Source organism: Bos taurus, chromosome 16 (genome assembly GCF_002263795.3).
Source record: "Bos taurus isolate L1 Dominette 01449 registration number 42190680 breed Hereford chromosome 16, ARS-UCD2.0, whole genome shotgun sequence".
Lineage (NCBI taxonomy): Eukaryota > Metazoa > Chordata > Mammalia > Artiodactyla > Bovidae > Bos > Bos taurus.
The window spans coordinates 2,311,657-2,454,837 of record NC_037343.1 but is presented as its reverse complement, the minus strand read 5'-3'; the positions used below and the strand labels follow the sequence as shown (position 1 = coordinate 2,454,837).

At 51.4% G+C, this 143,181-nt stretch overlaps 1 protein-coding gene across 1 annotated transcript; it reads left to right on the top strand.

Moving 5' to 3' along the window:
- Nucleotides 1-35,347: 35,347 nt before the first annotated feature.
- Nucleotides 35,348-96,438, top strand: LRRN2 (leucine rich repeat neuronal 2). The gene is made up of 2 exons (NM_001434977.1): nucleotides 35,348-35,418; nucleotides 93,388-96,438. Exon 2 carries the CDS (start codon nucleotides 93,616-93,618, stop codon nucleotides 95,752-95,754), a length of 2,139 nt encoding a protein of 712 aa, NP_001421906.1. The 5' UTR covers nucleotides 35,348-35,418; nucleotides 93,388-93,615; the 3' UTR covers nucleotides 95,755-96,438.
- Nucleotides 96,439-143,181: the final 46,743 nt, after the last annotated feature.

The following is a 143,181-nucleotide window of genomic DNA, read 5'->3' as shown; positions in this document are numbered from 1 at the left end:
CACTCTCCTCTTTCACTTTCATCAAGAGACTCTTCAGTTCTTTTTCACTTTCTGCCATAAGGGAGGTGTCATCTGCATACCTGAGGTTATTGATATGTTTCCCAGCAATCTTGATTCCAGCTTGAGCTTCATCCAGCCCAGCGTTTCACCTGATGTACTCTGCATACAATTTAAATAAACAAGGTGACAATATACAGCCTTGATGTATTCCTTTCTCATTTGGGAACCAGTCCATTGTTCCATGTCCACTTTTAACTGTTGCCTTGTGACCTGCATACAGATTTCTCAGGAGACTGGTAAGGTGGTCTGGTATTCCCATCTCTTGAAGAATTTTCCACAGTTTGTTGTGATCCACAAAAAGGCTTTGGCATAGTCAATGAAGCAGATGTTTTTCTGGAATTCTCTTGCTTTTTCTATGATCCAACAGATGTTGGCAATTTGATCTCTGATTCCTCTGCCTTTTCTAAACCCAGCTTGAACATCTGCAAGTTCTCGGTTCACATACTGTTGAAGCCTGCCTTGGAGAATTTTGAGCATTACTTTGGCTAGCATGTGAGATGAGTGCAATTGTGTGGTAGTTTGAACATTCTCTGGCATTGCCTTTCTTTTGGGATTGGTATGAAAATTGACTTTTTCCAGTCCTGCGGCCACTGCTGAGTTTCCCAAATTTGCTGGCCTATTGAGTACAGCACTTTCACAGCATTATCTTTTAGGACTTGAAATAGCTCAACTGAACTTCCATCACCTCCATTAGCTTTGTTCGTAGTGATGCTTCCTAAGGCCCACTTGACTTCACATTCCAGGATGTCTGGCTCTAGGTGAGTGATCACACCACCATGATTATCTGGGTCATATAGATGTTTTTTGTATAGTTCTGTGTATTCTTGCCACCTTTTCTTAATATCTTCTGCTTTTGTTAGGTCCATACCTTTTCTATATTTTATTGTGCCCATCTTTGCATGAAATGTTCCCTTGGTATCTCTAATTTTCTTGAAGAGATCTCTAGTCTTTCCCATTCCATTGTTTTCCTCTATTTCTTTGCACTGATCACTGAGAAAGGCTTTTTGATCTCTCCTTGCTATTTTTTGGAACTCTCATTCAGATGGGTATATCTTTCCTTTTCTCCTTTGCCTTTTGTTTCTCTTCTTTTCTCAGCTATTTGTAAGGCCTACTCAGACAACCATTTTGCCTTTTTGCATTTCTTTTTCTTGGGAATGGTTTCCATCACCACCTCCTGTACAATGTCATGAACCTCTGTCCATAGTTCTTCAGGCACTCCATCAGATCTAATCTCTTGAATCCATTTGTCACTTCAACTGTATAATTGTAGGGGATTTTATTTAGGTCATACCTGAATGGCCTAGTGGTTTTCCTTCAGTTCAGTTCAGTCACTCAGTCTTGTCCGACTCTTTGCGACCTCATGAATCGCAGCATGCCAGGCCTCCCTGTCCATCACCAACTCCCAGAGTTCACTCAGACTCACATCTATCGAGTCAGTGATGCCATCCAGCCATCTCATCCTCTGTCATCCCCTTCTCCTCCTGCCCCCAATCCCTCACAGCATCAGAGTCTTTTCCAATGAGTCAACTCTTCACATGAGGTGGCCAAAGTACTGGAGTTTCAGCTTTAGCATCATTCCTTCCAAAGAACACCCGGGGATGATCTCCTTCAGAATGGACTGGTTGGATCTCCTTGCAGTCCAAGGGACTCTCAAGAGTCTTCTCCAACACCACAGTTCAAAAGCATCAATTCTTCAGCGCTCAGCCTTCTTCACAGTCCAACTCTCATATCCATACATGACCACAGGAAAAACCATAGCCTTGACTAGACAGACCTTTGTTGGCAATGTCTCTGCTTTTGAATATGCTATCCAGGTTGGTCATAACTTTCTTTCCAAGGAATAAGGTTTTCCTTACCTTTAAGGAAATTTAATTTGGCAAAAAGGAGTTCTGAATTTGACAATAAGGAGTTCATGATCTGAGCCACAGTCAGCTCACGGTCTTGTTTTTGCTGACTGTATACATGACTTCTCCATCTTTGGCTGAAAAGAATATAATCAATTTGATTTTGGTGTTGACCATCTGGTGATGTCCATATGTACAGTCATCTCTTGTGTTGTTGAAAGAGGGTGCTTTTGCTGTGACTAGTGTGTTTTCTTGGCAAAACTCTGTTAGCCTTTGCCCTGCTTCATTTTGTACTCCAAGGCCAAACTTGCCTGTTACTCCAGCTATCTCTTGACTTCTTGCTTTTGCATTCCAGTCCCCTGTGATGAAAAGGACATCTTTTTTTGGTGTTAGTTCTAGAAGGTCTTGTAGGTCTTCATAGAACTGTTCAACTTCAGCTTCTTTGGCATTTGTGGTTGGGGCATAGACTTGGATTACTGTGGTATTGAATGGTTTGCCTTGGAAACGAATAGAGATCATTCTGTCATTTTTAAGATTGCACCCAAGTACTGCATTTCAGACTCTTTTGTTGATTATGAGGGTTACTCCATTTCTTCTAAGGGATTCTTGCCGACAGTTGTAGACATAATGATCATCTGAATTAAATTCACCCATTTCAGTACATTTTAGTTCACTGATTGCTAGAATGTTGATATTCACTTTTGCCATCTCCTGTTGCTTGAGATCTAGGCCTCAGTTTACTCAGACAGATATGACCAAAATGCCAGAAAAACTTCTCAATAGCTAGAGCCTTGGGTTCAGCCTTGGACCTCCCTCCCTTCCTTCCACTCTCATTACCATCTATACGGTACCATCTCCCATCATCTATATGGTACCATTTCTCAGTACCATCTATATGCAGCTTTATACCTCCAGCCTGGAGCTCTTTCCCTGAACTCCAGACTCCAATTTCCAACTGCCTTCACCACATCTGCACCTGGATATTTAGCATATCAAAAGTAATATCTACAAAACAGAACCTTTCAGTTCAGTTCAGTCGCTCAGTCATGTCCAACTCTTTGCGACCCCATGAATCGCAGCACGCCAGGCCTCCCTGTCCATCACCAACTCCCTGAGTTCACTGAGACTCACGTCCATCGAGTCAGCGATGCCATCCAGCCATCTCATCCTCTGTCATCCCCTTCTCCTCCTGCCCCCAATCCCTCACAGCATCAGAGTCTTTTCCAATGAGTCAACTCTTCACATGAGGTGGCCAAAGTACTGGAGTTTCAGCTTTAGCATCATTCCTTCCAAAGAACACCCGGGGATGATCTCCTTCAGAATGGACTGGTTGGATCTCCTTGCAGTCCAAGGGACTCTCAAGAGTCTTCTCCAACACCACAGTTCAAAAGCATCAATTCTTCAGCGCTCAGCTTTCTTCACAGTCCAACTCTCACATCCATGCATGACCACAGGAAAAACCATAGCCTTGACTAGATGAAACTTTGTTGGCAAAGTAATGTCTCTGCTTTTCAATATGTTCCCTCCCTAATTTTTCCCAACCCAATAAACAGTAGCCCCTGTTGCTCAGGCTAAGATCTTGGGCATCATTCTTGAATCCTTTCTCTCATTTGCCACATTCCATCCAGCAGCCGATTCTGTGGGCTCCTAGCACTTCCTAGCCATGGACACGGCCCTCAGACTGCCACATTCACTTCCTGACACGGGTGCCCTGCTTCTAGCCTGGCGTGTACAGTCTGTCAAACAGCAACTGGAATAGTCTTTATGGAAAATCTGTCGCGTCATTGCTATTCCCCCAGGCCCTCCAGTGGCCTCTCCCTTGCTCAGAGTAAAAGCCAGGGCCCACGGTGGATGTCCAGGGCCTGCTTGAGCTCCACTTCCTCTCTACCCTCTATGGGGCTCACCCTGGCTCCTGCCACTAGTCCCCTGCTGTGCACGAATGCCCGGGCGTGTTTCAGCGGGCCTGTGCCCTTCATCAGGAAATTGCCCTAGAGCGCAGGTTTGCAGACCTTCAACACTATCCTATTGGATCTGGACAAGCAGATCTGGGTTGCAAACCTTTGCTTGCTGGCAGGTCACCCTCCTCCTCTCCCACCACCCACTAGCCATTCTCAGTTCTTTATAGCTTTTTCCACTTCAAGGCTGGGTTTCATGTCCTCTTCCCAGGTTTGGAATGTGTCCCTAATCACTGGAGAATCTAATTACCAGTCCTTCTAAGAGAGTTCTGTCTCTGTTATGCAAATGTGGTTGTAATTGTGTCAGGCAGGTTTTGTTGCCATTTTATCTCTCCTCTACTGTGTCTCCCCGCCCCCGCCCCCTACCCCTTTCAAAGTGGAGTTGCGGTTCCTTTTATTTTTTACTGTGAAGACCCCTGAGGTCCCCAGCTCCCCAACCACAGAAATCATCTTGATTACCCACTCTGGATCCCAGGAGCCGTAACAGGTCTGCCTCAGGGCAAACAGAAGGAAAAATAAACAGCGTTTAGTGGAAGTTATTTTATTTCTTTGGAGATGCAAATCAGAAGGTTCCAGAGGAGCTCTGGAAGCCTCAGTGAGGGTTGGGAGGAAGTTGGCTGTGCAATGGGGAGCAGACTGGGAAAACCAGCCTCTCTGCAGCCGCTGGGGATGCGCTGATTCTAATGATGCTAAACAGAGAGGGGAGGGCGGGTGTGTGTGTGGTGGGGTGTGTGTGTGTGTGTGTGTAGGAGTGGGAAACAGCGCCAAAGTCCAAACTGTTACACTTGCTATTTTGTCTTATTAAAAGTTTCTGAGCCCTCTCTGAGCAGAGGCTCTTGGGAAGCTCCAGTCCATTTATTTCAGCCTTGAAATTGTCCATTGGCAGCCCTGGCTGGGCTTCTGGGGTCCCTAGAAGGGGTGAGTTCTGTCCCTGGGATGGTCTGGGACCATCCTCAGCTGCCACATTCTGTAGAACTTTGGCTTCCCCAAAGTGGGCAGAGCAGAAGGCAGGGAGATTGTTTGAGGTTCATTCACTCATCCACAAACACAGTGAGCGCCCACTACGTGCCAGGCAATATCCCAGGTGCAGGGAATGAGATTCCAACCTAATAAAGGGAGACAGACAATACACAAATGGGTGAATATATATTATAGCAAATAGCAATGAGTATAAAGAAGAAAATCCAGGCTGGAGAGATGGACTATAGCCCAGCAGACTCCTTTGTCCATGGGATTCTCCAGCAAGAATACTGGAGGGGAGGCCATTTCCTTTTCCAGGGGATCTTCCTGACCCAGGGATCTAACCCAGGTCTCCTACATTTCAGGCAGATTCTTTACCACTGTGCCACCTGGGAAGCCCCATATGAGGAAAAACACAATTTGGAAAAGGTGGTCAGGGAAGAACTCTGATAAAGACACATTTGAACAGAGCATTTTGCAAACAGTGAGGCTGGAAATCCAGGCCTGACTCCACTGGCCACTCAAATCTCTTGTCTGGACTCGGATGAACGTGTTCAGGATCCGCAGACCTGCCTGGGGGAGCCTGAGCTGGATCCCAACAGTTGTGCGACCTCGTGCTTGACTGGCTCCCAGTAACCCACCTGTTTAAATGGGACCTAAAGGGCTGTTCGGTGATTAAATGATATACTGTGTAAGCGTGTGTGGACTTTAAACCTGAGGGCAGTGTGCTCATTTAAAAGCACCTTCTCCGTGTGAGTCTTGCAGAAACTGTGTGGCTTCCAGTACAGCATAAGCTTGACCCCCTTCAGGAGGAGGTAGCTTTTGAGTTGAGAAGGCAGCTAACCCGGGGAGGGAGGGGGTTGGAGCCATGCAGCTGGGGCAGGTGACTGCAGAAGCAGAGTGACTGAGGAGCTGGAAGGACTGAGGGTGCTAGCAAATGCGATCTCACCCTTTCTCTCCCAAGCCCAGCTCTCTTTCTCTCGTCAAGGAAGCACAATGACAGCGGGGTCACCTTGAATGCAGTATTCGTGCATGTATAAAAATCATTAGCAAATGTGATCCTTTGTTATTAGTAACAGATAATTTGTGTTATACCACATACTGCCTGGACACACTCCTTGAGGACAGGGGCCAGGTTTTATTTACTAATTGTATTATCACTTTTAATTTCTGGCACGGTGCATTGTAAGTTATCAGGAAATGTTTAATAAACGACTAACTAATAACACTCCCTTCTCCACTACTGAGGTGTCGGCCAAAGGAAGAGGACTCCTTAAAACCAGACGGCTTAGATCTATAACCAGCATGACTCAGCAAAGGATTTAGGCACTGCTGTCTCCCATGTGTGACTTCTGGGCAATGTTAGGATGTTGGAACCAATGTCCCAAGTTCCCAAGAAGAGAATGGATGGCAAGGAGCTTATCTAAAAGAGAATGGACTCATCTCATCCTCACCTCTTATCTGGACTCGAACATTAGAGCCTAATTCCTGAGATTAGAGAAGAATGAGTCAACTGTTATTCTTTTACAGGTGTGTGCAAGTGTGTGTGTGTGCATATAAATGTGCATGCGCATGCGTACATTGTGTGTGTGTGTTTTCATTTAAGTAGTGGTTGTGGAAGTATTTCTGCAAGTCAACTATTAGCTGAAGCTGAGTTTGTGCTGAGCTGGTTTCCGTGGTAACCCATCAGCTTCCTATGCTTCCCTCTCTTCTCCTCCTCTATTATGGGGATACTTCTTTTCTAAACAGGAGGGCCAAGAGTAGTGAAAGAGAGAAGGGACCCTCATCCAATGCCTCAACTGCCCACTGACACCACAGCCAAGGAGCTGTTGCTGGAAATCTGAGGGGTCTGCCCCCACGGGGCTCCTAGCTGGTGGAGGGACAGACAGACTCCCTGCTCCAAGGTCACTGCCCCCCAGATTCCTGCTCAGGCTTCACCTCACCCTGACAGCTAGGCTGGTAGTGCAGGCACAGCTGTGCCCAGGGACTTAATTACATGCTTGGGATTCTGTTCTCTCCCAGATCAGGTATTCGTTTATAAAATAAAAGGACAGCAAAGGGTTTGGAGGAAGACAGGCACTGACAGAGGAAAAATGACAGACAGACAGGGTCAGAAAAAAGAGCACAGTAACCTTTTGACCTTTTGCTATTCTGAATAAAAAGAGTCCCCAGAAATTACTGGTGAAGGACTAGTTAGAAGATGAGGTCTCAGGCTCAGAACAAACACAGCCTGAGCCCACACGTTTTCCAACTTGCAGGCTACTTATTTTATAATATAAGGTGCATGAACCCATGAAACCTTTCCCTCCCCCTGCCAAATGTATAAAAAGAGGGCACCACCCTTTTTTGATATTTTCTGATACAGTTAACTTCTTAGAGCAAGGAGACACATTCAAAGAATCTAGACTTGAGGTTTTATTTAGACTAGATGACCATGTGCCAGGCACCACTCTCATGCCATCACAATATATTAATTAGCTCATTTCATCCCTGCAAAAAGCCTTTGATATAGATGCTATTAAGAGCCCTCATTCTACAGAGAGGGAAAGAGAGGTGCAGAAACGTTGAGTAAATTGTCCAAGGTCACACAGCCAACAAATAACAGAGCCAGAGTGCAGAATCCAGAATCTGTGTTTATAATCTCTCTACTAATGTGGCTAGAAAAGAATTTAGACAACACCCATCCTGTTTAACCCTCTCACTTTACCTGGAATAAGGAAGTGACCTAACCAAGGTCATACAGCCCCTGAGCAGCAGACACCGAGGGCAAGTGCTTGGAGGATTAAGCTCTACCTGCTCTCTCCCTTCTGAAAAAGCTCAGCTCGGGTAAAGATCTCCCCCAGCCCCACGCCAGTCGCCTGCCATTCCGAGGTTCGTAGTCCTGGCTCCCTCCCCTTTGAAATGCCTGGGTCTTACCCCCTGGGTGAAGGGGACATCTCACCCCCTGGGTGAAGGGGACCAGGCTCTGCCCGGCAGTGCCGCTGAGTGACAGCACCGCCCACCACCCTGTCATCTCTGCCTCATCCCCGTCAGCCGCCTCCCAGCTCCCAGCTGTCTGTCAGCAGCTGCTGGGATATAAATAGCCACCCGTTGGCAGAGCACCCTGGCAGAGAGGGGCGGGAGGGGGAGGAGATGGAGTTGGGGTGGTGACAGGCAGGAAAGAAACCTGGGGGTCTCCTTTGGGCTCTCGCTCGATAGCGGGGCTGGTAGAGGCCTGGCAGAGGAGCGGGAACCGGGGTTTAGCAGGAAGCGACCAAGCAGATGCCTGGAGCAGGCCAGCTCGGTCACATATCCCTGGGTGCTGGAGCAACCTGCATGCCCCCAACTCTTCCCTCTACCACCTGATTCTTGAGGACGCGCAAGGGGAGCTCCTCTCCCCACCAAATCTGTGGGGTGTGAGGACGCTGGTTCTATAAAGAGAAGACACTTCTAGAGAGGAGAGGGCTCCTGAGGCCTGATGAACACCCAAAGTAAGGGCAGAAATAAGAAGTAAAGGAAGATTGTGGCAAACTTGGGAGGAAAAGGAAGTGATTTAAAATTCAACTAACATCTATCAAGCCTCTACCATATGCTGGGTGCTTCCGCACACATCACCTCACTTCATCGTCTCTATAATCCCGGGGGTGGGCACTATCTCCGTTTTACAGATAAGGACACTGGAGGGTGATAAGGACACTGGAGGGTGATAAGGAGAAGCAAGGAGACTCGGGGCTGGGAGATCAGGGACGCAGTCGTCACCTCTGCCGAGGAGACACGAGGAGGCTGATGACAAGCCCAGAGACACAGAGCCAGGCAGGGGCTCACTGGAAACAGCTCCACAGCCCCTCACCCTGCACCGCCTCCCAGCCGCGCACGGCGCAGCTGCGGGGTCGCAGGAGCTCAGGTATAGCCAAGGAGGCACGCCCCAAGAGGAGACAGTGACCAGGCCTGCTTAATGCCTTTTCTAAGGCGGGCCCTCTAAGATCTCGCGGTGTAGGACGGTCTCACACTTCAGCGTCACCGTCACCTCCAGGGCTTGAAGCGGAGGGCTGAGCGCCGCCCCCTGAGTTTCTAGATCAGTCAGGGTATACTTTTTATTTTTTGTATTGTAAGGCACTTTATAATCATGGAAACCTTTCTGGCTGGGAAGAGGGACTGCCTCTTGGGCTAATCAGGTAGCAAAGTGTCCAGCTGGGAGCACATCTTCCTTTGATATGCAAACTAACAAATCTGAAGCCAAATCTCTTCTAATATTTGGCTGGGACACCCCAGGAGGCAATGCTTCCGCCTTAATCATCCCAAGGCTGGGTACCAGGCAACTAACAACACCTTATCGCTCAGAGCCCTCCAGAATTGTGCAAACCTGCCAACCTTGTCTTGCTTGCTTTTCCCACAATTCAGTTCAGTTCAGTCACTCAGTCGTGTCTGACTCTTTGTAACCCCATGGACAGCAGCACACCAGACCTCCCTGTCTGTCACCAACTCCCGGAGTTTACCCAAACTCATGGCCATTGAGTCGGTGATGCCATCCAGCCATCTCATCCTCTGTCGTCCCCTTCTCCCGACTTCAATCTTTCCCAGCAGCAGGGTCTTTTCCAAGGAGTCAGTTCTTTGCATCAGGTGGCCAAAGTATTGGAGCTTCAGCTTCAGCATTAGTCCTTCCGATAAATGTTCAGGACTGATCTCCTTTAGGATGGACTGGTTGGATCTCCTTGCAGTCCAAAGGACTCTCACGAGTCTTCTCCAACACCACAGTTCAAAAGCATCAATTCTTCGGCACTCAGCCTTCTTTACGGTCCAACTCTCATACCCACACGTGAGCACTGGGAACACCATAGCGCAGCTTTTCCCACACAAACCTCAGTAAAGGCTGTGCTGCCCCCTTCCTCCTGCACCTCCTGCCTCCTGACTGTGCTTCCTCGTGTGGCCCTCCCTGTGAGGCAAGCTTCCGGTTTCTAGAAGCTGTGAGTATAATAAACGTGTTTCCCTGAGTGTCTCTTCCTATGGCCGCACCTGACTGACAACCACATAAAAGAACATAGTACAATAGCTCTTGGGTGAGCCCTGAGAACTCGAATTTCCAACAAGTTCCCAGCTGATGCTGCTGATCCAGGGACCCGACCTTGGGAAGGTGGGCTCAAAGATAACTGAGGAAGGACTAGACAAACTTGCACAGGGCTCAAGAAGCTTCGTGAAAAGAACATGACCAAGGCCCCGATCTTAAGTTCAGTAAGCAGTGGTGACCGTAGACACCACTGGGGAGAATGGACACCAAGATCTCCCTGGGAGAACTCATCCTGAGGAAAGGAGACTGTAGACCAGGCTCTGCAGGGGGTCTGGTACTGGCATAGGCATCGTGTGGGATGAGATGAACCGGTTTCGCCCCATCCAAGGCCCGCTCAGTCAGAATCTGTGAGGTCTGTGTTTGAAAAGGCTCTGCAGGAATTCTAATACAATACACAATACAATTGGAGAAGCCCTAGTCTAGACTGGCCGTCTGGCCGTAACGCTGGAGCCCAGGTTATCTTGGTAGCAGAGCGGCTGGTTCTGGCACAGAGGATAGCTGTAGCCAGCAACGCTCCCCAGTCCAGCTGCGAAGGCGGCCTTTGGGGACCGTGGCTGAACACATAAGCACACATTCATCCGCAATGAGTCTGAGGCCCGGGAGTGGAGCATCCCTGTGCTGGTCTGTATGAGAACCTGAGCAGCGAGGACATCAAGGCAGCCATGGAAAAGTGCCTCTGGAGCCGGGAGACTGCTGTCAGAACCTCGTTTCAGAAGGAGTGACGCAACATGGACTGGTCAGGCTTTCCAATTGCCTGCTCACCCATCTCTTCCCACTTCACAAGGCCTAGGACTTTCCTTACAATTACAAGGGCCAGGAGTTCTGGCGGAAGAGAGGGGCATCAAGAAAGAGGTAAGGGACTTCCTGCTAAACTGGGCAGGTGGATGCTCAGAGGATTTAACTTAAATACTAAAAAGCATCTGTGACCTGACTTGTCTCCTAAGCCAATGAAGCAGATCACACTGGTTATCTTTTGATACATTTCAGAATTTATCTGTGTCTCTAACAGAGACGGGTTACTGGTACTCGCCACTGAAGGTTCTGCCTAACGGTAACCTGAACGTGAGGTAAGGTGTAGCCCAGCGTCCTCACCCTGCCCTCAAAGACTGCAGAGTTCACACAACTGCAGATGAGTCCATGAAGGTTTGCTGCAAGAGAGGGTCCCGGCCAGGAGAAGGAACGATGCCCCTGAGCACTAGGGTGCCCTCGCCTCACCCTCATTTCTCACGGTCAGGTCACCTATGCCTTCTAAGCCCCAGGCGACTTTCCACCTCTGCTAAGGATGCTCCCTCCCACTGGAAGGTCATGCTCCACCCTACCCAGATGACAAGTGTCTGTACCTCCCTCAGGACTTGGTTTGGGGAACTTCTCTCAGATTTTCCAGACCTGCTCTCTGGTGGTATGGCCACTGCTTTGCCCCCACGGGACACTATCTGTCAGAGCACAGACAAGGCTTTTTGCTGTACTGCAAATCCCCAAAGGGCAAAGATAACTTGCCTTTCTCTTTAGGCTCAGCTTCTTGCAGGGCGAGCAAGATAGTCACTACCCAGGTGGAGTTTATAATCAGGTATGATTATTATAAAGTGATCCAGATAAAGAATGCAACCTTGGATGAGGAGCCTTAAATGCCTGATATTTTACCAATTAAACTACCAAGACCTAATCTGCTTAAGAAACAGGCCTACCTGGGGAGCTCCCATTTGATTGGGGAACCCAGCCCCTGCCCCGGGAACACCAGTCTGGTAGGGGTGATACATCTCTGGTCCTCAAGAAGGTTCCAGCATGATGGGTAAATATATTCATCAAGACACTGTTACGTGCCATTGATGGGGAAGGTGGCCCCTAGAAGCCCAAAGCTAAATTGCCCTACAGTTCACAGTCCAGAGGAAGAGACCCAGGTCCTAATGTCATGTCCTGATCAGAGAAGGCCCTGTGGGGCCTGGCAGGTTAGGCGGGGTGAAGCGGGTAGGGCGCTGCTCACGCTGCCCAGGCACACAGATGGCTCTGCCGTAGGAGAGGGCTCTGGTGCAGGGCTGAGAGGGTGGACAGAAGAAAGGCCGCTCCGGCTGCAGGAGGCAGACCCCCACACCCAGCCCGGGATGGTGGGCACCGACGGTGCGTGCGAGGGCAGGTTCACCCCGAGGGCGCTTAAGCGCTGAGGGGAGCCTGGTGGTCCGGGTCAGCGGGGTTAAACAGCAGGCGCTGACGGGGAGGGAAACCGTGACTGAGAACAGGAAGAGAGAGGCCCACAGGGTCAGAGAGGGCGGAGGGGGTCCTGTCGGATGCCGGGGTGCTGGGAAGGGGTCGGGGGCACTCAGGAAGGAGAAGACAGTCTCTCAGACCGTGCTGGAGGCGTGAGGCCCAGCATTCCCACCAACCTCACTCGGGTCCCCTGCCCCCTGCTCCCGGCTCTAGCACAGGACACGTCCCCCTCAGGGCTTGGCACCAGCTCCTGGAAATCTACAGCTCTTAGGAGGACTGGAAAGCGTGTAGCCCTACTCCTTCCAGAGGGAGAGGCGGGGCCGGCAGGGATTTAAGTCCCACGGAAGTTAGGAATGACGGTGGGGGAGGGGGTGCTGAGCGGGAGAAACTGAGACGGAGAGAGGTTTTTAGCTTGTGCAAGGAGCCGAGTATGGGGTGGGAGCGAACCGAGGCAAGCCTCACTGTTGTCATGGCAACACAGGCAAACCCGACTGTGCCGTAAACACCGCCGTCTGCGAGTCTATTCCTAAACCCGGAGCCCCGAGGCTCTCCCTGGACAGAGAGGAGTGAGGACAGCAGAGCCCGGGGTGTGCGATCCCTGCCGAAGAGCCTGCCCCCGGCACGGCTGGACGCTCCCGGGGCCAGGGCAGGGCCGGACTGGGGCCTCCTTTCGGAGGAGGCCGCCTCTGCCCTCGGGGCAGACAGAGGGCAGCCGCTCATGCAGGGTGCCTCCCGCTACAGAGAGGAGCTGAGAGGTGCAGCTTGGGCACCGGGAGTGCTGGAGCTGTGGGGGCAGAGGAGATGCCTCCCACCAGGTGGGCCTTGCCTAGGGAACCCAGGACTCATCACCAGCACCGGTGGTCTGGCGAGGCACGGCCCTGCTCCATCCTCCCTGGGAGGGGGCAGGGGGGTAGCAGGAGACAGATCCCTTCGGCTGGCTGGAGGGGGGTGGCCGCAGGAATCCCTGCCACCTCCTCCTTTATTCTCCGCTCCCCGCCGGTCCCCTGCCTCTCCCAGCTCTCATCTTTCCTGCTCCGCCCCGCCGCCCCCCAGCCCCTCCCCGCGCCGTCTCCACGCCCACAGCGCGCTGTTCCCTTCCTCTTCCTCTCTCTGCTTTCCTCCGCCTCTTGTTCCCTTGGTCGCACTCTTTGCCCGCCCCACCTGCCTTCTCTCTATTTAAATCGATACTAAGCCAGAGGAGTGGGTGGAAAAATACTGCGCTGGGACAGCAGGGAGGAGTGCTTTAGTGTCAGGCCTTTTTCCTCCTGCCACAGTGGAAGCAGCAGAGAGCCCAGGGGGCACTCTCCCGGGCACACGGGTCACCCACGCACCCCACCCCAGCACCACCCTTTGTGGGATGGGCGGTGGGAGACCAAAACTCAGGGGAGGAGAGGGGGTCGCACCCAGCCCCCTCTTCTGTGTGGACACCCTGCAGCTACCTGCGATCTCAGACTCAGGAAAACTGGACCGTTCCTGAGTGTTGTTCACCTTGGGACCAGCCCCAGAGAAATCCTAGCTGTTGTGCACTGTGGCTGGCTGAAGCTGACAGAGAGCCCTGTGCAGTCATGTGTGATGACCACGGGAGGAGAGCTGGGGCTCTGCAGGAACCCGGGCCAGTCCTCTGTGCTGGAAAACCCCCCAGCTGAGGCCGACAGAGAGGGCAGGTTGGCCTGAACGTCTGATGTGGATGGGTTGGTGAGGAAGACTTTCTCCAGAATTGAAACTAAAAGTTCATTAATGAAAAAGGCCCTTTGATTCCCATTCTGCAGTGGGAATACTGCAAAACAGTGATACTTCTTAAGTCGTAAACCCACCGTTGAGAGTGCGGCTATTCCTAATGGCCTGTAAACACATTTCCTGAATCTTACAGATCCCTATTTTTGGGGGGTGAAACTACCCATCTCAGAGCCCATCCTCAACTCTGGAAGGCTACACTAGATATCGGACAGCCATAGGGTGTTTCAGGATGTCACCCTGCCCCCCATAGAAACTGTTGACCCTAGAGCCGCCCCCCCCTCCCCAGATGAATCCAGACTTACAGCAGAGTTACCTTGAAGTCTCCAGGGTCCTAGAGTACAGCTAAGGGTGGTGAGGAGCAAGGTTGCATGTGAAGCGCTTTCAGCCCTGGTCCACGGCTCCACCTTGTGCAGACACTTGGGATCCTGGGCACTGTGGGCAGCACAGTTGGTCAAGCATCAATCAGCAGCATCCGGGGCTTGTGTGTGTGTATGTGTGTGTGCGCGTGCATAAAATGGCTAGATCACATGCACCACATGGGGAAGAAAGAGAAGATCAGATTAGCCAGCACAGGAGGTAAGAGCGTGGGTTTGGTAAGGTCTCACGGAGCACTCAGCTCCTTCCTGGTACTCACTACAGTCTACACCTGCTGATCATAACGCTTGTTGTGATTGCTCTAGAATCTGGACATTCTAGAGCACTCTGACTTTTCAGAGCTCTTTCTCATCCATTATCTCATTTGATCCTCAAAGCAGTTTCACGGGGATCACTTTCCCAAATTCCAAGACAAAGGTTGAATTCAGAGAGGTTAACTGAATTGCCTAAGGTCACACAGCTTATTGGATTTGATAACCTCCCAGATGTTTCCATTGGGTTAGAAATGTGTTATTTCTCAAAAAGATATGGCATATTATTTGGTAGCTCACTGGTCTAAAACGTGTCAAGTCTAACATTGGTCTAATACAGCCCAGGAATTTGCCCCTCAGACCTCCTGGGCTTGGACCAGGGTGGAATGTGTCAGCAACTGCCCTAAAAGACCAGGAAAAAGTGAAAACTCTAGAATGCTTGGGGAAAGCAGCCCCTGTTGTGCTAGTTGCTTTCTGTGTGAATGCACACATGCACATATGTCACCTGGGCGCCCTCTCCCTGGGTCTCCTGCGTGTCCTGTCCTTGCTATTGTCATCCTGTGGCCAGGCCTATTCAAGAGCAGAATCCTGGATCTAGGAAAGGGGGCAGCCCTGTTCCTGCGCCTGAGGCTTTCCTTATGTGGGCTGCCTGTACACACAGCGATGCAACCCTGGCAAAGAAAACAGAAACAAATGCAGAGGAACAGCCCAGCTGCAGCAGCTCTGCATAGCCATGCTGGGGGTGCAGGGCAGGGGCAGAGTGCGGACCGGGGGGTGCTGAGTCCAGGCGGCTGTGTCTGCGGTTCAGAAACTAACTTTAAGGGTGAGCTCTAACCGGTACAGAAGTCCCGGGGCTCCTCTGCAGACAGTCTGCGTTGAGCACGACTGGGTGGAAGCTTGGACAGCCCCTTGGGCTCTGACCCAGGCCTGAGGCTCCCGTTGGGGCTGGGGCAGGAAGATAAAGCTGCAAGAGATAGATATTGTCTCTGCCAAGGGGTAGAGAGAAGGCACTTCCCTAGAGGGCTGGGCTAGTGACTTTCTGTGGCCAGAGAAACAGTCTGCTGTCTGAGTGCAGAAAGCCCATCCTCAGTTCTACTGAGGGGCAGAAGGGGGTCTCTCCCACTACAGTAACTGGCCCCGTGAACAGGCTGGGAGAGGAACCAGCTTGCCAAGGAGGACACGTCAGGGCACAGCAGGGCACTCTGAACTCCTGGATGCCAGACCTCCTGCCTTCTTCTTGCAGCTCTTCTTCACCATGGGCCTCATCCGAGATCTTCTGGAGGCTGATTTAAATCAAGCTTGACTAAAAACTTCCTACCTTCTATCCCTTGGTTTACATTCCCCAGGCTCCAGTTTCCTGCTTGTAATTTGGACCTCAAGGAAAAGACATAAACATCCTTACATTTGAAGGGCCTCTAAGGAGCCACAGCAGCTCCTGGGACCCAGTGATCAGGGGGTGACGGCCCCAGCCCTCCCCCAGAGCCTGGCCCGGGGCTGGGAGATGCAGGGTCCTGCCCTGCTTGTGAAGCCAGGAGACACGGGGAGGAGAGCTCCTCGCACCACGGCTGTTCTGCAGTTTACAGCCGGGCACCTAATTTATAAGCTGTTTTAACTGCTGTTGTCAAACAGCCACAAACCAAAGAAATAAGCAGCCAGAGGAACAATGTCTGCCCTGGGCCTGGGCCCTCCCAGCCTGTCTGCTGTCTCAGGGCGTCTGTCTGGCGGGCCGGGGAGTTGAGGTGCTCTGTGACAGCCCCTCCAAAGTGACTCCCCCAGGCGCCTGTGAGGAGGGAGAGACATTCAGGGGGCTGGTGGGAAACATTCAAGGCTGGCCCCTGAGCTGGATGCCCGAGGAGAAAGCTCCTGGCCCTCTAGACAAACGAGGACGTGCCCAGACTTCCCCGCCTCCTGGCTGAGCATCCCTGGTCCGCCCTGTGGTCCTTTCTCCCCGGAGCCGCCAGGAAGGATGTGCAGCAGAAGGAAGGGGTGATGACATCGCCCCCCAGGGTGCACCCTGCCTGGGACGGGCCAGCTGTGGCTCTGCTCACCTGCAGACCACAGTGCCATGAGCGATGGCACATGATGATGGGCACTGTGCCCTGGGGAAGGGTGTCTTCTACAAAATGACACCTTACACCGCTTTGGGCCCCCTTCTCGTCACACGTGGGCCCGCAGAGGGCAGCTGACCTGCACCTACAGGGATTAAATGTGGTTCTGGGAGGGCAGGGCTGAGAACATGTGAAGGAGGCAGCAAGCAGATGGAAGGGGGCCAAGTGTGCGGGCCCATCCCAGGAGGGGCACGTGCCATCTGGGCATGCCTGCTGGACCTGGGGAGGAGGGCCAGGGCACCGGCCATGTCTCACAGCCACTCTTCTGTCGGGGGCAAACACAGGACGTGTTTGGTCAGATGCTGAGGCCCCGACCAGTCTCCCCTGCAGAGAGAAGCGTCAAGGCCTGGCTCCCCTCCTAAATCACGCTGGATGAGCAGAGAAGGACAATGTCTCCCGGGGCCTCCAGGAGGGTGTCACCCAGATAAGTATTGAAAACCGAGGTTCCTGGCTAAAGCAGGGGAGACAGCTATTTGAGCCACGGAAAGCTGGGCAGGTCGTGGCTACTCCGTTGATGAAGCCTGTTTGCCGTGGCTCAGCACAGACACCCAGGCCCAACCACAGCTCTGAGCTCTGCAGCCACCCAGACCGCAAGCTCACCTCTACCACTCAGAAATCCCTGTCCTTAGAACTGCGAGCCCAGGTGACTCCCCTGTGCATCCTTTAATCCAGACCCTGGCTAACGTCTGATGGGAGCCCCTCCGCTGCTCCCTCCTGCCCAGGCAGCCTCCCTCTGCTGACTGCGACTGCTGCCCTTTCCAATCTTTCACGTGACCAGCACCACTCACCTACCCTCCCACCCACCCACCACAGCTCCAGTCAGTCTCATTTCCATTCAGCAGCCTGCGTGGGCCTCCCCTCAAAGAGGAGAATGCGAGATGCTGGGGAAGGAACCCTGAGGGATACCTCGTCCTCGCCCTCGCCCTCGAGGGGCCCACAGTGGAGCAGAAAACCCTGGCATGATGGTGGATAACTGACAGTCATTTCCAAATAATTCCCACGTGCACTGTAACCCAGGAGGGATCATAGTGGGTGAGCCTACTAATAATCATGGAAGGCTTTACAGAGAAGATGGGCACTCCAGGAGGAGGGGAATGAATCTTCAGAAAAAATGGAAAGGTAGGAACAGACATTCCAGAAGGTGGAAATGGAATGAGCAAAAGCCCAGAGGCAGGGTTTGACTCAGTATGGAGAGGGGATATTGAGTCCTGAGCTTACATATTATCTTTTCATTCACTCACTCATCCCTTTACTCATTCATTTGTTCAATAAATATTTTTTATTGAAGTACAATTTATTTCCAAAGTTGTGCTAATTTCTTCCCTACAGCAAAGTGGTTCAGTACATACACATACATTCTTTTTTATATTCGTTTCACTGTGACCAACACAGGATACTGAATATAGTTCAATATACACAGTGTGTGTGTGCTCACTCAGTCGTGTCCAACTCTTTGTGGCCCCTTGGACCGTAGCCTGTTAGGCTCCCCTGTGCGTGGGATTTCCCAGGCATGAATCATGGAGTGGGGTCGAAGCCTCGTCTCGTCCTGTATCTCCCGCATTGGCAGGTGGCTTCCTTACCATCGAGCAACCTGGGAAGCCTGAGCTATATGCAGTAGGGCCTTGTTTATCCATTCTATATATACTAGTTTGCGTCTGTTAATCCCAAACTCCCAATCCTTCCCCAGCTCCCTTCTGCCTTCTCCACTGGTAACCACAAGCCTGTCTGCAATGTCTGTGAGTCTTTCTCTGTTTCATAGATAAGTTCATTTGAGTTGTGTGTTCATGTGTGAGATTTTGCATATAAGTGATCCATGCGGTATTTGTCTTTCTCTCTCCGACTTACTATCTCTAGTTCCATCCATGTTGCTGCAAATGGCATTGTGTAATTCTTTTTTTTTTTTTTTTTGGTTGCACTGTGAGGCATGCAAGATCTTGATTCCCTGACCAGGGATCAAACCAGTGAGTGAGTTTCCCCTGCAGTGACAGCACAGACTCTTTACCTCTGGACTGCTGGGGCAGTCTCTGTTTCATTGTTTCAATGGCTGAGTCATATTCTGTTGAAAGTCAACATTCAAAAAACTAAGATCATGGTCCCTTCACTTCATGGCAAACAGAAGGGGAAAAGTGGAAGTAGTGACAAACTTTCTTTTCTTGGGTTCCCAAATCACTGTGGATGATGACTGCAGCCATGAAATTACAAGATGTTTGGTCCTTGGAAGCCAGTTATGACGAACCTAGACAGCATATTAAAAGCAGAGCCATCACGTCGCAGACATAGGGCTGTATAACCAAAGCTATGGTTTGTCCAGTAGTCATGTCTAGATGTGAGAGTTGGACCATAAAGTTGAGCACCAAAGAATTCATGCTTTCGAACTGTGCTGCTGGAGAAGACTACTGAGAGCTCCTTGGACTGCAAGGAGATCCAACCAGTCAAAGTCCTAGAGGAAATCAACCTTGAATGTTCACTGGAAGGACTGATACTTTGGCCACCTGATGCAAGAGCCAACTCATTGGAATAGAGCCTGATACTGGGAAAGATTGAAGGCAAAAGGAGAAAGGAGACGCAAGGGATGAGATGGTCAGATAGCATCACCAACTCAACGGACATGAATTTGAGCAAAATCTGGGAGACAGTGGAGGACAGAGGAGCCTGGAGTGCTGCAGTCCACGAGGTTGAAAGAGTCGGACACAACTTAGTGACTGAACAACAATACACGAACCACATCTTCTCTCTCCATTCATCTCTTGATGGACATTTCGGTGGTTTCCATGTCTTGGCTCTTGTAAATAGTGCTGTTATGACATGTATGTTTTGAATTTCAGTTTTGTCCAGATATATGCCTGGGGTGGGATAGTTTTTTGAGGAACTTCCATACTGTTTTGCGTAGTGACGGCACCAGCTTCCATTCCCACTAACAGCATAGAAGTGTTCCCTTTTCTCCACACCATCTCCACCACAACAAATATGTCTTGAGCACCTACTCTTTGTCAGGCCTTGTGCTAAACCTTGGGGACAGAGAAATGAACTATGGATGCTGTTCTCAAATAACTCAGTCTAGTTGGCAAGACCAGCGATACATGTGAAGATAGTAAGGCACACAAGTTTGCGTGCTAGGGGACCCGGAGGAGGGGCCCTCCATCCCTGCGTGTAGACTCGGGCAAGATTTCTCGAGGAAGTAGTTTCTAAGCTGAAACATGAGGGACACAAATATAGAACGATTTTAAAAATATCCATAGTCACTATCATCATAATCAGCGTCGTCAAAATAACTGACATTTGTTGAGCCTTCACTGAGTGCCAGAGACTAATCTGAGCACTGTACATTTCTTCTCTTCCAATACTCACGATATCCCTGTAAGACAGATGCTATTCATTACCCCTGTTTAGGGATGAAGAAACACAGGCTAAGAGTGTCCACAAGACTTGTGCAAAGTGACATGGCCAGGAAGGGACAGAGTCAAGATTCAAACTAGGTCAGATGGAGCGTAACCTTTATGTCCCTATGTACCATACTAGAGGTCAGGAAGAAGTATGCTTAAATCCCATGACATTCATGCTTGCATACATGTGCGTGGGGTGGGGGGGTTGGTTCAGGAGAACACTTGTTTAGTCCGTCTGCCCACAGTACCACCACCATCACTGCAACTGCCCACACCCTCAAGCTCAGCCCTCCTGGCCCTGGACTGGGCCGATCCTGCAGTGTAAAACTGGTGCTCCGAAGAGCCAGAGCACCAAAAAGCAAAGGAACCTCCAGAAGAGCCAGAGGCATCGTCTCCCTTTTCCTAAGCTTGCCCCATCCTTCCAGCCCCTTCTGAGATGCCTGCCCCAGGAAAAGTAGGGTGGGGCACAGACCCACAAAGCTGACTCTGAGTTGTTTGCCAGGGTAGTTCAGGTGAAGTCCCACATCTGTCATCACCAAGTCTCCCAGTTACAAACCAGAACAGTTAGCCAGAAATAAATGTATGTAACTCATTCTCCAAAAGAGGCAGTATGGAGTCCCATGGTGGGCTGCAGACCAGCTCTGCCACTGGCTGCTGCAAGGTCTCAGGGTCTTCATCCACAAAATGAAGCGTCTTGTCCATGTGAGCCTGGACACAAGACGAGAAAAGGGGGACATGCACTCCTGGATTATTGCCTACCTTTCTGGCAGCCCCCCGAGATCAGGACGGGAAAGATGAGGGTGGGCCTAGATGAGCAGTAAGGAGACGGCATGGGATGGAAGCAGGACAGGCCTGGCTCCTTCCCCACCAGAGACTTCGAGCAGGGAGAGAGAGCAGAGCTCCTGGGGCCGTTCACAAGGGGGAGGGGTGAGTGTGGTTAAAGCAAGTCTTAGGATAACTCTTTCAGGCCCCTACCCTGGACTCCCCTAGGGCAAGCTGCTCTCTGTAACCCATGCCAACAGCAGGGTGGGGCCTCAGATCTCCAGGTACACACCACGGGTTCAGAGAATGCAGACATGGCCCCAAAATAAAGCAGCAACAGAAGCAAGTCTTCTGGTAATTGAACTCAGGATCTTCCTTAAACTTGAAGGTGAAGCTGATTAGACTTAGAATAATCAAATAAACAAAATATGTTTATGCTCCTACTTCACAGGGTAGATAATCCACTTAGAAAAGAATACCCCAAGAGGAGGCACAGGATGGAAACATGCAGAGCGCCCAAACCAGATTATAATGATTCTGGGGGAAATGGATTCATTGCAGGTTAGAAGGAGAACAAAGTATTTTAGCTATTGTTCTAGTATTTAAGGATGCCAGCAGAATCTGGCCCTTCCAAACCTATCTTGAACATCAAGCCAGAAATCAAAGGCAGCCCAGGAACTGACAGACAGTGGTAGCGAGGGGTAGAGAGGTTCTTTTTTAAAAACAAAATAGGAATTAAATGCTGGCACAACATACAGGGCTTACTGAGATTTCACCAGTTTTACATGCACTCATGTGTGTGGTGTGTATACTTCTATGTACTTTTATCACACGTGTGCGTGCATGCTAAGTCACTTCAGTCGTGTCTGACTCTTTGTGACCCCGTGGACTGTAGCCCACCAGGCTCCTCTGTCCACGGGATTCTCCAGGCAAGAACAGTGGAGTAGGTTGCCATGTCCTCCCCCAGGCGATCTTCCCGACCCAGGGATCGAACCCACATCTCTTATGCCTCCTGCAGTGGCAGGTGGGTTCTTTATCACCAGCCACCTGGGAAGCCCAGTATCACATGTGTAGATTCATGGATCTCGTGCCACAGTCAAGATGAAGAACTGCTCCCGTCACACCTCATGCTACATTTTTACGATCACATCACATCCCTTTTCTCCTCTTAAACCACCCCTCCTCCTCATACCCTGGTAACCTCTAACCAGTTCTCTGTACAATCTGTACAGTTTTGTCATTTTGAGAACGTCATATAAACAAAATCATGCAGAAGTGACTTTTGAAACTGGCTTTCTTCACTCAGCACAATGTTCTGAGAGCCATCCAAGTTGTTGCATGCATCACTAGCTCACTCCTTTTTGTTGTTGAATCGTATTCTGTGTGGTGTGGAGGGACCAGACTGTCTAACCATCTACCCTCTGAATGATGTTTTGGTTGTTTCCACTCTGGGGCTATTACAAAGAAAATTGGTCATTCATGTATAGGATTTTATGTGAACATAAGTTCTCATTTCTTCGGGTACCTGTCTAGAAAGATGACTGCAGGATCATATGGTAAGTATATATTTATTTTTTAAGAAACAGCAACTAGGACAAATAAACAGGCACATCTGGGAAGCGCAGGCACCTCCAGCACACGATCAGAGGCGGCCACTAAGTCTGGCCAGGTCCAACTGGGGCAGTAACTGATACTTACCAGGCTACAGAGACTGAGATGTCAGCTGACCCAGCAGCAAATGGGCAAAAGCAACTGGACGGAAGAGCTATCTGAACGGCAGAGCTATTTCAAGCAATCTAGAGAGACAAATTTTAAACAGCAAAGTAATACTAGCCTCCAATAAACCCCTAAACATGCTAGAAAGATGGGTTGCCCAGATGATTTTCAAGACTTAACCACATTCTGGTAAATCAGAGCCCTGCACATAAAGAATGCAATCAGAAGAACTCACTTGTTCACTAAGGAGCTGCCTTATGATCCAGCCCCAACCTGCCCTGGCTCTGCCTCCCTGGACCGGAGGGGCAGCCAAGTGGAAGGCACCAGATCACTCGGTCACTCTCTCAGCGGGCATCAGTGGAGGCTCACGTGCACAGTAATGTACTAGGCGTCTGATTCAACCAAAAGGAACCAGTAGATGGTCAACATCCGGGGGGCAAACAAGAGAATGTTGAGGGCTGTCCAAGGTACCTTAAGAAAGTTAGCATCTTCACCAGACAGCATTTCTTAAGAGAGGGCAGCCAACAGGCCGTGTGTGAAGGCAAGGTGTTGGGGCCTTAGGGACAGTGGCCACCTCTTATCGAGCACTTGGTCACCACCGACACCAGCAGTATGCCGAGCACTTGACAAGACAAATGGTCCCTGACTTCATGATGGTTTAACAAAGATTTTTTGACTTTATGATGGTACAAAAGAAACCCTTGGGTACACACCCTTCTTCAGATTTAGATTTTGATCTTTTCCCTGGCTGATGACATGCAGTCTGATACCCTCTCACTTCTTAACATGCAAGCATTTTATATTTCACTTTCAGTACAGTTACAATCAACTACATGAGATATTCAACACTTCATTATAAAACGGGCTCTGTGTTATATGATTTTTCCCAATAAGGCAAATGTTAAGTGTTCTAAGCACATTTAGGATAGGTTAGGCTAAGCGATGTTATTCAGTAGGTTATGTTAAATGCATTTTTGACTTCAGATATTTTCAGCTTATGATGGGTTTATTGGGATGTGAGCCCATTGTAAATTGATGAAGACTTGACATTTAATAATGTAAGTTTCATGCAGTATATACTTAATGAGTTTCCTCCTGTGTGCCTGGATGACTGAAGAAGACACTGATTTCTCAAGATGAGGGGAGTGACTTGGACAAGAGACTAAAGTGTCCTTGGATAGTCCCCACCTGGCATGGCTGGTGCTTTTCTGCTTATCCTGTGCTGGATGTTATGGCAGTGATTCAGTGATTCTCCATGGAGAGGAGTGGGGAAATTTGATCTCCAATGTGGGACTTACCTAGAGATTGAAAGAGCATATTCAAATGATATTATAAATCTATGTTTGGAAAATTAAAATTTTAATTTTTATCATAAAAATTACATTAAGTTAGGCTTGATGAAATGTTCTCAGCTAGTGCAGATACACAGAACAACAATCATTCTCAAAGAGGGTAAAGTTCTGGGGTGAGATGCTGCTGAATCTCTGAAAGGGTGTGTACTATTTTTACGGTCATCATAAAGAAAATTTGGATGAAAAGAAAAAAAAACTGCATTATATTATCGGGTTACTATAATCACCCTGCCCTGCCCACTTTCACAAGCTCTGGAGCACCTGTCAGGGGCCCTGCGAGGCCGCTTGTCTCATCTTTCTTTCTGACACTGTGCCCTCCTCCAATAAGCCCATTGTGGATGTCCACGTGTTTCCCTTTTCTCCGAAAGTTCTGCAAGAAAAATGCACCACGTGTTGGGGAGACTAACTGGAGCTGGCCCTGGCTGAAAACACCCTCCTTTTGGTGACCTTGTCAGGTCGGTCTGGTAGTGAGGGTCCTGCCACATCAAGCAATCCTTTGGCGAATCTGGTAGCAATAGGACAGGAAGGCTGGGCAGTGGGAGACTGTCGGGCCTCCATCCTGTCGCACCCACTAAACGCATCTGGCAGCCCCCAGAATGTTCTAAACCTCAATCAGAGGAAAAGGAGCGAGATCAGCTTCTCTTTGTCCTTAAGAAAAAAAAGATACATTCCAGATAATTTCACTGTGATGAAAGGAGAAGAACCGCTGAAGTAGCAAAGGAAACAAATTAACGCCATCTCAGCTAAAATCACACACAATTAAAACCTGGATCTGCGTGTACTTTGCTTTGCAGAGAGAGCATCTTGAAAATGACATGCATTAGTCATCCCCTCCAGCCACCCTCCTCAGTGTGGGGAGGTCATCTCTGACACTGTGCGTGGTGGGCATGGGGGCAGGGAAGGAGAGGGGCTGGGTGCCGGACCTGGGGCCTCAGCTTCCTGTTCTCCCATCTGGAGTCTGAAATCCCAGTCCTCTGGGAGGGGAGTGTCCTAGTGAGCAAGGGGCAACTTGTTCCAGAGGCTGTTTCACCCATCTTCCCTTCCAGGGTGGGACCCATCAGCAGAAACAGGGGCTGGGGTATGAATGGATGTGCACCACTAGCCAGCCAGTCGTGCAGAAGCAGACAGAAGTGACCCAAGATGCCCGGCTCTCTGCCGGGTCCTGGTCTGCAAGGAGCTCAGCACTCGTAGGGGGATCACCTGCTCAGGTCACCCGCTCAGGTCGTGCCTTCAGGCAGACCAGCCTCCCTCAGCTCGGGAAGAGGGGGACTGATTTACAGCTGCAGCTCTCTTCTTTCTCCTGCTTTTCTCCTCCCTCCTCTCAAAATTTTTCTTCTCCCAGAAAAGAAAAGGAAGCCCCCCACCCCGACCACCAGCAAAGGAGATGAGTTTACAGTGCCTGAAGAAAAGACAGAAAAGACTTCATAAAGCCAAAGGCTAAGGGGTTCCCACATACAGAAGCTGGTGACCGGTGACAGGCCGTTCTTCACCCCCCGCCCCGAGGTTAAAACAGGAAGAAATGTGGTTTGTGGCAGGAGAAGCAATAAGGATAAAACATAACGACGAGTTTTCTGACAGTGAAGATTTTAATCCCTTTGACAAGTGGCTCTCAGGAATAGTGGGATGGGGAGGCAGGGGAACTGCAGAGGGGGATGAAAACAAAGAACAACAGAAAGACACAGAGGACTTTGACCAGAGGACATGGGCCCGAGTTGGTGGAACCCATAAGGACCAAGGGAGACCACACGCTGACCACTCCTTGCACAGAACCAGGAACTTAGAGTCAATTTTATCCAAGTTGCTTATCATGCAAGACAATGCCTTGGGACAGGAGAATGGACCAAGCTGACCTCTGCCTGAAGCATTTAATCCAGGAACAGGACAGTGTTCGTGCCTTCCTCTGTCTGTCCATTTTAAGGCTTAAGTGTCAAAACTTAGGGCCCAGGATGCTTGCTTTAGGCTGCTCAGCAGCGCTGGGAGTAGGGTGAGGAAAGCTGCCTAGAGCCAAGAGTTAAGGAGGTGCCCACTCTCGAGGACCTGTAAGTGCAAGGTCAGCATCTAAGAGCGGTGGCGGTGGTGGCGGCGGCGGCGGCGGTGGTGGTTTAGTCATCAAGTCGTGTCTGACTCTTGCAACCCCATGGACTGTAGCCCATAGGACTTTCCAGGCAAGAATATTGCAGTGAGTTGCCATTTCCTTCTCCAGGGGATCTTCCCGGCCCAGGGATCAAACCCAGGCCTCCTGCACTGAAGGCAGATTCTTTACCGACTGAGCCACCAGGGAAGCCATCTAAGAGCGGGCACTGCCTTAAATTTTGCTCCGTAGGCAGCTAGCTTGCCTCATTCTAGAACGAGCCTTGCTGCTCAGACCCCTGCTTTTGCTCTTCAACGTGTTTCTGAATGGGGAGCATATAATAGCCTTTGATGAAGCTACAGTCCCAGCAGGGTCATCTAGACTCATCAGTTTTTACCGATTCACTTCTCCCTAATGCTATGGAGGTGAGATGGAAAGGACAAAGTCAGACACAGCTGAAATCACCCAATCAATAAGGCTGCTTGATCCAGGGAACGACGCAAACACTTACCCCTGCCCTGAGCACTCAGGGGACAGACTACCACCTAAGCAGACAGGGGCTGCAAGGGGCAGGGGGATATACGGGAGGATTCTGTATTATGCACAGAGAGCATATGAGAAGTCTGCCATGAGCAAGGTCCTCTGCTGGGCACTCTGGGGAAATAGTAATGAATGATACACTTCCTTGAGGGAGCTCATAATTTAAGTAGGAAGGTGGGATACCCAGATAAAATAAGTTTTCAAAGTGCAAATGATTGCAAATAAACATAAAGTGGCAAAAGTAAGACTATTTCTGCAGAAGAGAAACAGAGGAGTGATCAGAATCCGAAGTGAATCGGAAAGCTTCCTGCAAGGAGGTGAATTTTCTCCACGGTTTATAAATACATAGTGTTTCTCAAAGTGTGGTCCTCAGAATCACTTAAAGAACTGGTCAGAATCGCAGTTCAGGAGCCCCACTTCAGAGCTATGCGGGATCCAGGAAAGTGCATTTTAACCAGTTGCCCAGGGGGTTCTTTTGTATGCACAGTTTCAGAAGCATGAGTTTAGAAAGCAAAATTAGACCCAGGAACTGGGGGCTGGGACGGACCTTAGGAGTGATCTCTGCAGAGCCCTGTGAGCTCTAAGATCTCTGCTGGAATTAATTCAAATATTGGAAGTAAGACCATAAAGACTTCCTTCTCTGAGAGAAAATAAGAAAGAAAATATAGGTGTTATGTATAGCCGAAGCAGTCTTGAGAAATAAGAATGGAGCTGGAGGAATCAACCTTCCTGACTTCAGATGACTACAAAGCTACAGTCATCAAGACAGTATGGTACTGGCACAAAAACAGAAATAAGACCAATGGGACAAGATAGAAAGCCTGGAAATAAACCCATGCATCTATGGGCATCTTATTTTTGATAAAGGAGGCAAGAATATACAATGGAGCAAAGACAGCCTCTTCAATACATGGTGCTGTGAAAACTGGACAGCTACCTGTAAAAGAATGAAATTAGAACCCTTCCTAACACCTACACAAAGGTAAACTCAGAATGGATTAAAGACCTAAATGTAAGACCAGAAACTATAAAACTCTTAGAGGAGAACATAGGCAAAACACTCTGTGACATAAATTATAGCAAGATCCTCTATGACCCACCACCCAGAGTAATAGAAATAAAAACAAAAGGAAAACAAGTGGGACCTGATTAAACTTCAAAGCTTTTGCACAGCAAAGGAAACTATAAGCAAGGTGAAAAGACAACCCTCAGAATGGGAGAAAATAACAGCAAATGAAACAACTGACAAAGGATTAATTTCCAAAATATACAAGCAGTTCATAGAACTCAATACCAGAAAAACAAACAACCTAATCAAAAAGTGGGAAAAAGACCTAAACAGACATTTCTCCAAAGATGTATAGATGGCTAACAAACACATGAAAAGATGCTAAACATAGCTCATTATTAGAGAAATGCAAATCAAAACTACAATGAGATATCACCGCACACCAGTCAGAATGACCATGATCAAAAAGTCTACAAACAGTAAATGCTGGAGAGGGTGTGGAGAAAAGGGAATGCTCTTGCACTGTTGGTGGGAATGTAAATTGATACAGCCACTATGGAAGATTCCTTAAAAAACTAGGAATAAAACCACCATATGACCCAGCAATCTCACTTCTAGGCATATACCCTTAGGAAACCAAAATTGAAAAAGACACATGTATCCCACTGTTTATTGCAGCACTATTTACAATAGCTAGAACATGGAAGCAACCTAGATGTCTGTGAATGGATAAAGAATAAACGGAGTAGATAAATGGATAAAGAAGTTGTGGTACATATACACAATGAAATATTAGCCATAAAAAGGAATGCATATGAGTCAGTTCTGATGAGGTGGATGAACCTAGAACCTATTATACACAGTGAAGTAAGTCAGAAAGAGAAAGATAAATATCGTATACTAACGTATATATATATGGAATCTAGAAAAATAGTACTAAAGAATTTATTTACAGGGCAGCAATGGAGATACAGACAGAGACATGGGGAGAGGGGAGGAGAGGGTGAGATGTATGGAGAGAGTAACACGGAAACTTACATCACCATATGTAAAATAGAGAACAAACGGGAATTTTCTGAATGGCTCAGGAAACTCAAACAGGGGCTCTGTATCAACCTAGAGGGGTGGGATTGGAAGGGAGGTTCAAAAGGGAGGTGATATCTGTATACCTATGGCTGATTCATGTTGAGGTTTGACAGAAAACAGCAAAATTCTGTAAAGCAAGTATCCTTCAGTAAAAAAAATTTAATTAATTAAAAAAAGAAAATGTAGGGGTTAAAGACAGTGCCGAGAGCAAAAGACAGGATTAGGATACAGGGAGTCCTGGTTTCTTTGCCCTGCCAACCAGTTCTGGAATAAAATGCTCAGAAATGAACAGAGTCTGATTGGAAAAGAATAAAAATCAGAGAGAAGTCATGCCATGGAAAAAAGCTGGATTTGAGTAAACACCTTAGTTTTAAAATGTGAGATTGAGTCAACTCCTAGGCAGGTTGATAAGAAGTCAAGGATCCTCAAGGAGGAGACAGGGGTTTGGGGCTCTCAAGGAGGAGTTAGGGGTCTGGAATTCTCGAGGAGGAGGAAAGGACAAACGTCTTTTTTTCTCTACATTCCTTAGTCCTAGTTACATACAACTAATTAATTTTTCTTAATAATTTTTTATTAATACTTTTGCTCCAGTTTCATGAAATCTTATGTGTGTACTATGTCATGGTGTTCAATGAATATCTTACCATGGGTCTATCAAACCATGGCTATTTATTCCAAAAAGTCTGCAAATAAGATAAGGAACTTGATAGCTTAAGGTGAAAGGTGTTAAGCCCAGAACTGATGATTATACAGCAAACAACTCAGTTTAAACTCTGACTAAGGATTATATAATAACAATATACCCTGCTTGAGGACAGTTTTTCCTTCCTGAAAACCTTCTGACTAACCCTGATATCTTAGACTGTATATTATGGGAATGGGTCTGGTAAAATCTTTCTATTGCTAAGTTCTAATCTTGTTAGAACTTATTTGCTTATTTAACTTATATGCAGAGTACATCATGAGAAACATCCAGCTGGGCTGGAGGAAGCACAAACTGGAATCAAGATTGCTAGGAGAAATATCAATAACCTCAGATATGCAGATGACACCACCCTTATGGCAGAAAGCAAAGAAGAACTAAAGAGCCTCTTGATGAAGGTGAAAGAGGAGAGTGAAAAAGCTGGCTTAAAACTAACTCAACACTAAAAAAATGAAGATGGCATCTGGTCCCATCACTTCATGGCAAATAGATGGGGAAACAGTGGAAACAGTGACAGACTATTTTGGGGGGCTCCAAAATCACTACAGATGGTGACTGCAGCCATTAAATTAAAAGATGTATGCTCCTTGGAAGAAAAGTTATGACCAACCTAAACAGCATATTAAAAAGCAGAGACATTACGTTGCCAACAAAGGTCCGTCTAGTCAAAGCTATGGTTTTTCCAGTAGTCACGTATGGATGTGCAACCATAAAGAAAGCTGAGCCTCGAAGAATTGATGCTTTTGAACTGTGGTGTTGTAGAAGACTCTTCAGAGTCCCTTGGATTGCAAGGAGATTCGACCAGTCCATCCTAAAGGAAATCAGTCCTAAATATTCATTGGAAGGACTGATGCTGAAGCTGATACTCCAATACTTTGGCCACCTGATGAGAAGAGCTGACTCATTGGAAAAGACCCTGATGCTGGGAAAGATTGAAGGCAGGAGAAGGGGACGACAGAGGATGAGATGGCTAGATGGCATCACTGACTCAATGGATATGAGTTTGAGTAAACCCCAGGAGTTGGTGACAGGCAGGGAGGCCTGGCGTGCTGCAGTCCATGGGGTCGCAAAGAATCGGACATGATTGAGCAACTGAACTGAACCGAACTGTGGTGTTGGAGAAGACTCTTGAGAGTCTCTTGGACTGCAAGGAGATCAAATCAGTCAATCCTAAAGGAAATCAGTCCTGAATATTCATTGGAAGGACTGATGATGAAGCTCCAATACTTTGGCCACCTGATGTGAAGAGCTGACTCACTGAAAAAGACCCTGATGCTGGGAAAGATGGAAGGCAGGAGGAGAAGGGGATGACAGAGGATGAGATGTTTGGATGGCATCACTGACTCAATGGACATGAGTTCGAGCAAGCTCTGGGAGATGGTGAAGGACAGAAAAGCCTGGCGTGCTGCAGTCTGTGGGGTCTCAAATGGTCGGAAATGAGTGAGCGACTGAACAAGAACAATGGAGGGAAGGAGGAGACTCTGCAGCCCCCTCTGTGGCTCCCTCCTTTCCCCCAAAAGAGCATTTCTCCCAGGAATCTTCTGAATTCATTAAGTTAAACTGAATGGGATTTGGTTATCATATTGCCCAGTTTAGCTGTTTTATATTATATTATATACTCAAAGTCAATTTAACAAATACAGAGTGCAGGTGTATCATTTAAAGTTCATTAAATATGATGTTTATGGTGTTTATACGTATTCCTTTAAAAAGCTGGGCACCAGGACTTTGGTGAGGATTGTAATTTCCATCATCACATTGTTTCTGGGCAGAAACAGATTCAACCTACATCATTTTGCCTGCAATATCTTTTCTAGAAATATAACCCCAGATACATTTGCAGACTCCCTGCAGTTCCCTGAGTTCGGCCATCTGCAGTGTCCTCTTGCCTTTCTGGTGCTCTGTGCTCCAAGGGTGTGGATCCTGGGAGCTCCCTGAAGGCAGGGCCAGGGGAAGATCCAGTTTTTGTGGGGCCCTCTTAAGAAAAAGAACAAATACAAAATTAGCCCCAATGGTTTCATTTCTTTAGAACTAGAAAGATCACAACAATGTATGTGAACCTTGGAAATTCAGATCCCTTTCTTCTGATACCTCTTCATTCAGTTCACCAGAAATGCTTGGATAAAAATGCTTGCTGTTTGTAAACTGACCTCCCCTCCCCTCATCCCCTCAAGTGAACAACCATAAAGCTGAAACTTCATCAGCTTCATCGTGAATCTGCCTCTGGCAGGGACCCTGTGTTCTCTTTTCACTGGTGTTCCCCAACAGCCAGAACATAGGGCTCTGTACTTGCGGTGCCCAGGCAGAGAGAGATCAGAGAGTGATGGACACTCCAGGCCAGTGTCTCAAAGCAGAGTTCATCTGCCACTTGAATCGGAATCACCTAGAGAGTTTGCCAAACTGCAGATTCCAAGAACTAGAGGATCTAACTCTGGGGTAGGACCTGTGAGGCTGCATTTGTACACATGCTCTAGCTGACACTTAAGCCTGAGGACCACCGCTCTGGGGCCACAGTCTCTACTGAGTTGAGTCACTGGTGGGACAACAGTCCTCAATGACTCCAAGGGCCTCATTCAGGGCTTCCTGAGGTGGGGGCTGAGCAGAGGCTACAACAGTGGGGGTTTCATTGAAAGAGGTGGCACCACCCTCCAACCTCCCTTCTCTAACTTGGCTCACCGCCAGGCTCCAGGAGGATCCCTCCTCTTCTCACTGCCCCCCACCACACAAATAGCATGCTTCCAGCTCAGTCTCTGACCCCTACATTAAAGAGCCAAGTGGAGCTGAGCTGAGAATCATTTGTAGTGGTGTGTAGTCCCGGCATCCTTCTCCCAAGACACTCTGGGGTCACAGAGTTCCAGGCTGCTGGCAGTAGTGAGGCACAGCTAAGCCTAGAGATTAAATTTGGAGGGCAAAAGGTCATTAACCAGGCCATTAAATCTCCTGCGAAATTACCTAAGAGCTTCCAAAGGACTGAGTTGAGTGCCCATCTTTCCCCAGAAAAGTGTCTGGTTCAGAATGGAAACCATGGAAAACGAGTTGAGAGAGAGAGAGACGACCGTTTACTGAAATGTGCTATATGCCAGGTAACATGCTCACTGCCAGACACACGTATCCCCTCATCTTGAAGAGGCGGTGCAGGCTAGTGGTTCAGTGTTGGGACTCTATCATCAGATACCCTGAGTTCAGATCTCAGCTCTATTATGTACTGGTTACATAACTTTAAACCTCTTTTGTCTTCCTATCTCGAGTCCTAGGGTTGATGGAATTTTCAATGAGCTGAGGCATAAATATGCCTTACATGTAGTAGGTGTTCAAGAAGTATTAACTGCTATTACTTGAATTATTTTCATAGAAAAGAACTGGAACCCAGAGAAGTTAAAGCACTTTTCCCGAAGAAAGAGAAAGTGATGAGGAGAGTTTCAAACCTCAGGCTTTGAAACCAATGCTCAGCTCCATTGGATTGTAAGGAATCTGGAGTCAGCTCAAGAAGTCTCCCCTATCCTCTGCCCTGAGACAATACAATTCCCTATCCTTACCCAGCACACGTCTTACAGGTCTGCCACTTAGAAACAGCCAATTCGCAATGCTACTTGCTTTCACCCCACTTATTCTTTAATTATCAGTTATTGAGCATCTACTATAAGGCATTGCTTCCCTGGTAGCTCAGAGCTAAAGAATCTGCCTGCTAATGCAGGTGACTCAGGTTCGCTCCTCAATGAAACGGCAACCCACTCCAATATTCTTGCCTAGGAAATCCCATGGACAGAGGAGCCTGGCGGGCTATAGTCCATGGGGTCGCAAAAGAGTCAGATTTGACTTAGCAACTAAAGAACTGTGAGCCACTAGTCCTGACTCAGTGCTCCGTGGGAAGTCTCAGCCTCCAGAAGTCCCCATCTGGGTGGGGAGCTGAGACACACTACGAAGCATGGATGGGTGTTGAGGGGCTGGGGCCCTGGAGTGTCGCTCAGCTGGCAAAGAGCTGGTGACATTTCCTCCTTTTTAAGAGTAGCCTGAATACACTGACATTGTCCCTCAGGACGGTGAACTGACAAGGGACTCCAACACTCCTGCTCAAAAGCTTAGAGTCAAGTTTTGACTCCTTTCACTCACTCACTCAGTGTCAGACTTCTACCAAATCTTACAGAGGCCTATTGCATTTACTCTCCAGTCTCACGGCTCCCCTCCCTTTTGCTCCACTAACAGCCTTCTCTCTAGCCTCCCATCTTCCAGCTTCTTTTATCCCCAATCACTTGTGTACTGGGCCAAGGCTAAACTGTTCAGCCTGGAAATTCATGCTCTTTGTTCTGCAGACCCAGTATGGTGTTACAGCAAGGGCACTGTGGTTCCAAGAAGAGGTTCAGATTCGGCCTATAGAACTTAAGCTCTCTGAGCCTCTATTCTGCTGTCTGTTAAAGGGAGGTGTAAGAGTCAACTCAGAGGATAAAATGAGCGGGGCGTGTGAAAACGCCTGGTATCCAGTAGTAGCTCCACAAACTCCCTCCCTTGCCCCCTGCCCTCCAAGCAACCCACTCCGCTCTGAGGTCTCCACTTGCCTGCATGTGCTGGCCCCTGTTTTCTGTCAGTTCCTCCATCTGGGCTCAGCCTGAAGCTCACCTCCTCCATAAAAGCTTTCCTGAATAACCTTAACCTATAAGAGCCTTTTCTTTCTGTATTTCTATGGCACTTCCTTTGCCTTGAAATGTTTAAAATTGTTTCTTGTAGTTCCAACTTGTCCCTCTAAGCTCCTAGAGGCCATCATGCCCCACAGCAGGGGTGGAGAGCATGGCATGGGAGTGGGTTAGGAGGTACAATGGGAACTTAATACATGCTTACTGAATACAAGAAGGTGAGAACCCCCTCTGTGCATACAGGACATACAGACCTTCAGGCTGATTTGATTTGATAAAAGCCTCCAGGCACGGAGTTAGCACTGGCTGTGCCCTTGGAGAAGGCAGAGCGAAAAAGCTCTCTGAAGCTCACAGGAGGCATTGAGCTCAAGCCCTGGATGGAGGAAGGAAGACCGGATGCTGCTCCTGGCAGAACTCCCCATCCCTTGGGCTCCAGCCCACCTGCTTCTCTATGGTTGCTTCTGCAGGCTCTGGTGATGGATCTGAGCTTGTTTTGAGCGGTCCAGGTCAAAGGCCCCACTGAGGCATGGGACTCAAGCAGTTGGCCCCAGCAGGAGACACACTCCTAAGCTCTGACAGGGTGGTGACCCAGTCTTTGTAAGCCACCACGTTGCAGCCGAGCACCACCTTCAGCGCCCTGCTCTCCTTTCCTAGTGTTCACAACGCTCGGCCCGGAGAGGGGGCATTCGCCCAAGCCAAGCCCCTGAGTGGGCTTGCCAGTTCCTAACACCTATGGAGATGGACACCTTGCTAAAGACCAGGATGGAACCTTCCAGAAGGTCAGAGCTGCCGAGCTCAGGGGGCCATGCTAGAAGGGTATGGAACTGGCGGGGGTGGAGTGTATATTGCACACTGTTCTTTAGGATAAGAGACGCCTGTGCCTGTGGACAAATTCTAACCCACTCTTTGCGTTCCTTAGTCCGCTGTTAACTTGGGGGGAAAGGGGTAACAGCACCGCGCAAGGCAAAAATGCTGTGCCTGTGAGTTGCACCTATCCTCTGGAAGCTGCTGAATTTCCCTTCTGTCTTCCTTTGCAAGGGAGTAAGAGGCAATATGAGAACGGCCCCTTTCCCCTCTCGGATCTCCCTTCTTCTTTCGGACCAGAGCTGCGTCTGAAGGCGCCAAGGGCTCCACAGCCCCGGAGGCCCAGCCATAGCATCCGGCCCGGCCCCGCCTCCCGCGGGCTGTGTCGGGAGCGGGCCGCCGGCCACTCAGGAGTTAAAACGGCAGCGGGCCTGGAGGGAGGGGGCGGCGCGGCAGGCAGACGGCGAGGAGGCGCCCGGCGCGGGCTGGGGAGGCCGGGGCGCGGCGCAGCGGCGAGGAGAGGCCGGGCGGAGGGCGCGCGGAGGGGCTCGGGCGCCGCGGGGGCCTGCCGGCCGCACCCGCGAACGCGCGGAGGGCGGAGGAAGCGCCGCTCTCGGCCGCCGCCCTCCAGCCCGGCGCGCGGGCCCGGCGCGGGCGGGGAGCGGGTGCTTCTACCGGCGCCGTCACCCGCTCTGCCCCGGGACCACTCCCAGGAAAACTCCGCGGCGGGGAGGCGCCCGCGACCCCGCCCCGGCCTGTGCGCGCGGCCTCCCTGAGCCCGGCCCGGGCGGGAGCCGAGCGGTGCGCGGGCAGCAGACGGCGCCCGGGGTGAGTGTGCGGTTCGCGGGCGGACCTCGGGGGCCGGGGGGCCCGCTGGGGAGCGGGGGCTTGGGCAGGGGGCAGCCGCGCGGGGGCAGGGAAGGAGGGCCGGAGACCGGAAAGGTTGCCGGCCGCGCGGGCTGGACCCGAGGAAGGGGCGTCCGAGCCTGAATGCACCCGGAGAGGTCCGAGCCGCCCCAGACTGTGGCTGGGCAGAGCGGGGGCCCCGAGATGTCAGGGGGCCGCGAGGTTGGGGGGGGCGTGACGGGGGCGGACTCGCCAGGGAGGGCTCCGGAGCCTGCGGACTTGCCCTCCCTGGAGCTTGGGCGTCCAAGGTGGCCTTCGTGTCGGTCCGAAGTCTCTGGAGCCCGGAGCCCGGCTCCTCCCGGGCGGCCGGAGTCTGTGCGCGGCCTCTGCGCGGGGACCTGCGGCGTGGAGGAGGGGCCGGCTCGGGCCGCCGCGGCCGCCGGCCGACCGAGGGTGGGCCAGCCACAGGTGGTGCGTTCGTCCTGCGGGCGGAGGGCGGCGCGGGCTCCGGCTGCCCCGCCAGCGGGGCGCCGCCGGGTGGGGGGAAACTGAGCTCCGAGAAGCCCCGGAGGTGCGGGAGACTGGGACCTGGAGCGGGGGTCCGGGGGTGTTGCTCTGCCCCCCTTCTGGCCCTGCCCTTCCTCCCCCACCAAAGGAACAGGAAGGAAAATGTCAGCTGGGCTTTGTGCTCTGTTCTTCAGCCTGCCGCAGCTCCCATCTGTTGGAGCCAACGCAGCTTCTAATTGGGCAACCGGCAGGGTCGGGAGGGGGTGGGCTGGGCGCAGCGCTCGGTTGATAGAGATGGGCCGATTGGGCCCTCTTCTTGAAGACCCCAGAAGGTGGGTGGTAGAGGAAACAAACCCCCCTCCCCCAGGTCAGGGGGGTAGAGGTGGCTCCCTGCCAGCTTGGCCATCATCATGGGAAGATCTAGGTCTTTCCATGCGCCCTGATAGCCGCAGGCTCCCCCTTCCCTGACGGCTTGGGATGGGCTCTGGCCCATGTCCTCTTCCTGAATGAGAAGGCACGGATCCCCTCCCACTGCCCACTGCTCCTTAAAGTTCCCTCCAACAAGAGCACTGGGCATGGGGTGGGCAGGGTCGTGTACAGGGCACCGAGGCCCCCTTGCCTGTTGTTAGAAGAAAGTCACATGTGAGCGGCCTGACCCACTTTCCTGGCTGGCCAAGTGCCTTTGTGGGGAGAAGATGGAAAGAGAGACCAGCGAGGGGTCTGAGCCTTCTGGATACCTTTCCTTCCCCTGGGCTGGCTCACACTGAGTCTCCTTCCCATGGTGGCTGGGGAGGGGCCACCCTCTAGACCTAGGGTGAAACCTCATTGTTTGGAAAGGATGGAGCAAAACGCCTCAGGCTTCAGGATTGGGACCTGCCCAGGGTCTGGCAGACACCTGGCATCTAGGGGCACCCCCAAATCTACAGCCTCCCCCTGCACAGCCCAACCCAGAGGAGACGCTGAGTGGCAGGGGGAACTCAGAAGTCTCGCTAAGACAATTCCACCCAGGCTGAGACAGCAGATTTCCTCTGGAACTCTCCACAGTTCCTACCCACTCCCCATCCTTATTTCAGGTGCCTCCCCCCCCCACCGTGCTCCTCCTGTCGCTTCAGGAGTCTCTTCCTCTCCCCCTCACCAACAGTGTTCCCCTTCCTCTCTCACCCTCCTCCTCTCCCCAGACTTCTCCCTTCCTCCCTCCCTTCCAGGCCTGTCTGCACCTTTTCCCTTCTCTTCTGTAACTTGCAGCTTCAGCCACAAGCAGGGCGGCGCGTGGACTCCTGGCTTCTGAGCCTCGGAGTGGGGACACCTGCGCTGGTAGATTTGTTGCATCCCCTTTGCAGGGGCGGAGCCTGGGTGGCCGGCCTGGCAGCTGCATTCCCCTGGCATCACTCCTGTACCAGGGCATTTGTCCCTCCTACCCTCTCTCTCTTTTTAATTTGAAATGGGAAGGAAAATCCATTGTTTAAAAAAAAAAAAAGCATTCATTCAGCAATTTATTGAGCACCTACTCTGCTCAGCACTATCTTAGGAGCTGAGGATACAGCCATTACACCTTTATATCTCAGGGCTGAATTTGTATCTGGACCTCCCAGCTGATCAAGTCTCTGCCCACTAGGCTTTTTACCCATTACTTGTGTTGCTGGGGGAGGGGCGTGAACAGTCCTAGTAAATTGTCATCTTTATCATACTGAGTAACCTCTAATGTGACAGGCGCATCTCCTTACAATAAACCAGGTACTGCAAAGCTTACAGACCGAGGTCATCCTGTCCTTAAGACATTTTTGACCTCCAAGGATGGATCAGTTCATGTCTCATCGTTTATCTGGGACGGCTGAATAGAAAGCCGGTGCCTTAGATGGAGAAGGGAGAAAGAAGCATTTATTACTGAGTACCTACTAAGCATCAGTCTGTCAGGAACTTTACAAAAATTATCTGATTTGATCCTCCTAATAACCTTCTAAATTTTGGATTATCATCTGCTTTATAACTGAGGACTTGAGGACCGTAGAGGATAAGCCTCTTGTCCCGGGTCACAAAGGTCTCCATTTTGAAATCACTGCATCTTTGCAGTGCGTTTGGCACCTGTGTTTGTGACATCTGGTAACTTATGCAGTTCTCTGAAGGTCACATTTTAACCAAACTTTTCAGAAGCATGCCTTGTCTCCTCCGAATATTAAGATATATAAAGATTTGCTGAATGGTTGCATGAATAAGCTTTCTCAAGGGATCAGGGAAGGCTTCCTGGAGGAGCTGGGACCCTGGGAGAAGAGACAGGGAGGGCAGTGGATCTTCCTGATCCAACACAGGTTTGTGACAAGCTACAGGCAGGCACACACACACAGCACGTACGCAGAGATCGCTGTTTTCATTCAGGGTCTGTGTGTAGGAGCTTGGTCCGTGGCCAGTCTAATGAATCAGTGTCACTGGTGTTCTCAGCTTCCTTGGGGAAGTCTGGATTCTAGAAAAGCTCTAAGGCAGAGAATGAGGGTGGAAGGCTTTCAAGCCTGCAAGAACTTTACGGAAGGACAGGGCCGATGGATGGAGGCTGAATGGGACAGGAAAGGGGGAGAGTGACCAAGGAACAGACAAAGGCAGGAGACATGCAGGAAAAGACACAGCGGGCAGGACAGACTGCAGGATATGGTGCACTTGCTAAGAGAGGGCGAAGAAGGATGCCTTTATCTGATACTTTCTGGAGGGGCTTGGTCTCTCTGTCCTACAGCTCAGAGGCTGGAACGTTCGCCACGTTAGCCGTATGCAGGCACACGCTTAGCCCATCTTTTCTAAGCACCTGCTGTGCGTTCAGCCCAGTGCTAGGTGCAAGGGATAGAAACACAGCAGGTGTTGGCCCTGCCTTCTAGGAGTTCTAAAGCCACATCGCTGGGGCTGAATCCAGGCCCCATCACTTCTAGCTGAGTGACTTTGGGCAGGTTATCTAACATCTCTGTGCCTCGGTTTCCTCATGTATGAATGGGATAACAGTACCTACTTCATAGAATTGTGATGATTGAATGAGTTAATACATGTCCTGAGTTTAGAACAGTGCCTGGCACAGTAAGCACCAGATAAATATTATTTTTAGCATTAAGTGGAGTAGTTATGTACTTGCAGTAACGAAACAAGTGCTGTAATACAGGGCTTTCCTGGTGGTCCAGATGGTACAAGTGAAAGTCGCTCAAGTATTATCCGACTCTTTGCAACCCCAGGGAGTATACAGTCCATGGAATTCTCCACACCAGAATACTGGAGTAGGTAGCCATTCCCTTCTCCAGGGGATCTTCCCAACCCAGGGTAAAGAATCCGCCTAAAATGTAGGAGATCTGGGTTTGATCCCTGGTTGGGTAAGATGCCCTGGAGAAGGGAATGGCTACCTACTCCAGTGTTCTGGCCTGGGGAATCCCGTAGGCAGAGGAGCCTGGTGGGTACAGTCCACAGGGTCACAAAGAGTCGGATACGACTGAGCGACTAAGCACATACAGCAGTTAGTCTTACAGTAACAAGACAAGTGCTGTAATCCAGGGATCTCAGATAAAGAGGTGACTGTGTCTGTCTCCAGTTTACGAGACGGACCTTGGAGGCCATGATACTGGGGCACGGTTTGAGGAGGAGTCAGCCAGGCAGAGGCAGCGGGCCTTAAGGCCCCGGCGCTCAGGACTGCATGTGGAGGGGGCCGTGTTGCGTGCGTGCTGCCCTCTATGGAGGGCAGGAGCCCCTTGGACACATCCCACTGCAGCCTCTGCTTCCAGTGCTCAGAGCTGGGCTTCCGGTGGGGCTGGCAGGTCACCCAGAGCATCCCAACACGCGCCAGCCTCAAACAGTTGGCCTTTGGGCCGGGGACCTGGTGCACCCCTAAGATTGCTAGGATTGGTCTCGTGACCGTGGCATCTTAACTGCTCTAAGCCTTCGTCAAGCAGTCTCTGCTCCAAACCCAGAGCGGCCACAGGCCTTGTTCTCTGGCTTCCTGCTCTTCCCGGGGACCCAGGAGATGCCTTGGCCTGAGAGCCTGTCTTAGAAGGTGAGTTGAACCAGGCTTGGTTTAGAATTCAGTTTCTGTCTGTACATTTCTTCCACCCACACCTTCCCTGCTGCTGAGTGTTTGATGGGCTTGAAGTTCCAGGATGAAGAGCAGACAGAGGGGTTCGTGGGGCGCTGACTGGTATTCAGCCTCCACCTCACACGTTGTGATGGCATTAATGATAGCAGCTGGCATTTATTGAGCACTAACTATGTGCCAGGCACAGTGCCGCGTGCTTTACCTACATTTTTCCATTAAGCCCTCAAAAAGTACCGCATTAGGTAGGTCCTCCTATTATCCCTAATTTAAACACCAGGAAACTGAGACTCAGGTTCAGTAACTTGCTCAAGGACGTGTCGCTAGAAAAAAACTGAGGGAGGCCTCAACATTCTCTCTGACTGCAGGGCTCCTGCTCCTTACGCCCCCAGAACCCAGTGTTCCTGGGCCTAGAGGTGCCCTGGTGGCATCCTGTCCATTCTCCCCACTCCTTCCTACAGTAAGCTGCTCCCCAAAAGAGGGAGATGGGAGGGAGGAAATCTGGGTGTACCTATGGCTGATTCTTATTGATATATGACAGAAAACCACAAAATTATGCAAAGCAATTATCCTTCAATTTAAAAAAATTAAAAAAAAAGATGCCCCCCGAGTCCTGTCCAGGCTAGGGACTGCCTGCCCCACTTTAGGGATCCTCAAGGAGGGTCTCCCTTTTTTTCCCTCAGATGACAGCTCCTGGAGAACCAACATTTTTTCCTTCTGCTTCAGCTAAGTGCTTCAGGGGCCACATGGAGCCAGTGACCTCAGAGGAGCTACACCCTAAGAGTCAGTCCCTGGGGACCGACACAGTAGTGGGGCTGACGCAGAGGTGACTTCTGGGAGAGGTCTGCTCCCAGTGGCTCCAGGGAAGCAGAGTGCAGAGTCCAGACACGGCGGTGGGTGGGGGAAAGCTTGCGATTAGTGTTGCCAGTGGGGTGTCTCTACAAGGGAGACTCCTGTGTGTTGGGAAGAACAAGAACAAGCAAACATCATTTTTGCAAATATCTTGCAAGGCAGAGCCTCCAGGAGCAAACATGTGGAAGAAGGGGCAGCGGTTGTTAGGCAGCCAGCATGGGTCCCCCAGGAAAAGCAGGTCTGTCTTCCCTCATCCCTACCAGAGTGGGAAGAAAAGGGGCAAGGAGAGAGGAAAGGCAGGGAAGGCCGTGTTCCTTTACACAGTGTTCTCAGAATGAGCATTGGAGGCAGGCGACGAAAGTGGCCTGGGAGGACAGGGGTGGTGATGCCCAGGAGATGGAGCGAACACAGGGGCAGCTGATGGGCAGGCTGCAAGCGTAAGCGCTGTGCGTGTGGAGGGGAGGGGCTTGACACTTGGCTCTGCCCGGTCCTCACCCTCACCCTCCGCCTTCTCCTTGGACAGCCCTCCCAATGAGATGAAGGTCACTGGGGCTCGCGCAGCTCCAGGCCTCCAAACAGAAGGTGCTTGCCCAGAGTTGGCCTGGGGTTGGCATTGTGGAACCCTTGGGCTTCCCTGATAGTTGGTAAAGAATCCGCCTGCAATGCAGGAGACCCCCGTTTGCTTCCTGGGTCAGGAAGATCTGCTGGAGAAGGGACAGGCTACCCACTCCAGTGTTCTTTGGCTTCCCTTGTGGCTCAGCTGATAACAAATCCGCCTACAATGCGGGAGGCCTGGGTTCGATCCCTAGGTTGGGAAGATCCCCTGGAGAAGGGAAAGGCTACCCACTCCAGTATTCTGGCCTAGAGAGTTCCATGGCCTATACAGTCCATGAGGTTGCAAAGAGTCGGACACGACTGAGAGCCTTTCACTTCACTTTCATCTAGGGAGAACCTACACCCTACAGAATTTCCTGTCCATTGTCCTGCTCTGAGCACAGCTGTGCCTCGGCCATCTCAGACCAGGGTGGTGCTGGGTGTCTTCATTCAGCAAGTATTTATGAAGCACCTGTGTCAGACACTGGGTACAAATAACTGAGCAACCAGAGATCATCACCCTTACAGAGTTTATACTTTATTGTCTGAAGTGAAAGTGAAGTTGCTCAGTCGTGTCCGACTCTTTGAGACCCCATGGACTGTAGCCTACCAGGCTCCTCCCTCCATGGGATTCTCCAGGCAAGAGTACTGGAGTGGGTTGCCATTTTCCTTCTCCAGGGGATCTTCCCGACCCAGGGATCGAACCTGGGTCTCCCACATTCCAGGCAGATGCTTTAACCTCTAAGCCACCAGGGAAGCCCTTATTGTCTGAGGATACAGTAAATAAATAATACAGTCGACCCTGAACCACACAGGTTTTAACTGCATTTTTTTTTCCCCAATAGTAAATACTGAAGCACTCCATTACCCCTAACATGCTTGGCTGAATCTGTGGATACAGAACTGCAAAATAGAGGGTTGATTATAAATTAAACTCAGATTTTCAACTGTGCAGAGAGAGGGTCAGTGCCCCAAACCCCACATCGTTCAGTAGTCAGCTATGTATTATTAGGTTGGTGCAAAAGTCATTGCAGTTTTACACTGTCGAACTTTGCCTATTGATATTGGAATATATTCTTAAATAAATGTGGTTATGTTATACATCATTTTAACGTGCATTTCTCACTTTATGGTTTTTTGCTAATGACTTATTACTTGCTGTTTGTTTTATATTTATTTTAGACTAGGGAAATGATGTTAGACAAAAAGCAAATTTGAGCGATTTTCTTGAGTTCAAAATGGGTCATAAAGCAGCAGAGACAACTCAGAGTATTAACAGTGCATTTGGCCCAGAAACTGTGAATGGACCTACAGTGCAGTGGTGGTTCAGAAAGATTTACAAAGGAGATGGGGGCCTTGGAGATGAGGAGCACAGTGGCCGGCCATTGGAAGTTGGCAAGAACCAACTGAGAGGATCATCAAAGCTGGTCCTCTTAAAACTGCACGAGAAGTTGCCGAAGAATTCAGTATCGACCATTCTGTGGTCATTTGACATCTGAATCAAATTGGAAAGGTGAAAAAACTCGATAAGCGGGTGCCTCATGAGCTGACCTTGAATCAAAAAAATTGTCATTTTGAAGTGTCATCATCTCTTATTCTACACAATACCAACAAACGAGTTCTCAATTGTATTGTGACATATTACAAAAAGTGGATTTTATATGACAACCGGCAACAACCAGCTCAGTGGTTGGAATAAGAAGCTCCAGAGGACTTCCCAGAGCCAAACTTGCCCCCCACAAAGGTCATGGTCATTGTTGGGTGGTCAGCTGCCAGGCCAATGCAGCTTTCTGAATCCCGGTGAACATCTGAGAAGTATGCCCAGCTAACCCATGAGATTCTCCATAAACTGCAACGCCTGCAGCTGGCACTGGTCACCAGAAAGGGCTCAGTTCTTCTCCACAACAAGTCCCGACCCCACATCGCAAAATCAGGGCTTCAAAAGTTGAACGAATTGGGCTACGAAGTTTTTCCTCATCCGCCATATTCACCTGACCTTTCCCCCACCCACTTCTTCAAGCACCTTGACAACTTTTTGCAGGGAAAACACTTAAACGACCAGCAGGAGGCAGAAAAAGCTTTCCAAGAGCTGGTTGAATCCCAAAGCATGAATTTTTATGCCATAGGAATAAGCAAACATTTTTCATTGGCAAAACTGTGTTGATTATAATGGTTCCTACTTTGATTAATAAAGATGTGTTTGACCCTGTTGTTGTTCAGTCACTAAGTTGTGTCTGACTCTTTGCAACCCCATGGACTGCAGCACACCAGGCTTCCCTGTCCTTCACTATCTCCCGGAGTTTGCTCAAACTCAAGTCCATTGAGTCGGTGATGCCATCCAACCACCTCATCCTCTGTCACGCTCTTCTCCTCCCGCCTTCCATCTTTCCCAGCATCAGGGTCTTTTCCAGTGAGTCAGCTCTTCACATCAGGTGGCCAAAGTATTGGAGCTTCAGTTTTAGCATCAGTCCTTCCAATGAATATTCAGGTTTGATTTCCTTTAAAATTGACTGGTTTGATCTCCTTGCAGTCCAAGGGACTCTCAAGAGTCTTCTCCAAAACCACAATTCGAAAGCATCAATTCTTTGCCCTCAGCCTTCTTTATGGTCCAGCTCTCACATCCATACATGACAACTGGAAAAACCATAGCTTTGACTGGATGGACATTTGTCAGCAAAGTGATGTTCTGCTTTTTAATACACTAAGTTTGTCATAGCTTTTCTTCCAAGGAGCAAGCATCTTTTAATTCCATGGCTACAGTCATTGGTCACAGTGATTTTGGAGCCCAAGAAAATAAAATCTGTCACTGTTCCCACTTACTCCTCATCTATTTGTCATAAAGTAATGGGACCAGATGACATGATCTTAGTTTTCTGAATGTTGAGTTTTAAACCAGCTTTTTTTACTCTCTTCTCTCACCTTAATCAAGAAGTTCTTTAGTTCCTCTTTACTTTCTGCCATTAGAGTGGTATCATCTGCATATCTGAGGTTGTTGATATTTCTCCCAGCAATCTTTATTCCAGCTTGTGATTCATCCAGCCCAGCATTTCACATGATGTACTCTGCATATAAGTTAAATAAGCAGAGTAACAATATACAGCCTTTACATACTCCTTTCCTAATTTGGAACCAGTCTGTTGTTCCATGTCCAGTTCTAACTGTTGCTTCTTGACCTACATACAGATTTCGCAGGAGGTAGTCTGGTATTCCCATCTCTAAGAATTTTCCACAGTTTGTTGTGATCTACACAGTCCAAGGCTTTAGGATAGTCAATGAAGCAGAAGCAGATGTTTTTCTGGAATTCCCTTGCTTTTTCTCTGAGCCAGCAACAAGACCTGGAGCTGACTGTGTCTCAGACCATGAACTCCTTATTGCAAAATTCAGACTTAAATTGAAGAAAGTAGAGAAAACCACTAGACCATTCAGGTATGACCTAAATCAAATCCCTTTATGATTTTACAGTGGAGGTGCAGAATATATTCAAGGGATTAGATCTAGTAGGCAGAGTGCCTGAAGAACTATGGACAGAGGTTCGTAACATTGTACAAGAGGCGGTGGCCAAAACCATCCCCAAGAAAAAGAAATGCAAGGAGGCAAAGTGGTTGTCTGAGGAGGTCTTACAAATAGCTGAGAAAAGAAGAGAAGTGAAAAGCAAATGAGAAAAGGAAAGATACACCCAACTGAATGCAAAGTACCTGAGAATAGCAAGGAGAGATAAGAAAGCCTGAAGTGAACAGTGCAAAGAAATAGAGGAAAACAATAGAATGGGAAAGACTAGAGATCTCTTCAAGAAGATTGGGGGTACCAAGGGAACATTTCATGCAAAGATGGGCTCAATAAAGGACAGAAACAGCAAGGACCTAACAGAAGCAGAAGATACTAAGAAGAGGTGGCAAGAATACACAGAAGACCTGTACAAAAAAGATCTTAATGACCCAGATAACCACGATAGTGTGATCACCACCTAGAGCCAGACATCCTGGAGTGTGAAATCAAGTGGGCCTTAGGAAGCATCACTACAAACAAAGCTAGTGGAGGTGATGACATGCCAGCTATTTAAAATCCTAAACAATGATGATTGACTTTCCTGTAGCTCAAATGGTAAAGAATCTGCCTGCGACGCAGGAGACCAGGGTTCGATCCCTGGGTCAGGAAGATCCTCCAGGGAAGGGAATGGCAATCCACTGCAGTATTCTTTCCTGGAGAATTCCATGGACAGAGAAGCCTGGCAGGCTATAGTTTGTGGGATTGCAAAGAGTCGGACACAATTGAGCGACTAACACACAAACAATGATGCTGTTAAAGTGCTGCACTCGATATGCCAGCAAATTTGGAAAACTCAGCAGTGGCCACAGGAGTGGAAAAAGTCAGTTTCATTCCAATCCCAAAGAGAGTATTTGAGTTTAGTTATAATGATTTAAAAGTCAGTCCAAAACTGCAATTATGTTTGTACCAACCTAATAGAAAGTTGGCAAGTGCTAAAAAGAAAAATAAAGCCAGGAAGGGGGGTAGAAGAGTCTTAGAGGAGGAAAGTGTAGCTTTGTACAGGCTGACCTTACTGAGAAAGTGACATGAGGAAAGAGGAAGGCGCAGGTACAAAGTCTTGGAGGCAGGGCTGTGCCTAGCAGGATTGAGGAGGCCAGATCTTGGTGAGCGGTGGAGCTGGGCTGGGAAGTTTGTTTTTTTCTCAGAGCAAGGGGAGTTTTTGCAGCATTTAGGGCAGGGGGTGGTATGGTCTGATCCTTTGAAACCCCAAGGTTGGGGCCATCCATTTCAGTGTTTTACTAGGTGGAAAGGAAGTTCTCCAGGCCTTGAAGCTGGTTTAGTCAATCTGCACTGTCCCAAAAAGTTGTCTCATGAAGGGCACAGCCTCCCAGGCAATAGCGGGTGGAGGGGAGAGAAGATAAAGAAACAGTAGACATGGTCTTGACTGGTGAGGAAACCTCCCGGTCATTGGAAAGGCAAAACTTACAGTCGCAAGAAATAAAGAGGGAATAATAACAGACCATATTTAAAACGAAGTACTAAACTGTGTGATTTAGACTATACATGTTATCAGAACTGTGAGCTCTGTGTGGGAGTATATACTTCCCTGAGGAGGTGCAGCGGATTTGGGCCTGGAAAACAGGGTGGTGGTTGGATCTGCAGAGAGGACTCCTCTCTGGAGGGGAGCTTGTGGAGTGGGAGGGGGGACGGGTGGCCAGGCCAGGGGAGGGTGTAGAAGCTGCAAGGGCAGGCGTTTGTCTCTGGAGTGGCCCTTTCCCATCACCTGGGTTTCTGGGTCCCCTTTATGCTCTTGGGGAACAGGAGGGCAGCCATTTAGTGTTCTTGGCCTCTCCTTTGCAGAGCCAGCTGCTCTCTGTCCCTTGGAACCTCTTGCTCTTCTCATCCCCAGTCCCAGCTCTCTGGTCATTTTCATGGACCCGCTGTCTCACAGTCTGGGGCCCATCCATGAGCCCCCAGCCTCCTCATGTTCGGGACTCGGTTCTCTGCAATTCCCTTGAGCTCCATTTTTCTGCCCCGTCTGCAGCCAACTTCTCTTCATTTGTCATTGCCTAGGCTCCTCTTTGGTGGATTACTCCTAGAACATTACAGTAGTTTAATGTGTAGTGAAATGGGGTCTTCCCTGATGTCTCAGACAGTAAAGAATCCACCTGCAGTGCAGGAAACCTGGGTTTGATCCCTGGGTCGGGAAGATCCCCTGGAGAAGAGAGTGGCTACCCATTTCAGTATTCTTGCCTGGAGGATCCCATGGACAGAGGATCCTGGTGGGCTACAGTCCATGGGGTCACAAAGAATGGGACATGACTGAGCGAATAGAGAGCACAAAATGGAAATGAAATTCTGCCCAGATGTGCCCCCATCCTTCTCTTTGTCCTGGAGAGAGGCTGCCTGGGTCCTGGGGGTCGGGCTTCCTTCTGGAGTATGAAGAGAGAGAGAGCCCTGGGGTGGGGTGGGATCATTGGTGGTGCCCTCCCCGGCCCAGGATGCCGGCCGACCCAGAACCAAGCGTCCCTTGGGTGAAGCCTTCTGCCCAGTGGTCCGCTCTTCCTCCTTGGGGCCCCCGGCAGCCTGAGGAAGAAGGGCCTAGCACTGTCACCTCCAGGATGCAGGCCTGCGCCTGGAGCTCGCCTGCCGTTCAGAGGAGCTGTAACCAGAGCTGCTTAACATCCCTTCCCTGACCGAATGCCCTTGGGCGTTTTACCTCTCTGAGCCTCAGTCTCCTCATCTCTACATCTGAATCAATAGCACCCACTTCATAGGCTTGTTAATGATCACATCTGAGTTGTTAAGTGCTTGTGATATGCCAGAAGCTTTGCTGCATTCATCCCACTTAATCCACATAATGCTGTGAAGTAGATGTTATTTTCTCCCATTTTGCTGTTGAGGAAACTAAAGCTGGGAAACATGAAGTAACTTGCCTGAGGCCACACACAGCCAGCATATGGCAGCACCGGAATTCAGCCCCCAGTCTCTGACTCCAGAGCCCTGGTTCTCAACCAAGTGAGCTAATGAGCTAATCTGTGTAGAGTGCCTGCTCCAGAGTATAAGCTCAGTAAATGCTAGTTCCTCTTCTTCTCAATCTCTCCAAGGCCGCACCTCCAAAGAACAACTTTCCCCTCCTGTATCACGTTTCTTCTCCAGGGTTCCCTGAGGCACATGATAAAAGTAGGAATGGGAATGAGCCATTGGTTGATACCAGGGGGGAAGAAAGGCTGAGAGAGGAATAATTTTCATAAACTCAAAAAACACCAGGGCCATGATTAATACCCAGGGTACCTTTCTCATAAGAATTTGACTCAGCTCCACTGGGTCCCAGGCAGTTTGGCAGGGACTATCTTGCAGAGGTGAGAACAGAGGTTATGCTGTATGGGAGGGCCACCGTCTCCCCCAGGGCCAGTGTTGATCCCAAGAGGCCTAGAGACGCGCTAGCCGGGAGATTCTAAGACCTTTGCTTTCTGAACTTGGGTGCTGTTTCTTGAGTTTATTACAAATCATCTGGGGGCTCCTCTGGATGGATTTAGGAGGGGGACAGTGTTGAGGTCACAGTGAGGGAAGAAGGGGTGCTATCTCTTCTTGACTATCAGATCAGGACACCTTCTGCACGAGACGCAGTGCTGAGGGATGGGAATGGGTAATGGGGCGCAAAGGAAGCAAGGACATGGCCTCTGGGATCACCCGGTCTGATGGGGGAGGTCATTCACTTGCACGCCTGGATACACTGCGCACACAACTCCATCCGACCTGACCGGAAGGAAAAACAAGAACAGATGACTGCAGGGTGATGTGGTAATATGTGGTTACAGAGGGATGGGAGAGGAAAGAGCTGAGACTGGTGGATTCCCCAAAACAGGGCTCTTCTGGTGGACAGAGACCTACCTCTCTGCATGCCCTGCTGGGACAGCCTAAGCTGTCAGCATTCACTCTGAATGGGCAGGCCCTAGAGTTCCTCTGAATTTCCTTGCAAGGGTCCCCCAGGGAGAAAAGGAGGTGTCCAGGTCATAGCATTTAAAACTGATGGCAACTGAGAGTCTTCTGGTCATGTGGCTTCAAACATTGCTAGAAATTGATCCGTTTTTCAAAACAAAGCTATATGTGTGTAGGTAGAATAATGGCCTCCCAAAGATGCTCACCTCCTGATCTGCAGAACTTGTAAATTTGTTATGTAACAGGGCAAAGGGAATGAAGCCTGTGAATCAGCTGACCTTAAAATGGAAAGATTATCCTGGATTATCCAGGTGGGCCCCGTGTTATTATCGCAAGTCCTTTGAATGTGGAGGAGGGGGCAGAAGTCAGTGTCAGAGTGACGAGATGTGAGGAAGACTGGCCATTGCTGGCTTGGAAGGTGGAAGGGGCCGTCAGCCATGGAATGCTGCAGCCTCAAGAAGCTGGAAAAGGTGTGGAAACAGGCTCTCCCTGAGACTCCAGGAAGGAGTACGTACCTGCTGACATCTTGATTTTTGCCCAGTGAGACCCATTTTGGATTTCCCAGGTGGTGCTAGTGGTAAAGAGCTTGCCTGCCAATGCAGGAGAAGTAAGAGACGCGGGTTCCATTCCTGGGTTGGGAAGATTCCCTGGAGAAGGGCATGGCAACCCACTCCAGGATTCTTGCCTGGAGAATCCCGTGGACAGAGGAGCCTGATGGGCTACAGTCCGTGGGGTTGTAGAGTCAGACATGACTAAAGCGACTTAGCACACACGCACGAGACCCATTTTGGACTTCTGGCATTTCGAATTGTAGACAATTATGTTACTTTAAACCACTAAATGTGTGGTAGTATGTTACCGCAGCAACAGGAAATTAATACCGGCTGCTGTAGCTAGAGCAATGCTGAGCCACAGCCCCACTGTTCAACCTCCTCCTGATCCACGACTGGAGGAATCGCTCCAGAACTCAGAGGCTCCGCAGAGCCTTTTTGAGGTACACTGTGTCTGGAACACAGTCTGATTATTTTCCCAATGACGACATCGAGGCCCAGAGAGAAGTGGCTTTGTCAGAGTCCCCCTAGACTGGTGTTCGGTCCAGGGCCTGCTCCTATCCTGTCAGAGATCTCGGGTACTGACCACGTTCATTCCCATCTACTCACTTGTTTGTGGCCAGTGGATGTGTGTGCTAAGCCCTGGGCCGAAGCGCATGTGAGTACCTCGTTCAGGAAGGTGGGAGAGGGTGGTTGAGCATAGTCCTGCCTTCAGCCCTCGGGCTTCTTCCTCCAGACTCGGGCCAGCTGCTCCGGTGTTAGCCTTCCTCCCTGGGGCTGGTCCCGAATGTGCTTCGTCACCTCCTCCGGGCAGAGCGGCAGCTCTCTGAAGGGAGGGGCTACCTGCTGGCCCGGCTGCTCCTGCCCTCTGGCAGCGTGCAGGGCCTGGGGGAGGGTGGGGGGCTTGGCCCGCTACTCCTCCCCGCCTCAGCCCGCGCCTGCTGGGGCTGCCTCTCCCTTCTGCTGGGCGGTTCGGTCTTGCCAGCCCTGCGTGCAGCACACCGGGGCCACAGGCCGGTCCCCGGGGCTGCCAGCTCCCGGTGCTGGTCTCCATGGCAACCCCGCATTTGCTGTTCTGGTTCCTAATGACTTATTGGCGTGTGTGGTAATTTGCAGAGCTTGGCAGGCAGAGCTAGGGGCGTTTGTGGGGGAGCAGAGGGGGGCTTGGCAGTGGGGAGGGGGTTCAGGTTTGGGATGGCAATCGAGGCATGCTTTCCTTCCCAGCCCACCCTTCCTGTTCTCTACTAATTAACACCTGCAGCAAAGGAGGTCCTTCAGGTCCAGGGCCCCCCTCTCTGAGGAGCATCAGCTCTCTGCAGGCCCCTGAGATGCAGATGGACAGACAGATGTAGAGCACAGCTGCTCACCTGTCAGGCAGTGGCGGGCAGGCATGGGCTGACAGCCATGTCCATCCGTGCAGGTCAGACCATTTCTGTTTTCTGACGTCTCCGGCGTGCTCCCTGGGCCCTGAGAACAAGGGTCCCTCTTAGACAGAGAGTCTCTCCACCTTGTGGGGAGGCGACAGGTCTTTGCTGCGTCTTGGCCTCACACACTCAGAGAACCAAGCCAGGTCGTGCTAAGTGGGATGCCAGCTTGCATAGGCAGTGGGCGATCCAGCCAAGCAATCAAAGTGGGAGGGATGAGCAAGGGCCTGACTCTCTGCACCTCTCTTCAGCAAAGCTTACCCAGCCTCGAAGCCGCTGCCTCGGGCAAGGCAGCGGGGAGCCTTGCCTGTGTGCCGCACAGTCTTCACCCTTCTCTGCCACCGTCTTCACTTCTGTCTTCATTCTAGTCTCTTTAGGTGAGAGGTAGCTTGGTGTGTTGAAAAAAACACCATCTTTAAAGTTGGATGTATCTGGGTTAGTGTCCCAGAGCCACTGTCTACCACTTCTATGACTTTGGACATATCTCATAACCTCTCTTTGAAACCCAGTTTGCTTATCTGTAAAATGGGATTAACAGACCCATTTCACAGGGTTCTGGAAATGAAGCCAGCTCACCCTTCAGCAGTTGGCATGTAGTAGTGTGCTGTGCTTAGTCGCTCAGTTGTGTCCGACTTTGTGACCCCATGGACTGTAGCCTGCCAGGCTCCTCTGTCCATTGGGATTCTCCAGGCAAGAATACTGGAGGGGGGTGCCATGCCCTCCCCCAGAGGATCTTCCCAACCCAGGGATCAAACCCAGGTCTCCCGCATTGCAGGCAGATTCTTTACTGTCTGAGCCACCAGGGAAGCCCAAAAATACTGGAGTGGGTAGCCTCTCCCTTCTCCAGGGGGATCTTCCTGACCCAGGAATCGAACCAGGGTCTCCTGCATTACAGGCAGATTCTTTACCAGTTGAGCTACCAGGGAAGCCCCTGGCACCAATAATTATCAAAGAATTTAAGATATAATCTTTTATCTATACCAATAAATAGGAGCAATGTGATCAATAATTTAAACAATTCTGGTGGGCTTGGTAAAGTTTCCTTTTTTAAGTATTTGAAAAGAGTCTTCATTTATTCAGTAAATATTTACCAAGTACCTACTGTGTACAAAGTCCTGGGCCAGATGGCGGTCTTTCCTAATATTATGATTAGGGCATAGCTAAGTTGCCTGTGCAGTCCCTAAACACTGGCGTCGGACAGGAGGTGGGGGATGCTGAGGAGGGCTGGTGCAGAGAGAGGGGAGCCCAGGGTCAGCCTTGTAGTGCCCTCCTGTGGGTCTCCGAGGAGTGGCTGGCCCCAGGAGAACGGTCTGCACTGTGAAGGCTCTTTCTGGGTCAGGTGCCGTGAGACATTCTGCCTGCCTCCTTGGAAGTGCGGAGCCTGTTTTTAGAACTGGGAAGTCTGTGCAGGAGCCAGGAGGAGGTCACACCTCCACTTCCAGAAGCTGCTGTGGAGGCTTGAGAGGGCCACCGGTGACCCCCAGGCCCAGGACGGAAGAGGAGCAGATGCAGCTGCGGCTCACCTGGGCAGCTGGGTAGATCCCAGCTCTTCAAGCTGTTGCTGGGAGGGAGGCGCGGGGGGCAGGAGGGAGCTGGGGACTTGGCTTCCGTCTCTGCCAGCAGATGGGCTTCTGCCTGCAGCCGGAGTCTGTCTGTTCTTCCGTGGGCCTCCCCACAGCCCCTTCCGAGATGGAGCACTGAGACGGCTGGGCCTGGAGAGTCTGGCCCACGCTTCCCCACCCTTTTGTGCACGGAACAGCACACAGACATGATGACAGCGGCTCAGGAACTCTGACTCGGGGCTGGGGGGATCCGTGTCTGAACATGCCTGTAACCCACCTGGGGCTCCCTAACGTGGATTGGGGCGCACTAGCTTAGCCAATTCCCCAGCCTATTTTTACTGATGTGAAATCTGAGGCTTGGGGAGGGGGAAGGACCCGCCCAAGGCCACACAGCATGTAAGTGTCATCAGGACTGGTGTTCATTTGACTTCTGGCCCTGTGCTCGATCTGTTGCCTCTTCTCAAGACTCTTTCCGCTTTCCTTTCTGACCTTCCACCCTGGAGAAAGTACTTAAGGTGCAAGGGAATGTAATTCCCCTAAGAGACCATTCTTCCCCAAATCTCATAAAATTAGGCTTCGTCTCCACCTCCCCCTGTCATCACCAAGCGCCTCTTGTTCATAGAAGCCTTTGGTATCTGCCCCTAGCCATCCTCCCCTGGAACAAGTCTGTCCATTGTTCGGAGTGAGCTCAGTGACTCAATGGGCAATGAGTTCTACCCCCAGGCCCATCAGCCCCTTTACGGGCCTCCCCCTCAGCCAGCCACTCCCAAGGTCACACACTGGATCTTTCCCTTGCCTGGAGGTCACCTGATGGAGTCCCCTGCTTTCTGGCCACCACCTCCTAGCCCCCCAGCTTGTTATCTCAGACTCCCACGCAGCCATTTTTAACCTCACTGAGACCTTTGGTTCACATGGACGTGGGTCCTTTGGGACCTATGTTCTAGAGTCTTCGGTCCACTGGCACCTCTGCTTTCTTGCCATCCGTGACCTTCATCTGCCTACTCTTCTTTGAATCCAGAGAGATTCCATGTTCCATCACTTTAAGAACTCTCCTGCCAATATCCTAAACTCTCCTGACTGTCTTCTTATTGTCCCAGAACTGGCAACGTCCCAGTTCTGGATTAACCACGCTATCTGCTGCTTTCTGCCTGCATCCAGTCAACAAATCTGCTAGAAAAAGACTCAAAATGAGGCAGATTGGGACCTGTAAAAATTCACCATCGCCAACCCAACTTACCCTGCAGAACTGCCTGGTGTTCCTACCACATTCCTATGGTTATCTCCCTCTCAACTCTCCACGATGACTAGTTCACACCTTCCTTCCCCAAACTCTACCTACGCCCTCACTCTCAGCTCAAGACCTCGCTTCCTACTTCACAGAGACACAGAAGCGTCAGGAGGACAACCTCAACTCTTTCATCAAGCCCGGAAGCCCACCTGCCTCTGCCTAGCCCTGCTCTTCCTGCCTGTCTGAGCCAAGGCGGGAGGCGGTGTGGCCCCCATGGCCCAGCCCTGCTCCTCCCGCCTGTCTGAGCCGAGGGGAAGGCAGTGTGGCCCCCGCGGCCCAGCTCCTGCTCCGACTGCGGCACACCCTGTCCTCTGGTCTCAGAACGTCCTCCCAGCCATGCTCATGCCTCTCCCGTCTCCAACCACAACAGAAAGCGTCCCCAGCATTGCCGTGGGGCAACACGAGCCCCCTTGCTCCTTAGGGGCCGTGCGGCTTGAGAGGACTGGCTGGTTGCGCTGGCTCTCTGTTTCTGCCTTCCCGCCCCTCCCTCTCCCGGCTCTGCCTGGCCGCCGCCGCCTCCATGAAACAGCTTTCCATGGCACTAAGCGCAGGCAACAGTTTTTAGTTCTCAGAACTGTTTTTCACTCCTTTCCGACACTTCTTTTCCCTCTGCTTCTCTGACCCCCTATTCCTGGCTTTCCTGGTTATTCCAGATCTTCTTTGCTGACTCATCCTTCCCTTTTCTGCCTCTCAGCGTTGGCATTGCTTATAGTCTGGCTCAAGGTATTTTTTAATGACCGCACAGGCTTGTACTATCAGCCCTGTTCAGGTGGGTGTCTCGCCTGCGTGTTTTCCTCTGACTTCCATATCCCTGTGTCCATCTGCCTAATTGACTAAGCGGGATGTCTCGAGAAACCTCAGACGTGGCATATCTAAAGACAGAGTCACGGTCCTCCTAAATCTCCACTGCCTTTCCGCTCCCCTGCCTGGTCCCCTTGCAGCGTTGCCTGGTTTTTGAATGGCACCACCTCAAGCCAGTTCTGTTCTGGGAGTCGTTGTCAACTCTTCCGTTTACCCCTTTATGGATGGACTTGCTAAGTCCACCCACAGGCCCTGTCCAGTCTCTGGAACAGCGCCCATGTCCCCCACTCCCCATCTACACACTCCCCTCCACACTGCCTTCACCTCTTGCCTAGGACACTGGAACCCCCTTCTGATTCGAGTGTCTACATCTGCCCTCGCCAATCCGGTCTCCAAATAGCTGCTAGAATGCTCTTTTATGGACGCAGATCTGATCTGGCCCCAGTCTTTCCCTCCTCTCGAAACTCCCCAGTGATTCCCAGTGCCCCTACACCCTCATGCTCTGCACTCTGCACACTGGCTTCTTGCCATTCTTTGCTAGATTTTTTGACTCGTGGTTTCACACATGCTGTGCCCTGGCCTTGCGTCACTCTTCCCACTCCATACTTCTCCCTCAATTCTAGTTAGCCCTCAGATCTCAACTCAGATAACTCTTCTTTAAAAAAAGCTTCCCCAGGGTGCCTCCAGAATTTCTTCAGGCCTCTTGAACACACTCATAGTGTCCTGTATGCTTGGGTGCTTGTTGGACAAATGTCTGTCTCTGCCACTAGACTGTGACCCCGTGAGACACACTGGCCGTTAAGTTCACTTTTGTAACACAGATTAGGTATACAAAAATTATTTGGGGAGTTTAGTGAAAGATCTTTAAATACAAAAAGGATCTCATGAGAAAAGGTGAAGGGAAAAGTCAACCCCAAATGCAGTGTTGGTAGACCAGATGACCACTGCCTTACCTGTGTTCTACTGTAAAAGGAAGCAGGGTTGATGTTCCTGTCTCCTTTCCCTTCACCCTCCTACCCCAGCTAAAGACCTTGCCTAGCTTCAAAGAAGATTTACTCTGATTTTCCAGCCAGAGGGGTAGACTCCTTCACCAATAGTTCTGCCTACAAAGCTCTTTCACATATGTCATCATGGTGTTTTTTAAAGGCCTTTGAGCCACCCCTATGAGGAAGCTGGGGTATGTGTTATGATCACTTGTTTCACAGCAGAGGAAACGACTGCTCAGAAAGGTTTAGTGGCTTACTTGCAGCCATGGGGCTGGTCAGCGAAGAGTCAAGCTCAAACCTAGTGAGTGTGGCCCCACTTCTGTGCTCTCTGCCCTGCTCCATTCATGCTTGTATTCTAAAAAGAGACAAGTTCTGGGTTATTGATAGGAATGGAAGGAGTGGTACCAAAGAAAACAGACAGACCTACATGGGTGGGGAAGGAGGAGGTGGGTTGGAAAGTGACATGCAATCTGGTTTGTGTAGATTTACCTGCTGCGTGGCTCAGGGCGATCCCAGTGGGCTCTGCAGAGCCTGCACGGGCCTCTCACCTTTCCGAGGCTCTTAGGGTCCCTCGTTCAGTGCAAGACAGTGGGACCGGTCAGGCTCTGGCGACCCCAGGAGCAGAGTGCCTGGGGAATCCGGAGGAAAGGACAAGGTGGCTGAGGAGGGCATGGGACAGTGGCCTCCATGCCCATCTCCGGACGGAGGGTTCTGGGCTCCCGGGGCATCCGCAGCTCCCTACTTGGCTCCTGCCTGCTTTGCAGTGTCTCCCTACTGCTCTTTGCCCCCTAAATGCCCTTCTCTGCCACCCCACACCTTAAGCTTTGCTCTGCTCTTCCCCCTGCCTGGGTGCTTTTCACGCACACTCACCTGGTCGGCTCTCCCTGTGCTTCAGCACTCAGCCCTGGTGACATCTTTCCCAGGAAAGCTTCCCCGAAGCCTGGAGACCTCTTCCCTGTACTAGCGCACTCAGCATGCCATATGAAAAATCTCTTTCCCGTGTCTTCCTATCTTGTTGGATTGGAAGCTCCTTGAGAACAGAGGTCTCTGTGACTTATTGATGTGGTTCTCCCAGCAACTGGCAGGAAGAAGTAACAACAAGTAATGAAGGCTTGCCATGTCCTAGATGCTCTGTGAAGTGCTCTATATTAATTCATTGAACTTTAAAATAACCTTATCCTGTAGGTGCTATATACCCTATTTTCAGAAAAACATTTTGTCTTGAAATAAGTAAGGATTCACTGGAAGTGCAAAGAAGTGTACCAGGAATTCCTGAGTGTGCTTCATCCAGCCTCCCCCAACATTAACATCTTATGTAGCTACAGTTCCATATCAAAACCAGGAGACCGACACTGATGAAATTCAGTTTATCCATATGTCATCGTGCATGTAGCTTTGTGTAACCACCACCACAGTCAGGATCCTTAACTGGACGGTCACAGGGCTCCCTGCTGCTACCTTCATAGTAACATCCGGCAACCTCTAACATGTCCCCCATCTCTGTTGTGGTATTTCACAGATGTTACATCAATGGGATCATGCAGTTTATATCCTCTGCCATTGGCTTCTTTCCCATCAGCACAGTTTCCTTGAGGTTCAGTCAGGTTGTTCCCTGTATCAGTAGTTGGCTCCTCTTTGTTGCTGAGTGGTGTTCCCTGATAGGGATGCACTACAGTTTAACTACTCACCCCCTGAAGTATATTTGCATTACTCCATTTTCAGGTGAGAAAACTCACTTGCTAGGGTCACATAACTAGTAGCTGGCATTTCATAAGGGTTTAGTAGTAGGCACCAAATAGATGTCTCTTGTACTAAGCTCAGCTGAGGGCACCTCGTGCTCTTCTGTTAGTTCCCAGCCTGGTGTCTTACACACAGTAGGTGTTCAGTGATGTTTGCCGTGAGGATGTGGCTGCAATTGCATCTGTTTACATAGGTAGCAGTAATGTCTAACTTATCCCTGTGCCTAGACATTTGCAAGAGAGACATTTGATAGCTTACATAACTGCACTTTCAGTTTCACTTGGAATATCAGAAAAGGAAAATTGGGGCAGTAAATATGATCACATACAGGGCTGGCATTTTATTGCCTAAAATGCCCAAAGCTGTTGGTTCCAAATTGATATATGCCATATTTGCGTGGTATTTTGCATCTAATTTGCAGGTGGCTCATTTTAGCACAATGGAGAGAGGCCCTTCCAGCTCCTGCTTGTCACCCCCGCCCTCTCAGCTGCTCCAGGCAGGCTGGCTGGTGCAGGCTGCACAGACCATGGTTGGGTCCTGAAAGTACCCACCCTAAGCCAAGAAGGCCACCAGGGCATTTTTGCCCATCGAAGAGGACCGGAGTTATTGTCCCTCAGCAGGGGCATTAATTAAGGAGGATTTGTGGAGCGGTTGGAAGCCTCAGGTGTGGAGCCAAATGTGATTAAGTGACTGGCAGGGCCCCGCAAGGTGGACTTGTCTCCACCTGGGCACGGCACCCAAGGGACGGGCTTGCTCAAGCCCCTGTGCCATCCCTCCTCCAGGAGTCCAGTCAAGTCCTCACCAAGGGTGCGTGTTGGAGGGTCAAACAAAAAGGTGAGCCCTGCCCTCAAGGAACTGCTTATGGTATTGACCCAGCCTCAAAGCAGTGATTTAAACACCAAACTAAATGGTGCAGGCCCCCACACCAGTGACGGTTGGTGGAAAAAAGAGGCTGTTAACTGGAGACAGTGTCCTGGAGGAGGTCAACCCGGTGGGTGTGCCTCTCGGGGGTAGCTCCTCCTTGACTCAGAGGCTCAGGGAGGAAACGCCAGAGAAAAGCAAGTGTGGGTCCAGCGTGAAGTTCACAGAGTCAGACCAAGACTGCAGAGCCACTGGGACCTTTCTGCAGGCCCCTTGGGATGGTGTCCTCAGACCCCCAGGAAAGCATGACCACTCTCTGCGGTCAGGGCCACTTCGAAGGAGCAGTTGGCTTGCCTCCCTCAAGAGCGTGGAGTGGTGGGTGGAGAGGCAGCGTGGGTGTTGGGAGGATGGCTTGCTGGGGGCTCCGCCGACTCTGGGGAGAGGGTGTGGCGTGTCTCATTTGGGGCCAGTGTTTGAAGGACTCGAGTTAGAGTTTGGTAGCTTAGGGACTGAGTGGAGAGAAAAGATCACAGCACTTGGTGGTCACCGGGGTGGTGCTGCCAGTGTGACAAGGGGGGGGTCCAGGGAAGGGCCAAGGAGGGCGGGGAAGAGCCTGCAGGAGGCCGGTCCTAGACGGGGGTGAGAACTGGGAGCACGGAAGACGGGGAGAGGGTTCCTCAGAGAAAGGGCTCCTCGCTGAGTGGCTGATTCCGTCAAGGGTTCCTGGAGGCTGAAAGCGAAGAAAATGCTGCCAGGCTGAGAAGAATGGTGAGACTGGAAAGCAGCTCACAGGGCACTTTTCTAAGCCTCTATTTAGGAGGAAGAGCAGACCAAAACGGCATTTTTATTGTTGGTTTTAAAGATGGAGAGAGGGTTAGTGAAGGGCTGAGTTTCCTGGAGGTGGGAAGGGATGAGGTTGGTGTTTAAAGAGAGAAAACCCCTCTCCTTAAGACGGAGCGAAGGAAGAGAAGACGGGCCGCTGGGCGAGGTGGTGACGGAGGCCCAGCGCGGGGGGGCACAGGGGGTAGCGCCTGCCCAGCCCATCAGCCCCGTCAGAGGACAGGGAGCGGACAGGGAGAAGCAGGTTTGGGAAAGGGCGCTCAGCATGTGCCTGGGCAGCAGGGAACGGGCCAGGGAGGCTATCTGCTACGCGGCTGGTCTGCTGGCTTCTCTTCTTCCTGCAGTGCTTTGGGAGGAAAGGAACGAGGGAGGGTAGGGAAAATTGCTAATCTTTTCATTAAGATGGGGTGGCATTGACACCAGTAATCTTTGCCTCACTTCCTGGGACCTGGGCTCCTAGACTTCTCCAGAGACTTTCCCAGCCTGGCCTCCTCCTGCCAACAGCCCAGCCAAGTGGTCCATCCATCTGGTCTTGCCATCTGAGGAGTCTTCCACCTCTCAAAGGCTGAGGTCATTTCTTCTTGTCCTGACTTACCAGTGGATCCGGTTCTAAGAGTCCCACTTGCCCTCACTGCTCTCTGGGCCCTGCTTTCATTTTTCTCCCCTCCTTGGTCTTGCAACAACGGCTAAATAGCCTGTGAGAGGGTCAGGCGGGGAAGATGAATGCCGGCCTGTGGGGGCTGCATCCTGCCTCTCCATTAGGGAGTAGACGGAAGGCGGGAAGCAGAGTGGATAATCCAAGGAAACACCAACAGACACAACATGCTCCTTGTCGGATAATCCAAACAGCGTTTCCACTTGTGCTCGGAGAGTGCGGTGATGACTCGAGTGCACTGATTTGCGGGTCTAATTAGGTCTGATTTGGAGAGCACTGGTTGCATTGCCTAGAGGAGAGGCAGCAACAGTCAAAGCATTGCTGGGGAGAAGCCGTCCAGTGAATAATCCCCACGTGCATGCAGAAGCAGGATGGAGGGTCCGTGAAGGCCGCCTCCCCGCCGGCATCAGAGCAGTCCAGATCCTGCAGGGCACCCCGGGACACAGCACCCCACACGTGTTGTGTGTTGACCCCCAAAGGCCAGGTTAACCAGGGAGAATGCCTGCACTTCACTCTCTCCCTCGAGATAGGAACAAAGAAAAAAGGGGGGAAAAACCCCAAGTTTGTTCTGAGCTTAACCCTAACCCCCCCTCATTGCACCTTCCTCCCTGTCCTCCACCCCAGGCCTTGGAGGTGTCATGTTTGGTCACCATCCTTCAAGCTCTAGTGTTTCTGGAGGCCCAGGACCCAGCACTGTGCCGCCAGAGGACGCAGGCCTGTTCCCCTGCCGTCTCCCTGTCACAGCTCCTAGGGACACGCATTTGCTGTGTGCAGATTGCCAGAGTCCAGGCACACTCCAGATGAAATTGGCCAATTTTAGCTACAAATGAAAAGACAAATGAGATGGAAATTGCACAGAACAAGCCTAGTCCTCATCAGTAGGTATCAGTCCTGACACACGGAGCTGTGCAGCCTGTTCAGGCCCTTCCCTCCCGCCGAGGTCCGCAGGGTTCCCCCGTGCTGAGAAGACCAGCTCCTCCGCTCCCAGCCCAGCGGAGGGGCGGTCAGAGAGGTTTCGAGAGGAAGCCAGCCAGGGAGTGAGCGTGTGTGAGATGGTGGTGGGGCAGGGGGTACAGGCAGGGGACACAAAGCAGATGCCGAGTCGCACCGTGCAGAAAGAAGAGCTCATTATTCCAAAAAAGGAAGGAAAAACTTTTTGAAAATCTGTGCGCCCAGCCCCACGCTAAGTGTTCACACTGTAAAAGTAGAGAGCCCTGTGGGGCTCCCAGCCCAGGGGACATGAAGAGAGAAAGCGAGAGGATGGGTCAGAGACAGCAAGTGCAAGAGGACATGCCTGGCAGAGGGAGGGGACACTGGGAGGAAGAAGCGGGATGGGCAGGAGAGCGGGGGTCAGCTCACACCGCGGGGACGGAGCCGGCCGAGCTCCACAGCCACCCAGGACGTCCTGGAGCCTGAGGTACAAAGCAGGCCAAGGCCTGGGAGGGGCGGCCTGCCTGTCCCCTGGACTGCAAGGGGCAGCCGGGAGAGCTCACCAGTGCTTTACAGACAGCAGCTACTTGGTTCCAGGCGAGGTGACAGGGAGTCCGAGCACCGATCTAGTGAACGAGGAACACCAACAAGCAAAATGTTTGGAGGATCGTTTACTTGCTCTTTGTGAAGAGGAGTCAAAGACCCAGGAGTTCTCAATCCCTGGGTTGAGGGACCTTACACATTTTCCGAGCTTGCAGAGTTGCAGAGAGGCGGGGAATGCAAATTTGTTTTCTTATGGATGTAAGCTAAATACAGCTTTTGTAATAATAATAACAGTAGCAGACACTTGTAAAGCACTTACCAGGAGCCAGGCTGTTGTAAGCACTTAACCCTATTCATTCATAGTAAATATGCTGTGGTCTGGGGTTCAAAGCCAAACAAACACATGTAACTTAAAAACCATCTATTTCCTTTCCTCTTCCTCACTCTGAAAGTTAAGAACTGGTGGCCACAGAAAGAACTCTGAGCCAACTCTCCCTTGCTTGGGTTAGCATGAAGCAGAAGTGCTGGGAGGCTGGATTTGGGAGCAGTTCCAGGAGGCCTTGGATGATCCAATCTTGGTGGGTCAGACAGACTCCCCCTCTGCCTCTGCATTCTCTGAGCTGAAGTGCTTCAAGCCAGGCCCCTTGCTAGGGTGGGGTGAGGTGCCCGTGTAGAGAGGAGATCTAGGAGATACCCTGAAGGGTGAAACTGGCCGTGAGGTTGAGTATGGCCAGTTCTCCAGGGACTGCTCCCTGCCCGTTACCAGAGCCAGAATCGTGCATCCTACCACTGTGAATGTCTTTAATTAAGCCTGATTGTCACCAGGGAACAAGTTTCTATAGTGACAAAGATACACTAGACCCTTGACATTCTCAAGGGAGACATCATAGCCCGTCATGAATCAATGGATTAAAAACTACCCTATAATTTTCCCCGTAAAGCACAGTAACATATGGCTGAGAAATGTAACGAGGATAGCTAATGAGGGCAAAGTTACCTAACTCTCAGCTTACGGGGAGGTTTCCCTGAATCCGACTCAATAGGCTGCAAGTCAAGGCCACGCACTATTTCATGTCAGATGTCGGCTGCTGGTTGCAGTGTAAGCCACTTTCTGATAAACTTGAGAATGCCAAGTGTCTACTGCTTTTCACACAGCAGATAGCACAGAGGGACGGTGATGGAACGGGGTAGGCTGAACTCATCCATGTTTCTCTCTGCGGCCGCATGTAAACAAGAGTAGAGAAGGGGTGCAAGCCCACGGGGCAAGGGGCAGGAGACCAAAGTGAACTGGTGATGTCCGTGCAGCTTTGCAAGTTGAGAAGCTAACTGACTTGGCTTGATGGAGCAAGTAGAACCTAGAGATCCCCGATGGAGAGGCCAATGAGCAATGGACAGATTCCTGCCATTGAACCACAGACAGGCTCAGAAATCAGTGGCATCTGACGATAGGGTAAGGAGTAGGGCCAGAAGCAGAAGAGTGATTCCTCACCCTTTCACCACCAAGTAGCATCCTGGAGAGCACTATTCTCCAGAGAGCCTGAACCCAAGAAGTGCTGGCGTGGGAACACGGCTACAAGCGTGGGTGGAGGCGAAGCAGGTTATTGGAAAATGGGCATGTGCTGAATGTTCGCAAGCCAAATGGGGAGACCCCCTTGCCCTGTTCTCCCTGTTGGCTCCCTGAATGCCAGTGACTGGGCAAACAGTGGCATCTGGGGGGCTCCACTGACACCTCCCTTGGTGAAATCCACACATGCACGCAGAGCTTCCAGATGCCTCACTCGTAAATACGAGCCATCGGCGAAGCACCACTAGATTTTTAAGGAAGGCATCCAAAATAAAAAAGCATTAGCCAAAATAAACATAAAACAAATTGAGGACCGTAAACTATGCAGGGAGCAAAAGAAAATGTAAACACCACCACCATCACGATTGAAATCCTCAGAGAAATAAGGGAGGATTTTTTTGTGCCCAAAGAACAAGCATCCTTTAAAAAAAAAATTGAGAGATAATTCACATACCATAAAATTGGTCCTTTAAAAATGAACAGTTTCGTGGGTCTTAGTGGTATCCACAAGGTCAGATCGCCACTATGTAATTATGGAATGTTTCATCATCCCCAGGAAGCCCCGCATCCGAAAGCAATCACTCCTCATTCTTTCTTCCCCCTGCCCCTGGCAGCCACTAATCTACTCTCTGTCTCTGTCCATTTACCTATTCTGGACATTTCCTAAGTGGAATCATGCAACATGCGGCTTCTGGGTCTGGTTTCTTTCACTTAGCATAATGTTTTCAAGATTCATCCATATTGTGGCATTATCCGTATGTCACTCCTTTTTACGGCTGGATAATATTGCATGTATGGATATTTCACATTTTATTTATCCATATATCGGTTGATGGACATTTGGGTGATTTGCAGACAGTGAAAATGTAGAGAACAAGAATGAACTCTTATAAACTTAAAATATATTTCATGTTTCTTAAAGGAAAATGATTAATTTCCAGATCACAAGAATCCATTAGGTGGCCAGCATAATTAGTGACAAAAGGCCTTCACAAAGACACATTTTAAAATTTCAAAATATTGGTGATAAATGAAGATTCTACAGGCTTTAGGATAACAGCAGACTTCTCAACAGAACCCTGGCAGCCAGCAGATAATGGAAAGATTCCTCCAAACACAGGAGGGAAGGTTTTTAAAATCTGAAATTATATTTTCAGTCAATCCATCAATTAATTACGGAGATTAAGACATTTTCAAGCATGCCAATTGTCAAGAAACTCACCTCTTGTTCAAACAAGTAACTTGCTGGTGTGCCCCACCAAAACAAGAAAGACGACGTGAAACCCAGGCAGAGGAAGAAGCAGTGAGAATGTTTGCTACCATAGGAAAAGCCTGGAAGGACCTGCGCCAAAATACTAGTATCGGTTAGTTGGAACTGGGAGGGGGGAAAAGGAGATTATTTAAACCTTCTCCATGTGTTTTCCTCACTTTTCAATAACAATGCTATATCGCACCTACGTGACTACATACGTGTCGTCTCATGCTGAGAGAGGAAGGCAGGAGCGAGGCGCAGAGGGCAGAGAGGAGTCCCTCTGCTGGCTCTCCCCTCCATTACTCCCACTGCAGCACCCCTGTGACATGTTGCAGCCTTTGGGGCTGAATCAGACCTGCGTCCGTCTGTCTGTCTGCTCTGCTAGGCTGAGAACTTCCCCAGGGAAGGGCTGGCTCTTGTCTATCGTGTATACCCCTAGTGCCCACAGAGAGCAGGCACAGAATCAGAGCCTGGATGAATCTGTGGAACGAGAAAGGGAGGAGGAAAACAGAAATAGGAAAGAACAGAATTCCTACCAAACGTAGACCATAAAGTGAATGAGACCTGGGAATAGGGACAGCATCAGAGTTTTACAGATCTGCTGGCCTGGAAATGAAAGAAGTTGACTACAGGTCAAGGAAGGTAGTCAGCCCTGGGCATCCTCCACCGGGGGCCAGTGGAGTCAACTCCTGGAGTAATAATTCCCCAAGCACAGAACTGCACCGCTGAGAGGGACCAGTGGTCACGTAGCTTTTATCTTACAGCTCAGTCTCTTCCTACTCTGGGCCTCTGGTTCTTCCACTGAAAAGCCGGGAAGCAAAATGAGGTGACTGAGGTGAGCGCTGACCACCCGAGGCTCTTAGCACACGCATCCCAGGAGGCTGAGGACCAGCTCACCTTACTTAGGTGTGGAGGCTGCCCAGGCAGACGCCTCCTCCGCCTCCCAGCCAGCTCCTTCCCTCTGTGGAGGCAACTTCTGAGATAAGTGCGGTGCCGGACCACGTGGGACAGCAGGTGTGGACCCAGCCGCCTGCATCAGAATCGCCTGCTTAGAAGTGAGTTCAGTCTGCAGGTTTCTGGGCCCCACCCCCAGGCTTGCACGATCAGGGACTTACAGTTGCATGTTAAGAAGCACTCCAACTGATTCTTGGGTGCACTCTGATTTGAGAAATGGATTCAGGGGGCTGGGATTAGGGTTGGGAGGTTCAGTGCTCATAATTGAAATAGCTCCCATTTATCCCGTACTTACTCCATGTGGGGCACTTTCTGACATCTCTCATCTTTACAACCACCAGCCGGCAAAGTAGGTATTACTCTAATTGTACAGAGGAGAAAACCGAGACCCAGAACAATTAACTTGCCAGACATCGCACAGCTAATGCGACAAAGAGCCGGAATTGTAGCTGAGGTCCTTCTTTGCTGTCCTACTACGCAGCTCTGGCTCTCCGCCTGCCTCCAGTGTTTGGCGGGAACCCGCTGAGGATGGGGTTGTGTAAAGGCGGGGCTGCCCAGGGGGCAGGCTTGGGGCGCGGCTGCCTCTTAGAGTCCTCTTCCCTCTCTTCTCAGGCTTCCTTCCCCCAGGCACGTTTTGACAGGGCTTGAAGCCATCCTCGACCTCTGTCTTCCCTTCTCCCAGCTTCTCATTGTCTTGCTAATTAAAGACGCCTCGAAGAATTGCCCTGCTAGAGTTGGACACGACTGAGCGACTGAACTGAACTAACTGAGCCGCTGGCTGCGTGCTGCACCCTCTGGGGAAGCGGTGGCAGACACTTGGGCCCCTGGGCCCTGGCGGGGGCCAGCTGAAGAAGGCAGCAGAGCAAGGGCGAGGGCAGCCGCCCGGGAGAGGGCTGGACCAGGCCGTCGCCAGGAGGACGGTGTTCCGAGATGAGCCCGCCAGCCGCTCCGGGTCACCTGCTCTGGTATTTGCCTTGACTCCCCTGGGATGCGTTCTGTGCCGGGTCACCGGAAAGCCCCACCCCAGAGTCTTCGCCTGCTCTCCCTTCTGCCTCCCGGTGACCAACCATTTGGTTTGCTGGGAACTGGGGGCTTTGGGGATTCTGGACTTTAAAGCTGGGAACCGGGGACAGATTGGTCATCGTCCTCGGCTGCCCCCTCCTCATTCGGGTCTGGGTCCACGAGTCCCTCCTCAGAGAGGTCTTCCCAGACCCCAGCATACAGAACCACCAAGTCACAATCCTGTTTTGTTCCTGGGTTGGTTTTCTATTGCTCCTGGAACAAACCACGCCGAATTGCGTGGCTTAAAGCAACATGCATTTGTTGTCTCACAGCGTGTATGTCAGCAGTCCATCTGGGTTGGTTCTCGTGGTTTCTCTGCTTCAGGTTTCAAAAGGCCAAAATCAAGCTGTCAGCCAGGCTGGACGCCGCATCTGGAGGCTCTTAGGAGAACCCACCTGTGAACTTAGGCGGGTGGCAGGTGGAGCCCAGCTCCTTTCGGGCGTGAGGCAGACGTCCCTTCTTCCGTGCTGGCTGTCAGTGTCCAGAGGCCTCTCTTCAGCCCTGGGCGTAGCTCCTGTGCTTCCGAACTAGCAACAGGACCCCAAGTCCCTGCGTGCCTGGACTCCCCCTCCACTTCAGCTGGACAAAACTCCTGCGTAATAGGGACTTGTGACCAGGTGAGCCTCACGTAATAATCCCCGTCACTGCCCTTTAGAGTCCGCAACCGTAGTCACATCTGCACTGTCCCTTTTGCTGTGCAAAAGGTAACGGATTCAGCAGATTTCAGGGTTTTTAGAGGGCATCCTTGGAGAAGGCAGTGGCACCCCACTCCAGTACTCTTGCCTGGAAAATCCCATGGACAGAGGAGCCTGGAGGGCTGCAATCCATGGGGTCGCTGAGGGTCGGACACGACTGAGCAACTTCACTTTCACTTTTCACTTTCATGCACTGGAGAAGGAAATGGCAACTCACTCCAGTGTTCTTGCCTGGAGAATCCCAGGGATGGGGGAACCTGGTGGGCTGCCGTCTATGGGGTCACACAGAGTTGGACATGACTGAAGAGACTTAGCAGCAGCAGAGGGCATCCTGATTCCCACGCTCCTTAAGAGCCCTCGCCACTAGCAGGTGTCTTGCTTGCATAGGTATTTATTCTCCGTTTACCGTGTGTCCCTCTCCTCCCAATGCAAGTGCCACACGAGCAGGACGGCATCGGTACCGTTCCCTGCAGTGCCTCCGGCCCTTTCCAGTGCTTGGTGTGCGGTAGGCATGGCACAGTTTGTTCGATGGTTATAGTGATTGCTGGACACCCGGTGGAAAGGGCAAGTTCTGCAACTCGCACAAGGCTTCTCAGAGCCTGCCCCCCACGGAGCAGATGGCAGGAGGTCCGGCAGGGAGACGCCCGCAGCTCCAGTGCCCTTGGCACTGACTTCTGACCAGCCCAGCCTCTCTGCCAGTGTCCCCCTCCTCCTCCCGGAGCCCCCAGATGCTCAGTGTCTCCCTGCCTGAGGACTCCAGAGGGCAGAAGCCTCAAGCTAGCTGGTGGCCCGAGGGGTGGTGAAGACTGCAGGCCAGCCTGGGAGGAGGCAGGGACTGCTGCAGCGGCTGGGTTCAAAGCCAATCCACCTGGGACTTCCAACAATTAATTTTCCCCATCTGCACAACGATCAGCTTCTGAGGGAAAACAATTAGCCCACTGCAAATTGTAATTGTCATCTCACTCCTGACTTTAATTTGGACTAATGAGGCTAAGTGATTCCCGCTCCCTCCGCCTCCCGCTGTCCGGGCCCTGGGCCCTCACCTGGGCAGGCAGTTAACCCTTGGCTGTCCGCCTTGCGCCAGAGACTTAGGGCCATTTGGTGGCCGGCCCAGGCCGGGGCTGGGCCGAGCAGAGGCTGGCTGAAGGAGAAAGGAAGAGAGTGCCTCGGGCCCGCAGGAAAGCTGCCTGTTTACGCGGCTCCTAAACGAACAGAGTTTTATTGAACAGAATTGACTGCTAGCTTGCTCCTCTGTCACAGCCAGTTACCTCTGGCGTGCGGTCTCTGGGGACCCAGCATCCGGGAGCCTCTCCCTCCCACAGGCCGGATGCCCCTGCCCACCCTCTCCACTCTTCCTGTGCTGAAGCTGTGCTTCTCCGCAGCCGGGAGAGTCACTGGGTTGGTGTCAGCAACTTGGCATCATTCAGTTCAACCCTGCTCCTGCTGCACAAACCAGGGCTGGCACAGACCAGGACTTGCTCAAGGTCACTCAGGGGCCTGGCCTCAGAAGGAGCGCACACCACCGTGCTCCTTATTGCTTACCTGTCTGCCTCTTGTCTCCTCGGGCGCTTCCTTGCTCTCTTGCCCCTGGCTTGCCCCCAGCACAATGCCTGGCATCCTCACAGATGCAGGGAATGAGGCGCGTGCGAAGTCCTGAGTGCACCAAGCCCCTCACCCCTCTTGGCTGGGTTGATTCATTCACTCACATTCATTCACCTGTCAGTGTCAATGTGTGCTGGGAACCACGCCAGACGCTGGAGCACAAAGGCCAACAAGGCCCTTCCCTGCCCTCGAGGACCTCCCAGCCTCGTGGTTCTCGTGTGTGGAGCCATTCAGCGCTGGGTCCCCAGCCTCCGATGGGCCAGTCTTCAGTGAGCACCGACTCTGACCCTGACTGGCAGCAGGTGAGGGAGCGGGCCCTGGTCCCTGGCCCCACCCCTGCCGCAGAGCACCCTGAGCTCCCGTCACTGCTGCCTGTGGAGTTAGGTGTGCGTCAGGAATCTGGATTCCTCATCCCGGCTTTGCCACTGGCGCTCTCTGTGCTAAGTCGCTTCAGTCGTGTCCGACTCTGTGCGACCCCATAGACGGCAGCCCGCCAGGCTCCCCCATCCCTGGGATTCTCCAGGCAAGAACACTGGAGTGGGTTGCCATTTCCTTCTCCAATGCATGAAAGTGAAAAGTGAAAGTGAAGTCGCTCAGTCGTGTCTGACTCTTAGCGACCCCATGGACTGAAGCCTTCCAGGCTCCTCTGTCCATGGGATTTTCCAGGCAAGAGTTCTAGAGTGGGGTGCTATTGCCTTCTCCAGGCTCTCTCTCTCTGGCCTTCCGCAAACCCTCTCCTCCCTCCTGAAGCCAGGGTGCTGGGCTCTGGTGTCTGTACGGTGCCCTCTGGAGACTCGGCCGGGGCCCCCCACCATGGGGACCCGGTGGGGCTGGTGGGAGGCCCCGGGCTCCTCAGGAGCAGCCTGGCTCCAGGCTGCCGCCACCCCCATGACCTGAGCCCATTAGGCCTGCAGGTGAAGGTCTGCGCTGCAGTGGGCAGCCATGCAGCCCCTTAGGTGACCGCTGGTGCCACAGGAGAGGAAGCGGGTATTGCTGGTGCACCCTGGTGGGAGCCCCACATCTGAGTGCCATCCTTCAGTTTGGTGGGAGCACTGACTCGTGGGGAGGTGGAAACTGGGAGTCGGGGGAGAGAGGGATCTCTCAGAGCATCCTCTCCCAGGCTTCCATGGTGCCAGGCACATTGGCAGCTGAGGACAGCCTTGAGGGAGGCCCCTGCCCTGGCCCCTCCGTCACCTCTTCCTGAGGGAGACACAGGCGACTGCCCCTCTGCTGCCTTCTCTTTGCGTGCTCCCCATGGTCTGCCCACGCCCAGACCAGCCGGCCCCAGCCCTGGGTCGTTTCCTGCTCCTGCCCCTCTTGGCTTGGCTGGGCCACCAGCCCAGGTCCCTCCTCTCCCGTCCCTACCTGTGCCTGAGGGAAAGGCATGGGAAGGTGAGGACCCCTTCTGCTCTGAGGGCGCTTAGAGCTCATTGCCATCGGCCTGTTGTCCCTGAGGACGGGAGGCCAGATACATCAGCATGGCTGGTTCTTCACCTGGGACATCCCCACTGCGGCCCTGCTGCTGCGGCATGGCCCGCTCCCCAGGTGGGAACCAGCTCTGACATACACGGCTGCAACAAGAGGGTGCAGCGACCCTCCCCTTGCGATGCACATCTGGTCCTTCACTTATGCTTGAACCTCCCCCGCTCACCCGCTGATGGGGCCAATGCAGCCTGCTCCAGGCTGGGGGCAGGGAGGGCACTCCCCAACCCGGAAGTCTTAGGCTGACCCTGACTGGGATCTCCATCAGTGCTTGTCAAAGACCACCTCCAGAGTGGGTTCAGCTCGCAGGTTCCTGGGTCTCACCTCCAGAGAATGTGATTCCAGAAGTCTGGGTGTGCATAGGAATCTGCAGGATTAGTAAGTACCCTGAACCTGATTCTGGTGTAAGAGGACCGCGGCCCACCCTCTATGAAAGGTTGCTTGATCTAGATGTGGTGAGAAGAGCTCTCCCCTGCTCTTTAAGGCCTTGGAGTTCAGGGTCAAAGAGAGAAAGCATTGGACCCCAGCCAGACTTGGTCAGGGGTCTGGAGTATTGGCTCACCCGAGATCTTCAGATTGCTGTCAGCACCCCCTTCCTGCTTTGGTGCCCCTGGTAATCCTGGTCTTCATCCTTGTTCCTGCACTGGCCTGGGAGGTGCGTGCCTCAGCAGAGCAGAGGGGCTGGCTGTGGGCAGCATCTGGGAGCTGGCCCAGCTCTAGGAAGGGTATTTGCTTCCCCAGGGACTAGGCGATGCTCTGATGCTCCCCCACCTTCTTTAAACGCACTTTGAATCCCCCACTTGGGCTCACGAGGCTGGTCACAGCCCAGGCTGCACACGCTGGTGATGTGGGGGCTTCAGCACCGTGCCCCCGGTCCAGACCCCAGCCCAGAGCCGTGGTGTCTGCCACAAGACGCAAGCACATCAGGCTACCCTAGGAGGTCAGGAACATCACCACTGCACCTCCCTCCGCTACTGCTGCTTGCCCCTCTCAAAGACAGGTGAGGGAACAGGCGCCCGGAAGTTAGGTAGGTCACAGAGCTTTGGGGCACACTCAGAAGTCATCGGCCCACCCTTCATTTTACACTGAGAAAACCAAGGTGCCAAGGGGTAACAGTTTCCCAGACTCTCAGAGAGGGCCAATGGAAAAGCCTGCAGCTAGTTAGTGATGAGACTTGGGGAGTGTTCAGTCCTGGCTCCTACCTAGGACTAGGAAGGGGAAGCCTTGAGTGAGTGATGGAGGTAGGATCTGGACCTGCATCTTTCTAAACCGCAGTCTATGCTATTGCTCCTCAATAGAAATATAATACAAACCGCATTTTATATATGGAGTAGCCGCATGAAGGGCTTCCCAGGTGACTCAGTGGTAAAGAACCTGCCTGCCAATGCAGGAGACACAGGTTTGATCCCTGGGTCAGGAAGATTCCCTGGAGAAGCAAATGGCAACTCACTCCAGTATTCTTGCCTGGGAAATCCCATGGATAGAGGAGCCCCGAGGGCCAGTCCATGGGGTTGCAAAAGAGTTGGACATGACTTAGTGACTGAACAGCAACAGCCACATTAAAAATGTGAAAAGAAACAGGTGATGCTAATAACGTGTAACCCAGTGTATCAGCCCAGATTATCATTTCAACATGTAATGGGAGTAACAGATTTGCTAGTACTTTCTTTCTTTCTGCACATTAAACCTGTGTAAGCTGGCGTGGACGGCAGCGTACTGCACTTCTCAGTCTGGACTGGCCACGGTTCACGTGTTCAGTGGCCATGGGGGCTGCCATGTTGGGCAGTGCAGGCCGAGGTTTTCGCAGCTGCTTGTTTGTGCTGCATCGCCCAGTGACTCAGCATGAAAGTCAGAGCCGTCCCCTGGCCTCTGCTGCCCTGACTTCCTGCTGTTCCTGGGGGCGGGCCTCCTCTTCCTTTGGGCTCTTACAGGGTTGTGGTATTCCTTCCCTCTCACCTGCCCATCTTCCCATCCACCTCTCTCTTGCCCCCCTCTCCTGAGCTCTCTCCTGGAGATCTTGTTGTCAGACAAGAAACCTTTAAATAGGTGAAACAAAGGTGACAGATGTCCCTCATTTACATTCAGGTTATATCTGGCTTTTTTGGCCCTGTTGAATGGCACTTCTATCAAAACATCTCATTTGGAAATGTCAGTGTGGTTTCTGATAAGTCATCAGTCACCGTGATGGCGACCGACAGACGGGAAAGAGTGTGGTGGTATCTAATGCGCTGCGGAACCTCTCTTCTGCAGTTGCGTAGTGTTTTATTTATTTAACGTGGCATGAAATCTCTCTTGGAGGAAAGAAGCGATTAACCCTGCCACACCAGGCCCCTCGAGGTCTTCTTTTCTCCTTAACTTGCCAGCCTTGCTTATGCCTCCTTGCGCCTTTTGCACCTGGAGTCAGGATCTTGCGGTCACAACAGGCTCCATGGCACCTCCACTCCAGCGGGAGGCAAGCCAGCCGCCCTCCTGGCACCCGAACAGGAGCTGTGAAAACTGCCCAGCTGCTGCAGGGCCTGGCTCTGAATTCAGGCGCTGGGGCTGCCCATGAAGTTGATGTGGACCTGAAGCAGTTCCCGTGTGCAAGGAAAGCTGGCACACTCCACGGTCGCTGTTCACTCTGGTGTGGTTGCGGTCCTCCGTCTCCCCCTCTCTGTGTCCCACCCTTCCTCAACTACAGAGTCCCCGTGGGACCGTGCCCGCAGCCATGCACTAACTAGGTGCCTACAGTCCTGATTTCCTGTCAGTTTCAACAGAAACAAGAGTAGATTTTTGAAAAGGAGCATTAAACATTTTTTAAAAAATGATAGTGCACATGCAAAAAAAAAAAACACACACACACACAGGAGTCTCAAGATTTTCCAGATCACATGTTTCTGATAGAAAATAAAGGTACTGAAATCTGAGGTGGGCTGGTTTCGTCCAAGCAGCTGGCCCCTGGCTCTGTCCTTCATTTCACCCCTGTGTCTGGAGCCCCCTCTCCTCTCACCCTGAAGGGCTCCCTCCCTCTCCCCACACTTCCTGCCCATCCTTTTGGGGCTGAGACTTTGGTCAAGTAAGAAAACATGGGATAGAAACAAGCGTGGGCTGAAGCCCCTGGGTTGTTCGTCTCTGTGCTGAGAGAGCCATTCCCTACCAGTACTTGGAGATGGTGACAGCTGCTCAGAGGCTCTCCTTGTGACCCCGAACCCCGTGTGAAATCCCCTGACCTGCATCTGGACATGTGGGAGGAGAGGTTGTCCAGACCTTCCTCAATCCATTCTCTCTTCATTGGTGATGAAGGGGAAATATCACACAGGCATGCATGTGCACGCACAGCCTTTCAGTGTGAGCCTTTCCCCATTCCTCTTCCCTCTGGGTGCTGTTATGATTTCTGCAGAAGACAGCATCTTGGGAAGAAAAGAGCTCTGGCTCTAGAGTGGGACCATCTTGGCTCCGGTTTCAGCTCTGTGCAGCTTCTTGCCTGGCTCTGGGCCAGTGAGTCGCCTCTGAGCCTCAGTGTCCTCGCCTGTGAAGTGAGTGGAGGATGCCAGCCTCTCAGAGCTTGCCCTAACACTGCCAGTGTTCCTGATGGTTAATTCCCCTCTTCTCTCCCTTCACATCTGCTTACTCCTGATGCAGGTGCAAGGTAGAGAACGGTCTGCAGTGATTGGCAGAAACCCTGTGCCCTGGCCCCATGGCTTGAAATAGGCACGTGCAGATCCGCCTTCTAATTGTCACCCACTGCTCATGTAGTCTAGATGCGGGGTTAGATCTCCCCCATCAGAGCCCCAGCTGGCCACCTTTTAATGGGGGGCTGTCCCTTTTCAGGAAGCCTCCTGTTAAGGGCAGCCCCACTGCCAGGCATGGGCAGTCACACTACTTGTTCTTTTACCTCCAACCCACATTTGCTGCTGCTGCTGCTAAGTCACTTCAGTCGTGTCTGACTCTGCGACCCCATAGATGGCAGCCCACTAGGCTCCCCCTTCCCTGGGATTCTCCAGGCAAGAACACTGGAGTGGGTTGCCATTTTCTTCTCCAATGCATGAAAGTAAAAAGTGAAAGTGAAGTTGCTCAGTTGTGTCTGACCCTCGGTGACCCCATGGACTGCAGCCTACCAGGCTCCTCCTGTGGGATTTTCCAGGCAAGAGTACTGGAGTGGGTGCCATTGCCTTCTCCGCAACCCACATTTATTGAGCACCAATCATGTGCCAACCCCCGTGTGAGGTGAAGGGGAAGCCAGGGTGGAGCAGGCCCAGCCCTTGCCCTGGAGAAACTCAGGCCCGGGAGGCAGCCACCCGGTGGCTGCTGCTCAGCTGGGGTTGGTGCTGGGGGAGGGAGAGGACGGAGGGCAGGGATGTCACAAAGGAGGTGACAGTAGAGCTGACGATGGACGGTTAATTAAGAGTTTCCCCAGCAGCGAATGGAAGAGCATTCCAGAGCGAGTTAAAAGGCCTGCAGGCACAGAAGGGAACGTCTAGTTCCTATTCAGCTCAGGAAATGAGGAGAGGAGGGGAGGCCCTGCAGAGGGGGGTGGGGAAGATTGGGCTGGGGCTGCTGCTCAAGCAGCCGGGGTCTGCATTTGGTCAAGGAGAGCTGGTGGCTTCCCTCATCACAAGGAGAGAGCTGAGGCAGAGGGACTGAGTGACAGATGGAGCACCCAGAGGAGAAGGGGACCCCAGGGGCACATGAAGGATTGGGAGATTCAGCAATTTGGGAAGCACTAGCTTCTGGCCCATTCACATGTTACCAAAAAGCCATTCTCCCCTGGGGCCCTTTTTCTCTGATACTGCAGTAGTGAAGCAGGAGGGTGTAGGTGTGCATGTCATAGCCACGTCTGCTGGGGTATAGAATTCATTTGTTGAACTCCTGCTGTGCGCCAGCACTGTGCCAGATTTTTTGTAAGTATTACTTCACTCAGTTCAGTTCAATTGCTCAGTCGTGTCCGACTCTATGAACTCATGGACTGCAGCATGCCAGGCCTCCCTGTCTATCACCAACTCCTGGAGCTTACTCAAACGCATGTCCATCGAGTCAGTGATGCCATCCAACCATCTCATCCTCTGTTGACCCCTGCTCCTCCTGCCTTCAATCTTGCCCAGCATCAGGGTCTTTTCCAATGAGTCAGCTCTTTGCATCAGGTGGCCAAAGTATTAGAGCTTCAGCATCAGTCCTTCCAATGGATATTCAGGATGTGTTTGATTTCCTTTAGGATGGACTGGTTGGATCTCCTTGCAGTCCAAGGGACTCTCAAGAGTCTTCTCAAACCACGGTTCAAAAGCATCAATTCTTTGGCACTCAGCCTTCTTATGGTCCGACTCTCAGATCTATAACTTTGACTAGATGGTTGGATGGCAACACTGACTCAATGGACATGAGTTTGAACAAGTTCTAGGAGATGGTGAAGGACAGGAAAGCCTGGTGTGCTGCAGTCCACGGGGTCACAAAGAGTCAGACATGACTAAGCGACTCAACAGCAACAATCTCACTGAATCCTCAATAACCCTGTGAGACATTATTCCCATTTTACAGATGTAGGAATTGACAGTCAGAGAGGATAAGTAATTTGTTCAAGGTCACACAGCTAGGAAGAAGCAGAAGTAGGATTTGAGCTCAAATCTTTCCTATTCTGAAGGCTGTGTTCTCTCCATGCTGCTGTGTAAAGCGTTTGGTCCCAGCTTCCTGAGCCTGTTCTTCATCTAGCCCCCGGGGTTCTGGAGGGATTTATGTGACTTTGATGCTGCCTTTGTCATTAGAAGGCTGTCACTGGGGTGACAGAGAACAGCAGATACGGAGCTGTCACTGCGGGGAAAAGGTGACAAGGAAGGCACTTCATCCCCGCCGCTCGATCGGAGGCGGCCACAGCATTGCCTGGGCAAAGTGTCCCTGTCATGGTGGTTCTGCTGTGTCCCCAGAGTTGTCCTAGACCCCTTCTTCAAGCTGGTGGGATCCAGGCCTCAAAATCCACTGCTGGTTTCTGAAGGACGAAGAGAATTTTATGGAAAGGGGCCAGTCCATCCTCTTCAGAACTGACCCAGGAATAGAGCAGTGGTCCTTAACATTTGGGGCCATAGATACCACTCAAGGAGAAACATACCCATATGCCCACACTCACGTGCACACACACGATTTCAGGTATTTGCCAGGCTCTTCAGTCCAGCTGTGAACTCGAGATTAAGCAGGCTTTCTCTCCGGAGATGCGGGGGACGTGTTTATGATAAACAGAGTTGCTGTCTGTGTTTACCCTTCTGACCCTTTTCTCGTCCTATGGCTCCTAGAGGAAGCAAAGGAAGTGTTGCTCAAATCCAGTAATTGCTTTTCAAGTGTGTCTTTGGGGAGGTGAAGCCACAGACTGCTTGAGAGTTCTGGCTTCTCTGTATTTAAATTGCCGAGGCCTTCACGTCTGTGAGGGCTGGGTGGGCTGCCTGGGCAGTTGGGAGTGGGCTCTGTGTCTAAAAGTCTGTCAGGATGCCGGCTCTCAGGACCTCGGGAACTCTCCTTGCCCTGAATTCCCTGAAGACTGCTCTGGAGGAGACAGCCGTTGCCGCAAGGCTCTGAGGACCTGCTCCTCCCCCTCGGCCACCTCTGGACGTTCCTGTCCCTCCCTGGCGGGAAGCACGTGTGCTTGTAATAGAGCTGCCTAATCACTTGTTTAAACTAGGCATTTGGTGTGTAATGACTCCTGGCTGGGACCAGAAAAAGCCATCAGCCTTTCTCTGCAGGGACCAGACCTGCCGGCCGTGGCTCCATTGGCTGGAGGAGCGGGGGTCGTCCTCCCGAAGGCAGCGCCCCTGTGTTAGGAGCCCGGAGAGGGGGTCACCTTTCAAAGTTGGGCAAAGACAGCTGACACCCCACTTCCTTCCTCACCTGCTCACCTCCTGGGCACAGGGTGAGCCCAGAATGGGAAGGAGTGAGAAGGCAGGGCACCAGGGGTCATTTCCCAGCTCCGCTAGTAACCTGAGGGGGCAGCTTCTGGAACAGTCTCCTGTGCACCTGCCTTGCTGCCCAGCTGGAGCAGACAGGAAATCTGGCAGGGCCTGAGGCTTCCCAGGCTCGCGACTATGACTGGAAAGCCAGCAGGTTTGCTATTTGCCCAGAGTTTTGAGATCTGGGGAGAGAGACGCTGGAGAAATATAAGTCACAGCTGTGTTAATTATTATTATTTTTATCATTATTACAGAGAAGAATGTTCCCTTGTTAATTCCCTGGGAAAATGAGCTGGCACCACTCAGGCCTTGAGCCCAGGAGAGCAAGAAGTGGTAAAAAAAAATAAAATAGGCTCTGTATCTGCTCCCCTCCGAGCTGGTTCACCTGGCCGGCTCTGCGCCTCTCCCTCACGCATATGCACACACACAGACACACACGCACCCTCACATGTGTGCAGCCTGAGCTGCTCCAGCAGAAGGGAGGGGGCACAGCCCCTGGAGCACTTCTTCTTGTGTCAGTGGGAGAAAGCTGGCCAGGCCACAGCAGAACTGTGTGGGAGTTGGGGAGAAGACCCTTGCTTCTGTTGTTCTGGAGGTTTCGGTCGAGGAGCACTGTGAACACCTCCACCATCCACAAGTGGGCTCCCTCGCGGCCTGGCACGTGGTGTGGTGAGGAGTCAGGGCCCAGCGTCACGGGCTGGACGTGTGTCGTGGCTTCTGCACGTGCCAGCTGTGGGGCCTGGGCGGTGGCTTCACTTCTCTGAGCCCCCGTTTCCCCTGCAGTGCATATACCTGCCACTCTCAGAGGGCTGTTCACATGGGTTAGAGAATAGAGAAACTTTAGGAGAGGCCCAGGACAGAGTAAGTGTTCATTAAATTGTACCTGCTAAAACTCAGAGAAGATGTTCTTATCTCATTTTACAAGTGATCTGGGGTTCAGGGAGGGGGTCCCCTAGTTGATAAGTGGTGGAGCTGCTGTTTCTTCGGGAGATTTCCATGGGGGCAGAGTGGACCTGGGCCTCCCACTGCAGCCAGCTCCATTACCCCTGGGCTGCACACACATGGCCACCCCTCTGGGGACTTCTCCAAGGGCTGACCTGGGCTTCAGCTGCACCCAGTCTCTGCCAGGTGGGGGCAAGGGTGTGGAGGCAGAGGAGACCCCCAACCAGATGGCAGCATCAGGAGCTGGTGGGGGCAGAGAGAGGAATGATGGATGACCTGCAAGGTGGGAGGGGGCAAGGAGAGAGGGCAGTGGTGAGGAAAGAGGTGGAGGCTGGGAGGAGGCGGGGCCCACCGATTCCCAGGGAGCCCGTGGCCAGGCTGCGGCTCTGTTTGCTCAGACAGCTGGATGCCCTTCCAAGAGGAGCTTCCTCTTGGTAATAATAAAACATCCTTGAACTTGGTGGCAAATCCGGCCACTAAATTTACCTCTCAAATATAATGTGATTGTGAATTGTGGCACATGAATTATATCCGAAAAGCATTATTTATATATAACTAATAATTATATATACTGCATATACATATATACTCACATGCATATGCATATGCTTGCGTATGTGTGTGTCTGTAATCACACAGTCGTGTCCAACTCTTTGCAACCCTTTGGACTGTAGCCCTCCAGGCTCCTTTGTACACGGGATTCTCCAGGCAAGAATACTGGAGTGGGTTGCCATGCCCTTCTCCAGGAATCGAACCCACATCTCCTTCATTGCAGGTGGATTCTTTACCCACTGAGCCATTGGGGAAGCCCCCATGCATATATATAAGTTTATAAATATATCAAATGGGGTTGTTAAGACCACTGGTTCTTGCCCCTTCCTAGTTGTATGATCTCGAGACTGAGGTTGGAGGCCTGGCCCTGTAGCCCAGACTGCAGCCGGCAGGCTCTCTGCCGGGGCCTGGCGCTCAGGCCCGGGGGAACGGACAGTCACGGCCGGGGGCCCCTACGCTCAGTGAATGCATTCATGAAGCAGAAGGGGGGCCAGAAAAAAGCAAAGAAGAGGAAAGAAACACCAGCAAATTCTCTGTCCTCCGCCAGCTCTGCAGCTCCTGGGGGAACCGAGCTGCATAATACAATGGGATTTAATAAAATGCCTTTAACTCACAAAGTTTGTCTGCCGCCAGCTCCTTAATTAAATTGCCTAATGCTGCTTTGCGATGGCAGCACAGACTCCTGTGTTTAAAGAGCGTGGTGTTGCCATGGCGCTCTCCCGGCAGGGCCAGCCGGCCTGGAGGAGCATACAGATGAGGCGGGGGCATGGCCCTGCCCGCAGCGTCCACCACACCACACACGCACACCAGACATGCCACATACACACACACCAGACACACACACACACCAGACACACACACACACCAGACACACAACACTAGACGCACACACACACCAGACACACAGACACACACACACCACACACACAGACACACAGACACATACACCACATACACACACCAGACACACACACCACATACACACACACCAGACGCACACACACACACCACATACACACACAGCAGACACACACACACACCAGGCACACACACACCACACACACAAACACACACCACATACACACACAGCAGGCACACACACACACATCAGACACACACACCACAGACACACACACACACCAGACACACACAGTCACCCACACACACACCACAGGCCTGGCCCTGCCCACAGTGTCTGCCCCCCCACACTCACACACACTACAGTATACCCTGGTGTTCCTGGGAGAGGTTTTAATCCCTGCCAAGAACGCTAGCCGAGGCTTTAGAAAGGGGAGACCTGGGGACACTGAGCAGAACAGAGCTGGCCTGCCTGTGTGGCAGTGGTCCTGGGCCCCGCCCTGGCACTTGGGCAGCCCCTTGAGGCCTGGGCAGCCGATATCTCCCCAGCCGCCCGCTCCCGTGGGCAGCTGCTCCATCTCCCCTGGTGCCCACCCAAATACCCTTGTCTGTGTGTGCTGAGACCCAGGGAGGGCTGGGAAACACTGGTAGAGAGTCCGTGAGTCTGATGAGAAAAGGGTAGGATGTTTTTTCACACATGGAGGGTGGAGGAAAGAGACGCTCACTTGCTTATGGAATTTTCCATTAGGTGCAGTGCTTCTCAGCAAAACCAGTTGGGTATTTCCCCCTCTACTTTATTATGAAAAATTTTAAATATTGTATCACAGCAAAGTTGACAGAATTTAACAGTCAGCAGTCATATACCCACTACCTAGATTCTACCATTAACCTTGGATGACACTTGCTTTATCACATCTCCTCCCATCCATCAATCCATCTTATTTTTCCTGCATTTTAAAGTAAATTACTGGTATTAGTACATTTTCCCTAAATGCTTCAACAACCATGGAGTTCAACTTTATTTTACAGATTTGTTTTTTATGTAAAATTTACATGCAAATAAATTCTGGGGAGTTTTCATTCCATGCCTGCATTGCACCCCCAGAGATTGGTTTAATTGGTCTGGAGTGAGATGCAGATATGAGTATATTTTAAAAGATCCTCATATGAATCTCTGGTGCAGCCGGACTTGAAAAACAGAGATAACAGGAGGCAAAGAGTGATCATTTTTATTCCCCCAAGGAGAATGCGAAGCTCTGGTTGCCTGTCCCCGTTTACACTCCCAGCCCCACTTCCCTTCCCCCGGTACTGTGTATGCATCACATGTCCACATTCATGCTGCTTTTAGGGTGTACATGTGAATCCACTCATGCTCATGTTAGCCTTACAGGGTCTCTTCATCTGTATTTCCCAATGGCAAAATCCATATCTCTTTCAGATGGTGTACAAGTCACAGAGGTGAACCCGAACGAATCTTAGGATGATCAGGGTACTTACGATGACCGGGATCGAGGCAGCGGGTGCAGGGATGATGATGCTACTGAAAGGTGTTCACAGTGATGCGTGGTGAAGACAGTGAGTGAGGGGTCCTGGGGTCACAGCTGAGGGCGACAACGGGGTGATGCTGATGGAGACGGTGTGCTGCAGGTGGGGTGACCACCAGCGTGGTGTCAACCCCAGGTGGCTGCCGCGTGGTGGCGACTATCATGTGCTGCTGTGAATGTTCCCCTTCCTGTGAGGGCGTGCAAACAGATGCTCACTCACCACACTGATGCCCGTCTGGGAAGAATATTGGTCGTCGTATGGCAGGAAGGTTGGTCCCCCATTTGAGAACCCCACTGCTGCAAAGTGCAGCTCCTTCCAAAATGCTGAGAGGTCACCTGAGAGCTGCACCCCTGGAGCCCTGGACGAGGCCCTGACAGAGCAGCAGCCCCACGGTCAGCCGCCCCGTTTCATTGTGCTTTAACAAGACGCAGCTCTAGCGTTAAGTGCGAGTGGATCATTAGGAAAATTTATTTAAGTTGACCAGCTCTGAGCAGCTGGACCTGGGATGCCAGCCATCTCATGATCGATAGAGATTTTATTTGCTGCCTGCGTGGTTTCCTGTTCGTTTCATGCCTGGTAAGCTTGAGTGAGAACAGAGGAAAAGGGCTCGGCTTCCTCCCTGAGGCAATAGGAGGCAAAAGGGTGCAAAGCCCAGCACTCCCGTCCCTTACCACAGCACTTGGCTGGCCCCCCTCTGCATTCTCCTGGGCTGCTGGGATGAGAACGAAGTTAGGATGCTAAGGTGTACTATTTTAAATATATACACATATATCAAATATATATCAACATATATATGTATAAGGAATTGATTTAGGAAAATATCTGGACAGAAAGTGAAAGTGAAGTCGCTCAGTCGTATCCGACTCTTTGTGACCCCGTGGACTATAGCCCACCAGGCTTCTCTGTCCATGGGATTCTCCAGGCAAGAATACTGGAGTGGGTTGCCATTTCCTTCTCCAGGGGATCTTCCTGACCCAGAGATCGAACCCAGGTCTCCCGCATTGCAGGCAGATGCTTTAACCTCTGAGCGACCACGGAAGCCCCCACTTTAAATATATACGTATATATCAAATATATATCAACATATATATGTATAAGGAATTGATTTAGAAAAAATATCTTAATGTTGTCCAACTCTTTCATTTTACAGATAAGAAAACTAGGGCCAAGTGGGCAACAAATAGAATCCCTGTTGAGAACAACACTAAGAATCCCTTTCATGTATATAATGTTGCTAATGAGGCAAAGACACCTCACACCTGTGATCTGATTTGATTTTTAAACCAGCCTTGTGAGCTGGCAAGGACCTTCCTGCCCATTTGACAGACAGCTCCTCAGTTATTCCCAGATTTTTTCCACTAGCAGTTAAGCCTAGATGGTATATCACAGCCCATGGCATATTTCACACTCATGATTTCATTAGATCTAAACCAGATCTCTGGACAAACGACAGAAGGCACTAGTCTTATCCCCATTTCTCGGAAGTGAAGACTGAGGCTCATGGAGATTAAGCATTTTGCCAAGCTTGTACAGTTAGTAAGTGGTAGAGTGACAGCCAGAACCTAGGATCCCAGCGTAAGTTTGCTGGGGCTGCCATATCAAAGTACTACAAAGTAGACTGGATGGCTTAACCAAGAGTAACTGAATCGCCTCGGGTTCTGGAGGCTGGAAACCTGAAATCGATATGTTGGCCGGGCGGCAGGGCATAGTCTTTCTGCAGCCTGGAGGGGAGGTTCCCCCCCAGCCCCTGGTGCTGTCTTTGGCCGCTCAGAGCTGCAGCGCTTCATTTGCGTTCTTCATCACCTCATTGCATTCTCCCTGTGTCTCCGTGTCTGTGTCCAAGTTCACCTCTTCTTACAAGGACACCAGTATTGGATTAAGGCCCACTCTAAACTAATAATCGGAGAAGGCAATGGCACCCCACTCCAGTACTCTTGCCTGGAAAATCCCATGGACAGAGGAGCCTGCTAGGCTGCAGTCCATGGGGTCGCTAAGAGCCGGACATGACTGAGCGACTTCACTTTCACTTTCCACTTTCATGCATTGGAGAAAGAAATGGCAACCCACTCCAGTGTTCTTGCTTGGAGAATCCCAGGGACGGGGGAGCCTGATGGGCTACCATCTATGGGGTGGCACAGAGTCGGACACGACTGAAGTGACTTAGCAGCAGCAGCAGCAGCAACCTAATCTCATCTTTACTTGATTACCTCTGCAAAGACCTTGTTTCCAAATTAAGGTCATATGCACAGGCTCTAGGAGTAGGTCTTCGTTGCATCTTTTGTGGGGGACGCAGTTCAATCCGTAAGGGTCCAGTGGACTTCTGCAATGCTGTTTGCATCCTGTGCTGCATTCCACCCATTTTCTCCTCCGTGGCTTCCTCTGCCAAGGACGAGGCACTCCCCTCTCCTCCAATGAAGAAAGTGGGGCTGGCTCGGATCGCTTTTCACCTTCCGCTCTTCCCAAACGATTACAGGCTACTAAGGTGGAATCGTGAAATAGAGGCAGGCTTTTTGTCTTTTTTATTCCCAGACAGTAAAAATCATTAAGGCTTGCTCTTAATTAGTTTCATTTCGAAGCTTCTAAATATTGATTTAACCTACACTCCTTTGTACTTGCTGCAGTCACTGAATTATGCCTGATATTGATCATGGGATGGAAGCGTTTCCCTCCACCAGGCCCTGGGCCCTAGAAGCCAGTGGTCCCCCAGCAGGTCTGTGGGGCTCAGAAGGCATTGATGGGCTTGGAGGCAAGAAGCCCCTGCCAGGGTGGATAGGGCCTTCCTCTCCCAGAAGGGCTATTCAGCTTAGGCCAGGGGCCAGTGTCTTTCTCTTGGGCTGGCCCACGCTTGGGGGAATTTGATCAGCTGGAAACTTCCCATTCCTTTCCAGGCCTGAAGAGAGCTGGGCAGGGGCAGCTGGAGGAGGGTGCTGTGGGGTCAGGGTTTAGAGCGAGGGCATTGGCAGCCGCCAGACCTTGTTTGACTCCTAGTTTTACCAGCTGGATGTTCTTGGGTGAGGGACATATCCTCTCACATCTGTGAAATGGGGCTAGTAATCCCCTTATCTTCCTGTGGTTTTGAGCACTGAGTGTGAGTACTCATGTCAGAGCCCAGCCTAAGGCTGGCTGAGAGAGTCCTCAGTCAATGGCTACCATTATTAACATTGCTGTCCCTCTGGGATAATAAATCTGGATTTGGAAGCACACAGTGTCTTTTAGCTAAAAGCCGTGGCTTTCACTTGCTTGCTATATGATCCTGGGCAAGTCACTTAATATCCTTTCCATTAAAATGGGAGTGATGACATCTATGACCTTGCCAGCCTATTGTGAGACTCACACAGGATCGTGGAGGTGGAAGAATTTAAACTGCGAGGTGCAAACGGTCATAAAGGGTATTGTTATTGATGGCTACAGGAGGCACTGCCTTCCATGCCCTCTGTCTGCGAAACATGTGCCTTCTGGCTCCAGCCTGCTGTTCCGTCTCTTCACACCACCTGCACTCTTGGAAACTAAGGGGGACCACTCAGTTCTTGAAGTTCTCTTCATCATTTTTGTCCCGGGACCTTTGTTTCTGGTGTCCCCAGTATGTAAAGAACATCTTTCATCATCTGTGCATCTGTTGACCTGTTGATTTAGACAACACTTCCCTGGGAGGTTTGTTTTTTAAAGAAACAAAAACAACTTTATTGGTACATTTCATACCTTCAGATCTACCCATTTTTTGTGCATGATTGAATGACTTCTGGAAATTTCCTCTGAATTTTTGCCCAGTGTCCCTCATGAGGCAGAATTGTGTGTTCTCCTCTGGACCGTGTCCATGTTGCCCTTGGTAGGTACTTCTGTGACAGCTCTTATCATGCTTTAGTAGAGTGGGGATTTTTTAAATCTGTGATCACACCTGCCCTCCCCGTGACCTTGTACCCCTAGCCACCCATAGTGCCAGCATACAGTCGCGACTCTATTAATGCCCATCGGGTAGAGAGTTTCCTTGTGGCCAGAGGTGCGAGGCGTCTGGAATACTCAACCCTGACCTATCAGCATAATGATATGAAGCTCATCATATGCGGAGTTTTAATTAAGCATTCCTATCTGGCATTGTTCTTGTTTACAGAAGTCTAGGCTCAGCTGGGGGGCGCTTTAGAGATTATCCAGCCCAGCAGTTCTCCAACATGGAGCCCATCGGAGGCACCTGGAGGGTTTGCTCAAGCACAGATAACTAGGCCCCACCCTCCGATCCTGGAGGTCTGCGGTGGGCTGGAGAATCTGCACAGCTAACAAATTTCCAGGTGGTGCCGATGGTGCCGGTCCAGGGACCTCAGCTTTAGAAGCGCTCTGTGGCCCAGCCCCCAGGTCACAGGTGAGGGGCCCGGACACATCCCCAGGCCAGTGAGGCCAGGGGCAAACCCAGTCCTGTCCCGCCCCGCGCCCTCTGCCACTTCCCGTGACCTCTGCTCCCGCCCTGACTGCAGAGAAGCTGGATGCGGGCCCAGGTCACACGGGCCTCTGACAAAGGCTCCAGTCGGGGCAGGACGAGGGGGTGCTGACTGAGGGCGGAAGCAGGGGACGGGGAGGGCCCCAGGAAGGGGCAGGCCCAGGCTGGGCAGGGCGGGCCTGGAGGAGGCCACGCGGACAGGCCGTGCTCACTGCGGTCGGTTGCGGGGGGCCCTCCGCAGGGCTCGGCTGCAGCCATCTGTCTCGCAGGCCTGCCCGAGACAGCTGACAGAGAGGGGAGGCGGTGAGCCCCACCGGGGCCGAGGCTCCTTCCGACGCGCCATTTATCTCGGAGCTTCATCTGGCAAACCTGCTGATGAAACGAGTCCTCCTTTTCTCTCCGCCTCATCAATTTTCATTCTGATTTCGTTTTCTTTTTCCGTTAGAAGAGCTTTGGCCTTTCTCCTTCTGTAACTGGTCTGTTCCCCATTGGCTCCACGTCTTTCTCCTCAGCCCCGAGCCCGCCCCCCAGGCACCCCTCCCAGCGCACCCCCACTGTGCTCACCTTGGTGCTTCTCTCCCCCTTAGTTCTGGGCACAGGGGTCACAGAGTTGCCCTCGAGGGGCTCACAGTCTGACACAGGAGCTGAGCATCATACTGGATGTGGGTTCCTCGATGAGAAAAAGAGCAAGGGATTAATTAGCTGGGGGCGGGGGTGGTAATGGAAGACTTGAGAGAAGGACAGTGTGAGAGAGGCCGCAGAGAATTCCCAGGGTACACGAGCGGCGACAGGGACTTCTGGGCAAGGCCCCTGCATGTGCAGAAGCAGCGGAGCAGGAAGGCGCATTGCTTGCCGTTCTCTGAAGCCTCCCCCTCCTTCCGCCTGCACCTGGCTCCCAGGGACCCACTGCGTCTTAAGGGCTGCTGAAATGCTGCCCAGCACCCCCGGCTGCTTCTAGGAAGGGCAGGGGCAATTACAGGGAGGGAGCGGGAGAGGCTGAAGGTCGGCGCTTGGCCTTGGCTGCCCCTTGGGCTGGTGGCCAGTGCAGACGGTCTGTGGGCTGCAGTCACACTGGGACACTTGCAGCGCTGCTAGGAAGGGCCCTCTCGACCCTTCCAAGGAGCACCTGGGCAAATGGAGGCGCTGCTCACCTAAGCCAAGGAGAGTGAACTGTTTGTTGGGTGAGAGTGTCAGACATTGGTGATCTATAAGTGGACTGAGTTCCAGAGCCTTCTAGAGTCCTGAAGACTAGAAACAGAACCCTGATTGGAAGCCGCAGGGAGTGCTTACAGTTGACCCAAGAGAGGGCAGCTCCACCAAGAAGGAGTGTCAGCCTGAGATGGAAGAGCTCCTGGGAAGGGCTGCCCAAACTAGGAGGCACACATCCACGGGCAAGCTGTCTGGGGCGGGCCTGGTGTGGGGGCGGCCTGGAAGCTGGAGACTGTGCCCCAGACAAACCCAGGGAGATGGAAGTGGAAGAGGGCTCCACTGAATGCCGGGCGCTTGGCAGGCATCACCTCTTTCAGATTTCCCCCATGAGGGAGGTCTCTCCCCAGCTACCGAGGAGCAGCCTGAGTAGGGATACTCAAGGTCACCAGGATTCAGGTACAGACTGACTCCAAAGCCCTCTTTTGAATGGCTGACCTAATCTAAGGCCCCCGAGAGTCCAAAGCCAGTCCAGAGACCTGGAGATGCAGATATTTCTTTCTGGAAACAAATCCCTTCCCTCCCAAGCCAGGAAAAGGTTTTTACTGGAACAGTGACTCCTCTCACTGCAAAGTGGAAGAGAGGGCAAAGGTGGATGGGAAGACCTCATCCTTTCCCCAAGAGATGCCCCCCATTTTTATCCCTGATCTCCTCCAGTCTCCCCAACATCTTCCACTCTTGGAACAGCTTCTGGTACCAGAATCATGGAAGCAGAAAGGGCTGGTGTGTGAGGCACAGCCGGGTTCCCACTCAGGCCCATCCACATCCGAGCTGTGGGACCTAGGTCTGATCCCTGGGCTCCACTGAGTTGAAGTTTCTCTTCTAAAAAGTACCCATTTACAGGGATGTTGCAAGGATAGGATAAGGTATGTAAAGGGCCAACAAATAGAAATCTGGCATATACAAAGCACTCAGGAGTGTATCTTCCCTCTGACACTGATTTATATCATCCTTCCTGCGGCGTCAACAAGAGTTGAAGGGACTCACCTCAGTCAGAGAGGCCCTGCAGACTCATCATTTCCAAGCTTTTATAGCTGCGACTCAAGGGCAAAAATGCATGATTTTGCATCATATCTGACTGTGTACAAGTGTGTGTGTGTATAAAACAGAAAGAAAAACGTTTCTTAAAACATTGCTTCCTCTAGCTACATACCACACATTCTATTGTCTATTTCATTTTTTAATGCACATTGTTATCCACTTTAAACTGTTTTCATGACCCACTAATGGGTTGCTGCTCATAGTTCATGGTTGTAAACACCTCCCACCCTCTGCACTGCCCTAGGTTCTGAGAAGATAAAAATCAGTACCAAACCATTCCTTCCTCCAGGAACTTGCATCCTGGTTGAGGAAACAGGCTCACTGAATGGCAGTAAGACAGATGCTGTTACAGTGGAGGTTTGTTCCGGGTTCCAGGGGCTGCAGTGGACATGACCACCTTTCTCGGAGGGACTCTGGGAACATGTCACAAGGAGGTGGCATTTGGGATGGGTTTTTAATGACTGGAGAGGAGTTTGACAGTTGAAGTTGGGGAGAGGTTTTGCCGGTTGAGTGCGAGGCCTGAGGAAGGGAAGGAAATAGCAGGTCTAGTCTGGGGGGAGCATGAGGTGTTTGGGAACAAGAGGGTCACTCAGGGCTGAGAAGGAGACACCAAAAGAGGCTATCGTAAGAGTCAAGACAAGCGATGAGGAGGGATCGTAAGCATGCGCACTGCGGAGGGCAGTGTGAGGCGGGAGAGGGTCACGGTGGCGATTTCCAGTCTTGGAGACTGGTGGGTGCTGGTGCTGCCTGAGCAGGTTTGCTGGGAGATGTTGGGCTTGGGGCCCATCCAGTGCGAGGAGCCTCTGAAATGGGTAGGTGCAGGGGCCCGGGGCAGTGAGAAGGAGTCTGGTCTGGGCCTCTCTTCTCTGACCGCTCCCCCGCTTGTCCCCTTGCCTGCTGCCGCAGACTCTGTCATCAGAATATCTATAGATCTGGCAGCAGAAAGCGGCCAGCAGTGCTGCCCCAGGAGGAGGCCAAGGCCCAGCAGGGCTTTGGGGAAGAGCTGCCAGGGGTGTGTGGGGCCAGGATGACCTCCTGCCTTTGCCTCGAGGCAGCATAGCACTCACGGGTTCAGGTCATAGGGTTCCAACCCGAGGGGGGACCCTAAGATGTAGGACTGTAGATCAAGAAAGAGAAATAGAGGCATCTCCCTTCTTGGAGATCACTTATTAAGAATGAGACCCTGAGAAGCTATAGTCACTGTGAAGCAGGAGGATGAATTAAGTGAATTTCAAGTCTGGGGTTCTGGAGTTCCCTAGAGCCTGACTCAATATTTCCAGAGCCGTGGTTTCGAGTTGTGATGGGGAAGGAAGGGGAATTCTGTGCTTAAAAGATGAAGTTGACTGATGGTGACAGAAACAGGGAGACAATGGCTACTCCAGGTGGGAGCTGGACATTGACTGGGAAACGTCGCACAGGAACCTCAGGAGGGCTTGGAAGTATTTGTTTCTTGTTCAAGGGGTGGTTATATTGGTATCTACTAATGTAGAAATTCATCAAGCTGCACACTTGGGATTTGTGCCATTTATGTGCTCTCTTATTATACCTGAATAAGAGAAAGGAAAAGTTAACTACAAAAGGTAAGAGTTGAGAAGTAGGAGCTAAGGTGCGGGGAGGGGCAATGGGGAAGGGGGCTGTGAGGGCCACGAACAGGCACGTCCTAGACCTCGATCCGGGGTCCTCACAGCAGGTCTGTGAGAGGGTCTCATCCTCACCTCCCGGCCCGGGGCGCTGACTTTGCCCAAGGTCACACAGTGAGCGGCAGAGCCAAACTCAAAACTGATCGCAGAGGCCGGCTTCCTTCTGCTTCACCACTCCTCCTTTGCATAAGTTATTTATGGAATTCAGACTCTGGAAGACTAGATAAACGCTGAGGTCTCCTGCAGCCCTGAGGTCCTGGTTGTCTGTGATTAAATGGGAGGCGGGCGCGAGGGCCATGCTCCCCTCCCAGGAGGAGCTCTCAGGGGCCAGGTGTACAGATGGAGCGCTGCCCGCCCCCCACCCCTCGTGTCCCCCCACCCAGAGCTTATCTGCCAGTGAGGAGGCCGGAGTTTATCAACGCTACACTCAATTATGCTGCCCATCTGTCTCTGCAGCTCAGGGGGCCCTGGCACTGAAGCTGCAGTGAAGGCCAGGCCATCGATCATTGCCTGCTGCTCCTCCCTCCTGAGGGCTCCCAGCCCAGGGGGGCTGGGCTGCAAGGAGGGGAGGGGGATAGATCCACTCTGCACCCACGGCCGTCTGGAGGAGCATCGCTGTCTGCTGGCAGGAGCCCCCAGCTGTGCTGGGCCAGAGAAACGGGAGAAGGGCTGCTCTGCCCCTGACGCCAGCTTCTCCAGAATTCTTCATTCGGTGCTTTGCCAAGGATCGTGGTTCAGTGGGAAGTGTCTGGAGTCCATTCCATACTTTCTGCTAGCTCCAGAGCAGCTGCCTGGAAGAGGGGGTCCGTCAGAGCTCACAGAGCCAGCTTTTCCAAAAGAAGCTTTGCTCCTCTCTTCTCTTGGGCTAGACCCGCCATGTCCCCCTCACTGAAGGCCAAGGCTGCAGAGGTCTGCACACAGCAGCCCCCAGCCCCCAGTCCAGAGGCAGACTGAGGTCTGTGCCACCACACAGAGGAGCAGGGGCTTCTCTGTGTGTCCCCAGGGGAGTCCCTGTAGATAGGAATCAAGGCATGGTGCCCGAGGGCCCCCTCAGGTCGCTGTTGGGGAGGAGAGGTAGAGGGTCAGGTCGTCCCTGAGGGCCTGGCCACTGAGGCAGGCTTGCTGGGCCACCAGGCCGGCCAGCATCGGTCTGCCAGGCAGTGAGCCGTGGGCCGGGGAGGCAGGCTATGGAGTCAGAGACCTGGGTTTGAATTCTGACCCCACCACGTCAGAAGCCATGTACCCTCCGACATGTCACTTAACCTCTAGGTGCCTCAGTTGCTCCTGCTGCAGAGACTAAATAATCTCTTCCTTCTCTGCCTGCACACAGGATTGATAGGAGCATTACATACTTCACTCTTTGTATCCAATCACCAGTATCCTCTGCCAGTCCTACACTTGGCACCACGGGGACACAAAAACATGCACGACACGGCCCCTGCCACCAAGAGCCCGAAATCCAGCTCTCGGGGAAAGCATACACATGATAATCTGAACTCTTGCTCACCCGGGGAGATTATAGAGAAAAGACAATTAGCTTTCTCTGCAGCTCCTGCAGAAACTGCTAATCAAGCCTGCATGAGTGGGCCATGTGCAAGACAGGCTTAAGTGGTGATGGCAGGTGAGTGGGCAGCTCTGAGTTCTATCCTGGAAGCTCAGCAGCGGTGGGGAGGACTTGTCTAGGCCTTTGCCAAGCATCGGGGCCAGAGGTGCATGTGAACGTGAGGCATCCAGCCACTGCCCCTCTCTAGATGCCGGCTCTCACCCCAGCCCAGCCACAGGGGCAAGGAGGTGGGTGAGCCTGGGGTAGAGGGAAAGGCATGTCTCTGAACATTTTAAATGAGCTTTTAAATGGCTTCTCCATGCCCTTCACACCATTGTGCATCAGCAGAAAGAGGCGCCGGGACAGAGGCGCTGGAGAGGAGCCTGGGACTCAGTCAGGGCCTCAGGGCCCTCTCCACCCACTGCAGCCTTCTCTTCCCTCACGAGCTGTCTTGGGCTCTCCTAATCATTTTACATTTTTGGTCCTGCCAGAGTGGCACTCTTAAAGGTGTGGCATTTGGTTCTGTCCCCAGCTCCCCACCCCACCTGGGGATGACACTAGGCCCACAGTGGGCAAGCTTCATAGGGACTGGTTAAGTCCTAGGATCCAACTTCTCTCCCCTCTGAGAAGTCCTGGAGCTGGGGTGCCTCCCCATCCTGGGGGATGCGGACAACTAAGACTTCCTGAGCTCTGTGTGCACCACACCCAGCTCCTTCAATCCTAATGACGAGCTCATTCTACGCTAAGGAACAGATGCTCAGAATAGTCAACAGCTTTTCCCTAAGTGCTCTGGTAGGAAGTGGTAAGTAACAGTAAGATCTGTTTGCTGTCAGGCCTGGGCAAGAAGCAGAGGCCTCTGGTGTGCCCGTGAGGCAGGACCACAGTCTTAGCCCCACGACAGGGACAGCCCTGCTTCCTCTGCACCACACAGCACACTGCAGAGTCCTCACCCCTCCTCCTGACCTCCACTCACCGGCCTGGGCGGCTGACAGAGTCCTCACCCCTCGTCCCTACCGCCACTCACCGGCCTGGGCGGCTGAGGTCCCCCGGCTCCCCTCTGCACGTGGATGGAGGTGTGCATGCTTTTGTACATGTGTGTTTGTTTGCCCTGAGTTTTATGTGTCAGTGTACACACACCCCCCACGCAAAACCTCTGTGCATTTTAAGTCATGTTGTTTTTCCCACCTTCAGAAATAGCTGCAGAGGAAGGTGGGAAGTAGTCGAATGTAAACAGGCATGCCGCTCCCCTGCTCAGAGGAGGCCTCCAATTGCTCCCCTCCCAGCCCCAGCATCCTGGAAGTGGGAGGAGGAAGCCAAAGAGTGCCTCTGGCCGACTGAGAGGCACCTGCCTGGAAGGTGATGGGAGACACAGCTCCCAGCTTCTCATAGCTCCCTGGCAAGTAGTCATCTCCTCAGGGGACACAAATGGGCACCCAGCCTGCTGCTGCAGCGGCCAGGGCAGCTCAGGGTGCCCAGGATTGGGTCGGGCCAGATGTGGGGCAGAGAAGGACAGTGTAAAAGGCACACCCTCTGGATTCCTGGCTCTTGCCACTTGCCAGCTGTGTGGCTTGAGCCAAACTCTTCAACCATCTCTGAACCTCAGTTTCTTCATCTGGAAACTGGAAGTATTAATGCATATCTTATAGAATCTTTATGATGGTTAAGTGAAATAAGACACGCACAGCCTTGGGTCCTGGCAAACTGCAGGTGTTTAGTAACCGTGTGCTCCCCTGACGCCCGCAGCTGGAAAACTACCTAGGCAGACCTTCACTTGGGAGTCAGATGAGGCTTGGAGGTGTCCTCTAGTTCCCCATATTGGTTCTAGGCCAAGGCTGGACTTGCATCAAGGGTGATGCAGCCGGGCCCTGGGTTCCAGAGAATCTAGACTGGATTGTCCATGCCTGCGAAGGACAGCAGTCGCTGAGATTCTAAATGGGAGTAGGAGTAAGGACCCAGCCTCCTGGGGAAAGGAGCCCTGGGACCACAGAGACTGATTTATATGATAAACCCTCCCTGGGCCCCTGCCCTGGGATGTAAGCATGATGATGAATGACACAGGTTCCCAGCTGGAGAGACATTTCCACATGGTGTGATCAGGTCTGTGACAGAAGAAAGCAGAGGGCAGTGGGAGAGCAGGAGCCAGGCCCTTAGCCTTCCAAGGGTGCAGAGGGTGAGAAGCAGCTTTCTGTAGGAGGTGACTGGCCTTAGGTTGAGTTTTCAAGAACAAGTGGAAGTTGTCTGGGAGACCATGAGAAGGTGAATGTCGAGGGTAACTTTGGCCCAGAATATTGGCTGCAGTGAGTCAGTACAGTGGCCAAAGCTAGGAGAATGGGCAGAGGCCAGATCACCTAAGGTCTTACCTGCAGGACTGAAGAGCTCAGACCCAGGCTTAAACCCACCTCCTCCTCCTAGCAACTTGGCCAGGGTGCTGGGGAAGGGAAAGCCCCTACCTCCAGGTAGGAAAGTTGGCAAAAAACAAAGCCGACCTCCATCCCAGGAGAGCCTAAGCAGACCCCAGACGACCACCCCACTGCCCCAGCCGGTCTGGGCACAGGGTTGGGGCCCACTGCCTTTCAACTTTCAAAGTATTAGGAGCTTACCCTGGAATTGAGAAGCCACATTTGGTTCTGCGACCTTCTACCCACACTGTGCAGAGAGATGTCTGAAAACTGTCACTTTATTTCCCATTTACTCAGTGAGCTGAGGAGAGAGGGAGGAGAGAAGAGAGGCAGGCCGGAGAGTCTATTTCTCGTCTCTCTGGGCTCAGAAGGGCTCTGAAGATGACAGCAATTCCAGCCACTCCCTCTCCTCCACACGCACACACCTTCCCCGAGTTATCCCGGGAGCGTCCAAGGCTCAATCTCTTGCTGCTTCCCTGAGGACTCCCAGTCCCTCCCCCAGCAGATGGGAGAAAAGGACAACAAAGCTGAAGGGCTGTAGGATGGAGCGCAGGAGCCCTGGCTCATCTTGTCCTTTGGCCTCTTGAGTCTAATGCGGGAGACGCGGGAGGAGGGGGTAGATTCGGATCCTTTGAACCCTCCTTAACTCTGCGTCCTCTCCTTCCAGGCTGCCCTGACGGGGCATGGTGACGAGTGAGCAGACCCGGCACCAGGATGGAGCGCTGTTCCCAGGAGGGCAGGAAATGGTGCCTTCCCGTCCCCGCATAGAATGACTGCCCTGGGGGGGTGGTTCCCTGGGTCCTGGCCGGGCTGCTGACCTTCAGCCTGCGAGCCGCCAAGAGCACTGGGACTCCAGACTCTTCTTGTGGATGGTCCCCTGCCCTGCAGCTCCACCATGAGGCTCCTCGTGGCCCCCCTTTTGCTAGCGTGGGTGGCTGGTGCCACTGCCACAGTGCCCGTGGTACCTTGGCACGTGCCCTGCCCCCCTGGGTGTGCCTGCCAGATCCGGCCCTGGTATACCCCCCGATCGTCCTATCGCGAGGCCACCACCGTGGACTGCAATGACCTATTCCTGACGGCGGTCCCCCCAGCGCTGCCCGCAGGCACACAGACCCTGCTTCTGCAGAGCAACAGCATCGTCCGCGTGGACCAGAGTGAACTGGGCTACCTGGCCAATCTCACGGAGCTGGACCTGTCCCAGAACAGCTTTTCAGATCCCCGAGACTGTGATCTCCGTGCCCTGCCCCAGCTGCTGAGCCTGCACCTGGAGGAGAACCAGCTGACCCGGCTGGAGGACCACAGCTTCGCGGGGCTGGCCAGCCTGCAGGAGCTCTATCTCAACCACAACCAGCTCTACCGCATCGCCCCCAGGGCCTTCGCAGGGCTCAGCAACCTCCTACGGCTACATCTCAACTCCAACCTGCTGCGGGCCGTTGACAACCGCTGGTTCGAGATGCTGCCCAGCCTGGAGATCCTCATGATTGGCGGCAACAAGGTGGATGCCATCCTGGACATGAACTTCCGGCCCCTGGCCAACCTGCGCAGCCTGGTGCTCGCGGGCATGAACCTGCGGGAGATCTCTGACTATGCCCTGGAGGGGCTGCAAAGCCTCGAGAGCCTCTCCTTCTACGACAACCAGCTGGCCCGTGTGCCCCGGCGGGCGCTGGAGCAGGTGCCGGGGCTCAAGTTCCTAGACCTGAACAAGAACCCACTCCAGCGGGTGGGGCCCGGGGACTTTGCCAACATGTTGCACCTCAAGGAGCTGGGGCTGAACAACATGGAGGAACTGGTCTCCATCGACAAATTTGCCCTGGTCAACCTCCCCGAGCTGACCAAGCTGGACATCACCAACAACCCTCGGCTCTCGTTCATCCACCCCCGAGCCTTCCGCCACCTGCCCCAGATGGAGACCCTCATGCTCAACAACAATGCTCTCAGTGCCTTGCACCAGCAGACCGTGGAGTCCCTGCCCAACCTGCAGGAGGTGGGTCTCCATGGCAACCCCATCCGCTGCGACTGTGTCATCCGCTGGGCTAACGCCACCAGCACCCGCGTCCGCTTCATCGAGCCCCAGTCCACGCTGTGTGCCGAGCCCCCGGACCTTCAGCGCCTCCCAGTGCGGGAGGTGGCCTTCCGGGAGATGACGGACCACTGCCTGCCCCTCATCTCCCCCCGCAGCTTCCCCCCGCGCCTCCAGGTGGCCAGCGGAGACAGCCTGCTGCTGCACTGCCGGGCACTGGCGGAGCCCGAGCCCGAGATCTACTGGGTGACTCCCGCTGGGGTTAGGCTGACGGCCGCCTGGGCGGGCCGCAAGTACCGGGTGTACCCCGAGGGGACGCTGGAGCTGCGGAGGGTGACAGCGCAAGAAGCAGGGCTGTACACCTGTGTGGCCCAGAACCTGGTTGGGGCCGACACGAAGACGGTTAGTGTGGTTGTCGGCCGGGCCCCGCTGCAACGCGGCAGAGACGAGGCGTGGGGGCTGGAGCTCCGGGTTCAGGAGACCCACCCCTACCACATCCTGCTGTCTTGGGTCTCCCCACCCAACACAGTCTCCACCAACCTCACCTGGGCCAGCGCCTCCACCCTCCGGGGCCACAGGGCCACCGCGCTGGCCCGCCTGCCACGGGGCACCCACAGCTACAACATCACGCGCCTCCTTCAGGCCACGGAGTACTGGGCCTGCCTGCAGGTGGCCTTCGCGGATGCCCACACCCAGTTGGCCTGTGTGTGGGCCAGGACTACAGAGGCCGCCCCTTGCCGCAGAGGCTTAGGGGACCGGCCCGGGCTCATAGCCATCCTGGCTCTCGCCGTCCTCCTGCTGGCAGCCGGGCTGGCAGCCCAGCTTGGCGCCGGCCAGCCCAGGCAGAGCGTGGGTGGGCGGCCCCTGCTCCCAGTCTGGGCTTTCTGGGGCTGGAGCGCCCCTTCTGCCCGGGTGGTCTCGGCACCCCTCGTCCTGCACTGGAATCCAGGGAGGAAGTGGCCCAGGTCCTCCGAAGGGGAGACTCGGTCCCCGCCACCGTCACAGAATTCCTGAAGCTCAGCCTGTTCTCGGCAGTAGAGAAATAACTCGGACTACTTTTCACCAAGAGGGAAGCAATCTGGGCCAGACGCCCTGCCAGGAAATTGACCTGGACCCACGTGCTTGAGGCCTGGCAGCTGAACCGAGACAACCAGCTTCCAGCCCCAGGGGGTGCCCCGCAGCCTCCAGGAGCCGCCCTCACCTTCTGGGGGCGCCTCTGCTGCCATTCTGAGGAGCAGCTCCAAGGAGCAGGAAGGACTCTGGCTAGAGCCGCCTGCCTCCCCAGTTGGCTTTGTGCCCGGAGAGCCCTGGGCCTCTGCCTGGATGTCCCCTGCCTGCGTCCCCAGGGCCCCAGCCCACAGGAGGCACCCCCTCCTCTTTGTATCTGTGCAGTCTCAGTTGCTTGCTCTTTCCCCCACCCTGGGCAAGGGCTGAAGGCCTCTCCTCCCCACCTTGGGGAGAACTGCTCCCCACATGGCCCTGCCCCGGCCTCGCTGGATTGGAAGGACGCGTGGAAGAGGGATGCCCAGGAACGGCTCTGCCCGGCAGCCGGCTCGCACTGACAGTGACTTTCTGTAGGCAATTTTGTACCTTCGTGGAGAAACGTGTCACTTCCCCTCAACTCAGTTTTGCTCCTGTTTTGTAAAAAATAAAAATAAATAAGAATAACAACAATAAGGGGAGAGGAAGGGAACAAAAGAGAAGTGATCATTCAAATACTGAGTGTGACTACAGAACTCTCAGTTCTGAATCCCTTTGGAGCCTGAGGGTGACAGGAGGGCTGGGGGGATGAGGGAGCTGGGGGAGCTTGGAGCTAGAGGCGCAGTTTGCCCCGCAGGTTTGGAGTCTGACGTGCAGGCACCTCCGGACTGCTCCCCAGAGAGCCCTGTAACTGAGCAGGAGATCTGGGGATGGTGCGCAGGAGAGGCTGACAGGAGAGGAAAGAAGAGGAGACATGGAGTGAGAGGGAGAGAAAAATGGAGAAGAGTCTGGAGATGGCGACAGTGGAAATTTCCATCACCACACACTGTCACCCCTTCCTTTTCTGTGATAAGCAATTAACATGCCAGTACATAGGAAGCACTTCCCAGCCTATTTCTAATTAAACAAACCCAAGAGGCAGAGTCACACAGAGAATTTCAAATCAAGACAGCAAGGACTTTGGCTCACTGGGATAGGAGGGGTCTGGGGGGGGTGATGGAGGGTCTGAGGAGGGTAGGGCTGTGGGAGACTGCAGCATCTATCTTTCCAGTCCATTTCAGTATAATTTGCAATGAGCCAGGTTTGCTTTTGCAGTTTTTTTTTTAATGGATCAACTTCTTAGGAACAAATGTGAAGAGAAACATCTGTTGGAAAAGCAGAAGAGCCGAGGGGAGGGGGCTGCCGTGGCCAGCCAGTGGGGGTTCCAGAGCAAGAGGCTGCCAGACAACAGCTCTTGTTTCTGAGACGGGTCTCTTGAGATGGAAAAGAAGCCACATGTGAACCTGAGGACTCCAATGTTACAGACACAGTTAGCAGACATGAAGGAAGTGGGCTTTAAGTCACCCTCAAGGTTGCAAATGTAGATGCAAGGAAGCCAGACCAGTAGCCGGAGCTTCCGACCCCATGGACCCAAGAAAGAGAGCCCTCACCCAAGTCAGAGGGTGATGCCCCTCTCCCAGTGAACACAAAGACAGTAGGGTTCTCTGAAGACCTTCAGCAAAAAGCCAGGTTACAAGACTTCTTCCTCTTGGACAGAAGGGTTCTCACACACCAGCCTGCATCAGTCACCTGAGGGCCGGGTCAGCACAGAGGCTGGTCCCACCCCCAGAGCTTCTGATCCAGGTCTGAGTGGGACCTGAGAGTGTGCATGTTTAACAAGCTTTCAGGTGATACTGATACTGCTGGTCTGGGGACCACACCTGGAGAACCACGGAGCTCCAACCTGGGGTGGCTGCAATGTTTTGCTTCCTCTAGGTCCGTTTTGTTTTTTCCTAGACAGTGGTATAGGTTATGGCCCTGTGAGAGGGTTGCAGGGTAGGGGGAGCTGGAGGCTGGTCCATTGGCTCCTCTCCCCTCTACTGCAGGGCTGCTCAGCCCCGTTTCAAAAGGACAGCCCCTTGCCCTGAGTCAGCAGGCTCCACCCACATGTGCTCTTTCCCATGCGCAACTTACATGTTCTTAGGGGAAAGTGAAAAGAAAAGTCGCTCAGTCATGTCCAACTCTTTGCGACCCCATGGACTATACAGTCCATGGAATTCTCCAGGCCAGAATACTGGAGTGGGTAGCCTTTCCCTTCTCCAGCATATCTTCCCAACCCAGGGATTGAACCCAGGTCTCCTGTTTTGCAGGTGGATTCTTTACCAGCTGAGCCACAATGGAAGCCCTCTTTAGGGGAGGGAGCTGGGAAAGCTTTAGGACCATCATAGCCAAGTTCGGGGCAGCCTATTCACTGCTGGTGAGGGTTCATCCTCTATGATCCAGAAGCTCCGTGGGGAAGAGGCAGGGCAGGACCTGCATTGATCTCGGAAAACTGAAGTCAGAAGTCAACACCTCCTCTGTCTAGGATGAAGGGCAGGTGCTACCTTCTGGACGGGCCCACATGGCAAGGAGAATCCAGGTGCTGGTCCTTTATATAAGCACCCAGAGCCCTGTGAGCCCTGCAGCCATCTCCCAGCAACACCTCCTTTGCCACCTCAGAACTCCCACCCAGAACGCCTCTAAGAGCTCAGGCTCAATCATAACAACCCCAAAAGTGACCCCAGCACACCTCAGATCCTGCAAGTGCAAATGCTTGTAAAGGTGCCTGGGGTTGGAGGGTGAAAGGCTGGAAGATGAAAAACATCTTTGCTACCTTCCTTTCCCAAAGACTCCTGAGTTACAGGCAGGGAGCCCTGAGGGAAAGGGGTGCTGCTCTGGCTCCATGTCCTCGGGAGTTCCCTGCACTGAGTCCTTGAAAGTGATCCCTTCTTCTGGGGGAAAAGGCATTATGGTGATTTAACCCGGTCTCAACTGAATTCCCTGGTCCTGAGCATGTGGCTGCCTCCAGAGAAGTTAGGTGAGCTGGGGAAGGATGGTGGTGAGCAGCCTCTTTTCTCCTGGAAAGAGAGCTGATGCTGCCAGGCTGAAGCCAGCTGTGAAGGGGAGGGATAGACACTTTGGGGTTGCCATGTCCCGGAATAGCTAGAAACTGATCAAATGAGAGCCTCTACCCTGGTACAGAGCTGGGCACGCGGCTCAGGTGTGTTGCGACCAAGTGAGAGGACAGTGGGACTCACGCCCTGTATGTCTATTAATGCAACCTAAGTGCCATTCAAAGTCTTAGCTTTCCAACTAGACTGGGTGTGTGGGCAACGAAACATGCTGGGGTTAAGACAAACAGAGCGGCTGTTTAGCCTGGTCTCTTCTGGATATTTAAGATTGCTTTTTAAAAAATGCTAAATAGGAAGCAGTATTTGTCACTGTTTGAATTTCAGGTTGTTACATTGGGCCTATCATTTCCATCTATTGAGATGATTTCCAAAGCCAGCTCAGACTTGCTGACTTGTCCCTGGCTAGGACACACCTCTGCAGGATCCAACCTTGTCTCTCTGTCCTCATCTGCGGCCCAGGTGGTGAAGATGCAGAGGCCAGGATGTGGTTCTGTGGCTCACCACAGTGGCCTTCCCACCGCATGGACCCATCCACTAACACATCTGAGATGCTCAGCCACCTACAAACCACTTAAACCCACCCTCTTGCAGCCCACGTCCCTGCATTCTCCCACGAGACCGACTTCATGGGAGGCTCTGCCAACACAAGGAGAGAGTGAGTGTAAGGCAGTGCTGCAAGCCCTCAGACCAGTCCCCATGCTCAGGAGTCAGTGAGCCGGGCTGACCTAGCGTAGCATGACCAACTGGGTCTTTCCTGGCCTCAGCACTGAAAGTCCCTTGTTTCAGAAACTCTCTGTGCTGGGAAAACTGGGATGGTTGGTCATGCTGGTCTAGTGACCTCTTTCTCAGCCTGCCAGCCACCTTCTTTTCTGCTGTTCTCCTTTCTGCCTTCCCATCAACGAACATTTAATGAACATGACTATGCAGTTGACACAGTTCGAGCAACTGGGGATGCAGATAAACTCTCAGAGTCCATAAACCTTGCATTTTAGTGAGTGAAGAAAGTTGATGAACAGGACAGATAAGTAAGGATATGTAGCCTTTTGGGTAGTAGCAAATACCATGGAGAAAAGCTTGAGTCAGGGAGGAGGGTGAATTGGGGTGGGGACGTTACATTGGAGGGCTCAGGAAAGGCCTTGCTGAGAAGCTGACATTTGAGCAACGCCTTGCGGGAGGGAACCAACCAGATATCTTGGAGGAAGAGTGGTCCCAAGGGAGAAGGCAGGCAGGAAGCGCAGAGCAAGGAGGAGGGCGGAGGGAGAGGAACTGTGAGCCCTGAGGGAAGGGAATAGCCTGGCGGTGGGGCCGGGCCTTGTAAGCTCCTGTGAAGACTCAAAGTTTTCCTTCCAGTGAGAGGCGAGACACTGGACGGAGCTGAGCAGACGTGGCCGGATTTGACTCATGTGGTTCCTCAGATCACAGGCGTGTGGGGAGGCCAAGGGCAGCGCAGAGAGGCCACTCAGGAGGCCACAGCAGCACTGGCCTCAGCTTAACCATCGCTTCTAGAACTTTGGCAGAGATGCACACTAATGTGCCCGTTTCCTAAGTCTATCCTCTCCCCCATTTTTGAAAATCAAAGCCTCACTTACTTTTTTGCAGGCTCCTGACCCCTCTCATTCTCCCTGTGACTCTTCACGGCAGCTCACTAGGTCAAGACTCCATCATCAAGTCTGCTAGTTCTGCCAGAGCCTGCCTCATAACAGAGACTGGAATTTACGCAAGGTAGTGAGGGATGATCTTCACTGGCCTTAATTCCATCTTAATTATGTTTGCCATTCAAGCACGTTAGTCATTCCAAGGGAGAAACAGCAGAGGCGGGAGTCCTTATCCTGCCCATTCCCTGACAACGCATTGCCGTGGAGTGTTGCAAAAACGCTGCAGAAGCAACGAGATGACAGCCCATTGGCTGTTCCAGGCCTGAAGTCTACCTTCCTACTGGATGGTTTTGCCAAAAGAACCCTTGTGTGCTCCTAATTGGTTTCACACACATCCCTTGCCTCCTAGTACAATTGTTACCCATTTGGGCTATCCTTTTACAGATGCCCTTTGATTGAAAGTGTTTTGTATTTTTTTATAGAACGGTAATAATGGCTAATGTTGAGCATTTACCATATGCTAGCCACTCTAGTGGAGAAGGCAATGGCACCCCACTCCAGTACTCTTGCCTGGAAAATCCCATGGATGGAGGAGCCTGGTAGGCTGTCGTCCATGGGGTCGCACAGAGTCAGACACGACTGAGCAACTTAGCAGCAGCAGCAGCAGCAGCCACTCTAGTAGGGATTTCGACGGACCACTTCATTTCAGCCACAGCTACCTTATGAAATGGGTACAGGACTTCCCTGGTAGTCCAGTAGTTAGGAATCCACCTGCCAATGCAGGGGGCATGGGTTCAATCCCTGGTCCAAGAATATTCCACATGCTTTGGGGCAACTAACCTGTACCACAGCTCCTGAGGTCCAGGCTGTAGAGCCTGTGAGCTGCAACAAGAGAGCCTACACGCTGTAGAGCCCGTGCCCCTCAACGAGAGATGCCGCCACAGTGAGCAGCCTGCGCTCCACAGCTAGAGAAGGCCCTCGTCCGGCAGCGAAGGCCCAGCAGCCAAAGATAAACAGATAAACATGTAAATAAATAAAGTGGGTGCAATTATCCCCATTTTACAAATTTAGGTATCAGAGCTCAGAAAAACTAAAGGACTTATCCAAGGTCGCACAGCAAGTAGGTGGCAAAGTCAGGATTCAAACGCTAATTCCAAAAAACTCAGTCTTAACTACTGCTGTACTATATTCAAATGTATGTACTTTTAAAGTGTGTCAATAGATTTCCAGAACACGGACACTTCTAAAATCCGTGTGCAGATTTTAGAGAACTCTCTGTGCAGCCACAGCTATTTTTAGATGCTGCCCTCTTTTTTTTTAAACTCAGGATAATTTGTGGCTTTATTGTCAGGCCTTCAGTTTTAAAATCTCTTGAACTATATTCTCTTGAGAATCAACCACAGCTTCTAATTCTTTTCTCTGAATTTTTGGAACATGCCTTTTAGAAGCCCGGGTGTCTGATTTTGCCCCCTCTCCCTCTGCATCCTTAGATACTGTGAACTCTAAAATTCCACAGTGGCTTCCCCTGGAGGTTCCGTTGTCTCTCCTCATCAGTCAGTTCTCTGTTGATCAGAATCACATCCAGAGCAGCCTTTGCCCATGAGCTTCCTTTTCGTCTGAGCTCAGACATCGGCTGGCCAAGTCGGGAAAGCATCACAGGCTCCACTTTGAGCCAAGCAATGCAGCAAGTCCTCTTACTGCTTCCTCTGGCCTCTGTGCCCGTTTTATGGCATCCCTTAGAGAACACGGTCCCCGTGGCCCCCTTCTGACCCAGTGGCCCACGTCATTCTCATACCACAGTGTCCAATTCTCCTTTCAGCTTCATCCAAAAGCTGGCTCTGCTCCTTACGACCTTGCATTGCCCGCCACAGCCGTCAACCAGCGTCCCCACTGCCCATCTCCACCACACACTCCAAGCCTCTGTGCCCCTCCGGTTTCCTTTCCTACAGTCCCCAGCCAGGGAACCCAGAGTTCCCTCTGCCATAGCCCCCACCACTGCTGTGCACAAAAAGAGACCTGCTTGTGAATGTCTTAGAGCAGAAGAGCCAGTGTTGGAAATGGCAGCTCCCTTGGCAACAAGAAAACACCAGTTGGTTGAGGAAACACTAAGGAGCGATCCCTCGTTCCTTCGTTGCTACCCTCAGGACTCAAAAAGCATCAGGCTGTCAGCCTCTGAGGGAAGAAAGAACCCAGGCTCACCTACATGATAAGAACAAGGTGCAGTATGTGGTGGCCTATTACTAAGCTTATTGCTATGTGCTTTCTCTCTTGCTCTTAGTCATAATGAGTTGTACTGTACAGATACGATTATTATTCCCATTCTAAGGTAAGGAAACTGGGACTTGGAAAATTTAAGCTTACCCAACGTCACACAACCAATAAAGGTAGAATGGGAGTTTAAGCCCGGTCTTCTAATTCTGAATCCCCGTGCTCTGCTCACCTACCCACACCGTGCTCTACGTCCCGAACACGGAGTGAGTGATGTGTGCTCCTCTCAGGATGGGGGCAGGGGGCGAAGCTGGATGGACATAACCAGGTACTGACTGCAGAGAAGAGAGGAGATGGAGTCCCTTGTACTGACTGGCTCACGGGAGCTGGTGAGTGGTGCCAGGAGCAACAGCCCACAGATGGGCTCCAGGACCATGGGGTGGGCTGGCCCAGGCACCGGAGCCACAGCAGAGAGGGCCACGCCGGGGCAGTGCCCAGCTACGGGGCTCGGAGGCCAGGGCATGGCAAAGTCCACCTCTTCCAGCTGAAGCCAGCCTCCCAGAGTGCCCTGGCCTAAGCCCCTGCCTTCTAATGGCCTCAATATCATTATCTCTGTGCATTTCACAGTGAGAGGAGGAGAGGGACCGGATCTCTCCACTCAGGGCTGGACTTGTCATTGGGAGACGGATGGGCACTCTCCTCAGAGCCCTCCGTTAGAGTCAGTCATTCACAGATGGACTTGGAGAGTCCATGGGCCTCTCTGAAAGCCTGGCAAATTTTTCTGTGCACATGCATATGTGACATTTTCTGGAGAAAGGGCACCTTGGATTTAGTAAGACTGCAATGGGCCTCAAATCCAGAAAGACCAAGGATCACTGCATTAGAGGGTCCTAGAGTCCCACTCACAGCTGTAGGTCTTTTGCTGGGAGTTACCACAGGAAACAGGGCCACCCACAATTTGTGGGTCTGTCTGGGAGGATTAGGTTGATGAATATCCCCCATCCTTCGGTGTGTGGGCTTCTCTTCCATTGTAACAAGCGAGCTCAGTTGACGTGTGGCATGTGGGATCTTAGTACCTTGACTGGAGATCGAACCTGCATCCCCTGCACTGGAAGGTGGATTTTTAAACTAAATGGATTCAGATTTCCTCATATAGACATTTCCTTTAAAATGAGGAAGATGAAGTGAATTCTCAGCATTTTCATTTGCAAACATTGTCTGCCCCTAACCAAACAAAGCGTCAAGCTTTCAACTCATCAAAACCTATAAGCTCCCTGGAACTCCACAGCACCCCCCACTTCAGCTCCATGGGTCCCCCAGCCCTGAGAGCCCCAGGAGAGCTCACTCAGCCACTGAGCAGCACCCATCTGACAAGCATGTGCCCAGGGAAGGCACAGGATTCACCGAAGTTCCCTGGGAAACCCAGGCTGAAGCCCTTCTCTTTAATCCTGAGTAGACTAGAGTCATCCATTCTGTTCTATTTCTCCTTTAGACCCCTTCCCCAGTTCCGCAACTTCTCTGACCCCTTATGCACACACACACAAGCTGTGTGCACACATGCATGTCCATGTGTTTGCACAAACACACACAACTTTGTAAATGTCATTTGCAGCTCTGTTCCAGTCCCCATTCTACACGCCATCTGCCAGAAGCTATTTTAAGCACCTAATAAAACTGTTTTAGAATGAATCCTGGGATGTTCTGCCCTTTGCTTCCCCAGGACAAGAGCAGTTGGGCTCCAGATGGAGCTATGTGTTGGCATCAAGCAAAGAGAAAGAGAAAGAATCATCAACCCAAGGCCAGCAAGAGAACCCAGTCACCTCCCCACAGCAGTGTGGTGTCTACACAGCCATACACCTGAATTTAAACCTCTGCCGTGAGGACTTCCCTGGGGGCCCAATGCTTAAGAATCCACCTTCCAATGTAGGGGATGCAGGTTGTATCTCTAGTCAAGGAACTCAGATCCTACGTGCCACGTGGCAACTGAGCTCGTTTGCCACAACTAGAGAGAAGCCCGTGCACCAAAGGAACAGCCCACGTGCGTCATCTAAGATCCAGTGCAGCCAAATAAACAAAAATAAATCCTCGTGGTGATCCTTACCAGCCCTGAGACCTTGGCTACTGACTACACCTGTCTGGCTCATTTGTGACAGAGGGCTGCTAGCACCTCCACGGTTCTCAGCCTGAGCACACATCAGAGTCACCTGGAAGGCAACTGAAGTGCAGACTGCGGGGCGCACCCTCAAATCTGGAGTGAAGCTTGAGAATTTGCATTTCTAACACAAGCTCTCAAGAGGGTGCCGCTGGTCCAGGACCACTCTCTGAGAAGCACTGACCTAACCTGCGAGTTCTTGTGAGGATTAAATGAGAAAATAGATGTAAATCCCCCGGCACTTAGTATGGTAGTGGTCTCCACCTTGACTGTGCATTGGAACCACCTAGGGAGCTTTGAAAAGTGGTGCCCAGCATCACAGATCAATTAAATCAGAGTCTCCAGAGGTGAGATACAGACATTACTACTTTTTCAAAAAAGTTCCCAGGTGACTTAAACGTACAGTCAAGGTTGAGAGCCACTGTAGCAGGAGCTCAGCACATTTAAAACGCCCTGTACAAGCCACCCAGCTGCCGCTGTTTCATGACCTCTATTCTTTCCTCAGGGCCCCATCACCCACTCTGGTTCCCTTGGGAAGGACTGTGGGGAAACGTAACCTTGAATTGACTGCTGGAAGGCCAGGTGCTGAGGACCATTTGGAAGATGAGAACTGGTTCATTCATTCAACGCACGCTGTCAGTCATTCATTTACTAACCAACAACCAAGTTGCTAGGCTTTCCTCATAGTTCAGTTGGTAAAGAATCTGCTGAGATAGAGGAAACTCCGGTTTGGTTCCTGGGTCGGGAAGATCCCCTGGAAAATGAAATGGCAACCCACTCTAGTGTTCTTGACTGGAGAATCCCATGGACAGAGGAGCCTGGTGGGCTACAGGCCATGGGGTCACAAGAGTCGGACACGACTGAGCACAGCACAACCAAGTTGCTCTATTTATGAGGTGCTCTGGAGGCGGGTACGAGAATGAATAGAATCCAATCCTGCCCACAGGAGTTCGTGCCATAGCACAGAGGAGCTGGAATAATCGCCTCTCAGCTTTGGAAGTTCTCAGCCTCTCCTCCTCTCTGCCTTAGGAGCTCTCTCCACAACCACCCCATCATTTCATCCTAGCTTCAATACTAAGAGAGCTCCTTACCTCACAAGGCGGCCCATGGGGTTTAACATTTCTACCTTTTAAAAAGTTTTCCCTCAGACTGAACAGAAGCAGAGCCCTTTGACTCCCACTCATTAGCTCTCAACTCGCACCAGGCCTCTCTGCCCATGTGGGCTCAGCTGTGCAGAGCTGCCTTCCGTGGTGGGATGGGGGGTTGGTGATTACAGCTGCATGTTGAGAGTGCTTTCTGATTACCATCGAAGTGTCGGAAAGGCAATGTAGAGGTTCTTGGTAACCGAGTATTAATTCATCAGCTTTCTCAGGTTGTGCCAGGACACAAAAGTCTATGTAAAACAAAAACACAATGAATTGACCACACTCTAACCTTAACCCTCACTCAATTTTGTTCTGTAGCCTCAGGCTGACTTCATCCCTGGGGCAAAGGTCTTTGTCCAGGCTCTGCTGACTGTGGGAGGTTAGCAGGAAACAAACAAGATACAAGCCCATTGCAAAGTAAAACTGCATATCTTGCCCCCAAAATGCAGATTTTAATGCTGTTGACAAAATGTTAGAGAAATATTTAATGTTGAAAAGTGTTAGAGAAATATTTAAATCACCCACAAAGCCACTGAAGAATTAACACTGGGGTGGGGACACCAGTTAACAATGAAGAAGAGAAAATCCACAAGGATTATACACAGTAGTCACCTCAAAAGTAAATGATTTGGACACCGAAAATTGAGACACCCATGGGAAATGGAGGAAGCACTGTAATAGCTGTACAAAATGAAGACCCTCTTTAAGATCGTGTTCCTTCCCTGGTGGCTCAGATGGTGAAGCGTCTGCCTGTAATGTGGGAGACCCGAGTTCGATCCCTGGGTTAGGAAGATCTCCTGGAGAAGGAAGCAGCAACCCACTCCAGTATTCTTACTTGGAAAATCCCATGGATGGAGGAGCCTGGTAGGCTACCGTCCATGGGGCTGCAAAGAGTCGGATACCACTGAGCAACTTCAATTTCACTTTAAGATCCTGTTGCAAAAGTAAAGAAATAAAGACTGTTTCTCTCTAAGAATCTATCATTTGGTTAAGGAGTTCAGTTTTACCCAATAAAAGAATGTCTACATTATGCCAGTAACGCACAGCAGTGACGATCAAGAGTTGGGTTAAGGGGAGCACAGATTCTGGCTTCAGAAGAGGAGAACCAGTGAAGTCTGGAGAGGCCAGGGAAGGTTTTGTCAGGAAAAGGCTTGTTTTTCAAGAAGAATGTACACACACCACCCGTCTTCCTTCCTGACTCCTCTGGATACTCATCACATCCTAGTCAAGAGGCCCCCAAATTTAGGAAAGCCACGCGCACCTGACCTATCCAGCACACCCCGTGTTTCTGGTCCAGATCCCAGGAACTTAAGCAAGCAATGCACCACACCAAATGGCAGAGCAAGGCCGAGGGCCAGAGAACGCCTGAGGTGGCCGAGGAAACACTCACGGCCCTGGTTACGTCGGTCCAGCCCGTCTGGGGGCGCGCCAACAGCACGATCCTGGGACGCCAGTGGGTCTGGCTGCCTCAGCCTGAGGAGGGGTGAGGAAGGCAAAGGGGAGCCAACGGCCACCTTCCCCGCCATGTGGGTGAAAAGAGCTTCCCACCCACCAAGAAACACAACCCGGGTCTTCAGCGGGACCTCAGCTCAGTTCTCTGAAGAAGCAAAGAGACTGCTTCTCGGCCTTGTGGCTAAGATCGCGTGGAGAGACAGAGCAGGGAGGAGAAACAGGGAGCCAGACACACCTCTAGACGAGTATGGAACCAAGGCAACGTCACACCTCCACCTCTCAGCCTCCCCACTGTATTTACGAGAAGAGACAAGCTAGGACTAGTGTCGAGGGGAAAGTCAGTTGAAAGTATGTGCTCAGAGCAGATGCAATGTGTGTGTGCGTGTGTGTGTGTGTGTGTGTGTGTGTGTGTGTGTGTGAGGTGCAATGGGGAAGCCACAGCTGTGACCTTGGCCATTTGGGTCCCAGCTCAACATTCAAGTACTTCTCCTGCTGCCCCGACAGCCACCTCATGTCCTCCCCGACCCCGTGAGGGCAAGGGGACCCCTGGGAATCAGAGTCCTCACCTAGGGCTGCTCAGGGGAGGAGAGTCAGAATACAGGCTGACCTCTCCCTTCCTATGCCCTCAGAAATGGGGAGCTGTTTATACCCCCACCCCCTGGCCCCTGCTTTGCTCTATTTTTAATTTAAATCATCTGATTTTTAAAATTTTCATTTTAAATTGTGGTTTAAAACACACAACATAAAATGTAGTATTGTGGTGAAGAATGTGCCTGTCAATGCAGGAGACCTGGGTTTGATCCCTGTGTTGGGAAGATCCCCTGGAGGAGGGCATGGCAACCCACTCCAGTATTCTTGCCTGGAGAATCCCACGGACAGAGGAGCCTGGCAGGCTAAAATCCATGGGATCAGAAAGAGTCAGACACCACTGAAGCGACTTAGCACACACGCAAAACCAGTTCTAAGTATACAGCTCAGAAGTGTTCAAGATATTCACACTGTTGTACAACCACCTCCACAACTTTCTCATCTTGCAAAACAGAATCTCAGTTCCCTTTAAGCGATGACTCCTTGGTCTTCCCCGGAGGTCCAGTGGTTAAAAATCGCCTTGCAACGCAAGGGACACTGGTTGAATCCCTGGTCCCAGACGATGCCACGGGCTGCAGAACAACTAAGCCCAGGCGCCACAGCTGCTGAGCCAGCTCCCTGCAGCCCAGGAGCCGCGACTACTGAGCCCATGTGCCTGGAGCCCGTGTCCTACCACGAGAGAAGCCACCATCACGAGAAGTTCTCACATCGCGACGGAGAGGAGCCCCGCTCACCGCAACTAGAGAAAGCCTGCGTGCAGCAACGAAGACCCACCGCAGCCAAAAATAAAGAAAGAAAGAAATCTTCAAAGAAGACAAGCAATGACTCCTCATTTCCCCCTCCACACAAGCCCTGGAAACCACCATTTCTACTTTCTCTTTCTGTGAATTTGGCTACTCCAGGTATGGCAACTGCACAGTCTTTTGGGACTGGCTCCATTCATTTACATAATGTCTTCAAAGTTCATCCATGCGCTTCACATGTCAGAATGCCTTTCCTTCTGAAGGCTGACACGCCATTGTGTGTATACACCGCACTTTGTTCATCCATTCATCCGTTGGTGCACGCTTGCATTGCTTCCACCTTTTGGTTATTGTGAATAATGCTGCTGTGAACATGGGCGTGCAAATATCTCTTGGAGATGCTGCTTTCAGTTCTTTTCCATATATACCCAGAAGTGAGCTTCCTGGATCATATGGCAATTCTATTTTTGATGTTTTTGAGGTATCGCTGTGCTGTTTCAGCACAACAGCTGCACCGTTTCACATTCCCACCAATGGTGAACTAGGGTCCCAGTCGCTCCATCCTGCTTTGCTCTTAAGGAGTCGCCAAGAAGGAGGGGCTCCCAGCATCTCTGGGTTTGATGAGGAGCTTGGACCTCACCATGCTTGCTGTCCTGTCCTTTCTGGCCTTATCCTCAGAGGTCTCACGTCATCCCTCAGCCCTCAGCTCTCCAGCAGGCCAGGGAGGAAGAAAAGCAACAAAGTCTTCCCAGGTAGCCCGCAAAACAAATCCCCAAGCGCAATGGTGCTCAAGTAACAGGAGCACCCAGCAGCGGGACAGATCCGGGCGAGAACAGGAGTGGGCCGCTGCCCCCATGCTGAGCTGCCTGCGTGGCAAGGGGTGATGGGGGAGAGACTGGGTGGGGAGCTCCTCCTTCTCAACGAGCGTGGAAGTCCACGCTACTTCCAGCTCCCCCCAAGCCCCCAGCAGCCGGCAACCGGTCCCCTGCCGCCCTTGTTTTGTGCGGGCTCAGCAGCAGGCAGCGGGCGCCTTTGAACATGCAAACCCCGTCCTCTCACTTCCCTACTGAAAGTGGTTCACTGCTCCTACTGCCCTCGGACTGAACTCCTTGACGCAGTCACAGCCCTTCACATCCCAGCCCTGCCCGGCTCTCGGTGCATCTGCTGTGTCCCTCCCTCCTACTCCGAGATCCAGCCACACAAATGTGTTCTGATTGCTAGAACGTGCCACACTTGGTCTCTGTTGGGCTTTTGTACGTAATGTTCTCTCAGCTTGGATCAGTCTCCCCCACAACACCCTCTCTCCTCTCTTCATCTAACTAGTTCTTGGCATCCTCTGGGTCTCAGCTGAGATGTCACTTCCTCCAGGAAGCCTCCCATGGTCTCCAGGATTCTAAGTATTACCATGGGGATCATCTTGGGACTGTGCCGCAGGTTATGTTCCCTGGTGCCTCGTGTTCCTAGGACACTGGGTCCTGTGAGCAGAGTCTTGTCTGTGTTTCTCCCAGCTCCTAGAATACTGCCTGGCTCAGGGTAGGTGCTCATGACAAATTTTTGATGAGTGAATTAGTGTGTGAATAAAAGCACTGGAGGCTTTAGTCAGGAGGCTGATGAGACCTGGGAGGTACAGGGGATTGGCTTCCTTCCACCCCCCTTTTAACCTCATCCTTGTCTTTTGGCTTTTCAGTTCAGTTCAGTTCAGTCGCTCAGTCGTGTCCGACTCTTTGCGACCCCATGAATCCCAGCACGCCAGGCCTCCCTGTCCATCACCAACTCCCGGAATTCACTCAGACTCACGTCCATCGAGTCAGTGATGCCATCCAGCCATCTCATCCTCTGTTGTCCCCTTCTCCTCCTGCCCCCAATCCCTCCCAGCATCAGAGTCTTTTCCAATGAGTCAACTCTTCACATGAGCTGGCCAAAGTACTGGAGTTTCAGCTTCAACATCAGTCCTTCCAATGAACACTCAGGACTGATCTCCTTCAGAATGGACTGGTTGGATCTCCTTGCAGTCCAAGGGACTCTCAAGAGTCTTCTCCAACACCACAGTTCAAAAGCATCAATTCTTTGGCACTCAGCCTTCTTCACAGTCCAACTCTCATATCCATTTGGCTTTTAGTGTCCCCCAAAGTTATGGGGAAATGAGGATACTCCAAAAAGGGGATAGGGACCATACAGATGAAGCATAAACCCTGGAGTTCCTTGGGGAACTGTTCCAAAGCTCTGGACTATCAGGATATTTGAATTTATCTGGCCGTCCCCAGTCTTGTGACCCTGAGTGATGAAGAGTTTATGGCTTCTTCCACCTCCTCTGGCTTCCCAGACTGTGCACAGTGATCACGCTCTGTCCCCTCTGGCCCTACCCCCATTGCTAGGAGACAGCTGTGACCTATGGCCATTTGCCTGGGGGCCCCCCTGGCCAAGAGGCCCGAGGCCCCAGGTACAAAAGTGGTGCACCTCAGAGCTGGGCTCTAATGGGCCATTCTGCATGGCATGTAGAGATTTGGCAAGACAACAGTCTCCCCTGCAGCATCCTGAATCTCTCCCTCGCAGCAGAGAAATAGCAAGCCCTGGACCAGGAACATTCAGAAGGGAAGGGCAGCAATTTGGGGAGAGGAGGGCAGACAGGGGTCCTTCCCCGTGCCCAGGTTTGTGCACATCACCGCACTGCCACGCCGCAGAGCCCGGGCCGTTTCTGCTCCCCAGCACTCCCCAGCCTCTCCTGTGGCAGGCAGGTGGAATGCACTCCTTTCTTTGTCACGTAGCTAACCGAGGGCACCGTGGTGGGGGCCCACAGAGCCCACCGCACCCTTCATTCAGCCCCGGGCACCGTGGCTCCCCAACTGTTATCCGCTTCAGGACCTGGGAGGGTCGGACAGCATGTCCAAGGCCTCGCACCTCCTTTTCTGGGCATCAGGAGCCGCACTGCAGTTTTCTTTGGCTGCACTGGGCCTCTGTTGCTGCACTTGGGCTTCCCCTAGTTGCGGCAAGCAGAGGCCACTTCCTCTGGTGTGCGGGCTCCTCACCGCAGTGACTTCTCTTGCTGCGGAGCCAGGCTCCAGGCGCGCGCTCAGTGGCTGTGTGCACAAGCGCAGTTGCCCCACAGCATGTGGAATCTTCCCCAGCCAGGGAATTCCCTGCACCGGCAGGTGGTTCTTAACCTTTGGACGGCCAGAGAAGTCCACAGTACATCTTAATTAGGAGGAAATCTTTGGCGATTAGTATGGGCTCTCCTGCAAGGCGCATATTAGCAGCGAGTGACAACCAGCTCCACACACACAGGGGTCTCAGCGCACTTCACCTGGGCTCGTGTGACACTGTTGTTGGCCGAGGCCTGCGGTCTTGGCCAGGTTACCAGAAGCGGGCTGGGGGGACCTCCTGGGCCGCACACAGATGCAGCCTCCTCGGTCATCTCTTTGCACTGGGCACTGGAGGGGATGGAGTGGGTGGTCCAGAGGTCATCTCACGTGCAGAGCTCAGCTCAGCCTGCAAGAAGGTTTTTCCAGTAAAATGAGATTCAGTTACAGCCAAGGTAAGAAAGGAAAGGTCCAGATAGGTGAGGTGAAGACAGGCACTCGACAGCTGTTCTAGAAGATTACTCTGCCACATCACACACAAACACATGTGTGTACACACACACACACACACACACACACACACACACACACCACAGCTCCACCCCAACAGAGACAGTTGCTAAGCATCACAGACAAAACAGGAATAGCCAGCTCAAAGGCAAACTCTCCTGCCTCCTCTCTGCCCAGCACTTAGCTCAAAGGCAAACCCTCCTGCCTCCTCTCTGCCCAGCACTTAGCTCAAAGGCAAACCCTCCTGCCTCCTCTCTGCCCAGCACTTAGACCCAGAGACCAGACGCACGGATGACTCAGGCCAGACCCAGGGGGCTTGCAGTTCTTACCCTCTCATAATAGTTCCTGCTTTGAGCTAAGCACCACAGTAATTCACCCACACAGGCCAGAGCAGCGGAAGAATTTCTCTTGCCAAAAAAGCTAATGGGAGGCGAAATGGCATTAATAACAGTATAGTGTCTAGACAGGAGGCAATGGTCCGGAAACTCTCTGCCCTGGTCAGGCCTCTCCTTGCTCAGCCTAAGAGCCACATGCAGAGGCCACTGGTAAACCTGGGCTCCCTTCAGCAAGACCTCCAGAAAGCGGGGTGGGGGTCTAGAGGGAATCCTTCCCCACTTGCAGCCTGTGAGAGCCATCTTCAGATGGCAGAAGGCAGAGGAGAATGGTTCTCAGCAGGGTCAGGATGGACACTCAGAACAGGGCCCGTGAGTTACAGGGAGGTGGGTTTCCACTCAAGGGAAGAAAACCTAACAATCCAAGCTGCTAATGATAACACCGTCCTCTTGTGAGGTGCTGGGACCTCTGTCACAGCATGTATTCAAACAGTACAGCGTAGTGTTTAGGAGCTTAAGCTAGAGACTCAGATATATCTGGCTTCAATTCCTTACTGCCACTTACTAATTGTGTGACCAGAGGAAGTTAATTGAAATTGTTTGCTCATTGGTACATAAGCATAATAATTGCCTCCTCAAATTTTGAGGCATATATGAGATTAGTACATGTAAAGTAGAGTACCTCATAACCATGAATACTCATTGGAAGGACTGATACTGAAGCTGATGCTCCAATACTTTGCCCACCTGATGCAAACAGCCGACTCTGGAAAAGACCCTGATGCCGATGCTGAACAAGACTGAAAGCAGAAGGAGGAAAAGGGAACAGAGGATGAGTTGGTTGGATGGCATCACCAATTCAATGGACATGAACTTGGTCAAACTCTGGGAGATGGTGATGGAAAGGGAGGCCTGGCGTGCTGCAGTCCATGAGGTTGCAAAGGGTCAGACATGACTTGGCAGCTGAATAACAACTACCACCTCACAGTAATAAGCACTTGATAAATTTTAGCTACAATTATTCTTACATATAATAACAAGCAGAAATTAGGTGACTACCAGTTGGGGGAGGCTAACAAAGAGAGTCTCAGAATGATTCGAGATGGGAATAGATAATCTGAGATCCTTTCCAACTCAAAGGATATACAGAGCCACTTATTCATTTTTTTTCCCTCTTTTTTGTCATTCAACAAATGAAACCACTCGGTGACAGAAACCATGCTAGACTCTGAATAGACAAAGGATCAGAGGCTGCCTCACATTCCTCCTTCCATCTGAGAGCTCTTTAATCATTTCTTGCCTTAAAGCCCTCCCCAGCTGATCAGAAGGATGAGATGTTGGCATGCAACACACACACACACACACCACCACCACCACCACAGTGCTTTGCCCTCACCAACACGACAGACGCTGAGCCCTGTTCACAGGCTGTCTCTGGACACTGGTGATGACCCAGCCCAGCAGTAAGATCTCTCTGCCACAACCTGGCTCACCAGATACCTATTCCTTGGGTAAGCAAGCTAAGGGCTGCAGATTCCACCATTACAAAAATGACCCTGGTTAGCAGGGACCCTCTTTCCTCCAGGAACAAGTGTCTGTTCCAGGAGAACAAACCGTAGCCCCCTCCATGGATCAGGAGCCACATTACATCTCAATTAGAAGGAAATTTGAAGCAATTATCTGAATTAACCAACCTAGCCTAAAGCAGCTGACACATCCCTTTAGATTATGGTGCAAGTCAGGAGCTCAGGGTTGGTTCCTGCTTTTGGAATGCTGGGCATTTAACGATGGCAGTGATCGGCTTAGCGTTGGTGAGAAGACGTGGCTGAGCTATGCCAGGCTCTCAACCTGGTCACTGTGGCCACTCTGTTCACAAGCCACTGAGCAAACGCTGGGGGAGGCTGAGGGAGAATCTCAACGTACAAAGGGGACCATCTTGTCTACCTGACTACCAGAGGGAGCTCGGTAAAATTCATGCGGAACACAAATATTTTCACATTCTGTGCACATTCTAAGAGGCCCATCCACACACCTTTTTTCTAAACTTCCTTCCTTGTCACCAGTTCTTGAATCTTATCCCTTCCAAGTTCATGACCAAGCCACACGAATTAGGCCTTAACTCAGGCCGTCTCTCCTTCCAAGTCAAGTTGTCCAACTCCAAGCACTCGCCCCAGGCAGCATCTGTCCCCATGTGAGGGCCACTCCAGAATGAGCTGTGGTGCGAGGGGAGTCCCTTCAGGTGGGAGCCAGCGTATCAGGAAGAGTTCCTCAGCGCAGTCTGGGCTGTTCTCCTCCTCAGTCACCTCCCCCTGAGGCCACAGGGGTCAGCTGAGGAAGAAGCATCAGAGAAGCAGGAGTGGACACCCTTGGGGCTTGAGTGACTTGCCACGAGAACGCAGGTGAGCCATGGGTGTCACTCAGTCCAGTCCCGCTGATAGCACCTGCAGCTGATTATGGAGTGCCGCTGGGCAGGCCTGAATTCACGGCTTGTCAGTCGTGATGAGTAACTGCGGTTACAAGGTCATGTGTTATCCTGTGGTCAGAGATGTAGTCTATCAGGGCCGGCAATAAGCCAAAACTATTTCTCAAAAGAATGGTGAGCTGACAAAGCGTGTGTTCATTCCCAAAGCTTCAGGACAGAGTTTGCCATGGGACCCACAGAGCATCCCAAGGTCGGTCTCCAAAATCCAGAGACCAGCTTGGAGTCAAAATGAAGCAACAAGGGCAGGATTCACCCTCCCACCTAAAACATCCAAACACCAGACAAAATACACGAAACAACTATTTATAAAACGTAGCACATCAGGCAATGAAGGACAACGATCCCTGTGAAGTGGGAAATAAACAAGGTCATCCCTGTGACTGCCCCAGCTTGCTACCTTAAGAGAATCTCCAGGCAGCCTAGGGAGAGGGAATCCATATGGAGCCTGATGGGCTGGCTGAGTCAAGGCGCAGTGATACTAAGAGTGCAGCAGGCTGAATTCACAGGACAGAAAACAGACAGGAAAGAATGCACAGAGGAAGAACTCTGGAGACCTAAAGCACATCCCCGTCGGGCACTCAGCTGAGTGCTGATCAGCACGTACGCGTGAGGGACCTCTGTGAGGCTGGGGAAGAGTGAACCAAGACGGCTAAGGGAACAGTGCTCAGCACTCACACAAGCTGGGAATGGCGCTGGTTCCCACAGGCCAGGCTGGCAAACCCTCCGACTCAGGAGCACTGAAGAGAGGGGAAGGGACTTGCTCTAGGACCTGGAGAACAGATTCTCAGCTTTCTCAGCTGACATTTTGGGCTGGATAATGTTTTATTGTACAATAATTCTAAACATTATATGCTTTATAACAGAGCTTCAAAATACATGAAGCAAAAACTAATAGAACTCTAAGGAGAAATGGGCAAATCTACAATTAGCGACTTCCATACCCACTCTTAACAACTGATAGAACAAGTAGTCAGAAAATGAACAAGGATACAGGAAATTTGAACAACCCTATCAACCAACTTGACCTAATCCACAATTACAGAACATTCCACCTAACCACAGCCAAATATGCATCATTTCAAATAAACTATTATTCAACAAGATTGTCTTCTGGGCCATGAATAAAACTCAATACATTTAAAAGGTCATACCAAGTATGTTCTCTGACCGCAACAGAAATAAACTAGAAATTAATACAGGAAGATATGGAGAAAATCCCTAAATATTTGGAAACTAAATAACACACCTGTAAATAATCCATGTGCCAACAAAAAAAAAAGCTAGAAAGTATTTTGAATTGAATGAAAATAAAACCACAACATATCAAAATCATGGGTTTGGGTATAGTGGGACTTATATGATTTTTATTATTAATCATAACAACCAAAATTCATTGAGCAGTTATTTGTTATGTGACAGGCATATGTAAAACCTTTACATATATTATCTCATTTAATCTCTATAAAAATTCCATATTAATAGAGTACTATTATTATTCCCATTTTATACATAAAGAAAGGACTTCCCTGATAGCTCAGTTGGTAAAGGATCTACCTGCAATTCAGGAGACCCCAGTTCCTGGGACAGGAAAATCCACCGGAGAAGGGATAGGCTACCCCCTCTAGTATTCTTGGGCTTCCCTTGTGGCTCAGCTGGTAAAGAATCCGCCTGCAATGCAGGAGACCTGGGTTCAATCCCTGGGTTGGGAAGATCCCCTGGAGAAGGGAAAGGCTACCCACCCCAGTATTCTGGCCTAGAGAATTCCATGGACTACGGTCCATGGGGTCGCAAAGAGTTGGACACGACTGAGCAATTTTCACTTTCTTTCGTACATAAAAGAAACAGAGGCTTAGAGAAACTAAAAGTAATCATCAGGATGCTGCTAAAACAGTACTATGAGGAATTTAAAGCACTAAAGACACAGCTTAGAAAAGAAGAATGGTTTTAAATCCATGATCCAAGGTTACTTCTCTCACCATCCTGCTTCTACCCCTGACCTGCCTGTATCCGCCCACAAGAGTGAGTGCTCTGAGGGCTGCATCTGTATCGTGTGCGTCCTTAGTATACCGACCTTAACACACAGCCTGGCCCACCACAGGCCTCCAGATACATGCCTCGACCAAAGCTCCAGGCTCACTGGTGTCCCTGTTACAGGAGCCAGAGAACGCCTTGGGCCTGGGCCTTCTATTCCATCTGGAATGAACAGAATTCTGGTCCCATAACACGGCCCAGGGAGCCTCTGAGGACTGGCGATGGGCCCACTCCCCAGGCCAGTCTGAGAGGGACCACAGGGCAAGCCCCCCCGACCCGTGCGGCTCCATGGAGACCCTTCCCACCGCAGGGCTTGGTACCCGCGCCCTCCCCCGCAGCTCTCCTCGGGTCTGGCTCTTTCTTACTGCTGCGGTTTCCGTTCATTTCCTCAGACGGGCCTTCTGTGCCCCTTACCTATAATCCTTCCTTCTACACATCACTGGGCTTTGGTTTTGGACAGCCACCCCTCCCCTAGTAGATCCAGTCCTGGTGAAGCTGTCAGCTAAGGCGCTCTGGTCTCCCCTAGTGAGAGAGCTGTGGACCTTCTGTTCCTGTGTTGTGACTGCTCCGGGGAACTTTCTCCCCACGTCTACCCCTGAAGAGACAGTCTACTGGGGCCACAAAATAACCCTGCTTCCTGTGCCTTCCCTTATTCTCTCTCCCTTTCATTCTGTCCTTTGATCCTGTCTTATCCTCCTCTTATCTGTCCAGAAATTTCCTTTTGGCTGAGTCGTTTCTTTGGCTTACAATAAAGAATCCTGACACTAACCTTCAGCCATTATCTGTTTGTTCTTCTTACAGCATTTTTCAAAATCCAAAATGATTTTTTTTTTAAATGAGCTGACATGTTTGTCGTCTGTCTCCACCGTGTCAGGAGCAGCCTTTTCAGCCTTGCTCCCTGCTGTCCCAAGACCTGGTCCAAGACTGAGGCTGGGGCAGGCAGGGCTGCGGAGGAAGGCAGGGCCACGCTGGGCCGTGTCTCACCACCAGACCCTCTGGCTGGAGCGCCGCCCAGACTGTGTGAGAGGGGGCAGGAGGGGGCCGTGGGGACCGGGGGTGAGCCTCCACCTTCGCTTCGGATTCCAAGCAACAGATTCCAAGACCAGATCTCTCTTCCCCTCGCCCTGTGATCTCTACCGATCCTTGGTAAGTCTTGAGCAGTGTCTTCTAAATCTTTAATTACAAAAAAATTTGCAACCCAACCAGTGAACACACGAACACTGTTGATAAATATTTAAAATTGCTACAGCAGCAGATCTGAAGGGATTAAGAAAAGATATATTGGAGTGACAGTTATTAAACACTAAATCCCAGTAAATGTTACTGAGCAGATAAATAATGCAAACTCCTGACAGCCGCTCTGCTGCTGACAAGACAGGAGAGACGTCTGCTTGGGGACATGGCATCGGGGGAGGAGAGGCCCTCCCTGCCGTGGCAGGGGTGTCAGGGGAGGAGGCAGCATGGACGCAGCTCCCTGCCCCCCAGGCATACCCTGCCTCGTGCTCTCTCAGCGCCACTGTCCTTGGGGCGCAGGGCACGGCGGGAAGGGCAGACAGAGAAGCCTGCAGGACGGCTGCCGGAGGCTCTGGGGCTGGGCCACTTGGGCTGCCACCACCCCACAACTCTGAGCAAGAAAGGAAACTGCATCCTTTCCTTCAGTCACATCTCCCCAGCCTTGGACTGACCATTCACCTATCTCTCCAGTATCTCCTTAAGAGAGTCACTCACCGGTGTATGCATTCTTTCACACATTCATTCAGTTACGCGTGTGCTAGTTTACTTGTTAGTTACTCACTCACTGCTCAAATGTTGGCTGAGAGCTTGTTATAGCTGGGGCGACACAGAGCTTAGCAAGACCCAGGCCTCGCCCTCAAGCTCTGAAAGCCTAGGTGTGGGGTGGGGTGGAAAGCAGAAAGGTGAAAATATAGCCACCCAGTAGACTCGGCATTTGCAGATTCCATACTTGAAGTCTGACTACTCAATAGACAACCACAAAGGTCTGTGAGCGCCAGAGATGTGCCCTGTAGTTGAGACACGTTTGAATTACGTGTGCGCTGAGACTGGTGTGTGGGAACGAGGAAGGTACCTCTAAAGGTCGAGAGAAGCAAGCAGGGAAGCAAGATGGTGTTAGACACCAGCTGTATACCAGGCACTTTGCTGTATGACTGGATGGCTCTTTTAGTGATCAAAACAATTTCTCAGCCCATTTTGAAGATTAGGAAATCAGAGATCAGCTTGTCCAAAGTCACAATGAGAGCCATAGCCTATACAGAACTAGAACTAGAACGAGAGACTGCCTGACTCCAAAGTCAATGTGCTTTCTACAATAATACCCAGCTCCAGCGAAGAAGAGTGGGAACATTTTCTCCTGGTAAGAACAGCAAGGCAAGGTTATTTTGCTTATTGTTCGAGATATAATTTATGTTCAGTAAAGTGCACAGATCTTAGGTGCACAGTTCAATAAGCTTAGACAAATGTATACAACCATGTAACCAATATCTAAATCAAGATATGAAATATTCCCAACACCCCAGAAAGTTCCTACCAGAAGCAACCATTATTCTATTTTCTATCACCATAATTTGATTTTGCCAGTTCTTGAACTTCATATAAATGACTTCAATGTATAAATGGCTTCTTTCCCTTAACATAATAAGAGAAAGTTTTAAAAAGGGATTTTTTTAAAAAAGAAAAAGAGAATCCCTCCGAAATACCCAACACAATGAAGTGACATATTACCAAGTTCTGACTGAACTCTAAAAAAGGTGGCTAGATGGGTTGGCACTGCCCAGGCCACTCGAGATCTCTAGTTCTATCTGCTTGCCCAGTCGTCTGCGGAGCAGGTCCAGGGAACTCCACAGAAGCTCGGAAGGCAGCCCCTGTGCTCCGGGTCGGGGCGCCTCTGGCCTTGAAGGGCCCGTCTTGCAGCGGGCGCTCGGGCTGAGCTGCCGTCTGCTCGCCTTCTACCCTGGGTCTCAGAGCCACCGGCCCGGGGGAGGAGGGCCCGTTCCCCTCCGGCCTCCAGATTGGCCCGTGCCTTTTAGACCGCCCCCCATCTGCCTGGCCACGCCTTCCTCGCGCCTCCAGGAAGCAGGAATCCAGGTTGTTTCCAGGATTCCCGCCCTGTCCTGGGGGTTCTGGCCACCATCTTGGCTCTGGCTTTCTAGGTGCCCAGCAGCCTCCACACTGGACACCGTCTTCTCAGGAGGCTTCTGGCTTTACGAGAGATTCTTTGTGGGTCGGAACCTTCTCTGTGCCTCTGGTCTCTGTCAAGCTTCCTTCTCTCTATGGAGGACCCCGAGTCCCTGTCTGCTATATGAACAGTGCCTCTCTTAAAGAGCGGGGACCACAGAAATGGCTTGGCTCCTGGAAAGAACAAGTTAGCTCAGGGAACCCGTGCTGTGGATTGCAGGGATGATATCCATGTGTTCCCCAGGGAGGGGCAGAGCATTCCTGAACACTGCTCCATTATGTTTTCAGCACCTGGGGGATCACTTTCATACATGACAACTGGATAGCAAGCTTTTCTGACACCGGGTGACTGGGGAAGGTCGGGGAAGGTGTGAGAGGAAGGAGTCCCCAAGTGTCTGCAACTGCAGAGACCCAGGTGTGGTCAGGACTGGGTCAGGTGAGGAATGGGGCAATGACCTTGGGGCCTCTTGGACGCTCCACTGTCTTCCCTTAAAAGAGCTGTGGCTGAGCCAGATGACTGATGGGATCTTTTTAACTGATGTCCTAGACATCTCAGCCGTAATTATCTCCAGCTTAGGCTGTCTGTCCCCAAGGCAGCTCAGTACTAATGCGCCTGTGGCAGCCTTCCAACAGCCCCTCACAGAGAACTCAGGCTTTGCCCCGCTAATTAATTATCTGCGGGTGCTGCTCACCCCAGAAGGAAGCGGGGGCTGGGACAGAGTAACATCTCTCTCCCGGAGTCTGTTCATCAGTCAGTCAACAACCATTGAGGAACACTACAAGGCAAATGCTTGTTTCATTCACTCTGATCTTTAACCACCTGGTCTCCCACACTATTTCCTAGTTGTCTCCTTCTCTTTCCCTCTGACATACTCATTCATTCAGCAAAGATGTAGAGAACTTGAGAGGCAATCCAGTATGATAAAGGATACTGACTTTGAAGCCAGTATTCTGGGTTTGACTCCAACTATTCCCCTCACTAGTTCTGTGATTGCAGACAAACTGTACCTCAGAATCAATAATTGACAGTTATTGCAGACAGCAGATGAATTAAATACGTTACTTGCTTTGGAGGGTTTCTGGCACATAGTACTATAGATGCGTTTGTGATTCAAATAATAATCATTACTGTGTTCCAAGCATGCCCCTATCTCTAGAGATAAACAGTGATCAAGCAGAGAAATTCAGCTTGCCTTCATGGACTTTAGCAGGGAGCTGCCTCTGACTGCACAGGGGCTGAGACATATAATGGGGGTCACCCGAGCTGGGCTCCCCCCTGAGGAAGCTGCACTGAGAGATGTAATCGGGGGTCACCCGAGCTGAGCTCCCCCCTGAGGAAGCTGCACTGAGAGATGTAATCGGGGGTCACTCGAGCTGGGCTCCCCCCTGAGGAAGCTTCACTGACAGATGTAATCGGGGGTCACCCGAGCTGGGCTCCCCACTGAGGAAGCCGCACTGAGAGATGTAATCGGGGTTCACCTGAGCTGAGCTCCACCCCCACCCCCAGGAAGCCACACTGAGCTGACTCAGCTGGATGGTAGGAGTTGGCTGGAGGAACAGCTGAGGGAGGAGGGAGCTGCAGGCAGGCTGAGGGGGGAGTGCATCTGAGGAAGCAAAAGGCCTGAGTTTGCAAGTTTTCAAAGGGAGGGGCAGGGAGCAGGTGAAGAACCTGGGGTCAGGAGTCAGGAGACGTTGGTATGTGCCACGTAAAATTAGACAATGTGGAAAGTATGAGTCACGAAAGAAGAATTGGGAAGCTGGACTTGATGAAAAAATATAAACTGTCCTGTGCAAGACATATCCAGAGAATGAGAAGTCAAGTTAAAAACTGGAAGAAATTATTTGCAAAAGATATATCTCATAATGGACTGTTATCCAAAAAATGCAAAAAACTCTTAAAACTCAACAATAAAAAATAATCCAATTAAAAGACGGGCAAAATATCTAAACAGACAGCAAAGAAGATATTCAGATGGCAAATAAGTACACTAAAAGATACTGTAGGGAACTCCCTGGTGGCCCAGTGGTTAAGACTCAGGGCGTCCGGTGCAGGGCACATGGATTCAATCCCTGGTTGGGGAACTAAGATCTTGTGTGCTATGGCACATGGCCAAATAAATAAATCTTTTAAAAAAGATACTTGATGTCATATGTCATCAGGAAAATGTTAATTAAAACACAGAAATACCACTACACACTACACATTGCTGCTGCTGCTGCTAAGTTGCTTCAGTGGTGTCCGACTCTGTGCAACCCCATAGACAGCAGCCCACCAGGCTCCCATGTCCCTGGGATTCTCCAGGCAAGAATACTAGAGTGAGTTGCCATTTCTTTCTCCAATGCATGAAAGTGAAAAGTGAAAGTGAAGTCGCTCAGTCGTGTCTGACTCTTAGCGACCCCATGGACTGCAGCCTACCAGGCTCCTCCATCCATGGGATTTTCCAGGCAAGAGTACTGGAGTGGGGTGCTGTTGCCTTCTCCAACACATTACACATTAGAATGGAAAAAATCCAAAATACTGACAACACCAAATGCTGGCAAGGATGCAAAGTAACAGGAACTCTGGTTCATTGCTGTAAGAATGCAAAAATAGGCAATTTGGCAGTTTCTTACAAAACTGAGTTCTTACCATGTGATCCAGCAACTGCATTACTTTGTACCCAAAGGAGTTAAAAACTTGTAGTTACACAGAGATCTGCACACGGATGTTTATAGCGGCTTTATCCACAATTGCCCAAACTTGGAAGCTAACAAGATGGCCTTCAATAGGCGAATGGATAAATTGGGGTATATCCAGACACTGGACTGGTCGGGTATTCAGCAGGCACTTAAGTTTGTAGTTCTGAAAACAACAAGGTCCTACTGAGAACTATATTCAGTGTCCTATGAAATACCGTGACGGAAAAGAATATATTTTTAAAAGGATGTATATACTTTGTGTATGTACATATACATATGTGCAACTGAATTATTTTGCTGTATAGCAGAAATCAACACAACATTGTAAATAACTATACTTCAATTAAAAACTTTAAAAAATTAAAAATGTATGGCTCTGAAGTTCAGAGAAGAGGGAGGCATCCACATAGAAAAGATGGTTTGAGCCAGGAGAGTGGAGAGATTGCCCAGGGCCACATGAAAAGACAGAAACAGGAGCAAAGATTACACAGGGTCGTCTTGTGCAGCCCAGCCACACCCCGAGTCCCGAAGCTGTGCCTTCTCCCCATCAACATTCAGGCAGCAGCTGGGGCTCCGCCTTCTTGAGAAAAAAAAAAAAAAAAACGTGATCAGACTTCAGGGCCCAAAGTTTAGGTAGAGAGGGTTTGGAGGACTGAGAGAGGGCATGGAGGAGGCAGATGCTTGAGGGACAGGGAACTGTGGCCCCAGCTGGGAGGGGAGGGAGGCGACCAAGCAGGAAGGGAAGGCGGAGGGTGAGAGGAAGGAGAGACAGGCCACAGCGGCCCAGTGTCAATAGCTCTAAAGAAAACAAAGATCTGGAGGCTGGCATTTACCTACAGTGGGAAAGGGAGCTTCCTGACAAATGCATGAGTGCAGGTGTGAGTGTAGGTGTAGGTATGAATATGGATGGCGGCCGTCATAGAAACGGACGTGGATGCCGACGTCATCGGAGATGGAGGCACAGAGGGCTGCAGGGCACATCCTGATACGGAGAAGAAGAACGGGGGAAGGGCCACAAATGAGCTAACTGCCTGTCTACCACCTCACAAATCTGGTTTCATTTCCTCGTGTACTTCCCTTGGCCGTATGCACGTGTGCGTAAGATCTCACCTCCCTGCCCTATTAATGAAGATGGGATTCTCTCTTCTGCTACACACATCTGAGAAGCAAGCCGCTCTGTAGTCGTCTGCCTGGGCCAAATGCGCTAGACTCTAACTCGTTAGAGTCAGTTACCAGCTGAGGGAAGCCACGCCTTGGACCCCAGAAGGCAAAGTCCCCACTAGTCACCTCCGTCTCCTGCCGCGCCCCCCGCACCCCACCTGACCCAGCCTGGCCCAGCTCTGGGTTTGTTCTGTCTCTGCTCAGAGTTTCCCGTCCTTCCTGCTCAGAGTGCCTCTCTGTGCCTCCTGGGCTCCAGCCATGGACCCCTCCCCAGCACGGGAGTGCCTCGCCCAGCCCTAGGGTCCTCAGCTGAGCTCACCTGTCCCACAGCTGACAGGCCCTGGGCAATCTCTGCTTCCCTCCTGCTCCCAGCGGCTGGGAAAGCAAAGGCCCAGGGACTCTGCGGCATCTCACATGGACTCTTTTCTGTGCTGTGCGCGATCTGTGTGGTCTCCTTCACCCATTGCAGGCCCTCTACCCAACCATTGCCTTAGGCTGAAAATACAGGGAATTACTTTAAAAAAAAGGTTGGGGGGGGTTGTTCCCCCTGAAAGTGTTCCCTAGGAGCCTGAACGATGAGAAACGGTGCACTTCTTCTGATCCTTGGGCAGGTAAGTCCTTGAACTCTCTGCTCTGCTGAGACCCAGAGACAGTGGGGATGACCTGTGTCCTGCCTTACCTGACCTCTTTCCCTGCAGCTCCATGGGAGGTGTTGGGGAGGGCTCCAGTCCCAGGGACACTTGTGTCCCCCCCGTTGGGTGTGCTGCATTGCTTCATAGCAGCGAAGCAATATGGATGCGAAGGGCTGGTCATGTTCTCATCTCTCTGCTCAGCTCTCAGCTCAGTGCCCGACGCATCATGACATGAGTGCACAGAGCAAACACCAGATGAACACCTGCTGTCTGCCAGGCACAGATGCCTTGCACATATTAGTGCAAGCCACTAGTGTGCCAATTTTACAGATGCTGAGACTGAAGCCCAGAGGCTAATTAACATGCCCACAGACATATGGGAAAGAGAGACTCAACTCACTTGCAAGCTCCTGAGTTTCTAGTGAAACTTGTCTGAAATAATCATATAGGAGGAGAAATCTGGAGCTAGCTCCAGGTCTGGAGGGAGGGCTCAGAGGAAACACTGCCCCCGGGGGTGAAGTGATAGTGAAGTGAAGTGAGATGAAGTGAAGTGAAAGTCACTCACTCGTGTCTGACTCTTTGCAATCCCTTGGACTATACAGTCCATGGGATTCTCCAGGCCAGAATACTGGAGTGGGTAGCTTTCCCTTTCTCCAGGGGATCTTCCAAACCCAGGGATTGAACCCAGGTCTCCCGAATTGCAGGCAGATTCTTTACCAGCTGAGCCACAAGGGAAGGCCCTGTTGAGGTGAAAGGTGACTTATTGAAGGTCACAGCATGGTGAGGCAGGAATGGCATCTATGAGCTGGAAAGGCTTTCAGAAGAGGATGGAGCTCATCTTTACCTGGGGAGGAAGCCTCCTTTCGGCTATTTGCCGGTGGCTCGAGGCACCCGAGGGTGACGCCTCTGTGCTCAGGGCCTGGGTCTCGTGCCCAGTGCTGCCCATGCACCAGCCTGTTCCTTCTTGGAGGCTAGCCCTCCAAGCTAGGATGGCTAGCCCTCAGGATGGTGCCCGTATGGTACAGGCCTCCTGTCTCTCAGTGGCTACACACTGCAAAGCTGGCTTTATGAAGGAGGACCAGCAGTGTTTTCCCACCTACAACACTGTTATGGAGTTGCAAACGCCAGACTCTAAAGTGGGCTTGCTGGGTTAGACCTGCCTGAGTAACTCTGAGAGCCAGTCATGGAGAAACTGGCCCTTCCCCCCAGAATGTGGCTGAACCCAGAGCCTGGATGGCACAGCAGCATTACCACCAGGCCTGTAAGTTCAGGCTGAGCTGCCAGGGGGCACCGATGGAGACAGGCAGGCCCAGCCCTCAGGAGTGTGTGCAGTTGGGGTGTCACCTTGGAAACACCCACCAGCTGTAGGGGACTCCAAGAGGGCCGGCTGCCCAGCAGCTCCTCTTCCAGAAACTGGTTCCAGCGAGACTGCCAAGTGTCAGGTGCCTCTCCGCAGCCCCGACTCCCAGCCCGTGACTGGACCAGCAGTGCAAGTCCATCTTAGCTGGGCCACTCAGAGTTCTCTCCTGAGAATTTGGATTTAGAACCCAGAGATCCCAGCAAGGTCTGGCTTTCTCATAAACAAGTGTTAGTCACTCAGTCGTGTCCAGTTCTTTGTGATCAGGACTGCAGCCTGCCAGGCTCCTCTGTCCATGGAATTCTCCAGGCAAGGATACTTGTGTGGGTTGCCGTTCCCTTCTTCAGATGATCTTCCTGACCCCGGGATCAAACCCAGGTCTCCTGCACTGCAGGTGAATTGTTTACTGTCTGAGCAAGAGGGTTTGTAAATTTCAGAAATGTTGGTTGCTGGCCATTTTCCTCCATGTAGGCAAGGATACAGAGGAAGCCAGTCGGCAACGAGAGAACAGAAGGAGTCAGACCTAAAAAGAGAAGGCCCAGGAGCATCTACACCTTTGGGTTCTGCAATAATGAAAGGTTCTTCTAACCAAGTTGCCATTTTTGCATAGAGTTGGTTTCTGTTACTTGCAGCCAGTACAGAATTAATATAATTCCATTCAATTGTTCTCAACCAGGGGTAATTTGTTCCTCAGGGGACACTGGCAATGTCTGGAGACATTTTTGGCTATCATAACTGCAGCAACACATCCTACAATGCACAGGACAACTCCCTCAACAAAGAGTTTTCCAGCAAAAATGTCGATAGTACCAAGGTGGAGAAGCCTTACTGTGACTGAATGTACCACGTATGCCTAAGGCAAGAGCATCATCATACAAAAATAAGTTCTGTGTTTCAGTTCCTCTTGAGTAAAGATTATTTTAAATTAAATAATAATTTTCTGATGTGAGAATTCTCAAGCCTTGAGAGTGAGAGGAGTGTGGGTTAGTGCAACCTCGCTGAAGAATCATTTAACAATATGTATATCAACGTCCTTAAAATATTCACTCTTAGATCCAGTAATTGACTTTGTAGAACTTATTCATCATAGAAAATCTTAATACAGAGATATACACAAAGATTTATGTGGGAAGGATATTCATTGCAGCTTCATGACTATGCCAAAACTTTTGACTGTGTGGATCACAATAAACTGTGGAAAATTCTGGAAGAGATGGGAATACCAGACCACCTGACCTGACTCTTGAGAAACCTGCATGCAGGTCAGGAAGCAACAGTTAAAACTGGACTTGGAACAACAGACTGGTTCCAAATAGGAAAAGGAGTACGTCAAGGCTGTATATTGTCACCCTGCTTATTTAACTTGTATGCAGAGAACATCATGAGAAACGCTGGGCTGGAGGAAGCACAAACTGGAATCAAGATTGCTGGGAGAAATATCAATAACCTCAGATATGCAGATGACACCACCCTTATGGCAGAAAGTGAAGAAGAACTAAAGAGCCTCTTGATGAAAGTGAGAGGAGAGTGAAAATCTTGGCTTAAAGCTCAACATTCAGAAAACTAAGATCATGGCATGTGGTCCCATCATTCATGGCACATAGATGGGGAAACAGTGGAAACAGTGTCAGACTTTATTTTTGGGGGCTCCAAAATCACTGCAGATGGTAATTGCAGCCATGAAATTAAAAGACATTTACTCCTTAGAAGGAAAGTTGTGACCAACCTAGACAGCATATTAAAAAGCAGAGACATTACTTGGTCAACAAAGGTCCGTCTAGTCAAGGCTATGGTTCTTCCAGTAGTCATGTATGGATGTGACAGTTGGACTATAAAGAAAGCTGAGTGCCATAAAATTGATGCTTTTGAACTGTGGAATTGGAGAAGACTCTTGAGAGTCCCTTGGACTGCAAGGAGATCCAACCACTCCATCCTAAAGGAGATCAGTCCTGGGTGTTCATTGGAAGGACTGATGTTGAAGCTGAAACTCCAACTCTTTGGCCACCTAATGTGAAGGGCTGACTCATTTGAAAAGATCCTGATACTGGGAAAGATTGAGGGGAGTAGGAGAAGGGGATGACAGGGGATGAGATCGTTGGATGGCATCACTGACTCAACGGACATGGGTTTGGGTGGACTGCGGGAGTTGGTAATGGACAGGGAGGCCTGGCGTGCTGCAGTCCATGGGGTTGCAAAGAGTCCAACACGACTGAGCAACTGAACTGAACTGAACTGAATGGTGAAAGATGGATACAACTTAAATATCCAACTATTGCATATTGGTTACATAAATTATGATACATTCATATCACAGAATAATATATGTAGCACTGAAAATTATGTCTGTAAAGATTATTTAATAACATTATTATATTAACTTAAAAAAGAATTCAAAAATTTTGAAACATAAAAGTAAGGAAAAAAAGGCTACAGGGAAATATACGAAAAGATTAATCATGGCTATATCTAGAGAGTAGGATCACAGTTTGCTTTCTTAGTTTTAAGAAACACCAATTTTTCTACAGTGAAGCATGTATTACTTCTTTAAAAAATATTTATTTATTTATTTGACTGTGTGAGTCTTCGTTGCTTCGTGCGGGCTTTCTCCGCTTGCAGTGCAAGGGTTTCTTGTTGCGGCGGCTTCTTTCCTTTCGGAGCACAGGCGCTATGGCATGAGAGCTTCGGTGTCTGCTGCATACAGGCTCTAGAGCTCAGGCTCAATGCTGTGGCTCTCGGGCTTAGTTGCTCCACGTCACGTGGGATCTTCCCAGATCAGGGACCGAACCCAAGCCCCCTGCATTGGCAGGCAGATTCGTAACCACTGGACCACCAGGGAAGTCCCTAGAAACATGTATTACTTTTATAATTAGGAAAAATTAATACTAAAAATGAATTCTAAAATTAGAATTGAGGACAATGCAGATTTATTCATTTATCCAAAATTAAATATATACATTAAGAACCTTCCATGTACCAGACATCATGAACAAAAGACAAGGCCCCTGCCTCACTGGGTTTCTTAGTCGGGAAGGGGAAACACTCCGGAGTTTCCAACCACTTTCAAATTGAGTTTCAGAGAAATTCTTTGAAAAGACTTCATTATTAATAGCTAAATATCCACTATTTATTGAGAGTTTGTTGTAGAAGTACTAGATGCCTCACAATTCGGATATCATGATCTCTGCACAGCACACCAGAGAGATATGGTCACGTCTTGATTCAAGTCACACGGCTGTTGGCGGTGGCTGGGAGTCAAATCGGACCCATTTATGCTGTGATTCAATTACCTGCCTTCTCTGCTCCCTGCCTCAGTGACTGAGCATTTGTGAGCCTGAACCATGGGACGTGGCAAACAGGTGTCACCAAGAAAGATGTCAGGAAGGGCCACGAGGGGTTCGGGTTGGCCTGGGTGTCGGGCTAAAGCGTCAGGCGCTTGCGGTGTCCGGGAAGGTGGCAGGGCGGGGTCGGGGCTGTCAGCGGGGCTCAGAGTGTCCCACGGGCAGGAAGGGTGGGAGCCGCCCCAAGCCTCCTGCTCCCCTGCTGATGAAAGAGCCCCGGAGAGCTGCATGCAGGGACGCTGTTGGCTTGGGATCAGCGGACTAACTTTGCGAACTGAACTAAGAAACAAGAGTGGACGCCTGGAGTGGAGCAACTCAGGCAGTTTGTGCCTGGGACAGAGGGAATGGCGTCTGCACTTCTGACAGCTGGCTGACCGGGTCAAACATACCCCTCGAAGCCCCGGTCACTGCAGTCGGCGGGGACGTCCTGGCCTCTTTAGTGTCAGAGGCAGAAGCTCGTTGGTGGAGAAATACAGGCAGATTGACCTGATGTCCACTCACAGTCTGGTTCTCTGCTTTGGTTCAGATATTTTGTCCTGAGAGGCAAAGAAATGTCCAGGAAGGCTAGGAGCCCAGAAGCCTGAGTTCGACTCCCAAGTGGACCCCTTGTCCCAGGACCAGATCATCCACATCACCCAGAGCTCCCGTGTCCTCACCAGCAGACAGACTCAGCGCGCTCCCAGACCCACCTGGAGAAGTCAGTTCTCTAGAGGCTCGGTGTCCCCGTCCAGAGAGGGGAGGTGATATGGCAGTGGCACACCCCCCTGAGAAGAAGCCGGCACAGGGGAAGTTGCTGCGGCTGCTGTTTTGGGCTGCTTTGAGATAGTGGGTGAGGAAGCAGTTTGAGAAACACAAAGCACTCCACGTTCAGATAAAGGTGTTATTTCCATCCTTCCTTCTGTCCACCTAGATCCCCCAAACGCCCCTCTCCACACCAGACAGCTGCCATAATGACGTGTACAATCTCCCTGAAACCTGCCTCCAGCTCCCCCTCCCCGCCCCAAGGTCTGACCACCCCTTCATCTGCTTGACTGAATCCTGCTCCACCCGGCTGCCTCCGAACCCCCTCACCCGGCTGCCTCCGAACCCCCTCACCCAGCTGCCTCCGAACCCCCTCACCCGGCTGCCTCCGAACCCCCTCACCCGGCTGCCTCTGACCCCTGTCACTTGGCTGACTGGCCTCTATCTGACCCACAAAAGCCGACTCTGCTTCCTCTGCCTTGGACACCTTCCCTGACCCCCCAGACTGGGCCAGGGGCTCCTCCTCTGGGGCCTTGCCAGCATCTGTGCTGACTCCTAGCCGCACAGGTTGCAGTTGTCTGTTTCCAGCTTTTGTTGTTTTGTCTTTTTTTTCATCTCTTGCCCTCCCCAGTTCCCCTGCTCTCCACTCCCCACTCCCCACCCCTGCCATCCTGAGCTCCTTGTGCACAGACAGGCATCCAACGTGTGTTTGTACCTGGGCTCTGCAGAAATCTAATCATATGACTGTAAACTCAGCAAATGTGTATCAATTTGAATGAATGGGTAAATAAGGTAATGTATGTGAAATCACTTTTGACAGTCTTAAGAAAGATGCTTTTTAATAGTTCATTCCACAGATACTCATTCATCACCTGCTACTCTTTACTAGACCTCTACTAGGTGCCTTAGGCAAAGCATATGAGTCCTTGCCCTCAAGGAGTTTGCAGGGGAATGTAGGAGAAACCCCACTGTAACGTTATTCCCTACAAACTACAGTAGCATAAACATATTAGCATCAGGATGTGCTAAGAAAGGCCCAGGCGCCGTGGGAGTACAGTGAGGAGCAGCTCTGCCGGGTGTGGGGAGGCTTTCTAAAGGAGGGGGTGGTTTGAGCACTGCCTGTCAAGAAAGAAGAAAGGGTTAGTCACTCAGTCGTGTCCGACTCTTGGTGACCCCATGGACTGTAGCCTGCCAGGCTCCCCTGTCCATGGAATTCTCCAGGCAAGGATACTGGAGTGGGTAGTCATTCCGTTCTCCTGGGGATCTTTCCGACCCAGGGATTGAACCCTGGTCTCCTGCATTGCAGGTGGATTCTTTACCATCTGAGCCACCAGGGAAGCCCAAGGAGTCTCTGCAAAGCCTGTGGCAGGATCCAGCCCTCCCCCAGCCCTGCCCTGCCTCCCCGAGGGTGGAAGTCATCCCGGGACCACAGGGAGCCCTCGCCAGAGGTCTCTTCAGCACCCACTCTGGCCAGGGCATCAAGGACAGCAGAGGCAGAAAGTGACAGAACAGGGCTTTGGAGACGCCGAACTGCGGCCCTGCCGCTCGGCACTGTGTGGCCTGACATCTTGCCTGGATCCAAGGATCAGTCCCCTTGTGCACAAAGTGAAGTCAACAGTTGTAACTGGTGAAGCGGTGACACAAATGAAATAAAACGAATGGAGAACCGAGAGCACTAAAAAAATACCTGATAAGTGTAGCTTCTTTTTACTTCTAGGACCCATCAAAATGCAGTGCTTCTCAGCCGAGGGTGGGCCCTGGGCCTGATGGTGTGTCACTTAAGACATCTCATAGGCCCCACCCCTCCCTCTGGTCTTTGGGTTTTTCCTGGCATTTCAGGAAAATTATGCATGTTTTTAATAGTAAAGCCCAGAGCTCCCAAGTTTTATAGGTACATTTAAGAATCTCTCCCATCACCTGGGTCAAGAATTAGCCTGTGATTAAGTTAATGATATCTGAAAAGAGAGAATGGTCCCATTTCAGCCTCTGATGCCGTGAGGCACAAGAGGGCAGGTGTGATTACCCCAGATGAGGAAACCAGGTCTGCAGAGGGGACGTGACTTGCCCAGGGTAATACCGAGAGCTGGCAGCAGAGTCCAGACCAAATCTACTCCTGCCTCTACCACGTAGAGTGACTATATAGCAGGCTGGATGCCAGGGCTGATCAGAACCTGCACCCAGAACCACCCTCCGTAACACAGGGAATGATTCGCTGGGTTTGCGGGAGATACTCCTGGGAGATGATGGGAAATGTCGAAAACCCTCAGCAAATTAGCTCTGCAACTTCAAGCTCTGAGACACTGCGCTTACGCCTTTCCCTCTCTTGGGCCTCTCCTCCTTGTGCAAAGAAGTCTCCAAGATGCCTTTGCCCTGACTCTCGTGGGCTCCCAGCCACTCAGCAGAGGGGATGTAAGGCTAAATATCCCGCCAGGACCCCACTGCCTTTCACAGGACACAGGTCTCAGGGAGCGCTAACCCTGCCCCACCGGCTCCCCTCACCTCCTGCTTCCCAGATGGACCTGCCCCCCTCCCCCGGTTGTCAGTGGTTGGCAGGGAGGGAAAGAGAGGCCAGATTTGCCACAGCCTTGCCCGTGTCTGCCACATGCTTGTTGTGGACGATCTACCACGCGTGTTGACCCATAGGCTTCACCTCCATCCGCCCACTCACTCTGCAACTGCATCATCTCCAGTCACCCCTCTCTCCCTGCGCCCCATGCCCCAACCACAGAAGCTTCCAAAGCCAATAGCTCCTTGCAGCTGGACCCTTTGCTATGGGGATGGGAGCCCTCTGGCCCGGGTATCTCGGGGAGAAGGCGCCTTGGCCTCTGCTTCCTGGGTCTCCTCTCTGTTGCCTTTGTCACCGTGCGCAGGGTTGGGAAGACGGTCGCCAGTCCCCTTACCTGATATGTTAAGGGTGGTGCGGAAGTCTGGGCTGGTGTTCCCAGCGGGAGCAGGAGGAGGAAGCCACTCACTCAGTGTGTGGTAGGTGCTTGGCCAGGACACCAGGCCTCCCTTGCCCCCACCCCACCCCCTCCATAGATACGGGGAAGGGGAACTCTGTCTTCTAACTCAGTGTGCTGTGCAGATTCAAGGAGAACTCAAATTCCAAGACTGGGATGGGACTTCCCTGGTGGTCCAGTGGTTAAGAATCTGTCCTGCAACGCAGGGGACACGGCAACTACTGAGCCCATGTGCTGCACATACCGAAGCCCATGTGCCTACAGCCCATGCTCCACAAGAACAGCCACTGCAGGGAGACGCCCGCACACCACAGCGAGGAGTAGCCTCTACCTGCCAACTAGAGAAAGCCCGCGCACAGCAACAAAGACCCCACAGCCAAAAACAAACATATTAATAAATCAATCAATTGAAAAAAAAATAGAATTTGCCTGGCAATGTCAGGGACATGGGTTCAATCTCTGGTCGAGGAACCAGAATCTTCCATGCATCAGGGTAACTCAGCCCACACATCTCAACTAGAGTCCGTGTGCCACAGGGAAGGATCCATGTGAGGCAATGAAGGTCCCATGGGCTGCAAGTAAGACCTGATGAAACCACATAAATTAAAAGAAAAAAAGGTTGGGAGAGAAGAGTGACAAAGGGGAAAGATAAATAAAGACCCTAAAGAAAGGAGGCGTCTGACCCACAGATCCATTCTTCCAGATAAATCAAAGACCCTAAAGAAAGGAGGCGTCTGACCCACAGATCCATTCTTCCAGCCCCTTGCCAGCACCCAGTGCCTGGCCCAGCTCCCACTGGTACTGAATCTTTAACTGGAAAAACAGACTCGAATGGGGATGGGTCACCAGCTGCACACCTCATCTGCACCAGAGACCGTCCCTCCTGGAGGGCTGAGACATATCAAGCTCTCTCCATGGAGCACACACTCTCCAGGGGAGTGAGAGATTTGGAAAACAAACAAACGAAAAAATTGAGGAAAGAGAGGAGAGTTGGGAGAGGGACGGTATTTAGGAATGCTGGCCAAGGAGAGCACAGGCTTCCAGGCCACACTTTCCCCTTGGGTCTCTCCAGCTTCAGTGAAAAGACAGTTGTCCTCTGCTCCAGGGCCCTGCAGTGAGCCCCCGACTCTGTGCACCTGACCCAGTGAAGATCCTGCCTGTGACTTCCTTCCGTCTCTTTCCCCAGTAGCTTGCAACTCTCCCTGGCCACCTGCCTTCTCTTTCAGGCTTCTCAGCCTTGCTGCTTCCTCTGCCCAGATTGTCCCTGGGTCAGGTTTCTGTCACTTGCGATCAAGAGTCTGACACAAGAGGATGGTCAGCCTGGGGGCGGGGGGCAGGGGTGTGTGTGTGTGTGCAGAATGGGTGGTTGGTAAGTATGTGGACTTTGGAGGGAAATTGCCAGGTTCAAACCCTTGTGCCACAATTTGCTAGTTTTATGACCCCGGGCAAGGCCTTCAGCTTCTCTGTGCCTGTTTACTCGTTTTTCAAGCTGGGTTGTAACCGGACCTACCTCACAGAGTTGCTGTTAGTGAGTTAGTCTCTGGAACTCTCTGATTAGAAGTATGTGCCGTGTAGACACAGGCCATTACCACTGCTGTGGCCATACCCCACTGGACTGCCTGGCAAGGGCAGGAATTCAAGTTCTTCATTCAGCCAGTTGGCCATGCCTGGTTCTGTAAGCCGGGAGCACACCCTCCAAGGCCACATCTAAGAGTGGGAGGGTTGGGCTGTCAGCAGGGTAGAGGTTAAGTAGGAGAGGATAGTGGAGGGAGGGCGAGGGGGAGTTGGGGCATGAGGGAGCATGCAAACAGAGCATCTCAGAAGCCCTGTTCTCCACACGGTGCCAGGAAGAGGGCACCGCGGGTCTGCAGAGGGCAGGGCTGAGCTCTGGGCTCCTTGCAGGGGGGCCTCTGGCCCTCTGAACACGGCTTCCCGTGCCACAGCAGCTGGCTTCCTCCTAAGAGGTATTCAGTCAAATATACCTTGCCACCAGAAGGTCAATTTATTTTCAAAGCTTCCATTCACATTCCTCCATTTCTCGTGACTTTACTCTGTCTCACAAGAGCTCAGACTCCTGGCCTTATTTTGCAAGTAGAGCATTTGACCCCATTATTCACCTTACAAATTGTTTACAAATTTTCTCCTCAAATTAAGCAAAATTAATTTGCCCTGTATGGGAAGGTAGGGAGGCAAGTGGGGGATGGTGTGAGGTGGGGGATAATTAAATAAATTCTGCTACAACATGAAAGAATAGCATAAAGCATTTTTAACGTTCTGTTCTTCCCAGTGAATTAACACAAACAATCCCTCTCTTCTGATACTCAGTAAATAGTTGCCGAATGAATGGCCGTTAACAGCATGTGATTCTGTTTTCTCTGCTCTGATAAGTTAAAAAGTCCATGTGGCCAAGTCAGCATTAAACCTAGTTTGTACGCAGTTTTGTTTTGGGACTCCAGGCCAAGGTGAAAAAAAATAGTTTGGGGCCCAAGGCCAAGGCTGCAAAGAAGTGAGAATGTTCATTCGCTGTCTGTGCTTGGTAGGGGGAGGGTTTACCTGGCTTGGTGTTGGCAACTGGAGGGTGGCCTCCCACTCCTGCAAATGCAGTTCTGTTTCCAGAAAAACCAGGGTTAGGCTCCCCATCCTATGCTGGGACCCCACAAGCAGCTCCAGTGAATCACCACCATATGGGACTCATTGCTTTCTTGCTGGGCCCAAAAGTGTGCAGGAAAAGAAGGAGCAATCCAGGCAGGACAGGTTCTGGCCTCAGCCGGGCCCTGCCTTACTCATCACAGGTATTTCGGGCTCTCTCTAGTGCTGCGGCTGCTCTGTCTGCCCTTGGTTCCACGGGGGAGTCACACACGATCCTGGCTGCTACCTGAGCACTGAGCATGCTGGGAGATTCTAGGGACAATAATTTCTGAGTAAATTACCTAAGTGCAGAAGGATCTACCACGGGAGCTAGGGGCGCACAGAGCAGGAACAGGAGGCGATTCGTCGTTAATCACAAAGCAATCAGTGGACGACAAGGGGCCCTGGAGTCACTTGGTCTGTCCAGCTGGACTTGGTGGAGGGAAGGGTCACGCTTGCCCCATCCATCACCGAGACACCCACTCACCTGGCGTCCATGTGCTCAGGCCTGCTGTGCTGTGGCTCAGCAGAGATGCCGCACTGACCTGGCTCATGTCCTTGATCCTCAGGGCCATTCCAGCGTCACATGCTTGGCCACACCGGCGCAGGCCACCAGGTCTCCTGGGCCAGCACAGTGCAGGGGGGGTGTGGCCTTGGCCAGCTGCCCTTTAGGAGGCTCTTTTGGGGTCTGGCCCTCCCCAGTTCCCGAGGTGTGCAGCCTCCTCTCCCTACGCCCTGCGTCTTCCTGGCTGTCACGTGCCAGTGAGACAGCACGGTGCCCACTGCTCTCCCCCCGAGTGCACTCAGCAGGCCTTCCCCAGCGCCCTCCTGGCTCCGCCAGGTCCACACCCCCCTTAGCTCAGTTCTGTGCAGCCCCAAGGATCCCCAGCCCCCAGAGCCCCCCGCTGCCCCTCTCCGCCTGTGCTCTGGCCTGTCAACACCGGTTCCCAGGTTTAGATCAATTTGTTTCAGACATTATTTTCACGGCAAGTGTGTTAGGCCTTAAAGGGCATTTCCATTTTAACGGGGGCACTGTCTGCCCATGTGCAGCACTTGGCCGTGGAGCTCCGCAGCGGGGACCGGTTTGGGAAGGAAACAGTCTTGACCAGAAGGGCTGCTTCACGGCTCACCCCCGCAGCTCTGGAGTCAGGCCCTAGATTTCAATCTGGCACAACAATTTCCTAGCTGTACAACCTTGGGTCAGTCATTTGACCTCTTCTGGTTCCTCACCAGCAACAGGGATAGACATATCCATCTCACGAACCTGAGGGAGCTGATGGTGTACATTTAAGAAGCTGGTCCATGGTTGGAGCTACACCCCAGTGCTCGTAAGCCCGTGCTTTAGGCATTGGACAGGGGTGAAGGGAGGGGAATCAAACCGTCCTCTGCAGCTGAACGTCAGCAGGGCAGGTCTTTTAAAGGCGCTCGGCCCCAAATATCTATAACCCGATATCCCTCTGGTCACCATGATGATCATTCTTCCAGGTAAGCATTACTCTTTCCTTAGGGTCCTCTTTGGAAATGCGAAAATCCTTGGGAAGTCAAAGTCACTAATACTATAATATGAGATGGTTAATCAAAATTAGTTTCTTTGTGAAAACTCAGGTGCCCTGGGGCTCAGAATCCAGAGGAAGCAAGGACTATCCCCGCTTTGAAGGCACATTCTGGGCCAGGCCCTGGGTCAGACCCTCACTTACCCATGACCTCATTCTACCTCACAATGACTCTCAGAGGTGGTTATTGTGCTATGGAACGCTTTTAAAGGTAACATCAAGACCCTTGTACAAATATAAAATTAACATGTCAATGATATCATTTAACTCATCAATTAATGAGGGATCTAGTAAGTTGTTGCTGCTGCTGCTGCTGCTGCTGCTGCCGCCAAGTTGCTTCAGTCATGTCCAACTCTGTGTAGCCCCGTAGATGGCAGCCCACCAGGCTCCCCCGTCCCTGGGATTCTCCAGGCAAGAACACTGGAGTGGGTTGCCATTTCCTTCTCTAAGTTGTTACAACTCCCCAAAAGAGAATCCAAAGAGCAGGTATACAGAAGCCATCAGAAATGCCGTAATTAGCACTGGTCAGTATCCACAGGGCAATAATCGACTGCATCACCACTGGAAACAATTTGCGCTTTTATTGGCAAAATCATTTACATTATGATCAGTTTTCTACAATTTACAGATTGGTAAAATAGCTCAAAGACTATGAAAGGCAAAGGTAATCCAAAGGGAACAGGACACCCAATAATAACCTTTTTTTGCCCATTTCAAAGTCTCTCAGAACTTTCCCTAACATGACAAAGCAGAAACAACAGAGAGAGGCACAGAGAGTGGAAGGGAAAGCTGTCCAGGGTGAGCCCCGTCGGACTGCTGAGGGAGCCCTTAAAATGGCGCTTCAGGGGTGGAATTAGGAAAAAAAGAATGAGACAACTCTCTCCACAAAGCTATAAAATTTCCTTCAAAGGACTATACTTTATTAGAGATTATCTCCTTCACACACTGGCGGCATTAAAATGTCCTTTCCTTTATGAAAGGATGGTAGTAATATATGGTAGCAGTAATTGTTCTTTTTTGGATGTACTGTTTGATGAAATAGAAGCTGGCAACCATGTGCAAGTCCCCATCTTAAAAAAATGTCAATTTTTATTGTTGTGTTTTGTTAGTTTTAATTCCATTCTTCTGTAACAGCCAACAGTCTGGAAATGCTGATCCTGCTCACAATTCTGAAATTCTGTGCTGTAGGTAAACTCCTTAAAGGATGATTCCTGAGCAATACTACTGAGGTCCCCTAGCCCATGAGAGTTGTCCTCGTAGTAGAGGAAGGAAAGTTGACTTGGACAAGGCATCCAGATATGAGGCTGAATGGAGAAGGAAGAAGAAAGTGCTGACCGATGGGCTGACTCCTGGAGATGCTAGAGGGAAGCTGAGATGGAGGAGAGCCGGAAAGCCCCCTTCCTGGGTGCTGGCCTCAGAATTCGTTCTGTTTATGGTGCCACACGGCCTGTCAACAGCCTCTGCCTACACTGTCCTCCTGTCTGTAGCAGAGAAGCTTCTGAGGATCAATAAATCCTGGCCCATGCTGGATATGATCCAGGAAGGACAGGCAACAGGGCTGGGGACTACCTACCCCCTGAGAGCCCACCCGAGGGCCCAGGGCATGGAAATGTAAGCAAAGCCAGGAAGGAGGGCTTGCATTCTGACACCCGTGACTGATGAGACCCGGAGGAGCAGACCAAAGGTTTCCTGGCGTGTTCGGTATTATTTGCAGCCTGGTTTTCAGCTCCTCCACATCGGGAGTTTGGTTGGCAAGGCCCTGCTGCCTCCCGCAATGTTACAAGCGGTGCTGCTTGCAAAGGTGCAGCTCAGAGAGCAGGACACCCTGAGGGCCACTCCCGGAACGGGAGCAGGGCCCTGCATCTGGGGCTTCACTCCTGCCGTGGCCCCGAAGGAAGGCGGGCTGAGTCCGACAGAGCGCCCAGCCTGCTTTCAGTGCGTGCTTTCTGCCAGGCTCAGGCAGAGACAGAAAGCAGACAGGAGGAGACGGCTCCCGAAGGTTTTCTTAAAAAGTGTATTTAAACTTAAGCCTATGGTGCCGCTGAACAGCTGGGCTGGAAAATCGGTAGTTTAGCTCCGCAGTTGATGTCAGGGGCCACTGGCTGAGAGAGAAGAAAGCTGTTTGAGTTTGTAGACTGCCAGAGCTGTGAACCGAGGCAAAGGGCTTCTAGAGAGCGGGGAATCAGTGACCCCTTTCCCCCATGTCTACACATCAAGGGGAACAACAGCACTGAGTGAAGGAACCATCGCCAGGGGCCTGGGCTGGTGGCATGACAGGCAGTGGCCAGGTTCTAGAGTTTTCCTGTCCCACCTCTACCTTTAAGGACTCACAGGCCCAGAATTCCAGAGTCACCGATCCGGAGGAGACCGGAGCATGCGCAAGAATGTCGGCTTCAGCTCCCCGGATAGATCGGCCTCGGGCCTCCGTGAAACGCACAGCCCCGGGGAATGCTCACAGCTTCTCTGCAGGCCCCTCTGATGTCTGCCAGCTCAGGAAGGTAGTAAATGCCTCCTGTGTGTGCTGAAACCCACGTTCTTTCCACCAACTAGCATGGTGGGTGTAGCCCTTAAACGGGAATGGCCCCACAGATGACCTGGCCCACAGGTCATAACCTACCCAATTCACCTGCAGGCCTCTTTTCTTGGCCTAAATAATGCTTTAAACTCTTCTTTTTAAATCCAATATTTACTCCAGCCCCAGCACTCCCTGTTGTCCCCTGACCCAGTCGCTTTTCTTGTCTGTGAGACCCAGGTGGTCTCCAGAGGTATGAGCTGTGAGGCCAGACCTTGTTCACGCATCGAGTTTTGGCAGGGACCGTGTACAAACAGCCTCCTTGCTTCAGTCCCTTCCCTTACAATTTAGCCTCTTGGCTTCCACAGCCACCCTCACCCCAGGGATTGCCTTCCTCCATCCTGTGACCTTTGTTAATGCGGAGTCTTGTTGACTGCTCCTTTTCCTGTGTGCGTGCATTTAAGTCAGTGGTTCCAATCAGCAACAGCATCACCTGTACTTTACCTTCTGGGATTCGGAAAAACTGAACGTATTATCATAGGGATCCAGGCAATCAATGCTTGGGGGGCAAAGATGCTAAGTATCCTGTTGTGCAAAGGATAGTCCCCTTTAAAAAAAAAAAAGCCACTAACCCTCATGGGTACTTTCCATGTGGTTCAGTGCTAAACAATCCATCTCCCAGTGCAGGTTTGATCCCTGGGTCAGGGATCCCTGGATCCCTGGAGGAGGAAATGGCAACCCACTCCAGTGTTCTTACCTGGGCAATCCCATGGACGGAGGAGCCTGGAGGGCTGCAGTCCACGGGGTCACAAAGAGTTGGACATTACTTAGCAATTCAACAACAGCAACAAATCCTCATGGAGAAACACTTATTTAAATGGACCTGACTTACTTTTTTCCCTATATCTTTAATTTCTTTCTCTATGCTTCCGTCTATGGGGTCACACAGAGTCGGACACGACTGAAGTGACTTAGCAGCAGCAGCAGCACGCTTCCTTAAAATGGGGATAACATATTTCATTCACGGAACACTACCTTTCTTTCACAGCGTTTTTGTGAAGATTACACAAGATAAAACAAACAGATGCTTGACACATGAGCACATAATACATGTTGGTGGTGATGGCAGATTTAAAAAATTAAATGGTGAGACAAGAACTGGTGTGTCTACCCATGGATCTGAAGTCTAGTTCTGTTAGAATAGCTAGTCTGCCATTAACCAACCGTGTAATTCTGACCATGGCATTTCTCCTCTCTGAACAATGAGGGGTTGGATTAGATTTCTGGAGACCTGTTCTTCCCAAACAGTCTATGATTTCCTTACTAAGATGTACGACCCACCCTTTGATTGCTCCCAGGCACTGTCTCGGCCAGTGCCCCCAGGAACAGTGCTGAAAGCTGACCATCAGATTAAAGGACAAAGAAGACAGGTAAGGCAGAAGCCGTGTGCACAGGACCGGCATGCACTGGCTCTCATTTCTCCCATTGTCTGTGATGGTTTGTGGAAGGCGGTGGTGGCTGGTGGCCTCAACGTTTCCCAATTGTCTGCCTTCCTTAAATAGAGAAAAAGCTTTCTCCCCAGAAACACATCCTTGCATGATGGTACCCGCCGATCACTAGACTGTCACCACAAAGGGATTCAGGGAAGCAGCTTTCTAGGCTCAGCAGTGAGACAGAAGCTTGGAAATCCATTCCCACCCTCCCTTCCCACCCGCTGGAAGGAAGGCGGCCTGCGCCTGGGGACAAAGGTGGGGCAGCTGTACATCAAAGGGACAAAACCAGCAGCCCCGCTCATTTGAATAAACCAGGGAGAAAGGCACTGCATAGCCTATTACTGAGAGAATAATCCGTAGCTAGGTTACAGATAACCTGAGGATGGAGAATGAACGGTAGAAATGGACCAAAAAAAAAAAAAAAGAGGAAAAAAAACACAGAAGCATAATCCTCTTTGTGCCTGGTGTGGAGTTAGAATACCATTTTCTCCAAATTTCCTACTTCAGATTGCCCTCCTGGATATTTGAGGAATGTTACAAACAATTCCTCCAAGCACCGGGAAGAATATTTAAAGACTTGAACCTAGGGGGCTATCCTCGGGCAGATTCAAGTGTGCTGTTTTAATGAGGACCTTCCCCTTAGGTTTTATAGAGCGCTGGGGCCCTCTGGTGGAAGATAAAGGTTACATCTGCTGGTTAGAGGCCACAGATTTGACTGGTCACTCCTCCAGCCCTAAGGTGAGCAAGGAAGAGGAGCTACCAGGTACTTAAGGACCTCACACACATTACTTCATTTGTCCCTCAACGCTCTGTGTTCCAGCTCAGTGGCTGAAGCTCAGAGACATTAAGTGAGTTGCCTAAGGTCACGTGCTAAGTAGCTAACTGGCAATCCTAATTCAGTGCCAAGGATTCCAGAAATCCTGCTGGTTACACATTTTGAATACACATGCACGCACATACACACCAAGAATGCAGATGCAATTACCCCCAGATTGTGTCCCATATTTAGGTAACAGCTTTATCCAGTTTTAACCAGTGTACTTTGCTAGAGTTTAATTAAGTTTTCAATGTCAGGCACCAGAAGTTTCATGTTTCTTTAAATTGATTTGAATATATGGCTTATTTCCCACTTTTTCTTTAAATGTTAATGATGAAGGGAAAAGAGCCACAGAGGGAGAAGAAGCAAGATGGGGCTACAGGTCAAATGTTTTAATTAGCCAAGCAATGTTCATATCACTTACCGTCTGCAAAATAAGGGTGTTCAAGAAAATGATCTTTAAGGACATGTTAACCTAAAGGGTTTTCTTTGCACATCTTGCCCTAAACCTGAAATGAGTTGCTCACTCCTCGCTCCCTTCTTTTGTCCACCCCTGAAAGGTTCTCTGTGGGGCGAGGCAGGGGAAGCAGAAACATTTGAATATCTAACTGAAATCTAGAAGGCTAGTAGGACAGAGCAAAAATTCATTCTTCTCCTCATGATCTTGCCTCCAACAATTTCCCACTGTACCTCTTCTTTCCAAAACATTCTACTATAATTAGACAGCAGCAGTGACTCTCAGAATGGGGTTCCTAGCCCAGCATCACCTGGGAACCTTATAGAAATGCAGGTACTTGGGCCCATCTACACATTGGTCAAAACCTCTGGAATGAGGCCTAGCAAAGCTCTCCAGGTGATTTTGATGCTTGCTAACTTTTGAGAGCTATTGCTGGAGAACAAGGACTTCCCCTGCGGCTCAGCGGTAAAGAATCT

Excerpts from the sequence above, each read along its gene's own strand:
- LRRN2 (NM_001434977.1), top strand. The coding sequence starts at position 93,616 with ATGAGGCTCCTCGTGGCCCCCCTTTTGCTAGCGTGGGTGGCTGGTGCC.